Genomic DNA, 144,179 nt, shown 5'->3' on the forward strand with positions numbered 1-144,179 from the left:
TTGGCATAATGAACTTAGCGGCATTGAACTTTTATTGTTGCTCTTTGACAAATTTCTAGATACGGATCCTTAAATAAAAATATCTACATAGTATTATCTTTGTAGGGGTTTACCGTAACTTTTTATTTATTTTTATAGGATATGGGCTTCGCTGGCGAGGCCAGCATTTGTTGCCCATCCATAATTGCTCGAGAAGGTGGTGGTGAGCTGCCTTCTTGAACCGCTGCATCCATGTGGTGTAGGTACATCCACAGTGCTGTTAGGGAGGGAGTTCCAGGATTTTGACCCAGCTACAGTGAAGGAATGGCGGTACAGCTCTAAGTCAGGATAGTGAGTGATTAGAGGGCATCTGCCAGGCGGTGATGTTCCTAGGTCTCTGCTGCCTTTGTCCTTCTAGATGGCAGAGGTCATGGGTTTGGAAGGTGCTCCTGAAGGAGCCTTGGTGAGTTCCTGCAGTGTATTTTGTAGATGGTACACATGGCTGCTACTGTGCGTCGGCGGTGGAAGGAGTGAATATTTGTGGCACGGGTGCTAATCAAGCAGGCTGCTTTGTCCTGGATGGTGTCGGACATCTTGAGTGTTGCTGGAGCAGAACCCATCCAGGCAAGTGGGGAGCATTCCATCACACTCCTGACTTGTGCCTGGTAGATGATGGACAGGCTTTTGGGAGTCAGGATGTGAGTTACTTACACAGGATTCTTAGCTTCTGACCTGCTCTTGTCGTCGCAATATTTATATGGCTAGTCCAGTTCAGTTTCTGATCAATGATAACCCCCCAAGATGTTGCTGGTGGGGGATTCAGTGTTAATAATGCCATTGCATGTCAAGTGGTGAAAGTTTGACTCTCTCTTATTGGAAATGGTTTTCGCCTGGCACTTGTGTGGCGCGATTGTTACTTGCCGCTTGTCCGTCCAAATCTGGATATTTTTCAGGTCTTGCTGCATTAGCAGATGAGCTGCTTCAGAGTCTGAGGAGTTATACTGACAGTATGAAGAAAGGAATAATGGGTTGCCATACCATAGGTTATTTAACCAGTTGTCAGACATGGTTTTGTTCTTGTCACTCTACTGTGGTAGAAATATCAGGCAGTAATTTTCCATAGAAATACTCCATTTTGTACCGACAATTCCCTTGTTTATTTTTTTTTTAAATTAATTTACGGGATGTGGGTGTCACAGGTTAGGTCAGCATTTATTGTCCATCCCTAGTTGCCCTTCAGAAGGTGGTGGTGAGTTGCCTTCTTGAACTGTTGCAGTCCCGGTGGTGTAGGTACACCCACAATGCTGTTAGGGAGGGAGTTCCAGAATTTTACCCCTGCGACAGTGAAGGAACAGTGATATATTTCCAAGTCAGGATGGTGAATGATTTGGAGGGGGAATTTCCAAAAGGTAGTCTTCCCATGTGTCTACTGCGCTTGTCCTTCTAGATGGTTGTGGGTTTGGAAGGTGCTGTCTAATGAACCTTGGAGAGTTCCTGCAATGCAGATGGTACATACGGCTGCCACTGTTCGTCAGTGGTGGAGAGTTTGAATGTTTGTGGATGGGAGAGCAATCAAATGGGCTGCTTTGTCTGTCAATCAGGCTATGATTAACAGCTCCTAGACCCTTTAAAACAGAATTAAGTGCTTTCCAATCACCTCCCTTCACAGCTGAGTGATATTGAGGTGGTCAGCTGGAACTTAACAACACTTAAGTCTGGTTGAAGTGGTCCAGGAGCTGTCAATTAAGGTTTGACGTTTATAAACCTTGCAGTTGGAGCACTGCAGAGTTACTCAACCAGGAAGAAAGATAAATGGAACAATGCTGACAGCTGGGTTGTGTGGAAGCTGGCAATCACAGCCTTGTAAAATCAATATCAAAGAGAAATTTTCATTTTTTTTCATTTTCAAATAAATGAATGGCTTGCAGGTGAAAGATCCTCGAGGCTTTAAACACAGCTAATTGCTTTTCTCTTTCTAGGAATTGGCAGGTGGTACGCCCTGTGTCTGAGCCAGCAGGTGTATTACCCAGGTGAGTGTTAAAGCAATTTTTTTTCACTGCCTGTCTGGACTGCTCTTTAGCTTCCAAACTGGAGTCTCTCTTCTGGGGCACCTGTGGTGGGGTCTCTTTACTTCGGGGGTCTCAGGGGGTGTCTTAATATTTAGGGGGTCTCTGAGGGTTACTTTCAAGGGTTTCTTTGAGGGTCTCTGTATTTAGGAGGTCTCTGGTGGGCAGGTGGTGATGGAGTCTTATGGGGGCGGGGTGGACAGGTCTTATATTATGCGACGGGTGGAGAGGGTGGTCCTCTGGTGGACTTTGGGGGCAACCCCCTTGGCCCACCGCAGGGTCCATCGCATCAAGACGAGTACTAATTCTCATCCAGGTTATTCCCGGCCCAGAGGACTGGAGAATCAAGAGGGCACGGAGAATATGGTGCCTGGCCAACGAAGTGAATGTAAATGGGTCTTAATGACCCTTTGCATCCTCCTGCTGGTGCGGAGCACAAACCTCGATCTCAATGCCAGTGGGCGGCCTGAGCATCAGAAATGGATCGGCGTCCGGCGCCAATCCCGTTTTCCTCACAACCGCTGGATTCTCCACCTCAACGGGAACTGTGCAACTAGCAGCGCGAAGTGGCGAATTTCGCCAATGACCTTTAATGGTTGGTGAGTGAGTCATCATTTTGATAATAAGAACTAAATGATCATGGGAAAAGAGCAAAGGAATTTGCCTAAGTGGGAGCTGTTATGCTATAAAATCATATGACATTTAGATCAGGAATATAATTACTGCTTTTGGTGAGGTAGGCCAGGAAATCTGCTCACGGAGGCCAGAGTTCATCAGAGAAATTTCTCAATGGGGAAGTTGCGGGAATTCGAGGAGCTATGACCGTGGACTGATGTTGTGTATCTGATTGTGACTTACAAAATTGCAATATTGGGAATAGGGTGATTGGTGATGGTGTTTTTCTTTTGCAGGTGAGCACAAAGATAATTTAAAAAATCATGGCACTTTCACGTGAGAAACTTCTGATTTTCTTTTGCTGCTACAGAATGAGTAGAAGTAATTCTGTGTTGTTGGCAGAGTCTGGGAAGGTTATTGAAGGGAGTGCTGCTGGACTTTGACAAGAAGAGAGAGGAGTCTGAAGGCCTGACAGCAAAATCAACAGTTGTAGTACTTGTCAGCGCAGTATGCTAGGAACATGGAGTACAAACCTGCAGAGCGGGGACACAGTGTACAGAGGGAGGAGGAGGGGGGCTCTCAATCAAAGGCCGTGTCCACCAAGGATTTTCAGGGAGCATTTCCAGTACTCCACTTTAACCAGGAGGAAGTATGAAGCGGTTGTGTTTCACTAAGGGCACGGTCACCTCCTGCAATTGGACGTACAGCCACACAGCAGGGCAAGTTTGATGCCATTATTCGCTGTGAAGGGCACCATCACCCTAAATTTATACAGTATTGGAGATTTCCAGGCAGGAGCAGGGGACATTGTAAACATATCACAGTTAACCATGCATTACTGCACCAGGGTGGTGACAGAGGTTCTGTTGCCAGATTTAGATTTAGATTTATTGTCACCTGTACCGAGGTCCAGTGAAAAGTATTGTTCTGCGAACAGTCCAGGTAGAACGTTCCATACATGAAAAAACAGGACATACGATAGATACACAATGTAAATCCACAGACATAGACATTGGGTGAAGCATACTGAGTCTAGTGCGACACAATAGAGAAGATGCATGGAGATATCAGTTCAGTCCATAACGGGGTCATTCAGGAGTCTGGTAACAGCGGGGAAGAAGGCATTTTTGAATCTGAAGACAAAAGAGACCAATTTGCTCCACATGGGTGTGTTTGTGAGCATCTATTTAGACTCTGGCTCCCCTCAAATCTTATCCCCACATCATTGCAACTACACAATTCCTAACTTTTCTAGCCATCTACCGCTGACCAATAGAGTGTCCGCTTGACCAAAATCCTGAAATAAAGGACACCTCAAATAAACATTCGATAACAACTTTATTTAATAGCACTTCCAATGTTACCACAATGACTGCAGCATGGATGGTGGAAGGCTACTTTCAGTGGGGAATATTGCAGGTGGTCTTGCAGAATGAATATAATGGGTTCGGGGGCTTGAGGGCCCAGCTTAAGACTGTGCCATCTCAACATGGATGGCAGCTGTCTGGGTCGGCTGTCAGGCAACATCAAGGGCACTGGTGGAGTGGCAGTGATGGGAGCACCAATGCTGCTATCCTGAGAGAGCAGAGCAGGTTGATGTTCTTGCCACTCCCAGGGTGATTCATCAACAATCCAGCAATAAACTGAGGAATGCTGAGGGTCCTCATCTGTCGCTTTGAACGCTGTTATCTGCAGGCATGGGGGCATCAATTTGAGTCTGCAAGGTACCAAGCTGGCTTGGATAGCAACAAGCAGAGATTTATGATTTCAATCTGATGTTCCACTGCAGCTCTGAGGCACTGGGTGGCTTCTGCTGGTGCTACGATGGAAGCGGAGACACCAACCACCAGACATTGCATCTTGGCTGGGTCCACAGTACTGACATTGCGTTGCCCACTACATTCACACTAGACAGAATGGGTTCCAAGATCTGTACAAAGCCATGCTGCTTGGCAGGTTCTTTTGCAGGCCTGGCAATGCACTATGTGCACACATGTCAGCAATCTCTGCTACACTGTACCATCAAATGGTGAAGGTACTGGTCAGGTGGCAGTTCTTGGGTATCTGAAAACAAAGATGCAGAAGGAGAGTGTTGGGTGAGGGCAGGGGCTGGGGTGGAAAGTAAACGGTTCTCAGTCACGCTGCCTGCAGCTTACGCTTCATTGGCAGTAGCAGGATAAGGGTGAATTTGAACTGAGTAAATGGGTAAGCCAGGAACACCCCATCATCCTGGATGTTCCTGGCAATACCAGATGTAAAGGCCTCAGTCACTGCTGACTCCTTAATGCACACAGTCTGCTCCAAAAGGGTCAGAAGATGTGGGCATATCTGTCTGGTGCACTATCAATTACTACGAGGTGAGAGTAGAGAATAATTGAGGCTTTATTAAGCAGAGATGTGTGGCCTCCTGCAGCTGCTACCAGAATGGGAGAAGCTCTGGTGTGCACACACATTTATACACCGCCTACTGGGCGGAGCCAGCGGGCAGGGATTTACCCCGTACCTGTAGTACAGGAGCCTACCATATTACATCTACTATACCGTTATTACATCTACTATACAATCAGTGGTGACTACCACACTGTCCCTCGCCAGTTCTCTGCTGCTCCCAGTAATTATTTCTGACCTTGTCCTGTAACACAGAGGGAGGAATGTCAGAGAGTATGTTGTACTGCAGATTGCTGAGTGATTGGGATTGTGGTGCAGTGAACAGTGAGCGGGGATGGTGCTGCAGCGGGCAGGACGTGTCATTTGAAGGCGCAGTCTCTCATCTTGGCCACTAATATGAGATCATTAAACATTTTGTGATACCACGGTCAGGTCCTCAGGGCCAGATTTCTGGAATTCACCTCCCTGGTCATCTGCTCCATCTGCTTTTAGGGTTCTGTCTTCAGGGCCTCCTGGCTCCCTGCAGAAATATAGGGCGGGATTCTCTCAGCCCGGGGCCGGCCCGGAGAATTTGCGCGACCGGCGCGAATCGGGCCATGCCACCCCGACGCCGGCACGCAATTCTCCGCAGAGCAGTGAATCGGCGCCATTGGCACCAGCGTGGTTGGCGCAGCGCCGGTCGTGGGCCGAGCAGCCGTTGTGGAAGCGGCGAGTCCCGCCGGCGCCGTCCACACCTGCTCTCAGCCGGCGGGAACTCGGCGTGGAAGGGTCGGGTGGCGGCCTGTGGGGGGGGGGGGGGCGGTCTCCGATGTGGCCTGGCCCGCAATCGGGGCCCACCGATCGGCGGGCCGGCCTCTCTGTCTCCCGGCCTCCTTTCTTCCGCGCCGGCCCCTGTACTCCTGCGCCATGTTGTGTCGGGGCCGACGCGGACAAGGGAGACACTGCACATGCGCGGAAATCGCGCCGGTGGAACTGCACATGTGTGCGTTCGTGCTGGACCCACTGCAACTGCGCGCATCCCCCGGCGCCCATTCCACGGCCGGATCAGCAGCTGGAGCGGCGTGAACTGCTCCAGCGCCCCGCTGGCCCCCTGTAGAGGCCAGAATTGCTGATCCTGGGGCCGTATTGACGCCGTCGGGAAACGTGACGGCATTCCCGACACCATCAACACTTCGCCTCAGGATCAGAGAATTCCGCCCATAGCCTCTAGCCTCATTTTGAACTCTTGGACTATGAACTCCAGCGTTGTATCAGGAAACCTGGAACCCCTCTCTCTGGCTTATTGTTCCATTGTTCGTTTTTGTTCCTTCCCCCGATGTCCCTCAGTAATAGAGCTGATGCAATCTGAATGCGCTGTCCCTTTCAGAGGTGTAGGCTGCCTTTGAGGCATTCTGGCTTGTTGCCTGGCATACTAGCCATGCGCATACCTCGGCCCGCTGCTGAGTATACAGCCAGTCAGCAGCATGTTTCATACTCATAGTCATAGAGTTTTGTAGCACAGAAAGAGGCCGTTTGGTCCAGATGTCCTTGAAAGCCAGCAACACCCAACTATTCTGATCCCATTTCCCAGAGCTTTCTCCATGGCCTTGTCTGCTATGACATTTCAAATGCTCATCGAAATGCTTCTTAAAGGCTGTGAGGGTTCCCGCCTCCTCCACCCTTTCATGCAGTGTGTTCCAGATTCACACCGTCCTCTGGGTGAAAAGGTTTTCCTCTATTCCCCTCAATATTTCCTGCCCCTTACTTTAAATCTATATCCCCATTATCGACCCCTCTACAAAGGGGAAAAGTTCCTTTTTATCTACCCTATCTATGTCCTTCATAATTCTGTGCACACCAATCAGGTCCCCCCTGAACCTCTCTGCTCGACAGAAAATAACCCCAGCATAACCAGCCTCTCTCCATAGCTGAAACACTCCAGCCCAGGCAACATCCTGGTGAATCTCCTCTGCACCCTCTCTAGTTAATCATATCCTTCCTATAGGCGGCATCGTGGCACAGTGGTTAGCACTCCTGCCTCACAGCATGCGGGACCCGGGTTCAATTCCGGCGACCGTATGGAGTTTGCACGTCCTCCCAGTGTGTGCGTGGGTTTCCTCCAGGTGCTCCGGTTTCCTCCCACAGTCCAAAGAAGTGCAGGTTAGGTGGATTGGTCGTTCTAAATTGTCCCATAGTTTCTAAAGATGTGTAGGTTATGTGGGGTTCTGGTGTTATGGGAATAGGAAGGGGGGATAGTCTCAGGTGGGATAGTCTCAGGTGGGGTGCTCTTTCAGAAGGTTGGTGCAGGCTTGGTAGGCTGAATGGCCTTCTACTGCACTGTAGGAGTCCTGTGGTTCTATCTGTATGTATTACTCATGTGGTCAGTCCTTGATGTCACTATACCTGCAAATAATTCTATAGTGTGGTGATCAGAACACCACACAGTACTCTAGCTGTGGCCTAACACATTTTTTATACAGCTGTATCATAACCTCTCTGCACTTATATTCTATGCCTTTGCTAATAAAGCAAGTATCCCATATGCCTTCTGGGCTGCATGCCAGAATCATTGATGTCAGTCGGCAGCACCACGTTTGCACGCTGTCTGCATGCCTTGCCCAGTATGGGGCAATTGCATAACACCTATCCCCTGCCCGCTAACAGCCCAGACAAATTGGTAGCCAGTATGTTTTAGAATAAATTTAATGTGATCTGGATAAGTGCAAGAAAGACAGATATGCTGTTCCCATACAACTTTAGTTATTTCTTTGAGAAATGTTCCAAAGCACTTCACAAGATACTCTTGCAGCACAGTTACAATTATATGGGTGACTAGGACAATAATTTTGCACACAGCAAGGTTGCACATACAGCAATGAGGTCGATAACTGGTGAACTGTATTCTGTGGAGTTGGTTGAGCGATTGTTAGCCAAGGCACTGAAAGAGCTCTCTGCTCCTTTTTGTCCAACAGCAGCAGGTGAGGCTTTTGTTTAATGGAGGGCGATAAAACTGGGATGGTTTCTAATGAGTCAAACTGGAATCTGCATTGGCCATCAAATACTTTGCTAAATACTTGCCTTCAGTTTATTTCATAATAGGTTTTTCACCTCCTCCACTATCTCAAACCAGGGGCGAGATTGTCCGATCCCCGTCAGGTCGGAGAATCGCCGGGGGCTGGTGTGAATCCCGCCCCCGGCGGTTGCCGAATTCTCCGGCACCGGATATTCGGCGGGGGCTGGAATCGCGCCGCGCCGGTTGGCGCCCCCCCCCCCCGCCCCGCGATTCTCTGGCCCGGGTGGGCCGACGTCCCGCTGCTAAAATGCCTGTCCCGCCGGCATAGATTAAACCATCTACCTTACCGGCAGGACAAGGCGGCGCGGGCAGGCTCCGGGTTCCTGGGGGGCGGGGGGGGGGGGGGGTGCAGGGCGATCTGGCCCCGGGGGGTGACCCCACGGTGGCCTGGCCCGCGATTGGGGCCCACCGATCCTCGGGCGGGCCTGTGCCATGGGGGCACTCTTTTCCTTCCGCCTTCGCCACGGTTTCCACCATGGCGGAGGCGGAAGAGACTCCCTCCACTGCGCATGCGCGGGAATGCCGTCAGCGGCCGCTAACGCTCCCGCGCATGCGCCACCCGGAGATGTCATTTCCGCGCCAGCTGGCGGGGCACCAAAGGCCTTTTCCGCCAGCTAGCGGGGCGGAAATTCGTCCGGCGCGGGCCTAGCCACTTAAAGTTGGGGCTCGGCCCCCCAAGATGCGGAGCATTCTGCACCTTTGGGGCGGCGCGATGCCTGATTGATTTGCGCCAGTCGGCAGACATCGCGCCGATACCGGAGAATTTTGCCCAAGATGTGTAGCCTGGTATTAATTCATCTGATCAGGCAGAATCAAGCCTGGAAGAAAGATTGTCCCTCAGTGTCCAGGGTGGGGTTCTCTTTCGGAGGATCGGTGCAGACCCTATAGGCCGATTGGCATCCTTCTGCACTGTAGGGATTCTATCAGATGGTTGTGGTTGTTGGAGTTCTGTCATGTCAGTCCCGGTACATCACTACAAAGTTTCCTCCAGGTGCTCCCGTTTCCTCCCACAGTCCAAAGATGTGCAGGTTAGGTGGGTTGGCTGTGCTAAATTGTTCTTGTGTGTCCAAAAGGTTAAGTGGGGTTACTGGGTTACAGGGATAGGGTGGAGGTGTGTGCTTAAGTAGGGTGCTCTTTCCAAGGGCCAGTGCAGACTCGATGGGCCAAATGGCCTTCATCTGCACTGTAGATTCTATGATGTATGTTTTCTCTTTCGGTTTCGTCTGTCTCCGCTCGTCTCTCTGAGGGAGCTCTGTAAATATGAATGCATTTACCTTTCAGTTATTGCTGGACTATGTACCATAAAAATAAGAAAATCAGTAAAAACATTTTTTTTTAAAAGTTCAAAGACACACAGAATTGCTCCAGTGAAGGAGAAGGTGATGGATTTGGTGCGAAAGGGAAGGCTGTCAGATGTTCATTGTCAAAATCCAGACAGAATCCCTACAGTCTGCACTGACCCTCTGAAAGAAGACCCTGGGCCTAATCCCCCACCCTATCCCCGTAACCCCACCTAGGGGCACTTTATCATGGCCAATCCACCTAACAGCACATGTTTAGACTATGGGAGAAAACCGGAGCACCCGGAGGAAACCCACGCAGACATGGGACGAATGTGCAAACTCCACATAGTCACCCAAAGTCGGAATCAAACCCACGTCCCTGGCGCTGTGAAGCAGCAGTGCTAACCACTGTTCCACCCCTCAGCCCTATATCTCACAGCAGATAGAGTTCTATTACGGTAAATCCATGTGATTACTCTTCCATGCATGTGTATTAGAATACTTGACCAACTGCATGACAGACATCCTGGTGTGGTGAGGACGAAGGAATTGGCATGCAGTTATTTTTGGTGGCCAGGATTAGATACTCAAATAGAAGAGAAAGTGGGGCCATATCAATCCTCTGCAAAACTAAGAAACTCTCCATCATTACACCATTACATCCGTGGGAATGGCCGACACAGCCATGCCAGAGAATACACATAGACCATGCTGGTCCACTGGAGGGTCACATGTTCTTAGATATTGTGAATGCACATTCAAAATGACCAGAAGTCACGATTATGAAGGCAATGACGATTGAGAAACAAAGTGAAATATTTGGAAGATTTAGAAAACCGGAGCAAATTGTTAGTGACAATGGTACGGTACTCAGTTTACTTTGAAGGAGTTTGAGAATTACTTGAGGGGGAATGGTGTACACCACATCAAATCAGCATCATATCACCCTGCAATTAATGGATTGGCTGAACATTTTGTGCAACCATTTAAGCATTCTATCAAAGCACCGAAGGTCAAGGGACATTGACAAGGGGTGAACAAATTCCTAATATCTTCCAGGAATGCTGTACACACTACAATATAGAGTTCACTGGCAATGCTGTTTTTCAAAAGGAAACTACGAACACAATTTGATTTGTTAACTCCACCTGATATTTCAGAGATTATCAAACAACAACAAGCACAAATTGCTGGGAGAGAGCAAAACTCTGAAAGCAATATTAAACCAGCGAGAGAGAATGCACGCTCGAAGTTAAGCCACCAATGGGAAAGGGTACCTGCTGTGATCCTCGCAAAGACAGGTCCAATATTATACACCGTACAGACGGGTGATGAAAGAGTTTGGTGACGTCATGCTGATCAGTTACTTGCTTTCACAAAGTGAATTCGGCGAAACCTCTGAAGAAGAGGTTCTTCCTTTGAAAAATCGAGAGAGCGATACTTCGGAACGGAGACCCAGACACAGTGACAAGTTCAGATTCTGTTTCTGAGGACTCTCCAATATTAATAGTAACATATACTAGAGTAACTACCCAGAAACTACCATCTACTGTAGAGAATGAAGACATTTCCGAGGTCTCGAGTGGCCAAGTTCCAGAATGCTAACTTCAACCAAAAAGGAATAGACATCCACCACAGAGACTGTCTTATTGAATTGTATATATGGATAGAAATAATACATCAGTGGATCTATTGTATAAATGTTAACTATTGGCTTTGCACTTATGAAGTAAAGGGGGAGGGGGTTTTGAATCAGAAAATAAGTCCCTGCTGGTTAAGCATCACGTGATGTGTTAGTGGCATCAGCAGAGTGTTTGCGTGGGCTTTGCAGAGTTCTCCATCTTAGACTGTATGAGCAACACCTCTTAATAAACCTCTCATTGTGTTTTGAAATAATCCAGAATATGGGCACATTCATATCTTTTCCCATTGTGCAACAAAGAAATAATTAAGATGTGGAGATGCCGGTGTTGGACCAGGGTGAGCACAGTAAGAAGTCTTACAACACCAGGTTAAAGTCCAACAGGTTTGTTTCAATGTCACTAGCTTTCGGAGCGCTGCTCCTTCTTCAGGTGAATGAAGAGGTATGTTCCAGAAACATATATATAGACAGATTCAAAGATGCCAGACAATGCTTGGAATACGAGCATTAGCAGGTGATTAAATCTTTACAGATCCAGAGATGGGGTAACCCCAATTTAAATAGGTGTGAATTGTGTCAAGCCAGGACAGTTGGTAGGATTTCGCAGGCCAGATTGTGGGGGATGAATGTAATGCGACATGAATCCCAGGTCCCGGTTGAGGCCACACTCATGTGTGCGGAACTTGGCTATAAGCATCTGCTCGGCGATTCTGCGTTGTTGCGCGTCCTGAAGGCCGCCTTGGAGAACGCTTACCCGGAGATCAGAGGCTGAATGCCCTTGAAAGCTGAAGTGTTCCCCGACTGGAAGGGAACATTCCTGCCTGGTGATTGTCGCGCGATGTCCATTCATTCGTTGTCGCAGCGTCTGCATGGTCTCGCCAATGTACCACGCTTCGGGACATCCTTTCCTGCAGCGTATGAGGTAGACAACGTTGGCCGAGTCGCACGAGTATGTACCGCGTACCTGGTGGGTGGTGTTCTCACGTGTAATGGTGGTATCCATGTCGATGATCTGGCACGTCTTGCAGAGATTGCCATGGCAGGGTTGTGTGGTGTCGTGGTCACTGTTCGGAAGGCTGGGTAGTTTGCTGCAAACAATGGTTTGTTTGAGGTTGCGCGGTTGTTTGAAGGCAAGTAGTGGGGGTGTGGGGATGACCTTGGCAAGATGTTCATCTTCATCGATGACGTGTTGAAGGCTGTGAAGAAGATGTCGTAGTTTCTCCGCTCCGGCAAAGTACTGGACGACGAAGGGTATTCTGTCGGTTGCGTCCCATGTTTGTTTTCTGAGGTGGTCGGTGCGGTTTTTTGCTGTGGCGCGTTGGAACTGTCCTTGAATTCCCATCCAACCATCAGACTCACCATGGACTACTCGCCAAAATCAGTTGCATTCTTGGACACACTGGTCTCCATCAAGGACGGTCACCTCAGCACTTCGCTTTACCGCAAACCCACAGATAACCTCACGATGCTCCACTTCTCCAGCTTCCACCCTAAACACATTAAAGAAGCCATCCCCAATGGACAAACTCTCCGTATACACAGAATCTGCTCAGACGAGGAGGAGCGTAACAGACATCTACAGACGTTGAAAGATGCCCTCGTATGAACGGGATATGGCGCTCGACTCATCGATCGACAGTTCCAACGTGCCACAGCAAAAAACCGCACCGACCTCCTCAGAAGACAAAGATGGGACACAACCGACAGAATACCCTTCGTCATCCAGTACTTTGCCGGAGCGGAGAAACTACGACATCTTCTTCACAGCCTTCAACACGTCATCGATGAAGATGAACATCTTGCCAAGGTCATCCCCACACCCCCACTACTTGCCTTCAAACAACCGCGCAACCTCAAACAAACCATTGTTTGCAGCAAACTACCCAGCCTTCCGAACAGTGACCACGACACCACACAACCCTGCCATGGCAATCTCTGCAAGACGTGCCAGATCATCGACATGGATACCACTATTACACGTGAGAACACCACCCACCAGGTACGCCGTACATACTCGTGCGACTCAGCCAACGTTGTCTACCTTATATGCTGCAGGAAAGGATGTCCCGAAGCGTGGTACATTGGCGAGACCATGCAGACGCTGCGACAACGAATGAATGGACATCGCGCGACAATCACCAGGCAGGAATATTCCCTTCCAGTTGGGGAACACTTCAGCATTCAAGGGCATTCAGCCTCTGATCTCCGGGTAAGCGTTCTCCAAGGCGACCTTCAGGACGCGCAACAACGCAGAATCGCCGAGCAGAAGCTCATAGTCAAGTTCCGCACACGAGTGCGGCCTCAACCGGGACCTGGGTTTCATGTCGCATTACATTCATCCCCCACCATCTGGCCTGCGAAATCCTACCAACTGTCCTGGCTTGACACAATTCACACCTCTTTAACCTGGGGTTACCCCATCTCTGGATCTGTAAAGATTTAATCACCTGGTAATGCTCCCATTCCAAGCATTGTCTGGCATCTTTGTCTGGCATCTTTGAATCTGTCTATATATATGTTTCTGGAACATACCTCTTCATTCACCTGAGGAAGGAGCAGCGCTCCGAAAGCTAGTGACATCGAAACAAACCTGTTGGACTTTAACCTGGTGTTGTAAGACTTCTTACTGTGAAATAATTAAAACAAAGGTCTGTGCTCCATTCTTTGAAGTGGCATACCAATGACCTTTCACATGTTCATGGTCAATCAGTAGAATCTGTTTGGTCACTGATGGATGCCATTCATTGTTAACCTGTGACTGTCCTTCACTGATGAGATGGCAGCTCTCTCCACTATTGCCTTCACACTCCAAGGCTGCATTCCTACCTCAGACTCTGTTGATCTTGAAACTTTAATGTGAGGTCATAGGGTTTCCCATATGCCTTTAACAGCATTGAATGAAACAATTGGTCTTATCTTGCTTTCTGGGCTACAGATCTCTCTCCATTATCACTGACCTGGATCATGTCCACTGTAGCAGCAGCAGAAAATGAGTGTGCTTCCCAAGATGCAGCCCCATAGCTCTGTGTAGCAGTCCTGCAACACTGCCTCACACCCCTTCCAGACAGAACTATCATTTTTTTAAATGTGTTCATGTGACATGGGCGTTGCTGGCTGGGCCAGCATTATTATCCATCCCTAATTGCCCTTGGGCAGTTAAGAGTCAACCACATATTTGCACAATACCATTTTTCTGGCTGCTCAAGATGGATCTGCTACATCTGTACTTTAGGACAGTGTGATGCTTCCTCCCTCACTGTCTGCGTGCCTCCGATTTATCTAGAGCCTCATGGTATGCAGATAGTACTGCCTCCTGTTACTCTCCAAACTTCCATAGTGATACTGGATCCCATTGTTGATGTGGTGGACATTCCAACTCTCTGCCCCATCCCCTGAGCCCATCACCTACACTTTGCCCATGCCCCATCTGGAGGCTACATGAACCATTGCATACAGAAGTGAACCCCCGCCCCCACACATAAGAGCTTCATAAAACCACACCCCACGTGGTATGTCTTCCCTATCTACAGGCTGAAGATGCCCCAGTGACCACCATTATACCGTCTGCAGCCTAATACAGAACCCTGCCAAGCCCAGGGACATGGGCTGTAGAAAAGACCTGCACACCAAGCTGTGCATTTTTCCTTTGAAGCACACAGACATTGCCCCTCTGCTTTTATTACTATTGTGTCATGGTATATGGAGCTGACATCCACTGTTTAGACATACAGAATGAAAGCATTGGAATCATTATTTGAAAGAAATTATGCATTTTATGTGTGGACACTTTTCTGATACAATTCTGTTTTCACAAGTTACCTTTTAATCACCTTATTACTGCCTTTTCACCTGGTTGGAGTCATACCTCACACAAAGGAAGATGGTTGTGGTTTCTGGAGGACAATCATCTCAATCCCAGGACATCACTCCAGGAGTTTCGTTCATCATAAGTTTGCGGAGGACTGCACAATGTACAGCACCATTCACAACTCCTCAGATATTGAAGCAGTCCATGACTAAATGCAGCAAGACCTGGGCAATATCCAGGCTTGGGCTGACAAGTGGCAAGTAACATTCATGCCACACAAGTGCCAGGCAATGCCCATCTCCGACAAGAGAGAATCTAAACAATGCCCCTTCACATTCAATGGCATTACCATTGCTGAATCTCCGACTATCAACAACCTATGGGTTACAGTTGACCAGAAACTGAAGCGGACTAGCCATATAAATATCTGCCCAGTGCTCTGAATGCCAAAGTGAAGAAATTCAATGAAGCACGGGTAAACGGCAGGGGGCAGCACGGTAGCATTGTGGAAAACACAATTGCTTCACAGCTCCAGGGTCCCAGGTTCGATTCCGGCTTAGGTCACTGTCTGTGCGGAGTCTGCACATCCTTCCCGTGTGTGCGTGCGTTTCCTCCGGGTGCTCCGGTTTCCTCCCACAGTCCAAAGATGTGCAGGTTAGGTGGATTGGCCATGATAAATTGCCCTTAGTGTCCAAAATTGCCCTTAGTGTTGGGTGGGGTTACTGGGTTATGGGGATAGGGTGGAGGTGTTGACCTTGGGTAGGGTGCTCTTTCCAAGAGCCGGTGCAGACTCGATGGGCCGAATGACCTCCTGCTGCACTGTAAATTCTGTGATTCTGTGAAATACTTATAGCTCCAAGAGCAGATCAGAAGCTAGGAACTCTGTGGACAGTAACTCACCTCTTGACTCCCTAAAGCTTGTCCACCATCTATGAGGCACAAGTTAGGAGTGTGATGGAATATTCTCCACTTGGCTGGATGAGCACAGCTCCGACAGCACTCAAGAAAGTTGAGTCTTTGTCCATCCAGATCAAAGAAGCTGGCTTGATTGTCACCTTCAACATCCACTCCCTCCACCACCAGTGCACACTGGCATTCATGTATAGCATCTGCAAGATGCAGTGCAGCAACTCACAAGGGCTCCTCGATAGCCAAACCTGCAACCTTTACCACCTAGAAGGACAAGAGTAAGAGATGCATGGGAACACCACCATCTGCAAGTTCCTTTCTAAGTTATACACCATCCTGACTTGGAACTATATAATTACTCCACCCCTGTTGCTGGGTCAAAATCCCTTCCTCGCAGCACTGTGGAATTTTCAATTCATGGGGACAGTAGTTACATTGTAGCACAGAGCACAGAGGAAATAATAAATTATGCATGTAAGAAAGGTACTGCAATAATCATGGGTGACTTTAATCTACATATTGAGACAGAAAAAAAGAGAATGAGAGAAAGATAGCTAATAATATAAAAACAGATAATAAGGGTTTGAGTGTGAAAAGAGTAACATAAGCTAATATTGGGACTCCACAGATTGAATCGGGGGAATTGATAATGGAAAACAAAGAAATGGCAGAGGTGTTGAACAATATTTTGGACCTGACTTCATGTTTGAAGACTTAGAAAACTTCCTCAAGATAATTGAAATGAACAGATAATAGTGAGAATTGAACTTAAAACAATCAGAGGCAAAAAGTGCTCAGAAAACGATTTTGAAAAACTACTAGTCCAAAAGGATGACAGGTCCCCAGGACCTGATGGCCTACATCCTAGGCCTACACCTTAAAAGAAGTGGTGGCACAGAGTGTAGATGCATTGGTTATAATCCTCTAAACTTTCTCAGATTCTAGAAGGGTCTCAGCAGATTTGAAAATAACGGGGGCGATTCTCCAAAATGGAGCCCAAGTGTTCGCGTCGTCGTGAACGCCGTCACGTTTCACAATGGCGCGAACCTGGCCCGGGTACGACCAATTCTGGCCCACACAGGGGACCAGCACGGTGCTGGAGAGGCTCACACCGCTCCAGCCTCCTTTCGCGGCGCCAAATGGGCGCCACGCCAACCCGCGCATGCGCAGTTGGGCCGTGCCAACCTGCGCATGCGTGGGGGACATCTTTAGTGCGCCGGCACAGACTCAACATGGCGTCGGTGTTCAGGGGCCGGCCGCGCCAGAAAGTAGGCCCTGGAGGGGAGAGGCCGGCCCGCCGATCGGTGTGCCCCGATCGGGGCCAGACCCCATTGGAGGCCCCCTCCGGTGAAGGAGCCCCCGTCCCCTCCCACAGGCCGCCCTCGACCGTTCGCGCAGAGTTCCCGCCGGCAGCGACCAGGGGTGAACGGCGCCAGTGGGAATCTGTCGTATCAGCACAGCCGCTCGGCCCATCCGGGCCGGAGAATCGGCGGCCCCGCCGATTCCAGCGGCCCGCGACGGGCGCCACGCAAACGCGCCGGCGCAAATGCTGCCGATTCTCCGCATCTCAGAGAATCGCGCGCCCGGCGCGGGGCTCGGAGAATCGCCCCCCATATGTAACAATTATATTCCAGAAAGGAGGGCGGCAGGAAGCAGGAAACTATGACCGGGATTCTCCATTGCGAGTCTACCCTGCAACTGCTGCTAGCGAGGATGAAGAACTTGGCACTCAGCAAAATTATCCACTTACTGCAGCAGTATCAGAGAATCACGCTGCCTAAAATAGACGGAAAATCTCACCCTCTCGGTCAGTTAGCTTGACATTAGTCTATGGAAAGTGCTCAAATCCGTTATTAAAAAAGAGTTTAACAGGATGCTTTGAAAATCACAATGTGCTCAAGCAGTGCCAACATGGCTTTGTGAAAGTGAAATTGTGTTGCCTAACTGACAAAATAGGAAGCAAGGTAGCTGGAGGGGAACCTGTGAATGTGGTGTACTTGGATTTCCAAAGATATTTGAGAATATGGCACACAAGCACATGGTATCGGGGGTACATATTAGCATGGATTGGTTAGCTGACAGGAAATGGGTCTTTTTCGCATTAGCAAGTGGCTACCAGTGGAGTGCCACAGGGAACTGTGCTGGGTCCTCAACAATCCTTTCTCTGTGCTTACGATGTGCAAAGAAAGAGTTACTGGACTGACTGTGAGATCAGCACAGTATTTGTTATGTAGAAACTGGATGCTTGTGCTACTTGCAAACTATATAGATGCATTTTAATTGTAGTAGTGATACTGATTACTTAAATAGAACAACTTGAATTGAAAAGAACTGTTAATCACAGCATACTGGTTGAAATCAGTGGTGGATGGTTGAAATGAAGCAGGTAATCACAGAGGGACAGGAAGAAATTCTGCCTCAGTCAATGGAAGGCAACTTGGAAATCTGCTAACCAACCAGCAGCTGACCATGCACCTAAATTAAAATCTGCCATCGGAAGAGTCTCATCTGAGCCACACAGATTCAAAACGTTAACTCTGTTTCTCCCTCCACAGAAGCTGCCAGTCCTGCTGTTTGTCTCGCATTTTTTGTTTTTATTCCAGATTTCCAGCATCTGCAGTATTTTGCTTTTATTAGAAAGGTAAAGGGAGAGAAAGATAACAGGAGGATTAACAGAAAGAGTCCCGGGGAATCAAACAGGAAGATGTCGGTCGGAGATAAACCTACAGCCATATCAAATTGACCATCTGAGTGGTAACTGTATGATTTAATTGAAATCGTTTTGTTTAAAATTCTGAATAAAGTTGGGATTTATAGTGAGGTGTCAATTGTAATATTTGGTGTCAGAAAGACGTAAAATCACTTACATTTGACTCCAAGTGGGGAGTTTTTACACTGTTTCCCATTGACTTCAGTTTTGCTAGAACTCTTCTTTTTTTTCATTCTTTTATGGATGTTCGCGTTGCAGGAAGAAAAACAGTATTTGTTGCCCATCTTTAATGACCCACGAGAAGGCGATGTTGTGCCAACTACTTGAACTGCTGCAGTCCTTTGGTGTAGGTTGCACCAACAATGCTGTTAGGATGGGAGTTCTAGGGATTTTGGCCCATCAACAGTGAAGGAACGGCGATGTGGTCCCAAGTCAGATGGTAGGAGATTCAGTGATAATGATGCCATTGAATGTCAAGTGGAGATGGTTAGATTTTCTATTGTTGGAGATGGCCATTGTCTGGTACGTGCATAGTGCAAATGTTGCTTGTCACTTATCAGCCCTACCCGGGATTTGCTGCATATGGACACAGACAGCTTCAGTATCTTTTGTCATTGTCAGCTCCACTTCTAACTTTACAATGGAGGAAGGTTATTGGTGAAACATCTGGAGGTGGTTGACTTCCCTTAGGAACTCCTGCACTGATGCCTGGGGCTGAGGTAATTGGTCGCCAAAAACCACAACCATCTCCATTTGTGCTGGATATGACTTCAACCAGTGAGGAAGCTTCCCCTGATACTCACTGAGTTCAGTTTGATAAGGCTTCTTGATGTCAAATGTTGCCTTGATGGCAGCAACTCTCACCTCATCGCTTAAGTTCTGTTTGTTGTCCAGGTGTGGATCAATGGCTGTAATGAGCTTAAGAGCTGAGTGGCCCTTACAGAACCCAAACTGAGCATCAGTAGCAGCTTATCGCTGTGTAAGTGTTGCTTAAAAGCACTGTCAACGACATCTTCCAACACTTTATTGATGATCGGGAGTAAACGGATTGGATGCATCGATTTGTTCTACTCTTTGTGGGCAGCACATAACTGGGCAATTTTCCATATTGTTATGTGGATGCCAGTATTTTTACTGTACTGCGACATGGCTATTTATGAAGCACAAATTGTCAGTGCTACAGCCACAATGTTATCGGGTGTCATTGTCTTTTCTGTACCCAGTGCATTCAGCCATCTTTTGATATTATGTGGAGTGAATCAAATTGTTTGACGACTGGCATCTATGATGCTTGGCATCTCATGGGAAGAATTATCACACTTTTGATGTCTGGCATGAAGGCAAGATATGCTGTATTTGTTTTTATTCCTTCTGAAGTGAAATCATCTCGTTCTCTTGCTTTGCTCTTAGAGCCTACATCACTTAAACTGATTACATGGATTCGTTTTGTAATTCACTGCGGACTCTCCGATAGACTTTCTGTCATGACTATCAGTCAAGATAGGAAAATGGCAGCTGATAGAGATGGAAATATTTCAGACCACTGGATTAGTTAAATATGAAATATAATCTAACAAAAGTGAACAGTGATTAAAAAAAATTGATTTCCACTACATTTGTGGCATCTAATATCTATCAACTGAATCCATTTAGTTGATCTCAACATGTATTCCATCCAGCTTTTTAAAGAATTCTGCTTATTTCAACGAATGTAAGTAACATTTTGTCTCACAGCAGCTCATTGTGTAATTCTTTAGGCATTTCTGACATCCCAACCTTAAATCGAACAAGCTATGCATTAGTCACCCTCTGAAACAAATGCCAGTCTTGTGGCTGTTCGAATCTCAATGGTCCAATGTTTTGGAACTTCATTTTGTTTTATATCACAAGATTCAATCATGGTTCCGACCATCCATCAATGTCCATACAGGCAATCAAAAAGGAACAATGGTAGCTAAAATGAAATAAAACTGCCTCACAAAATCTGGCAGTATATAATATAAATGATAGAAGAATTTCAATGACTTAGTACCTCACGGTTTGGATGACATTGATAAACTAATCAAGCCCCTGCCTTTTGGCTTACAACCTTAACAGCTTCTTTTTGTTTTGTGGCATACCCAGCCTGTACATCATCGCAAATATTTCCAATGGCTCCCCTACCAAATTTGCATTTTGGGATCTCGACTCAGTTGTGGTAATGCTGTTGAATACATCTCACAACCAGATGCTTCTACTTCCATCCAGTCAAATCCATTGCTTCACACATGTATGTTACTCCTTATGCAAAGCCCAAGATCTTCAATGCAGACATTTAGCAATAATGACAAAGGGGGAGTGTGACTATAACTCCCCTTTGGCTGGATTCTCCGCTGCCCTACGCCGACAGCGAGATTCGAGGTCGGGCGGAGAATCGAGCTTTGCGTTGAAAGCGGTCCCCTGCTGACGGCGACCGAGAGGGACACATCCTGCGCTGGAGGCCCCATACAAAACCATGATTTGCATGGCTTTAAATACTATTCACCTGCTGGACACACGATGCTCCATTTTTCCACCATGCTCCACCCCTGTCAGTGGGAGTCACTCGGGCATGAAGTATTGACAAACGGGGCCCAGGCGCCATGGCTGCTGAGGGGGAACAATAAGGTAAGAAAACTCTACAAACATTTTGGGGTTGGTGGGGGATGTAAGCCTGGACCTCATGGAGTAGCAGGGAATGGCTTGGTGATAAGTGTGTGGACTCGGGGTGTCCCCCTTGGGATCGGAGTGCTCTGGTTGAGGTCCCTATTGCCGCGTTCATTCATTTAAACTCACGCCCTAGTCGCAACTTCCAAGCTCCTGGCAGTTGAGACTCCGACTGTTGACAGTATCTTGCAAATGCTCTGAGAGCTTCTAGTCACGCGGAAACCCACCCAGCCCATCCATCGGGAAACCCTCATATCCAGCGATATCATCGCACGGATGGTCGTGGCCAAGCTCAATCACCATCCGACCAGGTGTTGGCACTCCTCAGAAGCACAGCCCCACAGTTGAGGGAGCAGGGGATTACCAGAGCTTACCCCAAACAATGGACACATGCACCATGACTGATGGAACCCTCCTTGACACACAGCCCCTCCCAGAGTACAAACCTCACCAGTGGCACGATCAGCTGGACTATCCCGACTGTCACATATCTCCAAGCCCTGCTTGCCCCTGGTCCCATCCATCCTACCCCCTGACCTGGAAACCTGACCAGCTCTCTGTCACAACCTGTATTTTAAACCCAGGCTCCACATAACACTGCAGCTAAGGCGCCAGTAAATGCACACATCCCTCGCTCACCCCCATCTTTTGGACCTGGGACCTGCCCGCACACCAGGATCTTAGCATGGAGGCAACTGGCTGCACAATATGACCGTCTCTCCCACACAACCAGTTGCCACCCTACTGGCAAGATAACACAAGGCCCACCCTATGAGGACACCCAAAGTAGACCACATGGGAGAAACAGGACAGGACCATAGAGCCTATTGTTAACACCAGTTGCAGCAGCTCCTGTTGGCAGGGATGGGTGGTGAGAATAAAGGCTCTCCATATCACAGACCAGGTGCCGGTCACTGATGGGGACAGGGGTGCAGTACGGACGACATCATTTCGAAGGGGGCTGCAGGAGGGAGAGGAGGGCATCTTGAGGGAGGTGGAGCAGCACAACTTAAGGTGACCATGCAACCCGGTGGCATTGGATGGTTAAGAGAATCCTCATCTTTCTGATATTGTTTGTTTCTCCCCCCTCGCCCCGCAGAGACATGGATTTCAGACTACAGCCAGCAACGCTTGCTATCTACCTGGCTGTGGTGAATGTATAATTACTGATAATTCACCAGCGCACTGTGTTATGTTATTAACCCTGTGGGCTCTACCTATGGGCCATTGTGTGGCTTCACCCACAGGGGATATGTTGGGCCATGTACGGGCTCCGCCCATAGCTCCACCCCCTTTACAGGAAGTATAAGAGCTGCCGACCTGCGGGGCCGCCTTCAGTGTTGTACCAGTCACAGGCAGGCTCAGTTCTAAGCTGATTAAAACCACGGTTTACTTCTCCACGTGTCTTCGAGTGAATTGATGGTCGCATCACTGGCCGCTGCTGCCGTTGTGGATGCACGGGTGGCAAGAGTGCCATTGCAGCCCAGGCAGGTCTCTGCACGAGGAGCCTGCCCCAGAAGAGCAGTGGCCAGCTGGTGAGGCTCAACTGTCAGCCCTCCAACATGCTGAGGAGGAGGTGCCGCATCAGGCCATATATATACTGTCGGCGCCTGTCCACCTGTGTCAGATGGTGGTGCACCCGGCACCGTGGGGTAATGGAGGAGAAACCCTCTCCCGGTGGCTGTGAAGGTGGCAGTCATCCTGGACCTTTCTGGTTCATTCCAATACTCGAGTAGGGACCTGTGTGGGATTTCGCAAACGTCCGCGCATAGATGCGTCCGCGCTGTTAGAGATGCCCTATGGACCCGGGCATCTACATACATCACCTTCAACCTGAACCAGGTCCAACATGATGCCCAGGCAGCAGGATTTTCCCCCATTTTTGGCGTGCCCAGGTGCAGTGGGTGATCAATGACAGGCAAGTTGCCCTCTGAGCACTGATTTGACAAGGGGTGCCCTTCATCAATAGGAAGGGCTTCCATACCCTGAATGTGCAGTTGGTTTGCGATCACTAGCTGCGCATCATATATGTCTGCACCCAATATCCAGGCAGCGTGCACGACACATACATCCTGGCACACTCGTCTGCTCCTGGCACCTGTGAGGCTCTCCCTCGGGTGGGGGGTTGGCTATTGGCGACCAGGCTTACCTGCTGAGGTCACGGCTGATGATGCCTGTGCTGAGGCTCCAGACCAAGGGTCATACCAGCATCACTGCTTGGTGTTGGCCCTGGGTTGGCAGTATCAGTGGGTCTTGTCCATGGGACGGAGGATGATGACGACTAATTGTGAGATGAACTCTGCTGCTCTTTTGCCTGACAAAGTCTGATTCCTGTCTTCAACGTAGCAGCCCACTTTCCACTTGGGAGATCCATGCATGTATCCTGGCGATTCTTTCTCACGGGCCCAAATTTCTTAGAAGTGGGGGAGTTGTGGGAAATGGTGAATGGTTAGGGATCACTCACTAGGGATGCTGTTATCCAAGGTGGGCTCACACTGCTGCCCCCATGCCATGCCCCTACTTGGTGAGGGTGTAACCATGTGGGACGTTCATGTGTCATGAGTGCCTTGCCCCTCCGCACCCCCCTGCCTGCTGCCCATGAGATGCACCAGTACCAGTTGGGGGGGATTTGGAAGTGCTGAGGTGGTCCTGCACCTCCCCTGTGGGAGGCACTGGCGTGGGCCCCATCACTACCTCCTCCCTCAGGGTGCTCGCTGGACCCTGGCTACCCCATGGGATGGAAGTGAGGCCGGAGCGAGCTCCAGAGGCGCCACCGTCTCCTGGCACCGCCAGTCCTGGAAGCCCGTCCTCATCTGAGCCACAGCCTCGATGCACTCAGCTATAGTAAACTAAAACTGGGACATGTCCTTCAGCAAGTGATACATGTCCCTCACTGCTTCGGTCATGTCCCTCTCTGCCTGTGACATGTGCCCTCTGTGATGGCCCAGGTCAGTCAGCGCCGACCAATGCTTTGATGCCATTAGCCATGGCCCTTTGTGAATGGGCCAAGCGCTGGAGCGCCATAGAGATATGCCTGGGACATGTTTGCCTGTGACTGGGCTTTCCTGTCCTGCGCCTCAGCCATCGACTGCACAGTGTTCCCCAAGCCTTGGACATCCTGTCAGATGGCTCTAACATCTTGTCCCAGGCCTTCCATCAGAGACACCATCCTTTCAGTGCTGGCCTGGGTGCCATGCACTTTCAGCACCATCTCCTGCATCTGAAGGTAGTTGGACTCCTCCAGCTGGACTTACAGGCGTCCGAAAGTTGCTAACACATCTGTAACTGCACCAGTGAAGGGTGTAATGATGTGCATAAAGCAATTCTGTGTATAGTGTTGTGCGCGACCTCCGACCAACAGGTGGCAGTATGACAGTGTGGGTCTACCATGCAGCTCTGGGGAGTTGGAAGTAAGTCGTATTGGTGGATAGACATATTTTGCAGTAGCTCTATAATAGTTAGTGTTAGTAGTTTGTTATTTATATATTCCAGTTATCTTTACCATGCAGTTGTTTCATAATAAATGGTGATCCTGTAAGACAAAAGACATGGGGTGAGACCTTGGGAAAGACTGGTCTGTGGGGGAGGGGTGACACATTTGCTGTAAGGACATCTGTGTTGCAATGGACTCTCCTTTGTTTTCCACATGCCAGCCTCCACCGTAGCCACTGACCTCTCCTTGGCCTTCCCCATTAGCCCTCTCCTCTGACAGGGTGTGGATCCAAATGTCTGGGATGGCCCCTCCTGCCTTCTGGCACTCCCGCTGATTATGGGCTGTCTTATCCTTTGGAACATGGAAAGGACAAAGTGAAACACTGGGAGGCAGGTTCTATGGGGGATCTGCGGCTGGTGGCATAACTGTGCAAGGCCCCCGACTAAAGAGGACAATACCTGTGTTGGGTTGTGTTGGAAGGTGAGTTGTAAAGGAGATGCAGGCAGGCGGGATGTTGTTGGCTTCTAGGAGATTGGGGACTGCTGTGAGGAGTGAGGGACAGAAGTGATGGCAGGGACACAAAGGTGGTGATTCAACCAAGCTGCCCTAAGCAGGTCGTTCATCCTCTTCCTGTATTATGTGCCAGTCCTCCTGGTGAGGTTGCCAGCACTGCCGGCCTCTTCCACCTCAGCTCAGGCCCTGTTAAGAAGGGCAGGTCCCCACCTTACTCTGGGGACGAGGGTGTCCCTCTTCTCCTCAATGGCTTCCAGCATTCTACCTCCAACTCACTGAATCGGGGGTTGGTTGGCGTGCAGCCATCTGCTTGGCTGGAATGGCAACCTGTGGTGAATGGAGAGCTGAAAAGCTGGTCCAGCTTATAGAACATAGAACATTACAGCGCAGTACAGGCCCTTCTGCCCTCAATGTTGCGCCGACCTGTGAAACCACTCTAAAGCCCATCTGCACTATTCCCTTATCGTCCATACGTCTATCCAATGACCATTTGAATACCCTTAGTGTTGGCGAGTCCACTACTGTTGCAGGCAGGGCATTCCACGCCCTTACTACTCTCTGAGTAAAGAACCTACCTCTGACATCTGTCCTATATCTATCTCCCCTCAACTTAAAGCTATGTCCCCTCGTGCTAGACATGCTTGTCAGGCGTTTTAGTGCGAATCCCGACCCCAGCGAATCAGACACCAGCGGGGCTTGGAATCATTTGGGCTTCACGTGGACAGCGTGCTGGGACATTTGCATCACTTCAATTTTGCATGCCCAGCACTCAGAGTGGGAGTGTGAATTTCCAATGATGCAAATCCGGCGGTAGAATATAATCTCCCTAAAGAAGTGTGGACAGTCAAAATCGCCTGAATTTATTTACCCACTCTGGCAGTTGTCGATTATAAGTTTAATTAGTTAACAAAGAGCAAAGATTCTCGCCATCATCTGGCCCTACCTCCAATTTTAAATTTATGTCCTGAGCAGGGAGTTACAGTACCCTTTCTGCCAGCAGCAGAGAGTGGTAAAGAGAATTTGGGGACTAGAAGTGGCCCAAACAGGCAAATATTTCATTGCTCCTCCAGGCCAGACAAATAAAGGGTAGAACTCCACTTGTAGTGTACTCACTGTCTTGTCTTTATGTTGCAGGTTGACCAGCACAATTTCCGAAAACATTTTCAGTCCATGAACGCATAACTGCAAGGCATCTATAGCCTTGTTTCAATCTTCCCTTACAGAGAAACATACATAGAAAATAGAAGCATGAGGAGGCCATTCGGCCCTTTGAGCTCTGCCATTCATTATGATCATGGTTCCTCATCAAGTTCAATACCTTGATCCAGCCTTTCCCCCATATCCCTTGAGCCCCAAGAGCTCTATCTAACTCCTTGAAATTACACAATTTTTTGGTCTCAACTACATTTTGTGGATAGCGAATTCCACAGATTCACCAATCTCTGGGTGAAGAAATTTCACCTCACCTTAACCCTAAAAGGTTTACCCCTTATCCTCAAACTATGACCTGTAGTTCTGGACTTCCCCACCATTGGGAACATTCTCTCTGAATCTCCCTGTCTAATCCTGTTAGAATTTTATAAGTTTCTATGAGATCCTCTCTCTCTCTTCTAAACTGCAATGATTACAATCCTAACCGACTTCTCTCCTCATATGACAGTCTTGCCACCTCAGGAATCAGCCTTATAAACCTTTGCTGCACTTCCTACATAGCAAGAACATCCTTCCTCAGATAAGGACAGCAAAACTGCACACAATATTCCAGGTGTGACCTCACCATTGCCCTATACAATTGCAGTAAAACATCCCTATTCCTATACTCAAATCTTCTCGCTATGAAGGCCAACATACCATTTGTTATCTTCACTGCCTGCTGTACCTGCGCGCTTAATTTCAGAGATTGATGCATGAGGACACCAAGGTCTCACGGAGTATCCACCTCTCTCAATTTACATCCATTCAAATAATAATCAAGCCTTCCTATTTTTGCTATCAAAGTGGATAACCTCACATTTAGCCATATTATACTGCATCTGCCATGCATATGCCCACTCACTCAGCCTGTCCAAATCCTGCTGAAGCATGCCTGCATCCACCTCACAGTTCTCCCACCCAACTTTGTATCATCTGAAAATTTGGTGATAATACATTTACTTCCCTCGTCCAAACCATTAATATATAATGTGAACAGTTGGGGTCCTAGCACAGATCCCTGCGGTACCCCACTAATCATTGCCTGCCAATCAGAAAAGGACCCATTTATTCCATCTTCTTGATTCCTGTCTGCTAACCAGTTTCTATCCATCTCAACACACTACCTGCAACCCCAAGCACTTTAACTTCACAAAGTAATCTGCCATGTGAGACCTTGTCGAAAACCTTCTGAAAGTCTAAATCAACCACATCCAATGATTCTCCCTGGTCAACTCTACTAGTTAATCTTCAAAGAATTTGAGCAGATTTATCAAGCATGATTTCCCTTTCGTAAATCTATGCTGACTTTGTCTGATTATACCACTGCTTTCCAAATGCTGTGCTATAAAGTCCTTGATAATGGACTCTAGCAACTTCCCTACTACTGGCATTAGGCTCTAATCGTTCCTTGTTTTCTCTCGACCTCCCTTTTTGAATAGTGGGGTTACATTCGCTATCCTCCAATCTGAAGGAACCATCCCAGAGTCCAAAGAATTTTGCAAAAATGACCACCAATGGATCGACTATTTGTAGGGCCACTTCCTAAGTACTCTGGGATGAAGATTATCAGGCCCTGGAGATTTATCTGCCTTGGTATTTATCTGCAGTGAGTATTTAAACTAGCTGCTTCGCTGCTTGTACAGCGGCCACAGAGTCTTTGGGGATAAATTTGAAGAGTGACATCACAGCAAAGCAGTGACCTGATTGGCTGGTAAGGAAAGTGCTCCAATTAGCAGTAGCTGGGAGAAATTTAACTCTTCGTGTGTTGGTAAGTATTGTGATTGGTAAGTAAAATCTTTATTCCTTTCACTTATTCATTATTTTATATTATTTTATATTAAGGTAAAGTGTAAAAATGTCAAGAGATCCAGACCCGTGTTATGTTCCTCGTGCTCAATGTGGGAGTTCAGGGACGCGGCCGATGCCCCTGACTCCCTCATGTGCGGGACGTGTTTCCAGCTGCAGCTCCAGTTAGACCGCATGACAGCTCTGGAGCTGCGGATGGATTCACTTTGGAACATCCGCGATGCTGAGGAGGTCGTGGATAGCACGTTCAGTGAGTTGGTCACACTGCTGATTAGGATTGGTGAGGGAGACAGGGAATGGGTGACCAAAAGGCAGAGAAAGAGCAGGAAGGCAGTGCAGGTGTCCCCTGCGGTCATCTCCCTCCAAGACAGGTATACCGTTTTGGATACTGTTGGGGGAGATGACTCACCAGGGGAAGGCAGTATAGCCAGGCTCATGGCACCGTGGCTGGCTCTGCCGCACAGAAGGGCGGGAAAAAAACTGGCAAGGCTATAGTCATAGGGGATTCAATCATAAGGGGAGTAGACAGGCGTTTCGGTGTTCGAAAACGAGACTCCCGAATGGTATGTTGCCTCCCGGGTGCACGGGTCAAGGATTTCTCAGATCGGCTGCAGGACATACTGAAGGGGGAGGGTGAACAGCCAGTTGTCGTGATGCATATAGACACCAACGATATAGGTAAAAAACTGGATGAGGTCCTGTTGAACTCAGAATTTAGGGAGTTAGGAGATAAGTTAAAAAGTAGGACCTCAAAGGTAGTAATCTCAGGATTGCTACTAGTGCCACGAGACAGTCAGAGTAGAAATTTAAGAATAGTCAGAATGAATACATGGCTTGAGAGATGTTGCAGGAGAGAGGGGTTCAGATTTCTGGGACATTGGAACCGATTCTGGGGGTGGTGGGACCATTACAAATCGGATGGTCTACACCTGGGCAGGACTAGAACCAATGTCCTAGGGGGTGCTTTTGCTAACACTGTTGGGGAGGTTTTAAATTAATGTGGCAGGGGGATGGGAACCAGATTAGGAAGTTAGAGGTCAGTAAAGAGGCAGCAAGTAAAGCCAGTAAGGTACTAAATAATAAACTCATTGTGACTAAGGGGAAGAGAAGACAGAGAAGAGATGATGAACGCAAAGGGACAGGTGGTCTGAGGTGCATTGGTTTCAATGCGAGAAGTGTAGCAGGTAAGGCAGATGAACTGAGGGCTTGGATTAGTACCTGGGAATATGATGTTACTGGTATTACTGAGACTCGGTTGAGGGAAGGGCAAGATTGGCAACTAAATATCCCAGGGTATAGATGCTTCAGGAGGGAGAGAGAGGGAGGTAAAAGGGGTGGAGGAGTTGCATTCCTGGTCAGAGATGATATCACAGCTTTGATTAAGGAGGGCACTATGGAAGATTCGAGCACTGAGGAAATATGGGTAGAGCTAAGAAATAGGAAGGGTGCAGTAACATTGTTGGGACTTTACTACAGGCCTCCCAAAAGCGAGCGTGAAGTAGAGGTACAAATATGTAGACAGATTATAGAAAAATGTCGGAGCAATAGGGTGGTCGTGATGGGAGATTTTAACTTCCCCAAAATTGAATGGGACTCATGTAGTGTTGGAGGCGTAGATGGAGCAGAATTTGTAAAGAGCATCCAGGAGAATTTTTTAGAGCAGTATGTAAATAGTCCAACTCGGGAAGGGGCCATACTGGACCTGGTATTGGGGAATGATCCCGGCCAGGTAGTTGAAGTTTCAGTTGGTGATTACTTTGGGAATAGCAATCACAATTCCATAAGTTTTAGAATACTCATGGACAAAGACGAGAGTGGTCCTAAAGGAAGAGTGCTAAATTGGGGAAAGGCCAAGTTGAACAAAATTCGGCAGGAGCTAGGGAATGTGGATTGGGAGCAGCTGTTTAAGGGTAAATGCACATTTGAAATGTGTGAGTCTTTCAAGGAAAGGTTGATTAGAGTGCAGGACAGACATGTCCTTGTGAAAATAAGGGATAGAAATGGCAAGATTAGGGAACCATGGATGACGGGTGGAATTGTGAGACTAGCTAAGATGAAAAAGGAAGCATACATAAGATCTAGGCGACTTAAAACTGATGAAGCTTTGGAGGAATATCGGGAAAGTAGGACAAATCTCAAACGCGCAATAAAGAGGTCTAAAAGGGGTCATGAAATATCTTTGGCTAACAGGGTTAAGGAAAATCCCAAAGACTTTTATTCGTATAAAAGGAGCAAGAGAGTAACTAGAGAAAGGGTTGGCCCACTCAAAGACAAAAGAGGGAATTTATGCGTGGAGTCAGAGGAAATGGGTGAGATTCTTAATGAGTACTTGAAAAAATGAAATGAAAATGAAAATCACTTATTGTCACAAATAGGCTTGAAATGAAGTTACTGTGAAAAGTCCCTAGTCACCACATTCTGCCGCCTGTTCGGAGAGGCTGGTACGGGCATTGAACCGTGCTGCTGGCCTGCCTTGGTCTGCTTTCAAAGCCAGCGATTTAGCCCTGTGCTAAACCAGCCCCGATAAACGATACTTTGCATCGGTATTCACCAAGGAGAGGGACATGACGGATGTTGAGGTTAGGGATGGATGATTAAATACTCTAGGTCAAATCGGCATAAGGAAGGGGGAAGTTTTGGGTATTCTAAAAGGCATTAAGGTGGACAAGTCCCCAGGTCCGGATGGGAGAGAAGCAAGGGACAAAATTGATGGGGCCTTAACAGATATCTTTGCAGCATCCTTGAGCATGGGTGAGGTCCCGGAGGACTGGAGAATTGCTAATGTTGTCCCTTTGTTTAAGAAGGATAGCAAGGATAATCCAGGGAATTATAGACCTGTGAACTTGACATCAGAGGTAGGCAAACAGTTGGAGAAGATACTGAGGGACAGGATCTATTCACATTTGGAAGAAAATAGACTTATCAGTGATAGGCAGCATGGTTTTGTGCAGGGAAGTTCATGTCTTACAAACCTAATAGAATTCTTTGAGGAAGTGACAAAGTTAATTGATGAGGGAAGGGCTGTAGATGTCATATACATGGACTTCAGTAAGGCGTTTGATAAAGTTTCCCATGGCAGGTTGATGGAAAAAGTGAAGTTGCATGGGGTTCAGGGTGTACTAGCTAGATGGATAAAGAACTGGCTGGGCAACAGGAGACAGAGAGTAGTGGTGGAAGGGAGTGTCTCAAAATGGAGAAAGGTGACTAGTGGTGTTCCACAGGGATCCGTGTTCGGACCACTGTTGTTTGTGATATACATAAATGATCTGGACGAAGGTATAGGTGGTCTGATTAGCAAGTTTGCAGATGATACTAAGATTGGTGGAGTTGCAGATAGCGAGGGGGACTGTCAGAGAATACAGCAAAATATAGATAGATTGGAGAGTTGGGCAGAGAAATGGCAGATGGAGTTCAATCCAGACAAATGTGAGGTAATGCATTTTGGAAGATCCAATTCAAGAGCAGACTATGCTCGACAGGACAATGGAAGATTCCTGGGGAAAATTGATGTACAGAGAGATCTGGGAGTTCAGGTCCATTGTACCCTGAAGGTGGCAACGCAGGTCGATAGAGTAGTCAAGAAGGCATACAGCATGCTTGCCTTCATCGGACGGGGTATTGAGTACAAGAATCGGCAGGTCATGTTACAGCTGTATAGGACTTTGGTTGGGCCACATTTGGAATACTGTGTGCAGTTCTGGTCGCCACATTACCAGAAGGATGTGGATGCTTTAGAGAGCGGGCAGAGGAGGTTCACCAGGATGTTGCCTGGTATGGAGGGTGCTAGCTATGAAGAAAGGTTGAGTAGATTAGGATTGTTTTCATTGGAAAGACGGAGGTTGAGGCGGGACCTGATTGAGGTCTACAAAATTATGAGAGGTATGGACAGGGTGAATAGCAACAAGCTTTTCCCAAGAGTGGGGGTGTCAATTACAAGGGGTCACGATTTCAAGGTGAGAGGGGGAAAGTTTAAGGAAGATGTGCGTGGAAAGTTTTTTACGCAGAGTGTGGTGGGTGCTGGAGCATCTGGGATGGCCACGCCCGATTATAAAATGGACACTTGCAAAGAATGCAGGGAAAATTGGACAATACTGAGAAACAAGCAGGTGCAAGGTCTGTCTGTTGATTAGAACCTTAGCTCTCAGACAGGAGAGAAACTACTAAGCCATCTACATACTAATGAATCATCTCTGGGGACAAAAGGGAAACATTTAGATCCACAATATTAAGGCAGACACCCCGGCACCAGAAGAGACTAAAACAAAGCAGACCAACGGTCACCTAGGACACGCCCAGCAATCAGGGAACCACCCCTCTATTGGAGGAAGATCGATACGAATGATTGGGAAAGGCCCAATTAATTGAGGCCAAGTTCAAGGCCCGTCCAAAAGCACGCAAAGTCCTTTTGAGTACATAAGCACTCACCAAAGAGAGAACCTTTCTTCTTTGGCTTTGGCTCTCAGCGAAGAGAGAGACCAGCCTAGCAGCTACACCAGACCAAGTAAGTTCCAAGTCAACGTATGCTACGAGATAGACGCTCCTAGTTGCTATCCTGTAAACAGCTCAACCCAGCAGCCTCAGAACCGAGCAACGGCCACTGTTCCTCTGACTGAGTGGGCACCCAAAGCTAAATATAGGCTTTAGTAGTAGTGGTAGTTTAGTTTATAGAGTTTATGCATGAGTAGATTTGACTGTGTGTAAATAAATGAGCATTGCTTTTCAACTTACTAACTGGTGTATCGAGTCTTTGATCAGTATTCGGTTCTGAACCTTCTGGCGGTGTCGAAAGATACCTGGCGACTCTTGAGCAAACGTAATTAAACAGAGCCAAATTAAAAGTCAAACAGCCAATCAGCAACAGTGCCTGGAACGCTTTGCCAATGCAGGTGGTAGAGGCGGGCACGATAGCATCATTTAAGATGCATCTAGACAGATATATGAATGGGCGGGGAACAGAGGGAAGTAGATCCTTGGAAAATAGGCGACAGGTTTAGATAAAGGAGCTGGATCGGCGCAGGCTGGGAGGGCCGAAGGGCCTGTTCCTGTGCTGTAATTTCCTTTGTTCTTTGTTCAATCCCATTAATTTCTCCCAAACCATTTCACTACTAATACTAATACTAATTTCCTTTAGCTCCTCCCTGAAACTTGTGTTACTCAGAACTTCCGGTACAGCATTCATGTCTTCCTTTGTGAAGACCAAAGCAAAGTACATGTGCTATCTGACCTTTGACTCCCAGGTCAAGTGATCCCATGATGTATAGAGTGTACCGTATTGTGTCAAATACAGGAGTCCACTACCACAGTCACCTTATTATCACAACACTCACCACCTTTTCTCAGTTGCAAGACTGCTACAGGATGGCCCTCTTTTGGCAGGTTGTTTTCAGGACACACAATATTGTGTCTTGTCCAGCAGGATATAAATGAAGTACAGAAGTTAAAGTACTCCAAGTCTCAGTTCTGGAGCAGCAGATGATTTTCTAATTGATACCACTACCTACCCATGCTAACAAAGTTAAAATAAGGCCTAAGATTTACAAAGCTTACAAAATGCAGGAAACAATATAATTTTTATTGTTGACTTTCCCCATATTCCCCTTTTTTGAAATGTGCTGGTTCTATTATGGTACCCTCCCATGTAGGTGGAGGGGGCAAGAAGAGTGGTGACAAACTCAAGTACTTGCCTAAGCGGGTACTCTTCATGTGCTAGCCTGTACCACATGGGCAGCTTACCTAACCCAGAAAGAGGGGCTTTCACAACCAAGCCCACATTCTGGTCTCACTCGACATGCAAACATATCAATAAGCGAGATGCCCGGTTGATTTAATCAAACACATGGAAAATAACTCAATTGTGCATGCTTGCTGATAAGGAAAAAAGATCGGATTTGGAGGGATTTCTTCTCTCAGAGGGTCATCAGTTTTGTGGACTTCTCTTCCACAGAGGAGACTGAGTCAATGAATGCATTAAAAGCTGAGTTCGACTGATTTTTTTATTGACAAAAGAGTCAAAGGTTATGGAGGATGGGCAAGAAAATATTCTTAAAACTACAGTCATAATCTTCCTGAATGACGGAGCAAGCTTAATGGGCTGAAGGGCTCGTATTTGGATTTGAATTGGATTAGCACTGTTTATTGTCACGTGTCCCGAGGTACAGTGAAAAGTATTTTTCTGCGAGCAGCTCAACAGATCATTAAGTACATGAGAAGAAAAGGGAATAAAAGAAAACACATAATAGGGCAACACAAGGTATACAATGTAACTACATAAGCACTGGCATCGGATGAAGCATACAGGGGTGTAGTGTTAATGAGGTCAGTCCATAAGAGGGTCATTTAGGAGTCTGGTGACAGTGGGGAAGAAGCTGTTTTTGAGTCTGTTCGTGCTTGTTCTCGGACTTCTGTATCTCCTGCCTGATGGAAGAAGTTGGAAGAGTGAGTAAGCCGGTGGGAGGTATCTTTGATTATGCTGCCCGCTTTCCCCAGGCAGCGGGAGGTGTAGATGGAGTCAATGGATGGGAGGCAGGTTCGTGTGATGGACTGGGCGGTGTTCACGACTCTCTGACGTTTCTTGTGGTCCTGGGCCGAGCAGTTGCCATACCATAGCCCGATTCTTATGATCGCATGAATGCAATATTTCCGCTGTTCACAATGGGCAGCATAAAGCTAAGGACAGTAAATTGTGCTTTAAAATAAACCGTGCCGAACCCATATTCATTTCCTGCTTGACAACCTTTATGTCTTTTTTGGTATTATTTAAGTTGACATATAACTACAGTTAGTTCAGAATTTTTTTGAAATGCTAAATGGTTCATGCTTTGGCTGTTGAGAAATTTTGTAGTGAATGCCTAATTGGAATAACAAAATAATTTGTTTAATGCTCATTCTTAAAATATATATGTTCTTGGCTGGTCTTGTCAGCTTTTAAAAAATAGCTCATTTTTGAGCCAGTGATAGACACTTAAGATTTGCGCAAATTGCCTTTTGAAAATTTGCCTCTTCAAATCACATTTTTGCTGTATTTGCAGGAGCAATTTGACAGCATTTAAAAGTCTGATTACTGTTGTCAGCTGCATATAAGTATATCTTTTATCCGTAATAACTCACCCACCTCTTCAAGCTATATTTCTAAAAATAAGCTGATTTGCAGTTGAGCGATAGAGAACTTTGTCATCAAAGCAAAATTCAATTAAAAAGAAAATATTTATCAAGTGCTGGACCAAGGTACATGCTGTAATAAAGACTGAGATAGTGGAGCAAGCCGCCATACCCAGAGAAGCAACCAACAAAACTGAGCCAAATGTTTGCAAAGGCAAACTCTTCCATATTAAAAATAGGAAATTGTAATCACTTTATGAGTTCTGGTGCAATATTGCCCACAATTAATGTTTACCATTTGCTACACTTCACTGTGTTGTATGTTGTAACTTCCTGGTTTAGGTTGAATATATTTGTTTTGGTTTTTAATATCAAGCCATCTGTCATTGCTTCAGATACATCAGACCAGATTTTGGGGTCCTATTATGGGACCACATGCTGTCAGGAATTGAGAAGAAGGGGCTGTTGAGCAGCAAAGGCAGAAGTCCCACCTCCATTTTCATCTCTGGCTGTTTTCAGAAAAGCAGAAATGTGAGGCAGCCACATTTAGGAAGTCTTCCTGAATCACACCTGCAGAGTGGAGGTGTTGTGATTAGAATATGTAAGTGACAATTAAAGAATATGGTTACCAGGTTGTTACTTCTGACAACTGATAGGTTGTCAAGTGAAAGGATAGTATTGTAAAGTAGAGAAGTCTTCAGATGCATTAGAATAGATTATCCATGAGATGAAGTACTTTTCCTTTTTACAATATTGAAGGGCCCAGTTTGAGATCCAGAACTAATTGATTAAATTCCTCCTATGTCTTTCATTCATTCTGCAAAGATGAATTTAATCAATTAGTTCTGGGTCTCAAACTGGGCCCTTCAATATTGTACAATGCAGAGTAGTACACTACACTGTGGCTATCCTAATTAATGTTGAGAAAGTTGAAAACAGTAATATAATTACCCTGTTGTTATTATTTTCACACACCTGTGAATTGCGCATAGATTTGATCCTCAATTTGCCACTCCTAAACAACCCTCTTATGGACTGATCTGATTAATACTACACTCCTGTACACCCGATGCCTATGTCTTTGTATTTACATTGTCTACCTTGTGTTACCCAATTATGTATTTTCTTTTCCTGTACTAAATGATTTGTTTGAGCTGCATGCAGAAAAATACTTTTCACTGTATCTCGGTACACGTGACAATAAACAAACCCAATCCAATTCAATCTACTGACCATCTGGAGCCTCTGCCTCTCCCTCAACAGCCCCACCTTGGGGGTCTCTGAATAGCTTCTGTCCACCCTCAGAATCTCTTCCACCAGCCTTGCCAGCGGTGCCCATTCCGCCTTCTCCCTATGTGCCCAAATTGCAATAAACTTCCCCGAACCACCGCTTTGAGTGCCTCCCACAGCATGGCGGCTGAGCGCTCCCCTGTGTCATTCAGCTCTATGTACCCCCGAATGGCGGCCCTCACCCGCTCGCGCACCTCCTTATCCGCCAGAGCCCCCCCCCCAGCCCCCCACTGTCTTCCATGTCCAGTCCCGAATGAGCCATGAGCCACCTGCTCTACCCATCCTTTCCTCAGACTTGTCTGGTGCCCAATCTTCAAATGCGTCTCTTGTAGAAAAGCCATGACCACCTTCAGACTCCTCAGGTGCAAGAACCCTCGTGACCGTTTGACCGGCCCATTCAGCCTGGTCGGGGAGGCTCCCCGACCCCCCTCCTCTGCTGATGAATCATAATCCCTTTTTTAGGCCACCCCGGGCCCATGTCACGCGACCCTCCAGGCCCACCCTCGGATGTCCACCGTCATTGGTCCCTTTCCAACTACGCCACAACAACCACACCTTATCAGCAATCCCTCCCGCCCAAACAAATGAGGGCTTGATCCAGATCGCGACAGCTGCAGCAAGTCGACTTGGTGTCCAGTGCAAAAACCCTATTTGGAGCTCTCCTGCAATGCACCTCAGCGTTACAGGATCGACGCTGAGCACAAGGCGGTGGGAAAATCACGCCCCTTGTGTTTTCCCATGTGTTGGACATTCTCAATAGCCCACACACCTCATTACAATGTATGAAGTTGTCGTGGTCGGTATAAATGAGGGGAGGATGCAGTTGGCTTCTTTCAAAACAAAGAGTAACCTCATCTTGCTGGTGTCCACAGTTGTACTGGCAATGTCTATGTTTCCAATAGGAATAGATAAACGGCTTGTGACAGTTAGTGTTGAAAATAAACAGACTATCTTAAAAGCACCAGGCAAGGTTTGTTTGGCCTTCAAAAGGATGTGGGCAGAGAATTAAATTTACTGTTGATTATCTTTTTGATTTCTGATAGCAGGAAAGGGCAGCAGATGGTTCATGTCTGCCTGTCTTCTTTGTAAACTAATGTTCCACAATTATATTTGATAACAAGATGGGGGAGGTCTTTGCAAAAGGTCCAATAAAAGTAGCAAATAATTTGGAACACTCGGTCCATTTCTGGAGCTCCTGCTTTTGGGTTCAATTTACTCACCGGTTCAGAATATCTGATGATGTCTCCAGGCTTGCTTGCACAGGCAGCCAGACTGTTGGACGCACCTCAATTGCCACTTCATGAGGATTGCCAGTCTTATCTGTGTCGAGTGCACCTGATCCGTTTCAATCACTTGACTTCACACACTCACTCTTCAAATACTAATCAACAGATGACTCTACAAAGTGCACCCAAGAGATAGCTGGCAATTCACTCAGCTCTTTTTCGTAACTACTTATTTCTCAGATGTGATCAAGAAAGGGGAACCTCGCAATTTTAAGTTCTGTACGAGAATGTGGCAAAGTGTGTGATGAGCCAAACAAACATTCTATCAGCTCGGTCTTATTAACATGCCACTTTCTGACCCAAACTTTGGCAATTAGTAACTAAAGCCCTGCAATCAGATCATGGGATACTAGCAGATGGAGGGTGTTGCACGCAGCAGTGCAGTACAGTAAGCGTCTGCAGCACTTCTCGGACTCCCCAGTGATCTGCCAATTGTGTGGCCTGGTGGAGGCCATGAAGCCTGTTTTTGTTGTGTGTCCGAAGTTGCACTTCCTTTTTGGTTTCTTGACAACGCTGTTGTTGAGGTTTTGTTTTCACTTCAACCCCACTCTCCTGATCGACTGGCATCCGGTGCGGAGGGGGGCGGGGAAGGCGGAGGACCTCCTTGTGAACCTGCTCCTGGGCCTGGCCAAACTTGCCATCAAAAGGTCCAGGCAGCGGGCAATCGAGGGGGTCGTCCAACCTGATTGTCTGCCCCTCTTCCGCTGCCTCATTCGGGGCCAGGTGTCCCTGGAAAGAGAGCATGCGGTGTCCACGGGCACACTCGAGGCCTTCCGTGCTCAGTGGGCACCGCAGGGATTGGACTGCTTTATCAACCCTGATTTTCACATCTTGGTTGGATGGTTTTTAAGTTTCCATTTATTCTTTTTGGGCTGTGATCCGGTTGTTCTTCGGGAGCGGCCCTTTTTAATTTGTCCATTTGTTCATTTGCTTTATTCTAATTAGTTAAAGGGCCCAATAAAAGGTAATAGCAGACAAACAAGTTTCTTCAGGTATTTTTGTACTGGTAAGAGACCCCAGATGTTCACACCTGCGATTAAATTATTCAGGTTCAAGGAGGTTTACAATGTAGGGATGCATTTTAAAAATGAGAATGTAATAAAGGAAGGCTTTTCGCATTCCTCACATTTTAACAAAAATTCATGGGATGAGGGATTCGCTGTCAAACCCAGCATTTGTTGCCCATCTCTAATTGCCCTTCAGAAGGTGGTGGTGAGCTGCCTTCTTGAACCGATGCAGTCTCTGTGGTGTAGGTACATCCATAGTGCAGATAGGGAGGGAGCTCCAGGATGTTGGCCCAGCAGCAGTGAAGGAATGGCGATATATTTCCAAGTCAGGATGGTGAGTGGCTCAGATGGGAACATCTAGGTGGTGGTGTTCCCAGGCAGCTGCTGCCCTTGCTTTTTGAGATGGTAGCAATTGTGGGTCTGCATAAGGAGCCTTAGTGAGTTCCTGCAGTGCATCTTGTAGATGGCACAAACTGCATTGGTGCTGGATTAAGTGAATGTTTGTGGATGTGATCCCAATCAAGTGGGCTGCTTTGTGCTGGATGGGCTCAAGCTTCCTGAGTGTTGCTGGAGCCACACATGCAGACAAGAGGAGAATATTCCACCACTCTTCGGATTCTGCCTTGTAGATTGTGGAATCAGGAAGTGAGTTACACGCCACAGGTTTCTTAGTCTCTGACCTGCTGAATTGTAGCTTTATTGCTATTTAAATTTATTTACTCTAAATTCTTTGGAGCGACTGAAGCTAAATACTCTCAGAGGTTTTCCCAATTGTCTGCTGTGACTTTGGAGGAAGAATGGGTGGAAACCATAGTGTGAAACAGTGTAGGTAATGTTTCTGAAGTTTGAGCGAGCGAAACTCAGTATCAAACCTACATTCTACTAATTACAATTGCAGAAATTGGAGAAAGATCCTAATTTATAATGTTATGGACGATTGAACAATGCAAACTGACCGCTATTTCAACATGGTGCATTCACAATGGACTAGATAATGAAAATAAAGGGTGGGATTCTCCATCGGCTGACGGCAGAATCGCGAAACACAATTGGGCAAAAAATCGGGCATCAGGCAAAAATCTTGGCCAGCGCCAGGCGCGAAATGGAATGCCATGCTCTGGCCCCTCGACAGTGGCGTGAATGCCTTCCTGTTGGCATATCATTAAAGGGTTCGCACCGGCCTTCTCCAGGCCTCCAACAATGCTCTTCCTCCACCAGGAGGAATTACTGATGGCGAGATTCATTTGTGGTACATAAATCGGGAAGCAGGTACCATGGCTGTTGGGGGAGAGGGAGGAGGGAGGATATGTTCCCAATGGATGTAGGACATGTTCCCGGGACCAGGGGTGCGGTGTGGAGAGCAGAGTATCAGGACAATGGGTGTGTGTGGGGTTGGGGATGGGACGGTAGGGGTGGGTGCGAGTGTGCATGCAGGGCAGGGGCTGCAATGTAGGCCAGGGTCACCATGTAGCCCGTTGGGCCTCATTGGGCACAGGGGTACCGACCATGCTAACATGTCCCCACTTTACCCCCTGCAGACAATGGACTTTTGTATCCAACCAGGCATGGTTGCCATTATCCTAGGTGCGCCGCCGGCTGAGGGGTTGATACTTGGGCGCCACGGGTTATCCGCTGTAATTGTGGTTGATAACGCCTACCGGAGGCCACAGACCGCTGCAACGACGCCCATGCAGCAACCAGGTGTGCGACCAGGGAGGTGATCGAGTGTGCATCATCGTGCTCAAGAAGCAGTTCAGGTGCCAGGATCACTCAGGAGGGGCCCTCAAGTAAAGCGCTCGGAGAGTCTCCCACATCATGGTGGCCTGCTGCGTCCTCCACAATATTGTACAGCAGAGAGACGACATGCTGGAAGAGGAGGACGAATGCCAGGCCTCGTCCAATGATAGGATTCAAAGGAGGGCCAAGACGGGCAGGGCACAGTGTCTGGGTAGCCACAGGAGGCCGCACAAAGTGTGCTCCTGGGCCGCCCCGCATGGGACAATCTAATCGGCTCCAGGTTCGCTGGTTAGAGGCCTGGCCACCGGCATCCCTACTATCCCACCCCATCTTCCTCCCCACACACACCCTTTTCTGTCCACCCTCCCTGCATCCCCCCCCATCACCACTGCACCTGTCCACCAACTCTGCATCCTCCACCCTTCATGCACCCACCACCCCCCCACACCTATGCCCCTCCCACCTCCATGATCCATACCTGTCTCACTACATGGTGCTGGCCCTGGATTGGCAGTATCAGTGGGTTTGATCCAAAGGATGGAGGATAATGACGACCCGCTCCTCAATGAGCTCTGGTGCTCCGCATCGTTGGACGGAGTCTTCCTCCTGCCCTAGGTAGCACATTCCACTGTCCACCCAGGTCCCTGCTTGCGAACTGGCCATTTTACCGCACGGTCCCAATGAGCCCTTGCAGTGGTGAAGGTGGGGACAGGCTCTGGGGTGCGATGGGGACCGGGGTGGCTTGTGGTGGCTGCCCTGGAGCCCTGGCCAATGACCACCTTTGGCCCACGCCCCCCCACCGGCGGCCCCACAACCCCGCTGCTCCCAGCCCAGCCCACCCCATCCCTCCCATCCTGCAGACAGAGCACTGAGGCAGGCTGGAATGTTTGTACATTAATTGTTTTCTAGCCCCTAACGCTATCCTATCCACTGCGCCTGTGCCAACTTAAATGGTGTCTAGCTTTCTGGACTTTCGGGCCCTAACTCTCCTTCTAGGCGGTACATTAGGAGTGGAAGCATCCTGCTGCGAATCCCGCCCTGTGACCTGGGTCCTCTTTGGCGACCATCCTCTGGAGCCACCGAGCCAGGACGGCCCCGGCAATGTTTTGGGTGTCCCAGGTGGTGTGGTATCATCCTGTTCTGCCCGCTGCCCATCGGATGCACCAGGGACCGGAGGAGGAGATTCAGATGCACTACGGTGTTCAGACACCCCCACTGCGGGAGTCACCGGCACGGGCCCCAGCACCTCCTCCTCCCTCGGGGAGCCTGATAGCCCCAGGCTACTTCTGGGGATGGGGATGTGGCAGGTGTGAGCACCGGGGGTTCCCCAGCTACCTGGAGCTGGCTGTCCTGGAGAGCCGCTCTCATCTCCACCATGGTCTTAATGTTCGCAGCCATGGAGCACGGGGACTGTGTCATATCCCTCTGCAACTGTGCTATATCCCTCTGGGACTGTGCCATGTCCCTCTGGGACTCTGCCACATCACTCAGTGACCGTGCCAGGTCCCTCTATGACTGTCTTTGTGACTGGGCCAAGCTCTGGAGTGCTGCAGCAATTAAAGGTGGCCCTGTTACATGGCTGTCGATGACAGGGCTGCCCTGTTCTGTGCCTTGGCCACTGCCCGCACAGAGTGACTCAGACCTTGCACATCTTGAACCATGGTCGATACCTTCGCACCCAAAGCCGCCAGCATGAACACCACCCATTCGCTGTTGGCCTGGGGTGTACGCATTGTCGGCACCACCTCCTGCCATTGCAGGCAGTTGGACTCCTTCAACTGCACCTGGAGGCATTGGATGGTTGCTGACGCAAGCTGCATGATTCAATTGCGGGTGGAGGGGTGGGCGGGGTGCCATGTATGCCATAGAGACATCGCAATGCATCAGGGACTAACTTGCATCCCCAATGCCGACCTCCGCCTCAGTCACTGCCCGCTCTCCGGACCCAACCACCAGGTCTAATGCCCTCCGCTCAGCAGCGGTGAGGGGCCACAGGTCGGATGGGCCCCTCTGGTCTGCTCCCTCTCTCTCTGGTTGTGGGGCCGCCTTCTCCTGGGGGACAGATAATGCACAGTGTGAAACATTCAGACGTGGGCAGCTCAGGAGGGGGTCCGTGATTGTGGCCTGTTTGTGCAGGGCACCTGGCCATGGCGGGTGGTATGGTTGCTGGCATGTGGCGCGGTTTGTGGTGCGGGCTGTGGTGCGGTTGGCCTGCTGGCGGGTGGGGATCGATCACCTTGGGGGGGGGAGCGGGGTACTACGGGTGTGTGTGGGGGGATTGGTGCCAGGGGCAAGGTGGTGCTGGTGGTCCACCCTGGATGGTCTGGGGGGGTTATCCACCTGTACCCAGTGCTGCCTACTGGTTTGCCTGGTAGGGGCTGTGTGAAGCCGGGAGGTGGGGGGGTGGGGGGATGCTATGGGTGTAGGGGGCTGGAACAGAGGTGGTGCCAGGGGCGCGGAGCTAGTTATTCACCCTGGCCCTCTTGAGGAGATTGTGCAGATTCCTGCGACACTTCTGGCCAGTCCTGGTGATGGGGCCCATGGCGCTCATGGCCTCTGTCACCTGCGCCCAGGCCCGGTTGACGTTTGCAGGTGGCAGCCGCTCCCCCACCCCGGGGAACAAGGTGCCACGCCTCTCCTCCACGGCATCCAGCAGGGTCTCAAGCTCCACATCTGCAAAACATTATGACTTTCTTTGGGGTGCTAACTTCTTGGCTAGAACGAGTGTGTGTGGGGAGTGGAGTGCAGCCTGTCCCAGGTTCTCAAGTGCCAGTCCTGACCCTGGCGAATCCAACAGCGCCATGCATTGGAATTCCACTTGGCGCCGGTGCTAGCCCATTCACAGGTCCTGAATTGCTCCAGGACCAGTACCACTTTTGTCTCGCAATTCAGTCCCAGTGTCAGCACCAATCTCTCAAATGGAAAATCCAGGCCAAGGAGTTGTATCAGCTAATTAGCACATAGCTTCAATTAATACTCACTTTGAACTGCCCGGGAATTGGGTATTCCAGCTTGCAAGCTTGACTATTAATCAGCAATATTCTCTTTCCATCTCACCACACAAGTAAATTTGGGGATAATTTTCCAAGAGTAAATGCCCAGGTACAAAGGTCATGAATATAGGAAAGGGCTTGGTCGGTCCATTTTGGGTTCCAAAGCTCAGTTAATGTGTCGTCCCCCCCCCCCCCCGGAAAACCAATCAATGTGTGTCAAAATCAGGGATGGAGGATAGCAAACCTTTGATAAATGCTACATCATCCCAAGTAAGGGCATATACATTCACCATAACTACCAGAGTTCCTGCCAAGGACCCACTCACTGTTACATACCTTTCGTTAGGGTCAGCCTGAACTGGAACCAGACTCACAGTTTCGGCCTCCTAACCACAAATAAAGAGGTGCCTCACATAACACCTCTCGTTTAATTGGACCCCAGTCCATGTTTGTTGATAAAGTCCTCCACCTCTTCAGGGGCGAAATTCTCCCCAAACGGCGCGATGTCAGCCGACTGGCGCCCAAAACGGCGCCAATCAGACGGGCATCGCGCCGCCCCAAAGGTGTGGAATGCTCCGCATCTTTGGGGGCAGAGCCCCAACATTGAGGGGCTAGGCCGACGCCGGAGGAATTTACGCCCCGCCAGCTGGCAGAAACGGCCTTTGTTGCCCCGCCAGCTGCCGCGGAAATGACATGTCGGGGCGGCGCATGCGCGGGAGCATCAGCGGCCGCTGACAGTTTCCCGCGCATGCGCAGTGGAGGGATTCCCTTCCGCCTCCGCCATGGTGGAGACCGTGGCGGAAGCGGAAGGGAAAGAGTGCCCCACGGCACAAGCCCGCCCGCGGATCGGTGGGCCCCGATCGCGGGCCAGGCCACCGTGGGGGCACCCCCCCGGGGCCAGATTGCCCCGCGCCCCCCCCAGGACCCCGGAGCCCGCCCACGCCGCCTTGTCCCGCCGGTAAATAGGTACTTTAATTTACGCCGGCGGGACAGGCAATTTCTCGGCGGGACTTCGGCCCATCCGGGCCGGAGAATCCAGCGGGGGGGGTCCGCCAACCGGCGCGGCCCGATTCCCGCCCCCGCCGAATATCCGGTGCCGGAGACTTCGGCAACCGGCGGGGGCGGGATTCACGGCAGCACCCGGCGATTCTCCAACCCGGCGGGGGTCGGAGAATGACGCCCCAGGTGTCTCAAATAAAAGTCCTTGGCCTTGCCTGGTAAACCATTCCAAAATGAATTCCCTACTTGTAGAGTCCCGCCTTTACCTTGTTAAGGGCTGCCTGCTTCCTCTCTAGTTCTGCTCCCACATCTTGACACACTCATATAGTGCTTCCTTCCCATTTCACCTCACGGTGCTTGTTGGCCCTTTTCCTTATCCCAAAAACTATGAAACCGAATGATCAACATGTGAGATGGTTCATTCGGTCACCGCCTCTTCCCAAGCCGTGTCAAGTATTGAGCCCTGTCGAGTACTGGAGGGATGAGAGACCATTATCACCCACCATCTTCCAGATCATCCGTGATCAATACTCAGTGGGGTTCAGGCCCTCCATTTCCTCTGGCAATCCCACAACTCGGAGGTTCTGCCTCCGTGACCGATTTTCCAGGTCGTCAACCTTCACCTTTTATTTTCATCGGCCACGACTACAACCTCGGCCTCAGCCGACGCAAGCCGGTCATGTCTGGTAACGGCCTGCTCGGCATCTTTCAGGGTCTCGGCACGTTTTTTACCATTCCAGCGGCTTTGTCGAGCTCTGCCCCGGACTGGTCCCAGCACCTCCTCAATTGACTTACATATTTTGTCGGAGATCAGGGGGCGTCATTCTCCGACCCCCCAGAGGGTCGGAGAATGGCCGTTGGCCGCCGTGAATCCCGCCCCAGCCGGTTGCCGAAGTCTCCGAAGGGATAAAAGTCGGCGGGGCGTTAATGTCGCCGCTGCCGCGGAGAATGTCACGGGTCTGCGCAAGGCAGCCGATTTTCGGCCTGCCGATATTCTCCCTTCCGGATGGGCCGAAGTCCCGTTGACGTGATGACCGTTCATGTCGACGTAAATTAAACCTCCTTTTCATCGGCGTGACCCTGCGATCCAGGTTCACGCCGACCAGCGTGGAGGTGAGTGACGGCCTGGGGGGTTGGCTCTGGGCAGGCGATGGCGTGGCCGCAGTCTGAATGCGTGAGGAGAGGTGTGTCTCGGGTTGTGTGTGTGTGTGTGTGCGGCGGGGGGCGGGGGGGGGGGTGGTTAGAGTAGGCTGGGCTCCGGGGGAGAGCCGGGAGGGGGTCCGTGCCGGGGAGGGGGATGGGGGGGTCCGTGTCAGGGTGGAGGTTGGGGGGGGGGTCCGTGCCGGGGAGGGGGATGGGGGGGGGTCCATGCCGGGGAGGGGGATGGGGGGGTCCGTGCCGGGGTGGAGGTTGGGGGTGGGGTTCCGTGCCGGGGAGGGGGATGGGGGATCTGTGCCGGGGTGGAGGTTGGGGGGGGTCCGTGCCGGGGTGGAGATTGGGGGGGGGGTCCGTGCCGGGGAGGGGGATGGGGGGGGGTCCGTGCCGGGGTGGAGGTTGGGGGGGGGTCCGTGCCGGGGTGGAGGTTGGGGGGGGGGGTCCGTGCCGGGGAGGGGGATGGGGGTGTCCGTGCCGGGGTGGAGGTTGGGGGGTGTCCGTGCCGGGGTGGAGGTTGGGGGGGTGTCCGTGCCGGGGAGGGGGATGGGGGTGTCCGTGCCGGGGTGGAGGTTGGGGGGGGGTCCGTGCCGGGGAGGGGGATGGGGGTGTCCGTGCCGGGGTGGAGGATGGGGGGGTCCGTGCCGGGGAGGGGGATGGGGGGGTCCGTGCCGGGGTGGAGGTCGGGGGGGGGGGGGTCCGTGCCGGGGTGGAGGTTGGGGGAGGGGTCCGTGCCGGGGAGGGGGATGGGGGTGTCCGTGCCGGGGTGGCGGTTGGGGGGGTTTAGTGCCGGTGAGGGGGATGGGGGGGTCCGTGCCGGGGTGGATTTTGGGGGTGGGGTTCGTGCCGGGGTGGAGGTTGGGGGGGGCGGGGTGTCCGTGCCAGGGAGGGGGATGGGGGGGGTCCGTGCCGGGGTGGATTTTGGGGGGGGGGGGTCCGTGCCGGGGTGGAGGTTGGGGGGAGGGGGGTCCGTGCCGTGGGGTGGGGTCCCTGCTGGGGAGGGGGTGGGAGGGCAAGTGAGTTGGTCCACCTGGCCAGGTGCCAGCCTCCAACAGTTGGACCCATGCGGTCCATGCCACCTGGCTGGGGGGAGGAGGGGATATGGGCAATGATGACATGTCGTCGTTCCCCTCCCCCACCAGGCCGTCATGTGTTCAGATCATCCAGCGATGTTGGCCGTCGTGGCGGCAGCCGCTCATGTCTATGTTGCCCTGGAAGAGGAGGAGGAGGAGGAGGACGAGGAGGAGCGTGCCAGAGAGGCGGCACAGGCTGCTGCAGAGGAGCAGGCGGCAGCCGCCCAGGCTGGAGGGACACCCGACCGACAGGACGAGGAGGGGGAGGAGGACGTCGCGGCCCCACGGCAACGGAGGCACCCGAGGGCGCCCCGTGTGTACCGGCCCAGGCAGTCATACCAGGACCTCACGGACCGGGAATGCAGGAGGAGACTCCGGTTGAGCCGGGAAACCGTGGCACACATCTGCCACCTGCTGGCACACCTGTCACCGCGTGGCACTGGCGGGGGACACCCTCTCCCCGTGTCCGTCAAGGTTACGGTGGCCCTGAACTTTTATGCAACGGGGTCATTCCAGGCACCGAGTGGGGACCTGTCCGGCATATCGCAGACATCGGTGCACCGGTGCATCCGGGCAGTGACAGATGCCCTATATGCCATGGCGCACCGCTACATCCGCTTCCCTGTGGACCGGGCCAGCCAAGATGCCCGGGCCGTGGGCTTCTCTGCCGTGGCCGAGTTCCCCATGGTCCAGGGCGCGATCGATGGGATGCACGTCGCCGTGCGGCCACCTGCAGATAACAGGGCCGTGTTCACTAATAGGAGGGGACCTATTCGATGAACGTACAGGTGGTCTGCGACCACCGCATGATGATCCTGCACGTCTGCGCCCGTCACCCAGGCAGTGTACACGACTCATTCGTGTTGTCGCGGTCATCCATCCCCAGCATGTACGAGGGACGCCATCCCCGGCTGAGGGGCTGGTTGCTGGGCGACAGGGGCTACCCATTGCGATCATGGCTGATGACGCCTATACGGAGGCCACGCAATGAGGCGGAGAACCGCTACAATGATGGCCATGTAGCGACAAGGGGAGTGATAGAGAGGTGCTTTGGCGTGCTGAAGATGTGATTCAGGTGCCTGGACCTCTCTGGGGGCGCCCTCCAGTATCGGTCAGATAGGGTCGGCCGCATCATTGTGGTGTGCTGCGTCCTGCACAACATAGCCCAGCAGAGGGGCGATGTGCCGCAGGCAGAGGAGGGCGGAGTGGAGGAGCAGCAGGAAGAGGCGCAGTCCTCCCCAGATGAGGGGGATGGGGGTAATGGTCAGGGCAGACGGGGTAGACACAGGCGGGTGGCTGTCCACCGTTACCGGCTGGCCCAGCGGGCACGGGACAGGCTGATAGCCGCCCGCTTCACTGACTAGATGGGCGTGGGAATCGGGTAGTATGGCCACAGACTGCACACCATGGCAACACCCGACCACCCACACCTCCCACCCATCCACCCACCCAGCACCCTCACCCCCCTCCCCAACCCCACCCACCCCACCCGCATGCACACCACCCCCCCCCCATTGCCGATCCACCTGCGGCACAACGGGCCGGGCTCACACAGTTGCGGGTGGACGCGTGTCTATCGCAGGCCATGGAGGATGATGACAACCCGCCCTGCGGTGAGCTCCTGGCTCTACATCGTTGGACTATGTCTGACCCATGGCCACAGTACCACCATCCACCCGGACCATCCCTGCATGCAGCTGTGACACTGCAGCGCACGGTCCCGTCCTCTGCCCGGGGGATGTTGATGGCGGCCCAGGGGGAAGGGGGCAGACTCACCTGGGGCTGAGGTAAGACCACCCGTCACACACACACTTGCGCTCAACGTACATGACACCCCCGCACACTTTGGACAGAGCACAAAGGCAGCTTCTGTAGGTGTAACATTGACTTTAATAACCAAAGGAGTTCATGCACGTGCCCTAGCCCCTAAAACTCATCTGTGCCCTGCAACCGTGCCAACTTACTCAGTGTCTAATTGTTTGGCCTTACGGGCCCTTTGACTACGTCTACGTGGTTCCCCAGACGGTACAGCAGAACTGGAGGTGGACTCCTGTGATTCCTGCCCTCTGACACTGGATCCCTTTGGCGGCCGTTTCCTGGGGCGTCCTGGCCTAGATGGGCCAGGCTGCGGCCCGGGCGACTGGGATGGCGAGTTGCCAGCCTGTCCTGCCCGTTGCCCACCCAATGCACCTGGGACGGAAGGGGGGGAGTCCGAGGTGTCGCGGTGTACCGGGAACTCCCCTACAGAGGGAGCTGGGACGGACCACACCACCTCCTCCTCCCTCGGGGTGCCCGATGGCCCCCAGGCCTCTACATGGGTGGGGGATGCGAACGGACTGGCCATCCGACGCCCCCCCCGACATCTGGCGCTGCCAGTATGGTATCAACAGGGGTCTGCAGGTTTGCAGCCATGGAGCCCAGGGTGTTGGCAAACCCTGTCTATGACAGTGCGACGCCGGCTCGCACATGGCCACTGGCGCCGATGCCCTCAGCGATGGCCTGCAGAGACTGGGCCATGGCCTGCTGAGACTGGGCTATGGCGTTGAGCGCCTCTGCCATCTGGCGCTGGCACTGACTCATGGCCTCCTGTGAGAGGGCAGCCATTTCCTGGGCCACACACGCCGCCTGCACGGAAAGCCCCAGGCCTCGCAAACCGTTCCCCATGTCTGACACCGTCGCAACCATTGCCTCCACCGCGGACGCCACCCGTGCGGTGTCGGCCTGGGTGGCATGCATGACCGGCACCACTCCCAGCTTCTGGACGCGGGTGGACTCCTCCACCTGCGACCGCAGCCGCCGCAAGCCGCCCATCACCCTCTTCGCTTGTCTCCGTCCGGTGGTTGCATCGGATCTATGTGTGGGTGTGGTAACTCCAGGAACTCGGGATCCATCTGGGTGGCAGATGTTCGCTTGGGCTGGGCTGCCCTCCGACCGCCCGGCCCCTCTGCTGCTCCTACCTCCACCTGCTGTACCGGGACAGCTGTGTTGTGCGCACCAGTGAGTGTACCAGACGCCTCATCACTAAAGTGCCCAACCGAGGTGAGTGTTTCTGCGATGGTGGAGGGTGTTGGTGACAGCAGTGGCGTTGTGTCGTGCTCTTCGTCCCACTCTGAGTCCATGGCACTTTGGGGTGGGGGTTCGTCTCCACCCATCCACTCTGAGTCACTGTCCGGTATTTCGTCTTCCTGGGTAGTGCTGTCCCGGGTACTGCTGTCCCGGGTAGTGGTGTCCTGGGTAGTGGTGTCCTGGGTAGTGGTGTCCTGGGTAGTGGTGTCCTGGCTCGGATGTGACGGGGGCCTGTGGCTGCCCCCCTCATCGCTGGGTGGTCGTTCCCGCACGTGACGGGGGTGTCGTCTCCCTGTTGCTCCAGGTCTCTCCGTCTCCCGTGGTGTGCGAGGGGCATCCTGCGGGCGTCGCATGCTGGAGTGTGCGGGTCTCTCCGTCTCCCGTGGTCTCCGAGGGGCATCCTGTGGGCGTCGCATGCCGGAGGGTCTGGGTCTCTCCGTCTCCCGTGGCCTCCGTGGGGCATCCTGCGGGCGTCGCATGCCGGAGGGTCCGGGTCTCTCCGTCTCCCGTGGCCTCCGAGGGGCATCCTGCGGGCGGTCTGCATCTGCGGGGATGGGTGCCTGGACGTTTGGTCCTGCGATACACAATGAAGCATGCATGGTTAGACATCAGGCAGTGATCAGGTGATACGGGGAGGGGGATATAGGGGAGGGGGGATATGGGGACGGGCTGTCGGTGGCTCACTTGCTACTATGCCCCCGACCTCTGCTACAGCAACCTCCCGGTCCTCAGGTCCACCAGCCAGTTCCAGGGCCCTTTCCTGGTGTTCGGTCAGTGGCGTCTCATCAGCGGGGCCTCCTCCAGTCCTCACATGCTCCCTATTGTTGTGTGCGCGCGTCTCCTGTGGGGGGGGGGGGGGTGGCAGGGGTAAAAGGCAACACTGTTAGGCAGGTATATGAATGCACGCCATCGGTTGCGCGTGCATTGCAGAGGTTAAGGTTAGGGCTGGATTCACTTGGGGATATGGGGGATATGGGGGAGGGGGGAATATGGGGGAGGGGGGATATGGGGGAGGGGGGATATGGGGGAGGGGGGATATGGGGGAGGGGGGATATGGGGAGGGGGATATGGGGGAGGGGGATATGGGGGAGGGGGATATGGGGGAGGGGGGATATGGGGGAGGGGGGATATGGGGGGAGAGGGGATATGGGGGAGGGATATGGGGGAGGGGGGATATGGGGGAGGGGGGGATATGGGGAGGCTCACCCTGCCTGCTCTGACGAGGTCGTTCACCTTCTTGTGGCACTGGGTGCCTGTCCGTGGTGTCAGGGCCACAGCGGTGACAGCCTCTGCCACTTCCCTCCACAGACGCTGGCTGTGGCGTGGGGCAACTCTGCGGCCGTGCCGTTACGTCGCTGCTAGCCCATTTCGGGCCGGAGACTATCGACCCATTTTTCCGACATGACGCAAATCGGATTTGCGCCGTTTTTTGCGCCGATCGGCGGACATTCCGCCGATAACGGAGAATTTCGCCCCAGCTTCCACTGCTTTTGGAAGTACAAGTTGAATTGGGGCTGCTGCTGAGTGCTGCTCTGGTGTCGAGGCGTTCCACGAGGCTCTGAGTCCATTGACAGCAGGTCAATTTCAGGCTTCCTGGACTTTCTTTCGTTGTATTTGGACAGAGGATCGACACGGAGGGAGCGAGCCTATTATGCCAGTCTCTGCAATTCCCTGGTGGGTAACCTTCGAAACAGTGGGCAAAAATTGCAAACAAATCGGGTCCCAATCGGAGCTCCCAAAAGCGCATTCTCCCACCTACATGTCGCACCAGATGCCAAGATACTGGACTAAACACAACACTTGTGATTCTAATAAAGATTATTATTATTAAGGAAGTGGCCCTAGAAATAGTGGACGCATTGGGTGATCATTTTCCAGCATTCTCTAGACTCTGGAAGAGTTCCAATGGATTGGAGAGTAGCTAACGTAACCCCACTTTTAAAAAAGGAGGGAGAGAGTAAAAGGGGAATTATAGACCGGTTAGCCTGACATCAGTGATGGGGAAAATGCTGGAGTCAATTATTAAAGATGAAATAACTGAGTATTCAGAAAGTTGGGTCCATGTCAGCATTGTTTCACTAAAGGGAAATCATGTTTGATAAATCTTCTGGAATTTTTTGAGGATGTGACAGTGGAGTGGACAAGGCTGAACCAGTGGATGTTGTGTATCTGGACTTTCAAAAGGCTTTTGACAAGGTCCCACATAAGAGATTAGTGTGCAAAATGAAAGCTTATGGTATTGGGGTAATGTATTGATGTGGATAGAGAACTGGTTGGCAGACAGGAAGCAGAGAGTGGGAATAAACGGGTCCTTTCCAGAGTGGCAGGCAGTGACTAGTGGGGTACTGCAGGGTTCATTTCTGGGACCCCAGCAGTTCACAATCTACATTAATGATTTGGATGAAGGAACTGCATGCAATATCTCCAAATTTGCAGACGACACTAAGCTGGATAGCAGTGTGTGCTGTGAGGAGGATGCAAAGAGGCTGCAGGGTGATTTGGACAGGCTGGCAGAGTGGGCAAATACTTGGCAAATGCAATATAATGTGGGTAAATGTGAGGTTATCCACTCTGGTGGCAAAAAACAGGAAGGCAGATTATTATCTGAATGGTGGCAGTTTAGGAAAGGGGGAAGTGCAGCGACACCTGGGTGTCATGGTGGAACAGTCGCTGAAGGTTGGCATGCAGGTCCAGCAGGCGGTGAGGAAAGCGAATGGCATGCTGGCCTTCACAGCGAGAGGATTTGAGTATAGGAGTAGGGATGTCTTGCTGCAGTTATACAGGGCTTTGGTGAGGTCATACCTTGAGTATAGTATGTAATATTGGTTTTGTAGTTTGAGGAAGGACACTCTTGCTATTGAAGGTGTCCAGCGAAGGTCCACCAGACTAATTCCCGGGGTGGCAGGACTGACATGAAGAAAGACTGGATCGACTGGACTTGTACTCACTGGAGTTTTAGAAGAATGAGAGGGGATCTGATAGAAATATATGAAATCCTGACGGGACTGGACAGGCTAGATGTGGGAAGAATGTTCCAGGTGTTGGTGATGTCCAGAACTAGGGGTAACGGCCTAAGAATAAGCGGTAGGCCATTCAGAACTGAGATGAGGAAGAACTTTTGAACTTCTGGAATTCTCTACCACAAAAACCTGTTGGGGCCATTCACTGGACATATTCAAGAGGGAGCTGGACGTGGCCCTTGCGGCTAAAGGGATCAAGGAGCATGGAGAGAAAATGGGAGTGGGATACTGAATTTGCTCAAAGGGCTGAATGGCCTGCTCCTGCACCTATTTTCTATGTTTCCGCAAACCATTCCACTCCCCCCGCCCCCACCACCACCACCACCACCACCCTGTTCCACCCTTCCAGGGTCTGTGTGACATCACCCCAGAGTGACGAGACTGTGTTGGCACCGTCAGCAGATCACTGTCGAGGGCAGTGGGGGGGGGGGGGGGGGGGGGGTGAATGATAACCCGCAGAGAACTGAGCGCCAGTGCTCCTCAATCTCTGCCATAGTCTGACTCCTGCCTGTCCGCTGGGTGCTCGCTCAAACCCATCACCTGCACGTGGTGTGCCTAGGGCAGCTGGGGGAGAGATGGAAATCCAGGTCCACCATGCTCGTGGGGCTGGGGCAGGGGATTACAATTTCAGTGTGGATCCTGTGGTATTAGTAATTTCAAAGGCGCGATTCTCCCAAAAGGGAACAAAGTCCCATAGCGAGTGTGTTTAGCAGCGTGTTTCCCGGCACTCGCAGTGCCGAAATGTAGCTATTCAAAGCGACTCGCAAAGGGGGTTGAACAGGGAACGCGTGGCTGAGGCCGCACATTGCCCTGTTTTGTACAGTGGGGAGCTTCATTCGCCGGAACTGCCCAGTGTAGCGAGAGATCGGGACGCCATTTTTAAATAGCAGATGACACTGCCAGGATACCCAGGAGGCACTGACAGGGTGCCAGGCTAGCACTGCCAGGATACCCAGGAGGCACTGACAGGGTGCCCAGGTGGCACCAGCAGTGTCAAGACACCACCCTGCCCAAAGGGCATGCAGCTGGCGGCCTCCAATTCCCGGGGAGACCCCACAAGTGCCATTCTGTCTGGTCCCTGTTTGTGGAGAGCAGTGCTGAATGGCGCTCACCCGAGATCTCATAGGTGAAGGGAATTAATCCCAAAGTCTTGAGGTACCTCGGGAATCTGCACATTAGAGTCAGACTAGCTGTCTCGCTCTAATATGCAGATTTGCCAAAAAGTGATCCTGCCCACAATGGGCCTGGTTTACATGGCAACGTCCCGCAAGACCGAGTTGGATCTTGCGAGGCGTTGCGAGCCGGGTAGATCCTGGGAGCAGGTCTGCCAGCTTTTATCGACGATGCTGTGCTGCGGCAAGCTGCTTTTCCACCACAGCATGCCCATTGGATTGTGCCCCAAGCGTCTTGCCATGAGGTAGTTATTATAATTTCACTGTAAATTGAAATACGTTTTCCTTCTGTAAATGCTCTGAAGTGAGGAGAAGTGGAAGGAAACAGGCAGGATGGAAGGGAAAGGCAAAAGAGGGAAAGGGCAAAAGGGAAAGGAGAAAATTGTGAAAGGAAAAAAGAAAATAATGCAACGTTAACGCCAGTTTCTCCTTTCAACTACAACCTGTCTTTAAACCCCACTCTCATGCCTCCTCCAGTCTCACTTGTAGCCCACTGAACCAAACATTCCTGAAAGATCCGCCCGTCGGGGTTCACGATGGCGCGAAACGGCCCCGATCCCGACCGATTCAGGCCCCAACAATGGGCTAGGATCGGGGCCGCGTCATCTACACGCGCCAGGCCTTGCCGCCGCGTAAAGGCGGCGCCGCATAGATGACGCGGCCGGCGCCGCAGCCGTCCTCTCTGAGTCCACCCCGCAAGAAGATGGCGGACGGATCTTGCGGGGCCGCGGAAGGAAGGAGGTCCTCCTTCAGAGAGGACGGCCCGACGATCGGTGGGCACCGATCGCGGGCCATGCCACATTTGAGGTACCCCCTGGTGCAGGATCCCCCCTCGCCCCCCCGCAGGCCGCCCCCCCTCCCCCCCACCCAGCGTTCCCGCGCTGTTCCCGACGGCAGCGACCAGGTGTGGACGGCGCCGGGGGGAACCCGCCGTTTTGGCCTGGCCGCTCGGCCCATCCGGGCCTGAGAATAGCGGGGGTGCCGGGGAATCGCCATTTTGGGTGTCTCCGGCGATTCTCCAGCCTGTGGCCCGCGGACCTCGACGGGGCCTTGGGAGAATCGCGGGAGGGCGTCGGACCGGTGTCCCGGGAAATTTTGGCAGCCCAGGCGATTCTCCCAACCGGTGCGGGAGTGGAGAATCTCACCCGTGGTGTCTGAATTCATCGTGTCCACAAGACCATAGAGGGGATTTTCCGGACCCGCCCACGGCACGTTTCTCGGCGGCGGGTGGCAGCCCGCCATTAGCCAGCAGCAGGATCTTCTGGACCCGCCACAGTCAATGGAATTTCCCATTGTATCCACACAATGCCACCGGAAAACCCACCACCGTGGTTCGCCGTCGGCAGGGCCAGAAGAGCCACTGGCAAGAACAGGTAGAAAATCTGCCCATATTGCCCCTCCACCACCCGCTGCCCCCGCCCCCCCCCCCCCCCCCCCCCCGACCCTATTCCCATCAAATCTTGATCATCCAACTTCCCATCCTGGTTTTCATGGTGGATGATATTTTGTACAGCTCCCTCTCCTCAGATTCTGTCTGTCCTTTCAAATCTATTTGCCTGACTACTACATTTTAGTGATCTGACGTACATGGACCTCTAAATCTCTTTTAACTTCCATTGCAGGGAGATTTTAACCATTAAACAAGACACATATGTGTGCCTTTTTTGATCCAAAATGATGCCATCACACTTATCTCTGTTGAAATCCATCTGCCACAGTGTTGTCCGCTCACTTATTCCATCAATGTCTCCTTATAATTTTATACTCCTGTCCACACTACACCAATCTTTGTGTCATTGGCAAATTCAAATATATTCTCTGTATTGTATTATCTAAGCTATTCACCAATATAATAGATAGTTGAGGCCCTAGCACAAATCCCTGAGGGACATAATTAGTCACATTCTTTCAATTTGAGTGCATTTACCCATTATTCATATTGTCTGTCTTCTACTGCCTATCAAATCATCTAAACAGGTCAATAATTTGCCTTTGACTCTGTGTTTTAATTTTAGCTAATAATCCCTTATGTGAACTTGATTGAATAATTTCTGGAAGTCCATGTAAACTACACCCATAGATATTCCCCTGACTACCACTTTAGTTACTTAGTTATAAAATTCAATTAGGTTTATTGGACATGACCTACCTTTACAAATCCATGTTGGTTTTCTCTTGTCAGCTCAAATTTCTTTTAAGTACACAGTCACTATTGTCATGATATTCAGGTAAACATCATGGTGCAAACATACATACATACTGATGGACAAATCAACGGACCAATCAATACACACACAACATCACAGCCAATCACAGGCAAGAGCATACACACTATAAAACGGGGAGCATGACACTTCCCGGGGGAATTCCAGCAGGAGACAGCTCAGGGCACAGAGCTCACAGCAAGCGACTCAGACATTCACCATGTGCTGAGTGCTACTCCAAGATAGTGTTAGGGCTAGGTCCACAGATTCAAGGGTAATGAACGAACCACAGTAACCAGTTTATCATTGTAAATATTGTTAGTAATAAAACTGAGTTGTTCCATCCGCAACCGTGTTGGTTCGTCTATGGAGCAGAGAACACAACACGACAACTATGTTCTTAATTACAGATTCCAATAATTCTGCAAAGGGCCCACAATTTGATTGACTACCCTTTTCCTTCAACAATAGCTGTTAAAAAAATTATATTAATTTTGACATGCCTTGCAGCTTTTGTATTCCTTTCAGCAGCGTTTGCTTTCTTTCTTTAATCTGCCTTTATCATTCTTAATGTCTATCCTAGCTCCCTGGATCTGCACCATCCTTTGCACATTTATGTGCTCATTGCATTAGTTTTATATGTTTCTCTCCTCTTATTTCAACTCTAAATTGTCGCAGCAAATTCCTTTGGCATCGGATTTATGTGTACTTTTACTTGATACATCTCAAACTAATTGAAATTAAACTTCAAAACATTGAAAGGAGGGAGAGACAGTATCTGAGGAAAAGGAGCTGTTAACAATATCAGCTCACATAAAGACCAGGCAGGAAAATTGGGTGGTGATAATTGTATTAATAGCTTCATTACTAATACAATTCCAGAATATTTTTGTTTAAAATATATGTACATGTGAGCAAGTGGAATACCACCTTCTCAATCAGGTTTAAAATGAACCAAAAATTTAAGCTTAGTCAGATAGTTCACTCAAACACATTGAGAGAATTTGAAGTTTTGAGCTAATAAGGTTCTTTAACTAACCTCCGTTGTTCCAAGTTCAGAAAACTGAGCAATATATCATTACAGAATTACAGGGAACTTGGCTCATACTGAGGGTATGATAAACATTGCTCTATTTGGAAGTGGAGATGCAGAGACACGGCTGTCATAATATACACCAGTATATCATGGTGCAGACACACACACTGATGGACACACAGTGGGACCAATCAACACACACAACACTGCAGCCAATCTCCAGTTAGAGCACACGCACTATATAGACAGAGGGCATCAGAGTTCCCGCTCATTTGGGATGCAGCCTCCTACAAGGACAGAGCTTACAGCTTACAGCACAGATCTTCACCATGTGCTGAGTGCATAGACTGGTTTGGACAGGCATAGGTCTTTAGTTTAATCTAACATCGTGTTAACCCACAGTGAAAGTATGTTCAACAGTTTCTAACTTAATAAAATAGTGTTGTACTATTTTAAGTGTTGGTGGCCTGTATGTGTTCCACGGATCCAGAGCACCCAACACAACAACGGCTTTACAGAGGGTAAAGCTTAGTTTTAAAAGACTGGAGGTCGGAGAAGGATCCATGAGGGTGTTAGGAAACTTGTTCCATAATTTTGATATCCTTGGACAGAATGAACTGGAATGATTAGTGACCCAGTGTATCAAACAAAATGCCATAATTTGTTTTGCATCTGTATCAATCATTGTTATGCCAGGAAATGAGGATTTCCAAACTGGTGTGAAATTACTCTAACTGCCAATAAATGTGGTCATGCGATTATGGGCTAAGATACTTCATTGTAGAAATTTTCATGAACTAAATGCCCCTAAACTCATGCACGGAAATAGCTTTGAATATTTTTGGCAACTTAGGATCTGAGCGAAGGACAAAAGTAAAGCTGGAACCCATTGGTGGTTAGCACTGTTGCCTCACAACGCCAGGTTCCCAGGTTCGATTCCCGGTTTGGGTCACTGGCTGTGCGAAGTCTGCACGTTCTCCACTTGTCTGCGTGGGTTTCCTCCGGGTGCTCCGGTTTCCTCCCACAAGTCCCGAAAGACATGCTGTTAGGTAATTTGGACATTCTGAATTCTCCCTCCGTATACCCAAACAGGCTCCGGAATGGCGACTAGGGGCTTTTCACAGTAACTTCATTGCAGTGTTAATGTAAGCCTACTTGTGACAACAATAAAGATTGCTATTATTACAAGGCCAGAAGAGATGATCATGGTTTGCTTCTCCAGTCCCAAAACTAGAAGGAACCCGTGCACCAGTCTTTTGTTTATACCTTTCAGTTGTCTTTTCAGCCAAATACTTATTTAGGTCCCTTTTGAATTTGTGAATCCAATCCTTCTCCAATGCCTTCTTGGGTAGTGTTCCATATATTGTTATGTTGATCAGATTCAAGGCAATGCTCTCAAATATGTTACAGATCCCATTGCCAATTTAATTTTCTGCACAAGCTTTCCAGTTTCGATTCCAGTATGTGGTTTCACTGGATCAAATGCAGATGAGTGGAAACAGGGCAACTTTGCAGCCAGTTCTTATTTCCCAGACGTGTCCCAAATAACTGCATCTGTCGAGCTCTTTTTATTCTCTGCATTTCCTTTACGAAGAAAATCCATTGATATAAAATTTCTCAGGAAGCAGACAACTAAATAATTTGCGTTCCTCTAAAACTGAGAGAAAGTGTTGAGATTTGTATCGACCGCAATGTGCAAAATACATTTTTAATGCCAGTCGACTGTTGTCACCGATCCTTGCCATAACCCTTTCTCTTCCAACTCAAATAAACAAACCTTTAATCCAGCACCAGTCTTCGATCATTGCAAAACCTCAGATCCTTTTGGTGCTATTTAAGTATGCAAATAATAATCACCTCTTTGAAATAAAATCATCAAAGTGTGCCCTTTCCTGAATAACTACAATATCCATGAATAGCAAAACAAGGCATAAGTATCTTTTTTTGTCACACTACCAGTGAAAAGAAACCAGCTTAATATTTGTTAACAACAGCTTGTATTTAAACAGCACCTCTAATGCTTTACATTATTCCAAGACACTTCACATTATTCTGTCCCTGGTGTTTAAACATACCAGGGGCGATTCTCCGAGCCCTGCGCCGGGCCGGAGAATCGCCGCAACCGGACCACGACGCCCCGACGCCGGCGAGCGATTCTCCGAGGTGCGGAGGTTAGGCGCCATTTGCGCCGGCGCTGCCCGCGGGCTGCTGGGATCGGCGGGGCCGCCGATTCTCCGGCCCGGATGGGCCGAGCGGCCGCGCGGATCCGACAGAGTCCCGCCGGCGCCGTTCACACCTGGTCGCTCCGGGAACTCTGCGCAAATGGTTGGGGGGGCGGCCTGTGGGGGGCTCCTTCGCGACGGCATTCACGACGGCGCGAACACTTGGGCTCCATATTGGAGAGTCGCCCCCACCATTATTTCTCTTACTCCAGTATTTCTCTTAGGTGTAACCTGAAAGCTGCTTTACTGAAACATGGTTAACCATGTTAGGTGAATTGGACATTCTGAATTCTCCCTCAGTGTACCGAACAGGCGTGACATAATAAGGATAATGAAAATTAATAATAACAATATTCGGCCACTTTACCTGTTCCACCATTCGATAATATCATGCTTAGTCTGAAATAGAAACAAAATACTGCGGATGCTGGAAATCTGAAATAAAATCAGAAAATGCTGGAGAAATAGAATATTACAGGCAGCTCGCCACCACCTTCTCAAGGACAGTATTTTTATTGATTTTTATTTTTATATTATGGGTTATGGGCCAAGTGCGGGCAACTGGGACTAGCTTAATGGTAAAAACTGGGCGGCATGGACTGGTTGGGCCGAAGGGCCTGTTTCCATGCTGTAAACTTCTATGATTCTATTCTATGACAGTGAGGGATGGGCAACAAATGCTGGCCTAGCCAGTGACGCCCACATCCTGTGACATCATTGTTTTAAAATAATCTAAAAATTTACTTTAGTCAAACATTTCTCTAAAACACAAAGATAAGATTTGATCCAATATAGTTCTTGAATTGTATTGTCTTCCTTTGTTCTGAGTTCAAAAAACTGAGCAATCTATTGTTACTGAATTACAGGGAACTTAAGTCTTATTGAGGTAAGTCATTTGTTTAATTAGAAATTGAGTTGTAGGCACATTGGCTTCACACCGGACAGCAAGAAGTTAAAAATAAATCACGGTCACTTTGGTGACACTAAACCTGATTGTAAAAGCCTATAGGTGGATGTGGGAAGGGATTTTGGGCCATTAGGAAAAATGTTTCATAGTTTTGATATTCTCGGACAAAATGAGCTGGAAAATTTTACATTGAGCTTTTCTAGCACTGTCTATGGCTGACCTGATTGACTCCACTTTCCTGTCTGCCCTCCATTATCCTGGACTCCCTTGCCTATCAAAGAATTATCAAATTAAACCTTGAATATATTCAAAGAGCCCGGAGGCGATTCTCCGAGCCCCGTGCCGGGCCGCAGAAACGCCGCAACCGCACCACGACGCCCCGACGCCGGCGCGCGATTCTCCAAGGTGCGGAGAATCGGCGCCATTTGCGCCAGCGCGTTTGACGCGGCGCCGGCCGCGGGACGCTGTAATCGGCGGGGCCGCCGATTCTCCGGCCCGGATGGGCCAAGCGGCCGCGCGGATACGACAGAGTCCCGCCGGCGCCGGTCATCCTTGGTTGCTGCCGGCGGGAACTCTGCATTAAGGGTCGGGGGGGTGGGTGGCCTGTGGGGTGAGGAAAAGCGGTTATTCACTGGGAGGGGCTTCCGATGGGGTCTGGCCCGCGATCGGGGCCCACCGATCGGCGGGCCAGCCTCCCCCCCCCCGGGCCTACTTTGTTGCGCAGCTGGATCCTGAACCCCCACGCCATGTTGTGTCGGGGCCGGCGCGCTGAGGAAGTCCCCCGCGCATGCGCGGGTTGGCGCGACCCAACTGCGCATGCGCGGGTTGGCGCGACCCAACTGCGCATGCGCGGGTTGGCGCGACCCAACTGCGCATGCGCGGGTTGGCGCGGTGCCCATTTAGCGCCGCGAAGGAAGGCTGGAGCGGTTTGAACTGCTCCAGCGCCATGTTGGCCGACTGTGGGGGCCAGAATCGGTAGTCCCCGCGCCCGTTTCGCGCCGTCGTGAAACGTGACGGCGTTCACAACTGCGCGAACACTCAGTCTCCATTTCGGAGAATCGCGCCCCCTGCTTGTCTTCCCATTGCTCCTTGTGAAGTACTGTTCCTCCCCTCGGGGCGGGGTATCTGAATTAACCTATGCACAAAAGTTTGGTCAGTAAGGCACGACCAGAGAGGAACCTGCTGGTGATCTACTGGATAGTCTACTTATCGTTTGTGTAAATAAAACTTTGTTTCTTATTTTACTCTTATGTGGACTCCCCATGTCCTTCTAAAAAGCAGAAAGCAGTCATGGATGGCAAAGGTGGAAGCAACACTCAGTCTGGTGCTTGTTGGCTCCATAGAATAGATTTAAGAACCACTCCAAAACAATTTGACAAGAAACTCGATAGCTGTGCACAAACATGCACTAGACTGTTCAAGATCTAGGATAAATATTTAAGAATTCCAATCTCAAAATAGCAGACCTTTAATGAGCTCCTTAATGAGCTTAAGGGGCTGTTAATTCGCAGTGGCCCGTTTCCTGCTCCCTAACCCCTGTCAGCCCTTTCAAACTTTGAAACCTTCCTAGCGGCATCAGGATCCTAAGACTGTAGTACTTTGTCTTTAAGGGATAGCAGCATGACCTCACTAATAAGGAATTATATCCCATAATCCACAGGCTGAACACATCAATGTTATGTTACAATCGAGATGGAAGGAGTATCTGTCTCTAATCTCAACTCCACGAGTCACAACATATATTCAAGTGATTTTTCCAGGCAGCCATACAGCTACATATGTACTTTACCTATTAATCTCAGAATGATCACTGAATGACCAGGTTTCTTCAATAAACAACAAAGTTATTAGTTTATTTTAAAACCAGTGCTGTCAAGTAGAAAGGCATAGCTTATTAAAATACAGTATGAAATATGAAAGTATAATAATTACTCTACACACACACACACAATAAATAACGTCAAACAGAGGAATTCTGCTAGAAGGGATGCTGGTGATCATATTCATTCCGTAATAGCGTACAACAAGATCTGCTAGAAAATTCCAAAATGTATAGCAGCAAAGAGCTCGTCAAGGATGGACGTAAGCATGAAGATATGCTTGCAAATCGACAAAGCTTGCAGGTCTTAAGATCAACACCAAATATTGACGTACTCACTAGAACATCCAAACCTGGCAAGACACATGGAATGTGTGGCCTTCTGTATGCACCAAAGAATGTCCAGCTTTTCAGCAATTCTCCAAGACATGTGGAAGAAAGGGCCACTGGAAATGGCAGTGCACCAGAGCAAAAGCAAATGTAGCTACGAAGAGCCATGCACTGATCCAAAGAGCCCACAGTCACTCGTCTCCATGTCCTACCGCCTCTCTCTCTCCCTCATCAGCCACAACACAGTGATATATCCTGGGATATATCCGATCCAAGGAAAATAGAGGCTATTAAAGCCATGTTAACTCTTCAAGATATGGATGATCTTAAAAGACATCTGGGTTTCTTTAATTTATTTTCTCCATGCATTCTGCATTTTGCTCAAAAATCTTCATTGCTAAGTGAATTTGAGAAAGGGTATGCCTTTCCTATGGCATGAAGATCATCACTACCTCTTCGGAGGACTGAGAAAGTTATTACCAGAAACATTAAAATTGCAATTTTATGGTCCTAGGGAGACAATTACCCTGGAGATAGATGCCACACGGAAAGATCTCGGAGCATGCATATTACAAAAAGACCAAGTGATTGCATTTGCTTCAAAATCTCTGTCCGTAATACAATATAATTAAAACTTTAGAGGGGGAACTATTAGTTTTAGTGTTTGGAATCATGCGTTTCCATACCTATGTGTTTAGCAAAGAAATTTGTGGTAAAGATTGACCTTACGCACTGGAGACGATTTGGTGAAAACCGTTGACCTGTGTACCGCCAAGATTATAACGTCTCTTGATACAGTTTGAAGGTTATGACTGTGGGATTAGGTAAAAGCCAGATAAAATGATGAGCACATTGGAAACACTTAGCAGATTTCCTAAACCAGTGAAAACAGAAGATATATCTTTAGATCTACAAGTTGATCTTATAGACATTGAGTTTGCAGATGTTCTCCAAACTAATCTGGTACATTGTGCACCATGGAAATGCCAGCAGCTATATGAAGATTCTACACTACAGAAACTGTATAAAACTATAATTGAAGCATGACCTGATTCAACTCAGCATGTCGATGAACAAATGAAACCATTTTGGCCTCATCGGGATGAGTTAGACATTTTCCGGGGAGTTATTTTAAAAGGCAGGCAGGTCATCATACCAGGAGTTTGCAACCTGAAATTTTTCATCAAGTGCCATGCATGTTAAAAGCGTATGCCAAGTCAGTATAAAGCACCATTGATTCCACATAAATTCCTAACCATCCTTGGTCCAAAATCACATCTAAAGTCTTTCATGTCCATGGCACTGACTTAGTTATCATTGTCGATTACCTTACCAAGTATCCCATTACTTTACAGTACACCAAGGACAACTGCTGCATGCGCTTTGGGCAGGAATTCTCCGGCCGCATTCGCCCGGCGACCGGAGAATCCCGCCCGAGGTCAATTTCCATTGTTGGCGTCTCCATTGTTTTCCATTGTTGGCGTCTCGCTCCATGGCGTTCTTGCGGTGGGCGGGGCGGAAGAATCCAGCCCGTTAAGTGCTATTTTCAATTTACCAAATGTGCCTAGAGAAATAAGTATGGATAAGGATCCACAAATTATTGATAAGCTATTTCAGAATGTGTGTTAGAAATTGAATATCAATCACCTTACCTCCCTCATTCCCTTAGATATAATGAACTAGTTGAAATCTTCATTCTCAAATATGAACAGACGAGGCAAGATCGACACATTGCAATGTTACTTCTGACAGCGACACCTTTAAGCACAACATTCCATCACTGGCAGAAATCATGTTTGGAAGACCAATTCACTGACTCTTACCCATTCTACTACCTCAGAAACTAGAGAGCTACTTTTAGAACTGACAGACAAGGTGAGCGACGTGCACAAAAAAAATTCAGGCACAGAATTTTCAAGTTTAGAGTTGTACAACAAGTTTGCATTCAGGATCCCACAGAAGGTATGTGGCAACCAGCTGAGGTGACAAGGATTTGTTCAGAATCAAAATCCTATGAAGTCATTAAACACAAAGGTTATGCTGAGGCATAACCGGGACAAATCATATTCATTCCAGCTCCTCAAACACTGTATAGTGCTATAGCATCAAGAACAAGATCCCAAATGCAACCAGGACCAAGGCCAACAGCACGGGTTCAAATCTTGTACCTGCTGAGGTTATTTATGAAGGCCCCATCTTCTCAACATTGCCCCTTTGCCTGAGGTGTGCTGATCCTCAGGGTAAATCGCCACCATTCAACTTTGTCCTTTAAAGGGGAAAGCAGTCGAAGGTCATCTCGGACTATGGCTACTTTACATTTATGTAACTGAACATGTGTTGTAAATAGTTATACTTTGGAAAGGGGAAAGTATCTTTAATAATAAAGGGGGATGTTGTAACATGCCTTTAAGGTGTAGCAGAATTACATCACTAGAAGGAAAATGTGATCCAGCATTTCATCTTTGCTTTAAGCAACAGAGCCCCTAATGTGTCCAGCCTATATAACTCTGTAAGACTGTTCTAGTTGCATAGAGTGGAGCTTGGGAGGTGAGGTAAGTGTGGGAGTTTAAGAGCATTAACCTTAATCTCTTGCTTTCTTAAAACCTAGCATTTATTGCTGGTAATTGAACGGTAGACATGTAAGTATCTTTCAGGCCAAGAGAGAGGAAAAACAATCTCTTGAAGTGGGAGAAGCTGCTGCACTTTGGGTCGTTAATTGGGGCAGTCAGTTAAATACACTAGTTATGACTGGTTCCTGAAACAAGAGAGGCAGAGAGTATAAAAATAAGCCCTAGGGTGCTACTCAGCATGGTGTGTGAGCTGATTGCAGTGGAGCTTAGTTGGGAGTTGAGGTAAGTGTTGGAGTTTGGAGAAGTGGGCGAGGTAGGTAATGCTGTTTCTTGCTACTTCCACTACTTAACTACTTCCACAGATTATTGGGGGATGGAGAAGACCAAGGCTGGAGATCTGGGAGGTGAGCCACAGCAACCCTACAACAATGAGTGAACATGCTCATGTGATATCACAGGTAAATGATTGCTAGGAGAGTATTTCCTCTTCCTTTTCTAACTTGTTTTAAGATTGAAGGCTAGGTGGAAAAATTACAGTGCGAAAACTAAAGATTAGTCGTAAAATTAAAAACAAATTGAAAATCGATTAAATAAATTAGCAATGGAGGTTCCAGGGAAAGTGTTGCAGCTGCAGCATGTGGGAGATGGGAGTGACCACATCTGTAGCAAATGTTGGTTGCCCGAGAAATTTTGGCTCCGAGTTAATGGAGTCTGAGCTTCAGACATTGTGACGCATGAAGGAGAGGGAGAGTTACCTGGATGCTGAGTTTCAGGAGGCAGTCACATCCCTTAGATTAGCTCATTTGAATTCGGTCAGTGGTCAAGGACAGGAAGGTGTGACTACGAGTGAGGCAAATGGAGGGATCCAAGAGGAAGCACTGCAGGAGACTCAACCCCTTCCCTTGTCCAGCAGGTTTGAGATTCTGGCTTCCTTTGTGGATGAGAGCAGGGACTGTAGGGAGGATGAGCAAATTAACCATAGCACCATGGTACAGAGAGAGTCATTCAAGTCGGGGGAGAAAAGAGAAATGTAGCCATCATCGGGGATAGCACAGTTAGGGAATTGGCACTGTTTTCTTTGCCAGGATTGAGAGTGCGGAAGGCTGTGTTGCCTTCTTGTTGCCAGGGTTAATGATATCTCCTCTGGACTGCAAAGGAACTTGGAGTGGGTGGGGAAAGTTCCAGTTGTTATGATCCAAGTGCGTACTAATGATACAGATGGAAAGAGATTCTGGGGAGGGAATATGAGCAGGTAGGATCTAAATTAAAAAGCAGAACCACAAAGGTTCTAATCTCTGGATTACTACCTGAGTCATCAGCTAATTGGCAGAGGGAGATTAAAGAGATAAATGCATGGCTCAAAGATTGGTGTGGGGGAAATTGATTCAAGTTCGAGGGACATAGCATTCAGAATAAAGTTAATGAGTTAACAGTGGAAACAGAGACAAAGGGGTATGATTTACAAGAACAAAGAACAAAGAAAATTACAGCACAGGAACAGGCCCTTCGGCCCTCCCAGCCTGCGCCGATCCAGATCCTTTATCTAAACCTGTCTTCTATTTTCCAAGGATCTACTTCCCTCTGTTCCCCAACCGTTCATATATCTGATTAGGTGCATCTTAAATGATGCTATCATGCCCGCCTCTACCACCTCCGCTGGCAAAGCGTTCCAGGCACCCACCACCCTCTGTGTATAAAAAGCTTTCCACGCACATCTCCCTTAAACTTTCCCCCTCTCACCTTTAAATCATGACCCCTTGTAATTGACACCCCCACTCTTGGAAAAAGCTTGTTGCTATCCACCCTGTCCATACCTCTCATAATTTTGTTGACCTCAATCAGGTCCCCCCTCAACCTCCGTCTTTCCAACGAAAACAATCCTAATCTACTCAACCTTTCTTCATATCTAGCACCCCCCATACCAGACAACATCCTGGTGAACCTCCTCTGCACCCTCTCTAAAGCATCCACATCCTTCTGGTAATGTGGCGACCAGAACTGCACGCAGTATTTCAAATGTGGCCTAACCAAAGTCCTATACAACTGTAACATGACCTGCCGACTCTTGTACTCAATACCCTGTCGAATGAAGGCAAGCATGCTGTATGCCTTCTTGACCACTGTATCGACCTGCGTTGCCACCTTCAGGGTACAATGGACCTGAACTCCCAGATCTCTCCGTACATCAGTCTTCCCCAGGACTCTTCCATTGACCATATAGTCCGCTCCTGAATTAGATCTTCCAAAATGCATCACCTCGCATTTGCCTGGATTGAACTCCATCTGCCATTTCTCTGCCCAACTCTCCAATCTATCTATATTTTGCTGCAGTCTCTGACAGTCCTCCTCGCTATCTGGAACTCCACCAATCTTAGTATCATCTGCAAACTTGCTAATCAGACCACCTAAACCTTCATCCAGATCATTTATGTATATCACAAACAACAGTGGTCTGAGCACGGATCCCTGTGGAACACCACTAGTCACCTTTCTCCATTTTGAGACACTCCCTTCCACAACTACTCTCTGTCTCCTGTTGCCCAGCCAGTTCTTTATCCATTTAGCTAGTACACCCTGAACCCCATACGACTTCACTTTTTCCATCAACCTGCCATGGGAAACTTTGTCAAACGCCTTACTGAAGTCCATGTATATGACATCTACAGCCCTTCCCTCATCAATTAACTTTGTCACTTCCTCAAAGAATTCTATTAGGTTTGTAAGACATGACCTTCCCTGCACAAAACCATGCTGCCTATCACTGATAAGTCTATTTTCTTCCAAATGTGAATAGATCCTATCCCTCTGTATCTTCTCCAACAGTTTGCCTACCACTGATGTCAAGCTCACAGGTCTATAACACCCTGGATTATCCATGCTACCCTTCTTAAACAAAGGGACAACATTAGCAATTCTCCAGTCCTCCTGGACCTCACCCGTCCTCAAGGATGCTGGAAAGATATCTGTTAAGGCCCCAGCTATTTCATCCCTTGCTTCCCTCAGTAACCTGGGATAGATCCCATCCGGACCTGGGGACTTGTCCACCTTAATGCCTTTTAGAATACCCAAAACTTCCCCCTTCCTTATGCCGACTTGACCTAGAGTATTTAAACATCCATCCCTAGCCTCAACATCTGTCATGTCCCTCTCCTTGGTGAATACTGATACAAAGTACTCATTAAGAATCTCACCCATTTCCTCTGACTCCACACATAAATTCCCTCTTTTGCCTTTGAGTGGGCCAATCCTTTCTCTAGTTACCCTCTTATTCCTTATATACGAATAAAAGGCTTTGGGATTTTCCTTAACCCTTTTTAGCCAAAGATATTTCATGACCCCTTTTAGCCCTCTTTATTGTGCATTTGGGATATGTCCTACTTTCCCGATGTTCCTCCAAAGCTTCATCAGTTTTAAGTTGCCTCGATCTTATGTATGCTTCCTTTTTCATCTTAGATAGTCTCACAATTCCACCCGTCATCCATGATTCCCTAATCTTGCCATTTCTATCCCTCATTTTCACAGGGACATGTCTGTGCTGCACTCTAATCAACCTTTCCTTGAAAGACTCCCACATTTCAAATGTAGATTTACCCTTAAACAGCTGCTCCCAATCCACATTCCCTAGCTCCTGCCAAATTTTGTTCAACTTGGCCTTTCCCCAATTTAGCACTCTTCCTTTAGGACCACTTTCGGCTTTGTCCATGAGTATTCTAAAACTTACGGAATTGTGATCGCTATTCCCAAAGTAATCACCGACTGAAACTTCAATCACCTGGCCGGGATCATTCCCCAATACCAGGTCCAGTATGGCCCCTTCCCGAGTTGGATTATTTACATACTGCTCTAACAAACTCTCCTGGATGCTCCTTACAAATTCTGCTCCATCTACGCCTGCAACACTACATGAGTCCCATTCAATTTTGGGGAAGTTAAAATCTCCCATCACGACCACCCTATTGCTCCTACATTTTTCTAAAATCTGTCTACATATTTGTACCTCTACTTCACACTCTCTTTTGGGAGGCCTGTAGTAAAGTCCCAACAATGTTACTGCACCCTTCCTATTTCTTAGCTCTACCCATATTGCCTCAGTGCTCGAATCCTCCATCATGCCTTCCTTAATCACAGCTGTGATATCATCTCTGACCAGTAATCCAACTCCTCCACCACTTTTACCTCCCTCTCTATCCCTCCTGAAGCATCTATATCCTGGGATATTTAGTTGCCAGTCTTGCCCTTCCCTCAACCAAGTCTCAGTGATACCAATAACATCATATTTCCAGGTACTAATCCAAGCCCTAAGTTCATCTGCCTTACCTGCTACACTTCTCGTATTGAAACAAATGCACCTAAGACCATCTGTCCCTTCGCGTTCATCATCTCTTCCCTGCCTACTCTTCCCCTTAGTCACATTGGGTTTATTGTCTAGTGCCTTACTGGCTTTAGTTGCTGCCTCTTTACTGACCTCTAACTTCCTAATCTGGTTCCCATCCCCCTGCCACATTAGTTTAAAACCTCCCCATCAGTGTTAGCAAAAGCACCCCCTAGGACATTGGTTCCAGTTCTGCCCAGGTGTAGACCATCCGATTTGTAATGGTCCCACCACCCCAGAACCGGTTCCAATGTCCCCAAAATCTGAACCCCTCCCTCCTGCACCATCTCTCAAGCCACGTATTCATTCTGACTATTCTTGAATTTATACTCTGACTGTCTCGTGGCACTGGTAGCAATCCTGAGATTACTACCTTTGAGGTCCTACTTTTTAACTTATCTCCTAACTCCCTAAATTCTGATTGTCGGACCGCATCCCGTTTTTTACCAAGATGGTTGGTGCCTATATGCACCAGGACAACTGGCTGTTCACCCTCCCTCTTCAGTATGTCCTGCAGCCGATCTGAGACATCCCTGACCCGTGCACCAGGGAGGCAACATACCATTCGGGAGTCTCGTTTTCGACCACAGAAACGCCTGTCTACTCCCCTTACGCTTGAATCCCCTATGACTATAGCCCTGCCAGTCTTTTTCCCACCCTTCTGTGCAGCAGAGCCAGCCACGGTGCCATGAGCCTGGCTACTACTGCCTTCCCCTGGTGAGTCATCTCTCCCAACAGTATCCAAAATGGTATACCTGTTTTGGAGGGAGATGACCGCAGGGGACACCTGCACTGCCTTCCTGCTCTTTCTCTGCTTTTTGGTCACCCATTCCCTGTCTCCCTCACCAATCCTAATCTGCGGTGTGACCAACTCACTGAACGTGCTATCCACGATGTCCTCAGCATCGCGGATGCTCCAAAGTGAGTCCATCCGCAGCTCAGGAGCCATCATGCGGTCTAACTGGAGCTGCAGCTGGACACACTTCCCACACATGAAGGAGTCAGGGGCATCGGCCACGTCCCTGAACTCCCATATTGCGCATGAAGAGCTTAACACGGGTCTGGGATCTCTTGCCATTTTTACACTTTAACTTAACTGATTACAAATATAATATCAAATAATGAATAAGTGAAAGGAATAAAGATTTTACTTACCAATCACAATACTTACCAACACACGAAGAGTTAAATTTCTCCCAGCTACTGCTAATTGGAGCACTTTCCTGACCAGCCAATCAGGTCACTGCTTTGCTGTGATGTCACTCTTTAAGGTAAGTTTTGAAAGAGGAAAACTTACCTTCCTGACAGACCCCTGGCCACTGCTCCCGACGAAAATCTGAAGGCCGCTTCTCCGGCAGCTGTGGCCCCGCCGCTCTCCTCGCGCTCTTTTATCCTGTGTCCCCGCCGCTCTCCTTGCACTCTTTTATCCTGTGCCCCACCGCTCTCCTCAAGCTCTTTCACTGAGTCTCCGCCGCTCTCCTTGCACTCTTTCACTGAGTCTCCACCACTCTCCTCGCGCTCTTTCACTGAGTCCCCGCCGCTCTCCTCACGCTCTTTCACCAGCAGTCACTCTGTCCTCACTCCGACCGGATTCAGCAGTCACCAGCCAATCACCAGTGCAGTGGCCGCAATGCACTGATGCAAATTTTCCCCGCAACAGCCAATCAGCAACTCCATCTACTGCCCTCTGCTGGATAGCGATTACTGAGACACGGTTACAAGAAGACCAAGTCTGGGAGTTGAATATCCAAGGGAATAATGTAAGAAATAGCAAAGAAAATAAGTCTATGGTAGGGATAATCTATAAGTCCCCTAATTGTAGTTCCACAGTAGGATGCATCATAAACCAGGAAATGCTGCAGGCTTGTAAGAAAGGTACAAAAATAATTATTGATGATTTTAATATGGTTATGGACTAAATTAATGAAATTGGCAAGGGCAGCCTCGAGGGAGTTTGAGTGTATTAGAGATAGCTTCTTGGAACAATATGTTGTCAAACCAACCAAGGAGCAAGCTATTTTGGATTTAGTATTGTATAATGAGATGGGATTAATTGATCTTAAGGATTGCTTAAATTTCAAATTCAGTTTGAGGATAATTGAGCTCATTGCTAATATTCTGGTGTGTGCTATTGAAAATATGGAAAGATGTGTCATTTGAAACATGGAAGTCTGGCAATATCTGGTTTGAGAGAAACATGAGAGGATACAGGGAAAGATCCCACAAAGGTTAACAGCAGCTGCAAAGAGCAGGATTGTAAAATGCAGATATCCTTGGTCAAGCAAAGACACAGGATTTTGAATGAAGCCAGAAACAATGGCTCACACCTTCATTGAAAGTAACTATCTTAGTAAGCAGCTGGAAAGGAAAGGATGATAGTTTCAGTTGAGCTAGGTGATAAATGTGCACCTTTGAAGTTATAACCAAGTGGATTTTTAGCATACAGCTAAAAGCAATGTTTCACACCTTCGTTGAAATTAACTATCTTAGTAAACAGCTGGAAAGGAAAGGATGACGTTCAATTGAATTTGGTGACAATTCTAGGTGTGAAATTTTGCTAATACCAGGTAAATTAAAGAAAACTGGAGACTATCAGTCTACAAGAAGCATAATTTAAAGCCAAAATCAAAGTCACAATTATGAGCCGAGGACACAATTGGAAAATAAAACTATAGAAATGACAGGAATTAAAAGTAACACCACTTAAAACCTAAGTATTTTTGAATATCACAAAGGAACTTTGAATATCACAAAGGAACATAATGTAATCAGATCTATGAGATGAGACTATGTCAAAATGAATACTTAGTTGGTTAGAATGTTTAGATCAAAGATATTTTTTACAATCAAAGAAAATAAGAGTTACTTTACAATAAAGTCATAAAAACTTAATAACTGTTCGGAAAATATGTAAACTCAGAGACCAGAGCAGGAAGAACCAGAACTCAGAGGGAGAGAGAGAGAAGCATGGAAGGAACAAGCAGCTCAGAGTCAGATTACAGTCAGCTCGGCCATGGGAAAGGGACAGGGCAGAGCAGCCGAGCTAAAATAGCTAATACATCTAAGGAAGACTAGGATTTAAAGAGTCGGCAGAGTCAGCTCAGATTCAGCTCAGAGACAGCCAGCAGAGCCACAGCTCAGTACATGGGAAAGATATGACATAGCAACCGAGCTAACCAGCGAATACATCTAAAGAAGACCAGACTTTAAAGAAGATTGATTGCCAAGTTGGGCCTGAAGGTCCCTTCAACCAACCAGAAGGATCCAGAAGCAAGATCTTTTACTTTTCTGTAAAGACAGTGATTGCATCTTTTAAAAAGAAAAAATATATACAATAATAAAATAACTTAATTTAACCTGAAATAGTGATTATTCCAAAGTCTACTTTACTTACTTAGCAATGCGGGACCCAGGATCGATGCTACTAAATAGTAAGTAGATGAAATCTTCGGTGAAGGTATGGGTTATACCGGGGGATAACTTGAAAATATAGTTTGACCTGAATAGCACCCACTGAAGCCTGCATCAGAGTCGGGGAGTGAGAATCCCTGTTCACCATTTAAAATGTCAGCCCTTATTGGTACAGGGGGACTTCTAAGAATAGTGGTGAGTTTTCAAAAACACGTGGAACCAAGGTAATTACATAAGCATGATGACAAATTTGGCCCTACTGGACTGGGAAGAAAGACTAAAGGGTTGATGAACCGAAGCAGACATTTAAGGAAATCTTCAATCCCTCCCAACTGAAATATATTTCAGAGAGGAAGACATATTGTAAGAGGGGATAAATGTACCTGTGCTAAGCAAGGAGATGAAGGATACATAAAAGCAAAAACTACGGCATATTGCATTGCAAAGGTCAGTGGCAGACTGGAGGATTGGGAAATCTTTTAAAGAGCAGCAAAGGGTTACTAAAAAAGTAATAAAAAGAGCAAAGGTAAACTATGAAAGAAATCTAGCGGTAAATATAAATATAGATAGCAAAAGATTCTAAAAGTATATAAAAAGGAAGGGAGTACCTAAAATCAACATTGATTCCTTAAAGGACGAGGCTGGGGAGCTAATAACGGGGAACATAGAAATGGAAGCGACAGTAAATAAATATTTTACCTCGGTTTCCACAGTGGAACACACTAGAACCATCCTAATACTAACAGGTAATGCAGAGGTTATTGAAAAGGAGTAACTTCAAACAATCACCATCAAGAGAGAAAAAGTACTAAGGAAACTAATAGGATTAATGGCAGACAAGTCCCAAGGGCCTGATGGCCTACTTTCTCGGACCTCAAAGGAAGTGGCAGCAGAAATAGTGGAGGCATTGGTTATAATATTTCAAAATTCCCAGGATTCTGGAAAGGTTCCATTGGATTGTAAAAGGGCTAATGAAATGCCCCTATTCAGAAAAGGAGAAAAGCAGAAAGTAGAAAACTATAGATCGGTTAGTTTAATGTCTGTCATTGGGAAATTGTTGCAATCCATTATTAAGGAGTAATGGGAAATTTGGAAAGTCAAACACAATCCATCTGAATCAATTTTATGGTTTTATGAAGTGTATATGATGTTTGACTAATTTGCTAGAGTTCATTGAAGATGTAAAAAACAAAGTCAATAATAGGGGTCCTGTATATGTAGCGTATCTGGACTTCCAGAATAGTAAGAAGTCTTACAACACCAGGTTAAAGTCCAACAGGTTTGTTTTGAATCACTAGCTTTCAGAGCACGGCTCCTTCCTAAGGTGAATTCTGGTGTTGTAAGAGTTCTTATTGTGCCCACCCCAGTCCATCGCCGGCATCTCCACATCAGGACTTCCAGAAGGATTTGATAAGGTACCACATTTTAAAGGTTAATGCACGAGGTAAGATCCCAGGGGTTTGGGGGTAATATATTAGCTTGGATGGAGGATTAGCTAAATAACAGAAAGCAGACAGTGGGGATAAGTTGTGTCTTTTTCTGGATGGCAATCTGTAACTAATGGTGTGCCACAGGGTTTGGTCCTTATGTCCTAACTATTTACAATCTATATTAATGCTTGGATGCATGCATGGAATGTACTACAGACAACTTTGCAGATGACACTAAAATAGGTCAAAAGTAACTTGCAATGAGGAAATAAGAAGTTTACAAATGGATATGGATAGGTTCGGTGAGTGGGCCAAAATTTGGCAGATGAAATTTAACGTGGATAAATGTGAAGTTATCCATTTTGGTTGGAGAAATAAAAAGCCAATGGATTATCTAAATGGGCAGAAACTTCAAAATGCTTCAGTGCAGAAAGATCTGGGTGTCCTCATGCATGAATTGCAGGAAGTTAGCATGCAGGTGCAGCAGGTATTAAGGAAGCCAAATGGAATTTTGGTATTTATAGCTAAAGGAATAGAGTATAAAAGTAGGGAAGTGTTGTTGCAACTGTATATTAATTTTACCGATTGTCAAAAGGTGAATTACACAATACTTACATTGAAGGCATTCAATAATCTGAAATATAACATATATTTTGTATTTTAAATTGAACCATGATGGTTCCATCAATTTGACTTTCGTGCAAATCATTTTTTTCCCAGGTTAGTGAAAACCAAATTGTCACAATAAACCTGAATTGCATCCGTTTGCTACACCGTGCTGAAACAAAAGTGAACACTAATGTGTTTGCTTTTGCCAACAGGTTGCCTCATTTTCAGTAATTATGTGCTGTAGAATATAATTTCGAAAGGATAATGGAAAATAAATCTCTTTTGTGCAAACTGTAAGATATGGGACTGGATTCTCTGATTTTCAGGCGATGTCTGGAGGATCCATGGCGTTTTACATCAAAAACAATTGGCGCCGCCCCGCACCAAGGGGCTAGCAGCCGCACCACCTAAAACGCACGGCCTCCATGACAAAAATGTCTGGAAAATTGCCGGGTCCGTGGCCACACCTGGCCACCCCCCAACAGTCCCCCCCCAGCCCTCGCCAAAGCCCCCCCACCGACTATGGCGGCGCTGGACACAGTCTGCGGCCGCCACACCAGGTTCCCGCCCGCTGAGACCATGAGTCAACCGCATGGCCGGGAACTTGGCCCATCAGGGGAGGAGCATTGGGGAAGTCTTCAGATGACGTCCTGAGGCGATGCGATCTGGCTCGAGACCTTCACGTAAAACGTGAATGCTGGCCCTATGGCGATGTGCGAGGAACCCTGTTGATTTTATTTTGCGATGCAGTTTTATATGGCTATGACAGGTACTGGAAGAGCTTCAGGGTGACAGCTCCCTGGTGTTTCGGTGGGTGCTATGGATCTCCTTATCCCATGCTGGGACTGCGAGGGTCGTTCGGGAGGTACAGGATATGGAGCTAGACCTACTAGGTTGATCATCACAAAGCATCTTTGAAGCTCAATTATGATCCTGGGTTTTTGTGGATCAACTGTGATCTACAAACTTGATCACGGATTTGGCAAACTCACACTATTCATTCAGTGTTAGGTCAACATCCTATAAGACTCAGGACTGCGCTGAACCTGCAATCATGCTCTCCTCTCATGGAGCCATGTATAAGTATGCTGTCCATAGGAAATATTACTACTTCTATACCTTTTAAAGTGTTAGACATTGTTCACTGGAAAATGTAAGGAGTAGCCGCAATTCCAAAGAGCAATCTATTGAAATGATAACAACCAAATTGTGTTCTAAATGTGGTCAGTAATCTGGATTCTTTGTGTAAAGGCAACTGTCAAAATCCACTGTTCTCATCTAATTTGGTAAATAAAGTACTCTGGGTTAGTTTGGTGAGGCTCTCATCCACTGAACCCCAGGGGGTATCTATGGGCGGGGCAAGGAGAGGAGGAGATAGACAGGCTGCCGGCTCCATCCATGTCACCAGTAGAGGCAGGCAAGCAATGGATATGGTTACGGCCACCCCCCTCCCACCATCCAGTCTCATTTTATGCCCCCCCACCCAACCTACTAGCATGTCCCTGCGGTGGGGGGGGGGGGGGGGGGGGCGCATGAATTTCAGCCATTAACTCTGTTTCTCTCTTCACAGTCTGACTCACTGAGTATTTTCAGCATTTTCTGTTTGTATTTATGAGCATTATAAGCATTATATTCCCCAGAATAAATGCAAGCAGAGACCTCGGATCCTTAATCAAATTGAACAGTGAACAAAGGTGGATTTCTTTAGGTTTTCATAAACCTGACTGCACGCATCTTGCACAGTTAATGCTCCTTGTGTGTTAGGACTGGCATGTTTTGATCAGAAATGCAGCGCAAAATCCCAGTATGGAATATTAATTCCTTTTTCACTGAAATGTAGACAAGTGAGTGGTTTGAAGCCGGTATTGTGTCTGTGTAACAGAAGGACTATTACATCTATCTTAGGGAGAGAAATGTATTGTGGTTGATCCAGTCCTCTCCCCCCCCCCCCCCCCAATGCCACCACAGCTATGTCTAACTAACCTTCCAATTCTGGTGTTAATTCAGGGTCAGCTTGGAATTGAAGAAACAAAATATTATTCATAAATGTTACTGGTAAGTAAAAGAAGTGTTTTTTTTTGTATGAATATTTCTGGGGTAGCACCAAATAATAGGTAAAGCATGCCAGTTTATTCACACTACATCAATACCAGTTTATTCACACATCATCAAACACAGAAATGACAGTTAGCATACATATTTCTTGTCCCTCTGAAGCCCTCTTCTACCTTTCCAAAGAAAAACTTCCTTTTTGGACAGTTTCTCCTACAAATAAAAATGTACAATGACAGCCAGTTCGACTCACTAGATGCCAAGGTCTGTACAATTTGTAGACTTATTTGTATGCTCATGCCAACCATTTTGGACAATCTTTTACTGTCAATCATTTACACTGTAGCAGTTTGGATAGACAGTTAGTGTCAAGGTAAGTTTGTATCTTTGTGCCCATTATTGATTAGTTGAAGCACAGACAATTGCATCGTGCAAGGAAAAGGTGGAGAAATATTTGAAGCAAAGACATGAGGATATGGGAACACAGCGTGATTCATTTTTGATTGCTATAATAATGATGTGCTGAATAACTTTGCTCTGCGCTGCAGATGTCTGGTTTTATGGTACTAGGGTTCTTACTGACACATCATGCTCCAGGAATCAAATGTACGCCTTCTCATCTGCTGCTCCCCAGGTCAGCACACTGGTGCTTAAGTGCTGGTGAAGTTAACATTCACTGCACCATAAAAGGTTATCCCTCCTCGGAGCCAGCACCGAAATATGTTCAGACAGCAAGGTATTCCAGGGGAGAGAAGTTTTCTTGTATTCAGCGGAGACAAATTAGCACCAGAATGACACTTCCTGCAGCTGATCAGTGCACCCGTTCATTCGCTGTCAGTTATTTAAAAAATGTGTGGAATGAGGTAAATAGAGACAGAACAGAGTTTCAGAATTAATAATCAAGCCAAAATGTTTGAGAGTAGCAAGAAACACAAGAATTCAAGTGAGGCAATTTTAGCTTCCAGAAAGCTGCAACATTGGGATGATTGACATTCTGAAAACCAAGAACAGAAATTATGCATTTAAAGTTCTTCTTGGTTCAGAATAATTAACTGGTGAAATTTGCATTTCATTCATTCAAATAAACTCCAAAAGTAATCATATATTTAAATAATTGTCAACACAATTAACTTCAGCACAGTCAAAGATTGAGAAGCAATTTAGGATCTCCTGAGTGGTGCACGGTGTGAGGTATTTTTAGTGTAAATTTTATGGTGTAACCTCATTCCCAGAATCAATTAATTCCACTTGTTTTGTTCTGATATCAAAGTGGAGAGGACAGGTAATGATGAGGTATTTTTCCTTCTGGATTTTTCCGTATCTATTTTCTTACCTGTAAGACATTCCAATGTACTCCTAGCTTATCTAGCTTTAAAAACCTTAGGCTTGAAATTGGACAGTGACATTTTAATGGGCATGGGTATAGTGATTTAAGACCTGCTTGTGCCTGTTGCTGTGGGGATAGGTGGCATCAATATTCTGTGATGCCTCCTCATTGTAGTGTTGATCCATCAGGCTACGCTGCTGGCTGCCTGAGTACTCAACTGAGGCTGAGAAACATGTGCTGCAGCATGATCTTCTAAAAAAACAGCTTCTCTCTTTCAAGATATGTTGCTAATTGTGTTTCTCTTAATTTGGCTCTGAAGATGGCGGCCAATGTGGTCACCTTCCTTAATTTTAATTACGTTTGCTCTAGAGTCGCCAGGTATCTTTCGATACCGCCACAAGGTTCAAAACCGAATACTGATCAAAGACTCGATACACCAGTTAGTAAGTTCAAACTCAATGCTCATTTATTTACACACAATCAAATATATTCATGCATAAAACTCTACAAACTAAACTATCACTACTGCTAAAGCCTATACTTAGCTTCGGGCGCCCACTCAGTCAGGGGAACAATGGCCGTTGTTCGGTTCTGAGGCTGCTGAGGCCGAACTGGTATGGAATAACAGCTAGGAGCGTCTGTCTCGTAGTGTGCGTTGACCTTGGACTTACTTGTTCTGATGTTGCTGTTGGGCAGGTCTCTCCTTGGTGAGAGCCAGAGCCACAAGAGAGTGATTCTCTCTTGGGGGATTCTTCTTGTACCCAAAAGGGGCTTTGCGCGCTTTTGGGCGGGCTTGAACTTAGCCCCAATTAATTGGGCCGTTTCCCAATCGTTCCTATCGATTTCCTCCAATAGAGGGCTGGGCGTGTCCTAGGTGGCCGTTGGCCTGCTATGTTCTGGTCTCCTCTGGCGCCGGGGTGTCTGCCTTGGTATTGTTTACTTAAATGTTACTCTTTTGTCCCCGGGGATGGCTCAATAGTATGGTAATGGTTTTGCAGTATCGGTCTTGTCTGGGAGCTACGGCTCCAATCAACAGACAAACCCTGCACCTGCTTGCTTTCTCAGTATTGTCCATTTTCCCTGCAATCTTTGCAAAGTGTCCATTTTGTAATTGGGAAGTGGCCATCCCAGATGGCTACACTTCCTCCTTGTGATCCTCAACGCGAAGCGTGAAGGATCACATTACCGCGTTGTCTTCGTTCTCTGACCAAGCGGGGCACCCATAAGCAGTTCATGGGCTCTACACTGCCCTATCCTATGAAACACAATTCTTTACATAAAATCATTTTACTTACATACATCAGTATAAAACTCTACGGTGCGCTGTGATATTCAGGCATGCATTACAAAATAAAAAACTGGAACCTCGAACTATCCTCAATAAACTATCCTCACTCAAACAATCAACAATAATTCTACAACATTTTAAATGTACAAATAGCAGCAACACAAGTTTCTCTGGCCTGGCAGTCAAGCACAGAGGTTTACATTTCTTTATTGAACAAAACACACATAAAGAGAAGCAGGTGCACTTTAATTCATGTCAAGGGGTTCAGGGGTTTGGTGAGTTCTGAAAATAGGGGACCTATAGCGGGGTGCGAGAGTGGTAGGCTCTCCTTCGCCATTTTCTGATTCTAAGTGTCTGCCCGATACTGCAAAGTATCGCCAGTACTAAGAGGGTTTCTACTATGTAGGATAGTGAATACCAGGTGATAAACGTATCACACCAGGTCGGGGTATCGTTAACTGTTTTAGGACTAACTATCTCGGGGTTCTGTGTATGGCAGGGGTGGGAATCATTCACGGCCTGTGTGTTAGGGGTCAGGGGGGTAGTGTCCGCGCGCAACTGAAGGGATCCCGCGAAGATTCCGGTGAACATGAAGGTTGTCTTCATCTTGCCGTCTTTCTGTCTTCTTCTTTTTCTTCCTCTGGGGTTCCTGTGGTTCCGGAGTTCTATGGACACAAGCATAATATCTGTTATTATCTTCCTTAAGATCTCGTATGCCTGTCTGTCTGTCTGTCCTTTGTTGCCAATTACCCATTATGATTGGTCACCATCTGTGACTCCCTCATTTTTTTTTTTTTAACCAAATATTTGGGACAAGACATCCGAGAAAAATACTGACATGGTGCGGGCTGTCTCGCAGCCTGTGCGATCTACCATCCGAGTGTTTGAGGATGTAAATAGCATATGGAAGCAACCTAAGGGCTGCCAAAAACAAACAAAAGAATTTTGAACATAACGAGCCAAAATGGGGTACGTATGGGCCACGGCGGGTAAGAAATGGGTGGAATCCCTGGGTACGACGGTGATTAGTGCCGTTTGTGCTCTACCCGAGCGTAGCTGACCAGAGAGGGGTCCTCAGGCAGGGCGGGGACCAGTGCCGCTTCTCCACTGCCTGAGCGACCAGCAAGAACAGGTAAGAATGTGGTCGTCGTGGGGGGCTGCCTCTCGTGATCACGTCAGGAGAGTAGCTATGAGTTGTGTCTGTCGACAAACTAGTTCCTATGAACGGTAGTCTGTCGACAAACTTGTTCCTCTAACAGTCATTGGGCGTCAAAGGCATGGTGGCGTGGGGCCATGAAAAACTTTCAAATTTCCAAACAACAAACATGTACATTAAACAAACAAACATACAACAAACATGGTGCAGGTTCCATCAGAAAGGACACCGCATCTCTCCATCGGTTCTTTTTTTTTCATCATGTGGACACCTCATTGCTCAGTAGCGAACAGAGTCGCAAAGAGATTTGTTTGGTGGGAGTCAGACTCGATGTCATCATCTTCTCACGGCTGCCATACTCTTGACTGGAGTAGTTTGGCTAAAGCTGCTTGGGGTGAATTGGGATCCATCTCATCATTCCGGATGAGCCTGAACGAATTGTCTTGGTGCCAGAATCGTGTGTCGAGGTTGGAGCTACTAGGTTTTAATCCGTAATCGTCGGGCGGTGGGTCTGGGTCAGGGGCTTTAATGTATGTGATTTCAAAGGGGTCACTGGAATCATGCTCGGATTCGCTGGGAGTGGGGCCTGGTGCAGGGGTATAATCATAACGTGGTGCGCTGTGGCTATCGTCATTGCTGTCGCTATCACTGTCACTGCTGGTTGAAGGAAGGGAGAGGCGGAGTCGTGCATCTGGGGGCGGAGTCGAAGATGTGTCTGAGGACAGGCTGGACTGGCTGGGGGAGGGTATGAATATGTCATCTGTGGGCGGGTGTGCTCGTCTGCTGCTGCGAGCAGGATGTGGTGTGAATGGTTGTTCTGCGAGCCATAAGCCTTAAGCTGGTTTATGTGAAACCACGCAGACTTGCCATTGGGACATGTGATCTTGTATACCGAGGGGCTGACTTTGTCCGAAATGGAGTACGGTCTGGAAAATTTGGGGGAAAGGAATGATCTGGGGTTGTATGGGGAAAGCATCACTTGCTGCCCGACTACAAACTTGGTGTTGTGTACCTTTTTGTCGAAACAAACCTTGCTTTGTTTCCTCCTGGTCCCAAGTCTCACAGCTGCTGCAAGCTGGGCTGCCTTTATATTCTCAATAAGCTGCTGTACAGCATTTTCATGTGTGAGGGAGGTGACTGCGGGGCTGGCCAAATCCAGTCCTAATAAATACTCTGTCCCTTTCATAGAATATACAGTGCAGAAGTAGGCCATTCGGCCCATCAAGTCTGCACCGGCTCTTGGAAAGAGCACCGTACCCAAGGTCAACACCTCCACCCTATCCCCATAACCTAGTATCCCCACCCAACACTATGGGCAATTCTGGACACGAAGGGAAATTTATCATGGCCAATTCACCTAACCTGCACATCTTTGGACTGTGGGAGGAAACCGGAGCACCCGGAGGAAACCCACGCACACACTGGGAGGATGTGCAGACTCCGCACAGACAGTGACTCAAGCCGGAATCGAACCTGAGACCCTGGAGCTGTGAAGCAATTGTGCTATCCGCAATGCTACCGTGCTTTCATGGGGCGTCCGGTCATGAGGGTGTGGGGGGTGAATCCTGTGGACGTGGATACCGTGTTTCTTAAGAACATTAAGGCAAATGGGAGAACTGAATCCCAGGTGCTGTTTTTCTGTTGCACCATTTTCCTGAGGGTGGCTTTTAGAGTCCTATTCATCCTCTCTGCAATGACACTTGACTGGGGGTGGTAGGCTATGTGAAATTTTTGTCTGATTCCAAAAATTGTGAGGACGCCTTTCATTACCCATCCTGTAAAATGGGAGCCTTGATCAGATTCTATGCTGCGTGGGAGGCCCCATCTTGTAAAGATGTGCTGTGTTAGTATTTTGGCTGTTGTCTTGGCCATATTCGTTCTCGATGGAAAAGCTTCCACCCATTTTGTGAAGGTGTTGATGACCACCAACACATACTTATAACCATTTCTGCAGGGGGGTAGGGGTCCCATGTAGTCTATCTGCAAATTCGTCCAGGGGCCATTAACGGGGCGGGTGTGACTAAGCTGAGCCTTTCTTGCATATCTGTCCGGATTGTTCTGGGCACAGATCAAGCAATTTTCAATGTAGTGAGTAACAACGGCTTTTAAATCAGGCCACCAGCAGAGCGGTCTGAGGTGGGCTAGGGTGGGTTCAATGCCTCGGTGTCCATGATTGTCATGGAACTGACAAATAATCTGGTTCCTATCCTGGCTGGGAACTACATAAATGCTTTGTTTTAAAATCACACCGTCATGTGTGGTGATTGCGTTTTTAAACTTGTCATAAGGGGCTGGGAAGGTTCCTTTTAAAACTTCCCTGAGTTTTTCATCTTCCTTCCGTGCCTTTGCTAGATCCTGAATGTTGGTCTGTGAAACCTGAACCGCGTGTACTGGGGTGCTCTCGGGGGGGGGGGGGTTCCAAAAGTAACCATGCCTGGAACCTGCCTTCGCTCGGGCATCTGCTTTAACGTTACCAGGGGGTAAGAACGGTGGTGACTGCAAAACGTATTATGCCATATTTTCTATTTTTGGCTGTCTCTGGAATATGCTGGAGTAATGGGGCTGTGGGTAGGGGCTTTCCGTCTGCGGAAACGAATCCTCTAGTTTCCCACAGGGGTAGGAATTCCGTCAAACTATTACAGACATACAAGCTGTCCGAATATATGTCTGCTCGGGTCGGAAACGAGTCAGGGTGGTCTACAATGTACGCTCTGGCTGCCAGTTCTGCTGACTGCGAGCCTAGATGTCCTGGCAACTTTAGTGAAATTTCATCTAGGACGCGTCCCTGCGCGTCCTCTACATAAATGCCGCACTCGGTGATTCTCTTTCCGTTCAAAACTGTGAAGGAGCCATCCACATAAATTTTCAGGGGTGTGCACGTGTCTGTGGGCTGGGGTCTCTGGGGAGTATTCCCTGCTTTCCTGGGAGCTGACTTAACTATAAATGAGCCTGTGTTGTGTTTTGTGGTGATGATCTCACACTCCTGTGGGGTACCTGTATATTGCAAATTATCGGCTAGGAAGGTGTGGGTCTTGGTTCTTTCGACTGTAATGTCCCGTCCCTGTAAAAGAAGGGTCCAACGGGCTGCATGGATTTGGCTGACTGTGCCATCTTTAAGTTGACCGTCTAATAATAGCTGTGTTGGTGTGTGTTCAGTGAGAATGGTGATGGGGTTGAGTCCTGTAATATAGGCGAAGTATTGTACTGCCCAAAAAACTGCGAGCAGGTGCCTTTCGCAGGCAGAAAATCCTTGCTCGACAGGATCTAACATGCGTGAGGCGTATGCCACGGGGCGTAATTGGTCATGGCATTCCTGGAGGAGTACGGCCGAAAGGGTTAGGTCGGTGCTTGCAATTTCAATTGCGTACGGGGAAAGTGGATCTGGGACCTGTACTGAGGGCTCTTTTTAAAGCATCCACGGCATCCGTGTGCTGTGGAAGCCATTCCCAAGGTGCCTTTTTCTTGAAGGTCGGATAGGGGCGCTGCTATTGTGGCAAAACCGTCGATATGGTTTCGGCAGTAGCCAACCAGTCCTAAAAATGACCGGAGGGCTGAGACATTGTGGGGAAGGGGCAATTTGACAATCGAGTCAATTCTCTTTTGCTCGATCTCGCGTTTACCATGTGTGATTACTGTACCCATGTAAATCACTTTTGCCTGCAAACCTGGGCCTTCTTGGGGCTGACTTTACATCCAATTTCTTTTAGGAGTGCTAGGAGTTTGGCGAGAAGCGAAATGTGCTCTCCCTTTGTCTCTGTCTGTAGTAACAAGTCGTCTACATACTGGACCAGACAGTCGGGGCGGGAAAATTTTGCTAGTCCATTTGCCAGCTGTCGGTGGAAAATGGAGGGGGAGTTGTGGAAGGCACGTCCACGTATATTGTTGTCCCTGGAATGTAAAGGCGAATTTGTACTGGCACGCTTTATCCAATGGAATGGACCAAAAGCCGTTACTAATGTCCAAAACTGAAAAACATTTTGACTGGAGTCCCTGTTTGAGCATGGTCTTGGGACTCGTGGCTACGGTGGGGGCTGCTGCTGGGGTTACTTTGTTCAGTTCCCGGTAATTAATGGTCAGTCGCCATGATCCATTGGGTTTCCTGACGGGCCAAATTGGTGCGTTGTTTGGGGAGGCTACTGTTCTGAGTATGCCTTGATCCAGTGAACTCTCTATTACTTTGGAGATTTCTCCCTCTGCCTCTTGGGGAAAACTGTACTGCTTTTGGGGTCTGGGGTCGGGACCTGTAATATTTACCGAGCCAGCTATTTTCCCACAGTCATGCTTATGCTGTGCAAACGCTGCTTTGTGTTGCTGCAGGACTTCCCTAACCTGTTTGTCCTGACTAATGGCTTGAAGGTCGAACCAGAAGTCTCCTACTGAGCTAATTCTGTTTTCATAGCCTCCAACTGTGAGTGTGGCGGGGGCTCGTGCTACCTTTACCATTCTCCATACACACTTATTAACTGGATCAAAAGAGAGGTTGAGGGAGCTCATAAAATCGATTCCGAGGATGTGTTCAGCTGTCTGGGGTAGATCGACCAAAACTACGGGGTGTTTAGTTGGAATGTTCCCTATTTGTATCGCTACAGGGGCTGTGATGTGTCCTTGTTGTAAATGACCTGTAAAGCCGCAGAGTGTGATGGTGCCTGTTGTGGGCCACGTGTCTCGCTGAAACATCGTGGAGGAATTGAGTGTGGTGCGGGATGCTCCTGTGTCCCAAAGAAATTCTACGGGGTGTCCCCGGACTTTGCCTGCTACGACCGGTCTACCGGACTTGTCCCAAAGGGTGTAGCAGACCCAGGTTGCGGAGCCCAAACACCGTCAGTCGGTGCCGTTCATGTCTATGTTCTCTGAACGGGCGCTAACGCTATGGATTGGCTTTGCCCTATTCTTATTTAGGATGCCTGTCTGTTGGTTCCTCTGCTGCTTTTGGGGCATGTTGCACTCTCGTGCAAAGTGTCCTAATTGTCCACAGTTGTAACATACCTGGGATTTTGGCTGTGGTGGGCTGTTCCTGCCCTCATTTACCCATGCGGGGCTCTGGTGCGCTTTAACTGGATTCATGTCTGCCTGCTCTTCCTCGGGTTTTGCAAATGAGGTTTTGCCTTGGACTGATTGTTCCCAAGCACGGGACAATCTCTTCAAAACCCATTCTCATTGTCTGAGGGGTCGTAATTTGCGCAAGCTCTCTGTCCTGCCTCTGTCGCATGAGAGATTAGGATTCAAGTCCATTTGGCCATATTATCTGGGGACAAATGGGCACGGACTAACTCTCCGAAAACTGCTGTGAAATGCATCCACAAGCGTCCAGCAAACGCTGTGGGGTGCTCTGTCTTCTTTTGCCTACACTTGTTTAGGCATTCTACGGGGTCTCCTCTGTTACAGCCGATCGCATCTAGGATCGATGTGTGCATCTCTTGGAGTGTGCCTCCTACATTCTGTGGGTCAGGAAGGGCTGCCACGACGGAAGGGTCGAGGCTTAAAACTGGGAGCTTCACTTGCTCCTTTTCATCCAGGCCATGCATGGTAGCCTGCTGTTTAACCCGAGCGAAAAACTGGTGGGGGTCTGATGTGGGAAGGAAAGGTGTAATTTTTCCACACGCGTCCCATAATTGGGTCACGGTTAACGGGGTTGTATACAGGAAATCTGCGTTTCCTTCTGCTGCGGCCCTGCGGTGAGTGGTTACAGGGTTCATGGGGGTGTGTTCTCCCTGTTCAGTCGGGGGTTGGGGTGCTTTTCTCTTTTGGGGATTTTTCTTGCGTACATGTCCCATGTACGTATCCAAGGGCAGTCTCATTTAACTCCTGCCAATCGGTGTCGTTTTCCTGGTCTAATTGGGGTCCAAACATACTTTGAAACCCATTCTGGACAGAAAGCAGAGATTGCAATTCTGCAATTTGCTTCCGGTACTTTACGTGATCTACTGAGCTCTGCCTTTGTTCTGTCGTGGAAGTGTGGAGTGCTCATAGGGCTGCTTTCAAATCTTGCACTGCTTCTGCAATTGCTCTACCTGTTGCTTGGTTTCTTGCCTTACCAAGACCGCACGTTGTGTGTCCTGGTAGGCCTTACCATACTGGGTCTGAAATCTACTCAAATGGGCGAGACAAGCCTGGTGTGCCCTCTTGACATCATCCACCTCTGTCCCTCGCTGCTAACTGTTCTCTCAAATCTTTATTCTCTTTCTCAAACTCGCTCATATCTCCCTCACTAATTCTGTCTCTCTCCTCTATCTCTCTACGGAGCGTCCTAACGACCTCCTCTGTGCCTCGCAATTGTGCCAAGCAGGACACGATTGCCATCAGCTTGCGAGCTTTCCCTAAGCTCTTCTTGTGGATCTCCAACAGGTTCTCCCACCAAGTATGTTCTATACTCCCGGGACCCGTTTCATCATTCGGGCAGAATTTGCTGCTTTCCCTTTGAGGTACTTTCTGATTTCCTCTTCCCATACGGGACGCTGTCCTACTCCACTGGTCACTGCGACCTCAAATTCCTGGGGGTTCATGAGGCGTTCCATTGCCTTCTTTGCCATTTTCTCTATCTGGGTTCTCTACTGAATTTGGAACAGGGGATGAAAAAGTGGTGGTGTAAACACGGGTATGGCTTACGCTAACTTCCGGCCTACAAAATACCAGACAGTTTTACGCAACAAAATCTCTCAGGTTTACCTTCTCTCCCTGTTAGTACGCAGGCATTAACACACTTCGAATCTTGGAGGTTTGATCATATTGTTCTTACACTTGTGGTTTTTCTGTTTCTAATTGGATTCCAATTCTAATTTGGGTTCTCTCGGAGTGGTTAGGCCACTTCTAAGTCGAGTCCCGGCGGAATCGCCAGTAAATGTTGCTAATTGTGTTTCTCTTAATTTGGCTCTGAAGATGGCGGCCAATATGATCGCCTTCCTTAATTCTAATTACTTTTGCTCTAGAGTCACCAGGTATCTCTCGATACCGCCACAAGGTTCAAAACCGAATACTGATCACAGACTCGATTCACCAGTTAGTAAGTTCAAACTCAATGCTCATTTATTTACACACACAGTCAAATATACTCATGCATAAAACTCTACAAACTAAACTATCACTACTGCTAAAGCCGATACTTAGCTTCGGGCGCCCACTCAGTCAGGGGAACAATGGCCGTTGTTCGGTACTGAGGCTGCTGGGGTTGAACTGATATGGAATAACAGCTAGGAACGTCTGTCTCGTAGCGTGCGTTGACCTTGGACTTACTTGTTCTGATATTGCTGTTGGGCAGGTCTCTCCTTGGTGAGAGCCGGAGCCACAAGAGAGTGATTCTCTCTTGGGGGATTCTTCTTATACCCAAAAGGGGCTTTGCGCGCTTTTGGGTGGGCCTTGAACTTGGCCCCAATTAAATGGGCTGTTTCCCAATCGTTCCTATCGATTTCCTCCAATAGAGGGGTGGGTGCCCTGATGGCTGGGCGTGTCCTAGGTGGCCGTTGGCCTGCTTTGTTCTGGTCTCCTCTGGCACCGGGGTGTCTGTCTTGGTATCGTTTACTTAAATGTTACTCTTTTGTCCCCGGGGATGGCTCATTAGTAAGGTAATGGTTTTGCAGTATCGGTCTTGTCTGGGAGCTACGGCTCCAATCAACAGACAAACCCTGCACCTGCTTGCTTTCTCATTATTGTCCATTTTCCCTGCAATCTTTACAAAGTGTCCATTTTGTAATCGGGAAGTGGCCATCCCAGATGGCTACAACGGCTGCGCTGAATTACAAGAGGCGGCGGCTAAATGTTCTTAATCCAAATCTGCCACAGGAAACTGGACCATTGGGAGAGACAAAAGGCCATCAGGCTCATGGATGTGGCGGTGGAGGTTTGTCATTGAGGTTGGCAGAGGGGGGGATGCTATGGATCTGCATGAGGCCAAGAGGTCCTCAACTACATTGGGAGGGACTGGGAGTAAGTGGCCAGCGTGGTCAATTCTTGGAATCTGTTCCTGAGGGCTGGGCAACATTTCCACAAGATGTCTCGTGACTTCACCCTCTTTTTCTTTTATTCATTTATAGGATGTGCGCTGGTTAGGCCAGCATTCATTGCTCATCCCTAGTTGCCCTTGAGAAGGTGGTGGTGGATGGCTGGAGTACATCAGATGTGTAGGTACACCCACAGTGCTGTTAGGGATGGAGTTCCAGGATTTTGACCCGGGGCAATGAAGGAATGGCAATATATTTGCAAATCATGGTGATGAGTGACTTGGAGGTGAACCTCCAGTTGATGGGGTTCCCAGGTATCTGCTGCTCTTGTCCTTCTAGATGGTAGTAGACTTGGGTTTGGATGGAAGGTGCTGCCGAAGGAACCTTGGTGAGTTCCTGCAGTGCATCTTGTAGATGGTACACAGGGCAGCTACTCGTGGAGGGAGTGAATTTTTGTGGAAGGAGATGCAATCAAGCGGACTGCTTCATCCTGGATGATGTCAAGCTTCTTGAGTGTTGTTGGAGCTGCACTCATCCAGGCAAGTGGAAAGTATTCCATTGCACTCCTGACTTGTGCCTTGTAGATGCTGGACAGACTTTTCAGAGACAGGAGGTGAGTTACTCGCTGCAGGATTTCCAGCCTCTGACCTGCTCTTTTAGCCACAGTATTTAAATGGCTAATCAGTTCAGTTTCTGGTCAATGATAACCCCAGGATATCGAACATGGGGGACTCTGTGATGTTAATACCATTGAATGTCAAGGGCTAGATTCTTTTTGGAGACGGTCATTGCTCAGCAGACTTGTCAGCCCAAGTCTTGTTGCTGCTTCAGCATCTGCAGAGTTGTGAATGGTGCTGAATATTATGCAGTCATTAGCAAACAACCCCACATCTGACCTCGTGATGGAAGGAGGGCAATCAAGATGAATCCTTACATGACATCTCATATTCACCAATCCATCAACTTCTCATACTGCTCAATACCCCATCATACTCTTAGCATCAGTCCTTAGCGCTCATGCCTACCACCCTTATGATTCACCTCACCCACAAACACATTGTAATGATGCCAGTCTCAAACCTGCTCTTTCCACAAACCTATTCCACTGCCAAATCGCCCAATCACATAAAATCACTACATTCTTGCCTTTCCCTTGCAGGACAATGTGGCTCACGTTAGAAGGAAGCAGAACAGAACTGGTAAGGGACTAGGCAGCCAAAATCTCCTGAGCCTTACCAAGTTGAATTTTCACAACATTGGCCAGCTGCCACAGAACCCATGGCACCCAGAATCACTGAGGAAATTCAGAATGAAGGCATGTTCCTGCCTCATGCCCTTTCTCAACCAGCTCATCCTAACCCTGCTATCCAGCGTGATGTTCAAACTGGTGCCTCATCTTTTAAATAAAGCATAAAAGCAAATTACTACGGATGCTGGAATCTGAAATCTTTTAAATAGAGCTCTTGGTGGGTCCCTTTTGCCGATGAGAGAATGTTTTTTGACAAGCGAATACGCTGAATTGACCTCTGGGGTTCAAGTTCATAGTGTAAATCAGCTGGTAGAGCTCAGTGACATCATGGCAGCACCAGTTCAGAGGTTTCTGGCGCTTGCAGGAGATGCCACATTGGAAGCAGTTGGTGGCACAGCAACTCCAGTTGGAGGGCCTTCGACTTCTGTAGCATTGTTTTCAGAAGAGCGGAGGATTCGAAATTCCTGCACAGTAGCTTTTAAAATGATATGACAGGTTGATAAAGAGCAAATATCTTAAATAGTAAGATTTTAGATGGAGTCGCAAAGTACTGGTATGTGGATACAGAGATCAACAAAGGATATGGTGCAGGCTGCTACAGTATAAACGGTAATTGGTTTTGTATCCAGGAACATGGGTAACAAAAGCAAGGACTTAACGTGAAGGCACACAATACTTCAGCCAGACCTCAGTTGGCGTATTGTGTGAGGTTATATGTATCCGATTGTGAGAATTTATGTAAAAGCAATGGAAATGGTATAACAATAGATTCACAAAGACCTTACCAGAGTTGAGGATCATAGTGATGAAGAATTAGGAGTAGTTTGAATAGATCTCAGACCATTTGGCGCTGGCTTGATAGAACCCTTCAAGATTATAAGGGCTATGATAAGCTAAAGATTATTGGACTGTAATCAACAGAACAGTAACAAGAGGTCACTAATTTAATATATTAATTAAGAAAAATTGAAGGAAAGTTAGAAAATATTTCTTTATATAGATGTTCTATCATTGTTAAAACCAGGTCTATAAAGTATTGTAAAAGGGAATGAGGGGGCAACACAGTGGCATAGTGGTCCCAGGTTCGATCACGGCTCGAGGTCACTGTCTGTGTGGAGTTTGCACGTTCTCCCCGTGTTTGCGTGGGTTTCACCCCACAACCCAAAAGATGTGCAGGTTAGGTGGATTAGCCATGCTGAATTGCCCCTCAATTGAAAAAAATTAATTGGGTACACTAAATTTATTTTAAAAAGGGAATGAACAAAGAACAAAGAAATGTACAGCACAGGAACAGGCCCTTCGGCCCTCCAAGCCCATGCCGACCATGCTGCCCGACTAAACTACAATCTTCTACACTTCCTGGGTCCGTATCCCTCTATTCCCATCCTATTCATGTATTTGTCAAGATGCCTCTTAAATGTCACTATCGTCCCTGCTTCCACCACCTCCTCCGGTAGCGAGTTCCAGGATCACTGAAGACATTGAGAGTGAGCTGGGAAGTGGGATTATACTAGTTTGTTCATTCTTACGTGGTTCATGCAGAGAAAAGCATTGGTGCCAAATGGTCAATTTCTGTGCTGCAGCCTTATATGATTCTAAGAGCAATGACAAAAATATATTGGACCAGAATTCATTGGGTGGGATTCTCCGCCCTGTTTTCTGGCGCAGCACCCCCCCCCCCCCCCCCCCCCCCCCCCCCCCGCGGGCAGCAGGATCCTCTGTCATGGCAGCCAGCCAATGGGGTTTCCCATTGTGGGCCCTACCATGCAGTCGGGAAATCCACGGGTGCGAGTGCACTGCCGGTGAAATGGAGGATCCCACCGATGGAGAATCCAGCCCATTGTGTTGTAACCCCCACGAGATCCACGGGGAAGACCCGATCGATCTGCCTGTGGGGCTCGTAGAATACGAGCTCCCCACTGAGGGGGCGAGGCCCAACAGCAGGGCTGTTGATTTCTCCAGATGAAAGCTGGCCCAGAAGGGAACTGGCATCTTCAGATGGTCCTGGCTGGGACTAGTTGTACTCCCCGCCGCTTTGTGGCCTTGTATTACTTTGGATTAAAGCAATCTGTTTCCTACCTTTCTCGGGACTCCTCGTGATTACAATATATTGCAACGCTGATTTTGATGGTGAATGCCTTAAGATTGATCATTTTACTCCTCAATCATCAAATGATTAATTTATAATTTGCTGAAGACATTGAAGGATATCCAAGGAAGCATCGCAGTGAGCCAAAGTGGTGCAATGTCTGATCCAGATCCACTGATCCTGATCAAGAGTGCCACGGATTGAGTCCACTTTCATCATCATTGTAGGAAACTGGCATTTAGGAATAACAAGAATTTATTTTTCTTAGCAGCACAGTCACAAAACTAGAATTAAAAGAACAGAAAATTACAGAATAAATGCTGAAATTGGTAGCATTTTCACCTGTAAATGCTCTTCGCCAAAAGAGCTACTACAATGTAAAGTCTGGGCATTATTTAAACAAAAGTGTCATTTTGGGCATGTTGGGCAGGTGTTTCCCACCCGTGTTTTGGGTGAGATCAACGGTCTACTCACCCACACTTGATTTAATGGAAAATGAACAGAGTCCCAGTTCAGACCCGTTTAGTGGGGTAGTTTCATGGCACTTGCAGCGCCGGGAACGACCCCGCTATTAAACGGCACTCTGCTTCTTTTTCGGGCCTTGGCGAGGAGCGTCCCGCTGAGGCCCCTCTTAGACTAATTTCCTGCATTAACGAGCTCAGCTCGCCAGTGCAGGAAGAGATCCGGGCATCATTCTTCAATGGCGCCACAATTTCTTGAACCCCCCATGCCCCAACTTACTATTCAGGAAGAGCTCGATTCTCCCACAACTCATAAGGGCAGGGCCCACCGGTCCCAATCCCCAGCACGGACAAAATGCCACCTGGGCACCTTGGCACTGCCAGTCTGGCACTCTGACAGTGCCCCTGCTAGCCAGGCAGTACAACCTGGGCACTCTGGCACTGCCATCCTGGCACCCTAGCAGTTCCCCTGCCAGCACGACAGTGCCACCCAGACACATTGGCACCGGCACTGCCAATGTGCCGCACTGGAAGTGCCAAGGTTCCCACAGGCCAGAGGGAGAGTCAGGATGCTACCCTAACCTGTCCCAACCACGCAGGGCTCTCCAATGGCCTGGTAAACCTCCCAGATGCCGTTACACCTGACCCACATTTGTGTGGGCCAGTTCTAAACGGTGCCCTGGGAAGGCCGTTCGTGGAAGCCCTGAGAATCTAGCGCATGCATTCTTAATTGAACCGAATGGATCTTGCCCAACACGGGCATGATCCAGATCACAATGTGGATGAGAAGGAGGGAAAGAAGAGAAAATGGGAGGTTGGGGGCATTGGGGGGGAGGGGGAAGGAGGGAAATAGGGTGGAAGGTGTTGGGGGGGGTGGGTGAGCTGATGGTGCAGCTTCATCCTATGAGAACCTGGAGTTGATGAGGGCCTCCCTGGTCCCCCTGGCATGAATGACCCTTGCCGCTGCCTATTTTCCATCGTCCGGCTCCTCCTCGGGCTCGTCCTCCAGCCCCTCATGGTCTGCCTCCGCCTCCTCAGACAAGGCCGCATGTCTCTCCTCGTCCTCCAGCATTTCTCCCCGCTGCTGTGCCAGGGTGTGGAGTACACAGCAGACCACCACAAAGTGGGAGACCCTCTGAGGGGGTGTTCTGCAGTGCATTATTTTCAACCCGATGCACCACTCAATTACAGAGCAGGTGCAACATGGGCCTCATTATAGTGGGCCGCTGTCTCATTCTCAGGCCTCTGCACTGACATCATCAACCATGACCTTAGTAGGCATTCCTTGTCCCCCAAAAGCCAATCTGTCATCCTGGGGTGGTCCTCGAAGACACCAGGGATCTCCGAATGCCCCACGATGTAACTGTCATGCACCTGGGTAACAGGCGCTCACATGCATGATACGGAGGTGGTGGCTGCACACGTTCTGAACATTCAGTGAGCAGAACCCCCTCCTGTTAATATAGGTTAACTCCCTGATGCCCATGCTCGCAGGATGTCATGTGTCCCATCGATCGCCCCCTGGACCTGGGCATCCCAGTGATGGCAGAGAATCCCCAGCCGGGGCATCTTGGTGGGCCTGGTCCAGGTTGAAGCTCATATAGTTGGATTCCCGGGAATACAGAGCATCCGTTACCTTCTGGATGCACCTGTGGGCTGTTGATTATGTAATACCACAAAGATCCCCGATCGAGCCAGGGAATTACCCAGTGGCATAAAGGTTTATGGCTACAGTTAACGTCATGGCCACCGGGTTAGGTGTGCTCCTCCTCCATGGGGTGCCAAATCTGCAAGGAAATGGCACAGGTGCCAAACTGTCTCCCTGTTGAGATACAGTATTCTGCGGCACTTGGTGTCCGTCAGCTCACTGAATAACCAACAACCCCTGTACACCTTGGGCAGTCACTGGCCTTCCCTTCTCCCTCCCTCGTCAGCCTGATGGGCGGCCAGGTCTTCAGGGTGTGCGGTGGCCCCCTCCACATGATGTGTTAGGCTGACTGGTTTTATATGGACTGCACTTGATGCAGGGAAGCTAGAAGCAGGCATCTAACACTGGAGAAAATCCAACACTGTTTTATTCAACGATATAACTAATATACATGTTCAGCTGTGGGTCGACACTATACTGAACTGACTGGAGACCTTGTATTAGCCTGACCAGACTTACTAACTACCGCATGGTGTTTGCACTGGCTAGCTCGTGGACTCTGACTGTCTCAGTGGCTGGGTCCAGAGAGAGCGGGATACCTAGTGCCCTCTGGCTTTATAGTGGTAGTGTCCAGTTTGGTGATTGGCTGCACTGTGTTGTGTGCTTATTGGTCATCCTGTATGTCAATCACTGCCTGTCTGAACTTCAGTATATACATGAGTGGATATTATGACATCTCCCCACTATTTGTTTTTGGATAAATAAATACTAGGGTGTGTGAGCGTATATATATATAATATATATGTGCCTGTCTATATACAAAAGGTGTCTAGATGAACGTATATACATAGGAAGGTGTCGATAGTGCAGATTCATGGCAAACGAAACAATATTTACAGAGGTTAAAGCGATGAAGTCACAAAATGTACAAAAGTGCAGTCTATAGATTTAGTCTTTGTGGTGGGTGACGAATTCTTGTTGATCGCCGCAGAGGTGGATCAGGAGCCGCCTGCGCTTGGAGAGGCGGGATCGCTGGCATCGCGGTGGTCGCGTAGGCCGGCAGGATTGCTGGTAGATCGTTGGAGCAGATCTGCAAAGGGCTGCGTAGTGGCCAAGCTTGCCACACTGTAGACACCAGCGTCCTTTTGCCGGACATTGCCGCTTTAAATGGACGGAGCCACATTTCGGACACGTCATGATGCCGACGTCAGCGCGTTCTGTACGCCATCGCGCATGCGCAGTGCGGTCGGTCGAAGTACGCACCTGCGCAGTCCGGTTGTCGGCCTCGTCGTCCACTCGGCCGTGGCGCGCATGCGCAGGGACCCTGGAAAAGCACGCGAAACGGCCACTCTCCTCAATGCTCAGGCCCTGCATTTGTGCAATGGCCTGCACCCTTTCCGCCTCGTGGGAGGCCAGCTTTGCAGTTTTTGCCACCCTGATGTGGGAGTTACGATTTTAGCATGCTCATGGACAACGCACGTCTCAATAGCGACAGCGAGGGTCAACTGTTTGACTTTCAGGAGCTGCTCCCGCAGGGAAACGGAGTGTACCCCAAAAACGATCTGATCTCGGATCATGGAATCAGCCGTCGAGTCATAGCTACATGACTGTGCTAGGATGCGGAGATGGATCAAGAAGGACTGAAAAAGTTCATCCTTACCCTGAAGCCTCTGCTGGAAAATGTACCGTTCAAAGCTCTTATTCACCTCAATGTCGCAGTGGCTGTCAAACATCAGCAGGACTGTTTTGAATTTCATTTTGTCTTCGCCTTCAGCAAACGTAAGGGAGTTGAAGATGTGGATGGCATGGTCCCCCGCGGTGGAGAGAAATAGCGCAATCTTTCTGGCATCCAATGCAGCTTCGAGGTCGGAGGCCTCGATGTACAAGAGGAACTTTTGCTTGAAGATCTTCCAATTGGCGCCGAGGTTGCCGGAGATGCAGAGGAGGCTGGATGTTTTCCATTTCACCGGGTGGCTGCTTGCTGGTCAATGCTGATTCACTCGAGGTAGGTCCGTCAATATCAGTATCACTCTTGTACCATAATATGTTAGGCTGACTGGTTCGACGTAGACTGCACTTGATGCAGGGAAGCTAAAAGCAGATGTCTAGCACTGGAGAAAATCCAACACTGTTTTATTCAACGATAGAACTGATATACATGTTCGGCTGAGGGTCGACACTATACTGAACTGACTGGAGACCTTGTATTAGCCTGACAAGACTTACTAGCTACCTCATGGTGTTTGCACTGGCTAGCTTGTGGACTCTGACTGTCTCAGTGGCTGGGTCCAGAGAGAGCGAGAAACCTAAGTGCCCTCTGGCTTTATAGTGGTAGTGTCCTGTCTGGTGATTGGCTGCACTGTGTTGTGTGCTGACTGGTCATCTTGTGAGTCAATCACTGCCTGTCTGCATCTCATTATATACATGAGTGGATATTATGACACCACATGGGGTGCCGCCTCCAGCCTGCGCCATCGCTGCTGCCTTCTCTGGTGTCTGCCCGCCTCAGCTACCCCACAGTGAGAGCAATCTCTGCAGGACCCACACCTAGCAAACATCGTTATATCTGTAAGAAATTAGAGAAGGAGAGAGATGGACAATCAGTTAGGGCTTCCATCCCAGAACCCTCAAATCCCCCAAGCCTCCCCACCCTTACAAGTCTCGCCTTCTCTCAGAGTGCCATCCATCGTGCCGGTTGTACTGGCAAACTTTGCCCTGCATATTCACCCGGCCACACAAAGACCCCCTAGATTCCAGATCCCAGACCTCTGCCGGGAACATAAGGGAGGCTGTGCTCAGGTGCCCTCCCCTGATCCACACACTTACCCTTTGGTCACAAGAAGTTCCATAGACCTGCTCTTTACTTTTTGATTGTTGGCAGCTGCCTCTATGGTGTTGATGCTCCTAAGTTCAAGCATCAAAGTTTCCTTGACATGCTATGCACTAATAATGAGACATGGCACATGTGTCCTCAGGGAGGCACTTGAGAATTGAGGAGTGTGAAATGTTATCACAACTAACAAGGCTAATTTCTCATTTGAAATAGCCTTTAGCTGTGAAGCTGGAGGCTGCTCGCAGTCATAGGGGGTGTAATTGATTTTCAGGATAGGGCTCTGCCTTGGAAGAATCTGGTCGGGCAGACAGGCTGCAGCTGTGGTTGCTCCTGTTAGATTCTCCACAATATTAAAAGATGACTCGAAGACCTCACAGATACTTGGATCTGCGCCGGGCATACACATTGGTTAAATTGCGCCCTATATTAGTTGTCAAGATAATGTCATGTCCTTTGTCGATATGACATGACATTCTGATGCCATAAAATCTATTTGTGGAACTAACATTATTGTGTAAGGCTAACATTATTGACTAGAAAATACTCAACAGACCAACAGTCTGTGCAAAATGGGGCCAGTTGTTTGTGAATGATGACAAAGGTTTTTTTCAATTCTCCATATATTCTTGACATTTTAATCACAGCTCTGAAAGGGCCCAAAGCATTCCAATTGGACAAATGCATGAAACGAATGATTACCTTCAGTTTCTAATTGTATCTAAATATATTTCTTTACCAAGAGTATATTTTCTTCATACAAAAGCACAATACTGTAGATGCTTGAAATAAGAAAGAAGAATAGTGAATGCTGAAAACAGGCAACATCTGTGAAGATAGAAACAGGATGCCAAATGTAACACCGCTGCTTAAGAAGGGAGGGAGGCAGAAGACTGGAAATTATAGGCCCGTTAGCCTGACTTCGGTCATTGGTAAGATTTTAGAGCCCATTATTAATGAGATCGCGGAGTACTTGGAAGTGCATGATAAAATAGGACCGAGTCAACAAGGAGAGATCATGTTTGACAAATCTGTTAGAGTTCTTTGAGGAGGTAATAAGGGAGTTAGACAAAGGAGAACCAGTGGATGTGATTTATTTAGATTCCCAGAACGCCTTTGACAAGGTGCCGCACTAAGAGCCCATGGTGTTACGGGTAAGATCCTGGCATGGATAGAGGATTGGCTGACTGGCAAAAGGCAGAGAGTGGGGGAAAAAGGGGTCTTTTTCAAGATGGCAGCCGATGACTAATGGTGTGCCTCAGGGGTCGGTGCTGGGACCACAACTTTTCACAATATACATTAATGATCTGGAAGGAGGAATTGAAGGCACTGTTGCTAAGTTTGCAGATGATACAAAGATCTATAGAGGGGCAGTTAGTATTGAGGATGCAAGGGGGCTGCAGAAGGACTTGGACAGGCTAGGAGTGGGCAAAGAAGTGGCAGATGTAATACAATGTGGGAAAAGTGTGAGGTTATGCACTTTGGAAGGATGAATGGAGACATAGACTATTTTCTAAATGGGGAAATGCTTAGGAAATCAGAAGCACAAAGGGACTTGGGAGTCCTTGTTCACGATTCTCTTAAAGTTAATGTGCAGGTTCAGTTGGCAGTTAAGAAGGCAAATGCAATGTTAGCATTCATGTCGAGGGGGCAAGAATACAAGACCAGGGATGTACTTCTGAGGTTGTATAAGGCTCTGGTCAGACCCCACTGGAATATTGGGCCCCATATCTAAAGAAGGATGTGCTGACCTTGAAAAGGGTCCAAAGGGGCAGCATATGGTGCAGTGGATAGCACTGGGACTGTGGCGCTGAGGACACGGGTTCGAATCCCGTACCTAGGTCACTGTCCATGTGGAGTTTGCACATTCTCCCCATGTCTGCATGGGTTTCAGCCCCACAACCCAAAGATATGCAGGTTAGGTCGATTGGCCACGCTAAATTGCCCATTAATTGGAAATAAACCAAAAAATAATTGGGTACACTAAATTTACAAAAAAAAAGAATAGGGTCCAAAGGAGGTTCACAAGAATGATCCCTGGAATGAAGAGCTTGTCGTATGAGGAACGGTTGAGGACTCTGGGTCTGTACTTGTTGGAGTTTAGCAGGATGAGGGGGGATCTTATTGAAACTTACAGAATACTGTGAGGCCTGGATAGAGTGGACGTGGAGAGGATGTTTCCACTTGTAGGAAAAACTAGAGCCAGAGGACACAATCTCAGAACTAAAGGGACGATCCTTTAAAACAGATAAGAAGGAATTTCTTCAGCCAGGGGGTAGTGAATCTGTGGAACTGTGTCGCAGAAGGCTGTGGAGGTCAATTCACTGAGTGTCTGGAGGCCAAATCACTGAGTGTCTTTAAGACAGAGATAGATAGGTTCTTGATTAATAAAGGGATTGGATCAGGGTTTATGAGGTTAAGGCAGGAGAATGGGGATGAGAAAAATATCAGCCATGATTGAATGGCGGGGCAGATTCGATGGGCCGAGTGGCCTAATTCTGCTCCTATGTCTTATGGTTTTATAATACTTGAGGTTCAAGATCTCTAATCCGTTCTAATGAGAGGTAATTGATCTTAAATGTTAGGCCTGATTCTCCCAATCGGCGACTAAGTGCTCCCGCCAGCAGGAAAACCAGAGTGATTCCCACTGGCGCTGGGAGTGACCCCGACATGCCATTCCATGGCACTTGGAAAAAAATTTACCCTCAATCGGATTTTCAGTGCCACTCGATGGCACACCGGATTCTCGCTGAAACTGAAATGGGGAGGACCTAATCGTGCTGACAGGTCCCGCTCCTCTGATATCGGAGTGCCATTTTTAAGGGCGCCCTGATCTCAGAATGCTGGTGCAACCCACCCCAGATCACTGGAAGAGTCACCCTCCCCCCCCCCCCATCCTAATCACTGGCAGGGCCTCCCCCCTAGTTTCCCCTTTAGCCTCACCTCATGCCCCTTCATGGGAGGTGCTAGTCAGGGGGGCTTGTGCTGGGCTCAATGAGCTTGGGTCTATTGTCTTTCCTGAGATGGGGGTAGTTTGGCTGCTCTTCCCATCTGCAGCCTTGACAAGTGGCGGGAGAAGAGAATCCCACGCCAGCAAACAGTACGCTGCCGATAAACACATGTCTGGCGAATAGAGAACATTTATGAAAGGGCAGTGGACGAGCTAAAGGGGCAACACAGGAAAAGTCATCCAGTTCTTGTAACTCCTGACAACACACCAATGCAAAAACAAAATCAGACAAACCTATTTTGATATCAGTCGGTGCAGTATTAGGGTCTGGCTCATACAGAGCTAATGTAGGACTGAGTACAGTACCATTCACATATTTTATAGAATTTGCAGTGCAGAAGGAGGCCATTCCGCCCATCGAGTCTGCACCAGCCCTACTTAAGTCAAGCCTCCACCCTATCCCCGTAACCTAATAATCCAACCTAACCTTTTAGACACAAAGGGGAAATTTAGCATGGCCAATCCACCTAACCTGCACACCTTTGGACTGTGGTAGGAAACCGGAGCAACCGGAGGAAACCCACGCGCACACGGGGTGAAAGTGCAAACTCCACACAGGCAGTCTTAGGATGCCGGAATTGAACCGGGGTCCCCGGAGCTGTGAGGCAGCAGTGCTAACCACTGTGCCACCGTGCCGCCCCATACGTGATGTTAGAAGGCACACGACCCAGACCCAGGCGTCAGTGTGGTATTGAGCAGAAACAATTACGACTGAAGCATTGCGACAGCTTCTAGTCTGTACCCTTTACTGTGCATGTGTAAATAGTTTGACATATTGATAAAAACATACAGTTAAGCTCCTGAAGACTACAAAGACTTCTTCAAGAGGCACCATTCTGTAACCAACACCCTCCCAGCACTCCGATTGTCTCAAAGCTCACAGACTTTAGCCACGGTTCCAACACACATCAGCTTACAAAATTTGAGAAAACTGACAAGCAGCCCAAAGAACCTGACAACCCAATAAAAGTGCAAATGAAAACGTCCCTGCCACTAAGCAAACAACATTCAATTTTGAGTTTAGAATTTTGATTAGTGTTTTGGGATTATATTCCACAATTCAGTTTGATTTTCTGTGAAACCTAAAACCCAGTGAATGAAAGGAAGTAGTTTCCTTTCATGAGTGCCTTGGGACATGATGTACCACATGTGAAGCTGCAAGCTTACCCAATAGACTGCAGTTTTATTACACAGGGTCATTTTAAAAATGCAGTAGTACACTGTTTGCAGTAGCTTTGGAAATTCTTGAAAGGGAAAGTGATAATGAACAATCTATTTTCTCGGGGAGCAGACAGGGCAAAAAAAATTCCTTTTGAAGAAACTCCAACTCTTCCAAAGCCTGTTCACAGAAACACCCAGGCTCTATTCCAATTGCTCACCTTTCTCTTCACCTCCAGCTCATTTCAGCATTCTGTTACATGTCCCGCACCAGTTCAAAGCTGGCATTATTTGTTCTCTCCAACTTAATGATGCTGGTACACTTCCTGCAGTCACATTCGCTCAGTATCGTGTGCTTTGATCTCTGCAGCATTCACGCTGGTACTTTGAGCCCACTTATAGATGCTGATATTTTGGCACGCTCTCCTCACAACCACACCACCATCACTAACAAGCCAAAGTGCCAATCTCATTTTCTGGTACCTGTTCCTTCAAAGCACAGTTCATGCACCCGTACCCCCCCCCCCCCACCAATTCTTTTTCCCTTTCATTAATACCTATTCCACCTTCCCTCTATTTTCACCCACTTACCTTCTCTTCCATTGTCATTCATTTCCCTATTCACTGCAATCCATTTTTCTTGTCCATCATATGCTATTTTTGGAAAATAGATACATTGAAAATTTGTTTTCCCCATTATTTTACTGAACTTTGAAAACATTTATGTTGAGTTTCCCATAATTGGATGCTCAATTGGGCAAGAAGCGGACATATACTCAAAGTCCGAGAGAATGAAAGAAAACTGACCTCATATGGTCCACCCAAGAACGTCCACCTACCCCCTTGCCCCACGTCACGGTAGGCTACTGACAAACCTGACTGAGTCTTCAGAAGGACCTTTAGGGGGGGGGGCAGTAAAGCTGTGCAGCCCTGATTTAACCCTTGAGCCAGCGCTAAATTCCTGTGCGCTCAGAAATGATTTGTGTTATTTGACTGGCTGAGTTTCTTACATCAGCCACTTACCAATTCCAATTTAATTGCATGAACGTTCCCACCATTGGGTGATAGACCTGTGACCTCCCCCACAATTAAATAGATCCAATCCCCATGTTTCCTGCCATGAAGTGCTGAATTAAATTCACTCCATTGGCTCCATTCTCCATTGCTCCACCCAGAGCCACATCTGAAGTTCAGCCTTCCGTGCTTGGTGGGCAGCACAGGGGTTGGACTGTTTTATCGACCCCAGTTTTCACATTTTGATTTAATGTTTTTAAGTTTCCAATCCTCTTTGTTCATTTTGGGCTGTGCTCCATTTGTCTTTTTTAGGAACGGACCCTTTTAATTTATCCCTCAGTTAAATTCTGTTTTTCTATTTAGTTGATTGGCCCTAAAATACAACATCAGCAGTTCATTGTTTCATGTTATCCCATTAATACAGCTGCACTGATGGCTTCTCTCAATTAAGAATTGGCTATAATGTTTCTGATTAAGTAGGACTGAGATTGCATCATCGAAATCTGCGAACACCCATGGTCAATAGCAATTGCTTCCCAGTGTTCGGAAAACAAAGGTAGTTTTAAGGGATTTATTTGTGTATTGGCAAACATTAGAAATAAAGTATAGTTTCAGGTGTGTTTAATTTAATGTTTCTGTGCCTGGAAGGGACTTATAGTTAGATTCATGCTGGATAAAGCTGTTTGTACATATTGGATTGGCTAGGTTGCCACTGTGTTCCTATTGAGCTTAGAGAGGGCTTCAGAAAGAAGACTAAATAGTACTAGCGGGATATTGCTTGGAAACTAAAGGCCACCTTCCTTTGTTCTTCATTTTAACTGGAAGCCAGAGCAGTTAGAGATAGAATCACGGGAAGTGAACATCTCTAAATTCTGCTTCAAAAACACAACTTTCGAAAGCACAAGTTAAAGTCCAGGTAACCAGGGAATGGGACAGAAAGAGTGTCGAAGAAGTCTAGATTTAAGTGAACAGAGACCAAGGTATTGTTCAGAAGAACTCGAGGAAGAGTAAACAAGGTGTTGTGAATTAAAGAGACAATCGTTGTAACTATATTTAAAGTGGGGCAATGAATTTCAGAGGGAGATGAAACGTCTCAGGTCATTTTAATATCATCTGGGAATCAAACGTTATTGCATGATGGATGCAACAGCACAGTAGTCAAGATAAAGAAATGCTAAAGGGATTGGTGTGAAATCGTGGACTGGATTCGCTGTTATAAGTGGATTAGAAGCTTTGTTTGAAAGGGTCATTTGTAAAACCTGGACTGGCATTTTGAATTTTTGGAATGCAAACCGTCAAGGAAAAGCATTATTACGAGAGAACAAATTAAAGCATATTTTTGTGAGTGGAAACTCTCATGTGACAATCGTCTGGGGAATTCTGAGGAGAAAATGACAGACACTAACTTGGTTCAGAGCTGAGTGTATATTTGATCACAATCATCCCGCCACACCAGCTTTCTGGTGCGGTACTCTCCCGCCGGCAGTGGAATTCTTAGCCCGTCAGCCGGTCAGTGGGGTTTCCCATTGTGGGCAGTCCCACACCGTCGGGAAATCCCTGGACATGGGTGCGTTGCTGGCGCAATGAAGAATCCCGCCAGTGGAGAAATCAGCTCGTGGAGTTTCAAGATAAGTGTTACAGCTGTAATACTCTTCACTGCCTCTGTTTAGACTGCTCTCTAGCTTCCAGACAGGGGTCTTTTTTCTGGAGGAGGGGGTACTGTGTGGGAAGGTCTGTGGGGAGGGCTCTTTAGGCAGGGGGTCCGTGAGGGTCCCCCTATCACATGGGTCCCTGTGGGGGATCCCTTTGGTCAGAGGGTCACAGGTGGGGGTCTCCCTATTACAGGGATCCCTGGAGGGGGGTCTCCCTATTACAGGGGTCCATGGAGGGGGACTCTCTATTACAGGGATCCCTGGAGAGGGGTCTCCCTATTCTGGGGGCCCCAGGAGGGAGGGGGGTCTCTCTATTACAGGGATCCCTGGGGAAGTCTTTCTATTGCAGTGGTCCCTGGGGGGGGGTTCTCTATCACAAGGTTCCCTGTGAGGAGTTCCCCTACTACAGAGGTCCTGGAGGGCATAGGGGTGACTCTGTAAAGGAGGGGCGGGCAGGCAGTGCACTGTGGGAGGGTGTGGCCAGTGGTTGGGCTCAGAAGGCAGCACGGTAGCATGGGGGGCAGCACGGTAGCATGGTGGTTAGCACAATTGCTTCACAGCTCCAGAGTCCCAGGTTCGATTCCAGCTTGGGTCACTGTCTATGCGGAGTCTGCACATCCTCCCCGTGTGTGCGTGGGTTTCCTCCGGGTGCTCCGGTTTCCTCCCACAGTCCAAAGATGTGCAGATTAGGTGGATTGGCCATGATAAATTGCCCTTAGTGTCCAAAATTGCCCTTAGTGTTGGTTGGGGTTACTGGGTTATGGGGATAGGGTGGCGGTGTTGGCCTTGGGTAGGGTGCTCTTTCCAAGAGCCGGTGCAGACTCGATGGGCTGAATGGCCTCCTTCTGCACTGTAAATTCTATGATTCTAAGGTCTCTGCCAGTGTGGCCCTGATGTGGTGGACCTTGTGGTGGGCAAGTGGTAAGGAGTTACCCACTTAGCCCACTGCGTGATCCACCATGTCAGGCTGGTAGAGACCAAAAGTGATCCGTGTCCTCGTGATTCCCGCCCACGGCCCACTAAATGGATGTAACTGGGTCATTAAGCCCTATTTGCATTCCTTTTCACGTTCCCGCTGGCACGCGGTCATGGACCACAAATTTTTTCCCCGACATCCAAATCTTCATCCAATTGGGGAACGCAATCCAGGCGTTCCATGACGGAGAATCCCACCCAGCGGTCTTTTGAGCCAGGGTTCCATTCTGGGATCTGCCTGTGCAGTTATGACATCACTGAGACTGTAACACCAGCCAGTCAGTTTCAGTTCAGCAGCTACATGGGAATTTAAACCATTTTAAAAAGGAAGCTTTGATGTTCATCTCAAGTTTTTAATCACCATGTTTGCTTCATTTGAATCTGCTAATCTCTCCAACAATGTAATCCTTCACATTTCCACTGGTTCATTTTCAAATGGTAAAGGTCAGCTATTTTTAGACACATGCATGTATTGATTCTTGCATGGTTCAGGATAAAAACATTTAGTTTAAAAGTTAAAAAGCAGAAGAATTCTGAATCATTTACTGACATAAGATAAAATCAGAGGGCAGCACTGTGGCGCAGTGAGTATCACTGCTGCCTCACGGGGCCGAGGTCCCAGGTTCGGCCCGGCTCTGGGTCACTGTCCGTGTGGAGTTTGCACATTCTCCCCGTGTCTGCGTGGGCTTCGCCCCCACAGCCCAAAAGAGGTGCAGGGTAGGTGGATTGGCCACGCTAAATTGCCCCTTAATTGGAAAAGATGGGTACTCTAAATATATATTTTTTAAAAATAAGATAATATCAGGTTGCCCAACCCAGAATAATTGTGTGTATTTTGACACAAGCCTCTAATGTTCTTGCACAGGGATTGGTGGCAGATCAGAATATTGGACAGAACTTGAGAAACAGCAAAGAATGACCAAATTATTAATAAGGAGAAGAAATTAGAATATAAGAGAAAGCTGCTGGAAATATAAAGATTGACAACAGAAAATAATTAACTAAGTGAGCATATTAGTCCTATAGAAAGTGAGTCTGGGGAATTGATAATGGAAAATAAAGAGTTGGCAGATGAATTGAACAGGTATCTTGCATTGGTCTTCACTATAGTGGATACAAGAAACATCCCTGAAATAGCTGTAAATCAGGAAATGGGCAGGGGGGAGGAACTCAAGAAAATTGCAATCAACAGGGAATTGTTGAGCAAATTGTTGGAGCTGTGGGATGACAGGTCCCTGGGTCCTGGTGGGCTTCATCCTCCGGTCTTGAAAGAAGTGGCTTTTGAGATAGTTGATGTATTGGTTTTAATTTTCCAAAATTTCCTAGATTCAGGGAAGGTTCCATGAGATTGGAAAATGGCGAATCTAACACCTTTATTCAAAAAGGAAGGGAGACAGAAAACTTGGAGCAATAGACTAGTTAGCATAACACCTATCATCGGGAAAATGTTCGAAGCGATTGTTAAAGATGTTCTTGCAGGGCACTTGGAGAAATTCAAGGCAATCTCACGAGCAGAACTATTCCTATGTGGATGGCCGAAGACACAACTTCCTCTGCTGCCAAGGAACCGACAAGCTAACGTTACCCCTGCTGACTGCAGAAGGGCCAGGAACATGGGAACTGCCCTGTGTGAGAAACAGAAGCACTCCAGACACAGGGTCAAAACTCCTGCCCCCTTAACACCGGTCAGAGGGTTTGGATTCAGGATTGTACATCTGAAGGAGTATTCCTTCAAAGAACGGAGAATCCATGGACTTACATGGTCCAAACACCATCTGGAACTTTTAGTTGCAACAGGGGAGCCTGATTTGATTGAAGCCCATAAGAACATAGGTCTTTGATTACCATGCAATGTTGGATGGATGTCTCAAGGATACTTTGAGCAGAATGAGGAATGTTGAACCATCCAATAACCCATTCCAGCGCCCAGCGACGGCCCGCCCCACAACGGCCCTAGGACCCGGGCCTACCCGCCCAATGAAGGCCCACCCCGCAACGTCGCAAAGACTTGGTCCTACCCGCCCAATGGCAGCCCATCCTGCAACAGCCCAAGAACCGGGGCCTATCCGCCCAGCCACAGCCCAAGGACCCACGAAAACTCCATGACTGGCGTGCTCCAGGCGAACTGCTGTATCCTTTCCCCGGTGTAGGTCTGACTATGCCCACACCGGAGTCCGACCATGTGACTGCTTCCTCCAGTCTCCGACCACATGACTGGACTCTACCACATGGTTTTCAGCCTGTCCATCACCCTGAAGTACCACCACCACTAAGGACAATCTTGGCGTGACTATACCTCAGGGGCACGAAGCCTCGCTAGCGAAGCGGGAATGCCCGAACCAACCCCAAAGTGACAGGTACATGCCTGACCACACTGGAAGGTGAACCCGACCTCGCCGCCCCACGATACCAGACCAACCCACGTATGATCCCCTCCAGTGAACCTGCCACCGCCACCATCATCCACGACCTCATCGAATATAACCACCTGCCTTACGGAAATCCAGCCCTCCCATCCAAGGGCAGCCGCCGACCCAGGAAGCGGGGAAAACGCGGTGGTCTGAAGATGAGACTTAAATTACGTGGCTTCAAGACCCCTCTCCTCAGCATACTCCTGCCGAACGTTCAAGCGATTGAGAAGAAGCTGGATGACCTCAATGCTAGACTTACCTCCCAGAGGGAAGTGAGGAACTGCTGTGTGCTCTGCTTCTCTGAGACGTGGCTTCCTCCAGCCACACCAGACTGTGCCACCCAATCCAAAGGCCTGTAGATCCGCCGGATGGACCACACGATGGCCTCAGGCAAGTCGATGAGCAGGGGTGTTTGCCTCCTCAGCAACACCTGGTGCTCGAATGTGGTGTCCCTAGCGTGTCACTGCTCCCAGACTTAGGATACCTGATCGTGAAGTGTCGCCTTTTCTACCTCCCACGTGAATTCACCTGTGCACTCATCACAGCAGTCTACATCCTACCCCAGGTGGAAGTGAAGAAAGCACTTGATGATCTATACTGCACCATCAACAATCAAGAAACAAATCACCCTGGAGCACTGACAATCATGGCTGGAGACTTCAACCAGGCCAACCTCAGGAAGGTTCTACCCGGGCGGCACGTGGCACAGTGGTTAGCATTGCTGCCTATGGCGCTGAGGACCCGGGTTCGAATCCAGGCCCTGGGTCACTGTCCGTGTGGAGTTTGCACATTCTCCCCGAGTCTGCGTGTGTTTCAACCCACAACCCAAAGATGTGCAGGTTAAGTGGATTGGCCACGGTAAATTACCCTTTTATTGGGAGAAAAAAATAATTGGGTATTCTAAATTTTAAGGAAAAAAAAAGAGAAGGTTCTGCCCAAACTCCATCAACATACCTCCTGCCCCACCAGATGTTCAAACACCCTGGACCACTGCTACACGAGCATCAAAGGTGCCTACCGCTCCATTCCCCGGCCACACTTTGGCAAATCCGATCACAAAAGTTGGTACTCCTACTTCCGGCTTACAAACAGCAACTCAAGTGTGCTGAACCAGTAAAGCAAACCGGGGAGTGCTGGTCCGAGGCATTGGAGGACACTCTCTGCGATTGCTTGGAGCCTGTGGACTGGTCCATATTCTAGGCCGCGGCAGCTAACCTGGATGCGTACGCAACCACCGTTACAGACTTCATTACCAAATGTGTCGAGGACTGTGTACCAAAGAAGACAATGCGCGTGTTCCATAATCGGAAACCCTGGCTCAACCAAAAGGTCCACTCCCTGCTAAAGACCCGGAAGGAGACGACCCTGACCTATATAAGAAATCCAGGTACGACATACGGAAAGCCATCAGGGACGCCAAAAGACAATACCGGATCAAACTAGAGTTCCAGGCCAATGCCACAAACCCAAGACGTCTATGGCAGGGGGCTTACATGAGATCACAGGCTACAAAGCAAGGCCAGGCGAATCTCTGGGGCTGGAGCATCCCTCCCCGATGAACTGAACAAGTTCTATGCCCACTTTGAACAGTCAGCCAATACATCAGTGCCACCCGCCCCAACAGCCTTGGCACACCCATGCCCACTATTACAGCCTCGGAGGTAAGAGCTGCCTTCTTGAAAGTAAACCTACGCAAAGCGACGGAGTCTCTGGGCAAGCACTCAGAGCCTGTGCTGACCAGCTGGCGAGTGTATTCGCAGATATCTTCAACACCTCACTTCTCTGCTCCAAGGTCCCTAACTGCTTCAAGATGACCACCATATTATAAGTACCAAAGAAGAACAAGCTAACGTGCCTCAACGACTACCGACCGGTGGCCCTGACGTCTGTTACCATGAAATGCTTTGAGCAGCTAGTCACCAACAGACCGCAATCTGTCAGGATAGGTAACAGCATCTCCTCCACATTAGTCCTCAACACTGGGCCCCGTAAGGATGTGTGCTCAGTCCTCTACTGTACTCCCTATACACACACGACTGTGTGGCAAGATTCAACTCCAATTGAATTTATAAGCTTGCAGATGATACGACTGTGGTGGGTCGTATCTGAAACAATGACGAATCAGATTACAGAAGGGAGATAGATCACTTGGTTGCATGGTGTACCGAAAGTAACCTCTCTCTAAATGTTGGAAAGACCAAGGAACTGATCATCGACTTCAGGAAGCATAGCACGACTCCCCTTCCCCTCCCCTCTACATCAATGGCTCCGAAGTAGAGATGGTCAATTTGCTTTAAGTGCATGGGAGTCACCATCACCAACAGTCTGTCCTGGTCCACTCACGTTGATGCAACGGTCAAGAAAGCCCAACAACGTCTCTACTTCCTACGGAAGCTAAAGAAATTTGGCGTGTCTGCATCGACCCTCATAAACGTCCACAGATGTCATAGAGAGCATCATATCCGTTTGCACCGCAGCTTGGTATGGCAACTGCTCGGTCCAAGATCGCAGAAACTGCAGAGTGTGGTGAACTCAGCCCAATGCATCACACAAGCTTGCCACCCCCACATTGATTCTGTATACACCTCCCGCTGCCTCAGAAAGGCAGACTGCATTGTCAGAGACCCCTCACACCCAGGCTTTGCCCTCTTCCAGACCCTTCCATCAGGCAGAAGATACAGAAGGCTGAAGACCCGCACATCCAGACATAGGAACAGCTTCTTCCCCACAGCTACTGGACTCCTCAACGACTCTCCCTTGGACTGATCTTCTCCCTGTAAGAACACTATTCACGACGCCTTGTGCTGCTCTTGTTTGGCCTTGTTCCGCACTGTAACCAATCACTATTTGTTGATTCATCACTGTCAATGTACTCTGTTGATTATTCTTTTGTCTACCATGTACGTACTTGGCCGCAGAAAAATACTTTTCACTGCACTTCAATACATGTGACAATAAATATCAATCAATCAATTCCAGGCCACCTACCCCGATCTGTGGTCACAGCAAAGCAACAAGGGAGAGTTATGAAGGGACCATCATGATTTAACTTCTGACTACTGGGTTTTCTGAGGAGATGGTGGTAAATCAAATGCAATGTAAATAGCTTTAAAGCAATGGTTTAACATTTTTACTAAAGAAGTTGATTGTATACTTGGGGGGATGTATAGTGTAGTGAGTTAATAGAATAGTTATGGTAATGAGTGATGTAGATCCCACTGTAATAGTAACAGTCATGTGCAAGAGACTCTGGACAGCAGATGAAATAGCCAGAATTCAAGAGAGCGATAGTAGTTTATCATGTGTATATATAATATGCATAGTGTAACTAAACCAGTTTGAAGTACTTACCGAAGTCAGATTGCAGTCTCGTGAGAAAAGTTAGGCCACTCAGCCAGCATATTGTCACTATCCTCCACCTAGTTTACAATGAGATGCAAGCCATGCTCCTCACTAATGAAACAACCACAAACTCTTTTGCAGTGAGGATTGGGGTAAAACAAGGATGTGTCATTGCACCAACTCTCTTCTCCATCTTCCTCACTACAAAACTGCACCTCAACTTCAACTAGTTACCCGCAGGCATGAAGATAATCTACAGAACAGCAAGGAAACTGTTCAACCTACACAACTTTCATTCCAATCCAAATCACTTCAACCTCAGTCATGGAACTTCAGGATACAATTGATGCTTATGTGTGTACTCACTCAGAAACTGAGGGTTTCAAATCGTCATGGTTTACCGAGGAACAGCGATCCCTGCACTCTAGACCCTTTGGAGATTTGGACAACATGCAACAGGCACCTCAAAACACTGGAGAAATAACATCAGTGGTGCCTCCAAATCTAGAGGTAAGAAAGTTAGTCCAATGACCTCCCAAGCCAACATGTCCAACATTGAGCCATGAATCACTCAAAACCAGCTCCATTCTTATGCCAGACACCAGGCTCTGAAAACAACAGTTCTACTCAGATTAATTGCAAAATAGTGCAGATGCTAGAATCTGAAATAAAAACCCAGAGTGTCCATTTTGAGTCTGTATGATTACAACAAATATGTCGCAAAATTTAAGAACAAGTGGCAGATGGCCTGGTGGGGGAGGGGGAGGGAGGGCTTTTGCATAGGAACATTTGGGATATAAAAAAGGTCAAGATAGAGGCGAAAGACCACAGTCTAAACTGTTGTGCTCAATGTTGGTTTTCTCTGGCAAGGTTGTCTACTTTCTCTGTAGATTCAAAATCATTTCAAGTTTAGAGTAATGATGTGTCACTGGTTTTAGAACAATAAAGCAGTTCGAGAGAGAGACCCACCCACTGGCTTTCAGCCAGCCTGGCAGTGTGGTGGGGCATTCCCAAAAAACCCAGCAAAGTCCCGTTAAATAGCAGTGTCAAACACCCCGCTAAATGTGCCCAAAACGGGACTCTTTTTGTCCCGTTAAATCGCGCCCAATATCTACTCCTGCGCTTCTTTTGTCCCGTTAAATCGCGCCCAATATCTACTCCTGCTCTTCTTCAAAGATCCATGGATCAAATTCTAAGTGGATTGAATGGAGTGGAATGTTATTTAGATGCCATCCTTATCAACTGTTCAAGTGAACAGAAACACTTGACGAATTTGGAAGCTACCCTGAAGTGTTGACACAGCCACGACCTGAGAATTATAAAGGACCAGTGCGACCTTTTCCATCCATAAATTACCTAGGTCATATCATTGACAAGATGGAGTACACAAGGAGCCGATGAAAATGTCAGCAATCTTAGAACCACCATATCTTCAAAATGTGACACAATTAAAGTCATTTTTAGGATTGATCAAATATTATAGTAAATTTGTGCTGAATTTAGAAACACGATTGAAACCTTCTGTGCACCAAACCGACATGGCATCGGTCAGAAGAATGCAAAAATGCATACAATGAGGTAAGAAATGCCTCACAGAAGTCAGAGCTGTTGGTTCATGAAAATGCCAAGCTGAAAATACAACTTGCTTATGATGGGTCACCCTATGGGGTTTGTGCGGTGGTCTTGCACATCACGCCTTCAGGAGAGGAACGACCGATAGCATTTGCTTCATGAACACTTCCTAGCGCAGAAACGAGTTACATTCAGCTAGAAAAAGAGACTTTGCGCATCATTTTCAGAGTCTGAAGGTTCCAACACTATTTTATGGGCGTCATTTCACTCTTTGGATGGCTCATCGACCCTTGACCACAGTTTTGTCCCGTATAAAGGTATGATTACAAAGGTAGTCATTGATATTGGCACACACTTGAGCAGCACGCAAAAGCTAATGCTTGCCGTTACAAATCTAGCATGAACCTGAAGAACATTTCATCAATATTTTGCATTTCTCATTTGTAGATAGTATACTTGCGATTACTTCTCAAAGATATGTAAGAACTGATACAGTGATGGGAAAGGTGTTGGACGTGGTCCAAAAAGGAACGCATAGAAAAAATCCACACCTAAAGCCCTACATCACAAGAAGATGTGAATTGACAATGCCGATATTATAGGGAATCTGTATGATTGTTCCTTTATGCTTGTGTAGTAGAGTCCTTGACCAACTGCATGAATGACGTCCTGGTGTGATGATAATGAAGTTACAGGTACACAGTTATTTTTGGTGGCCAAGGTTAGATGCTGAAACTGAAAAGAAAGTAGGGCAATGTTAATCCTATGCAAAACTAAGGAACGCTCCACCATTACATCCATGGGAATAGCTGACACAGCCATGGCAGAGAATACACATCAATTATGTTGGTCCGCTGGATGGTCACATGTTCTTAGTTATTGTGGATGCCCACTCAAAATGACCAGAAGTCACGGTTATGAAGTCAATGGCGACTGAGCAGACCATTGAGAAACGAAATGAAATATTTGCAAGATTTGGAACGCCAGAGCAGATTGTTTGTGACAATGGTACTCAGTTTACTTTGAAGGAGTTTGAAGACTACTTGATATAAGTATACACCATATCATCCTGCAATGCCTGGATTGGCCGAGTGTTTTGAGCAATCATTAAAGCATTCTATCAAATATTGAAGGATCAGTGACATTGCCAAGGGGTGAACAAATCCCTAACATCCTCCAGGAATGCTGTACATTCTACAACACAGAGTTCACAGGCAATGCTGTTGTTCAAAAGGAAACTATGAACACAGTTTGGTTTGTTAACTCCACCTGATATTTCAGAGATTGTCAAATGACAACAGCAAGAACAAGTTGCTGGGAGGGAGCAAAATTCAAAAACGTTAATATTCAACCAACAGGAGAGAGGGTGCTAGCTACAAGCGACACCACAAATGAGAAATGGGTACCTGCTGTGCTGCTGTGATCCTAGCAATGACATATCCAATATCATACACCATACAGAGAGATTATGAAATAGTTTGGCGACGTTATGCTGATCAGCTACTGTGAATTCACTGAAACTCCTCAAGAGGTCCTTCCCTTGGAAAACCTAGAGAGCGATACTTTGGAACAGAGACCCAGACACAATGACAAGTTCAGATTATGTTTCTGAGGACTTTCTAAAACCTATTGTGACAGATACTGGAGTAACTACCCAAGACGTACCATCTACTGAAGGGAATGAGGGCATTTCCAAGGTCTTGAGTAGCCAAGTTCCAGAGTGGGCATCCAGTTAAGGGCAACACGGTAGCCCAAGTGGATAGCACTGTGGGTTCACAGCATTAGGGTCCTAGGTTCAATTCCTCGCTGGGTCACTGCCTGTGCAGAGTCTGCACGTTCTCCCCGTGTCTGCGTGGGTTTCCTCCGGGTGCTCAGGTTTCCTCACAAAGTCCAAAGACGTGCAGGTTAGGTGGATTGGCCATGATAAATTGCCCTTAGTGACCAAAAAGGTTAGGAGGGATTATTGGGTTATGAGGATAGGGTGAAAGTGAGGGCTTGGGTGGGTCAGTGCAGACCCGATGGGCCGAATGGCCTCCTTCTGCACTGTATGTTCTATATTCTATGTAATGCTGAATTCCAAAAAGGAATAGACGTCCACCACAGAGACTGTCTTATTGAAGTGTATATATGTATAGAAATAGTGCATAAGTGGATCTGTTGTATGAATGTTTATTGTTCTCATTGCACTATTGGAGTAAAGAGAGAGGGATGTTATGCATCAGTGAATACATCCCTCTGGTTAAGCATCACGTGATGTATAGCGACATCAGCAGAGTGTTTGCATTGGCTTTTCAGAGTTCTCCGTCTTAGATTGCATTAGCAACACCTCTTAATAAACCTCTCCATGTTTTGAAAGAATCCAGAGTATGGGCACCTCCCATATCTTTTCTCTTTGTGACAACAAAGAAATATAACGCAATTCATCATTTTTTTTAAATTTGCTACAATTCTGCTTGATATCTTTTCTGATAATATGTTCCACAATTTTATTTCATGCTCACAAAATATAAATTGACATACATTTCCTCACTTCATTTGAAAATTGAATTTAAGACAACCAACTCAATGGCCTTTCCATCAGGTACTCAATAGAAATCTTTCCCAAGCCAAAGTTCTCCCTCATCGTGAAATCATGGCCATCAAATCCCTGTTTGTCTCTTTCAAAGGACTAAAATCTCAGGAAGCCTAGTCAGTCCTCAAAATGGTTCAGCAGCCTGAAACTGATTCTTCAGTGTGATTCAATAAATCTACATTTTCCTGTCATATAGAGATCAAAACCGAACTCAATACGTCAGAGCCAGCTTCAGGCACATCATCATTTTGGGCCTTGAAGTCACACCATTAACTATACACCTGAACATATCCTTGCAGCAACATCTGTGAACACTAAACTGTGCCAAAACCCCACAGATCTCTTTCTTACTGTATGGTCAAGGGCTCTGCATAGAGCAGGTTATTAAGTGAAATACAGTTTTCAGATTGTTTGATGTGTTTGTGAAACTACTGTGATTGTCCAAAGGAATACAAATAGCTCCAGTAAATACTGAATGTCATGATATCCATATTTACATATCAAGGGGCAATCACACACACACACACACTGATGGACAGGTCGACGGACCAATCAACACACATGCAACATCACAGCTAATCACCAGTGAGAGCACACGCACTATAAAACAGGGAACACCACAGTTCCCGCTCATTCCAGCAGGAGATAGCTCAGAGCACAGAGCTCACAGCGTGCCACTCAGATATACACCATGTGCTGAGTGCCTCTCTAAGATAGTGTTAGGGCTGGGTCCACAGGTTAACTAGTAAAGTACGAACCACAACCAGAAGTTAACAGTTGTTAACATTCAGAACAATAAAACAGAGTTGTACCATCTGCAACCGTGTTGGTTCGTTTGCATATCGGAACACCCAACACGACATGATACCAGGCTGGGAAACTCCCCAGCAACTGTGAGACCTACCTGCACATCTTCAGAGATCCGCCATCCTGCGCCATGGACACCATCAGCCCGCCGCAGCCGCTCCAAACCGCTGGAAATCTTGGCGTCAACTGGAAGCTGTTTAAACAGCGCTTCCAGCTCTTCCTAGAAGCCACAGACAGGTAGAATGCATCGGACACCAGGAAGATCGCCCTCCTCCTCTCCACGGCAGGGCAACACGCCATCCACATCTACAACTCCCTGGCATTGGCGGAAGGCGAGGACAAGACGAAGTACAAGACGGTCCTTCTAAAACTTGAGCAACACTTCAGCGTCGAAGTGAATGAGAGCTTCGAGAGGTATCTCTTCCAGCAGCGCCTGCAGGATAAGGATGAGCCTTTTCAATCCTTTTTGACACACCTCCGTACCCTCGCGCAGTCCTGCGGCTATGAGGCCACCTCCGATTCCATGATTCAGGACCAGATAGTTTTTGGGGTCACCTCGAACACCCTACGCCAACAGCTCCTCAAAATAAAGAGCCTCACCCTAGCCACCGCCATCGAAACCTGCGTCCTCTACGAAAACGCGACCAGCCGGTACTCCCAATTCCAGGTGGCCGAATCGGCATGGCAGTGATCCTACGAGGCCGAGTGGGTCCAGTCGATCGAGTTCCTCCCGGCCCGCGGCCAGGACGAGGGCGGCCATTCCGCGCGCTTTCCGCGGGCTCCAGCCTTTGTACGCGCCAAAAGAGGGGACGACAGCGCAGAGGGGTGTGACGAGCAGGCGTGCTCTACGCTGGACCAAACTGCGCATGCGCGATGGCGCAACGAACGCCATGACATCACGACGTGCGGCAACTGTGGACCCGCACATTTAAAGCGGCAATGTCCAACCAAAACTCGACAATGCCTCTGCTGTGGCAAGATGGGCCACTACGCTGCCTGCTGTCGAGCAGCTCAACCTGCCAAAGCCCCGCAATTCCGCCAGCCTCGCAGGGACGTGCGGGTCATTCTGCCTCCATACATCGAGTCGTACCCTGACAACGTACAGACCGGTGATACCGACGACCAGGAAGCCTTCCGCATTGCGGTAATACACAGAAATCGGAAGTCCCCAAGTAGGACCCACCAGCCGATGCCAGTGCACAGCGTTCATCCGGGCGATGAATGGTGTGCCGCCCTAACGGTCAACTGATCACCAATCACATTCCGTTTAGACACTGGTGCCTCCGCCAATCTCCTCGCATGGTCAACCTTCTACACCTTGAAGGTCAAACCACCGATTCGGCCATCCCGCTGTCAGTTGGTCGATTACAACGGTAATGTTATCCCGGCCATGGGATCCTGCCAGCTCGAGGTGAGACACAATTCATACACAGCCACACTGTCTTTTGAGATAGTTGGATCCTTGAAAGACTCTCTGCTAGGCGCACAGGCATGCAAGATCCTCCACCTCGTTCAGCGGGTACACACTCTGTCTCCAGAAGGCATGTCCGATTTCCCGAATGCAGAATTTAGGGCACAGCTCCACTCGCTCCTCGCCCACAACCAGCAGGTTTTCGAGGGCATGGGCACACTGCCCTACACTTACAGAATACGGCTCAAACTGGACGCCACCCTGGTCATTCACGCACCTCGTAGAGTCCCAGCACCACTCAAGGACCGCCTCAAGCAGCAGCTGCAGGATCTGCAGGACCAAGGAGTGCTTTCCCGGGTCACGGAGCCTACGACATGGGTCAGCTCCATGGTGTACGTAAAAAAGCCCTCTGGTGAACTCCGGATCTGCATCGACCTGAAAGACCTGAACAATAACATCATGAGGGAACACTACCCCATTCCCAAATTAGAAGAAATCACGAGCGAAATGGCCCAGGCTAAAATTTTTACCAAGCTTGATGCCTCAAAGGGTTTTTGGCAGATTCAGCTGGATCAGTCCAGCAGGAAGCTGTGCACTTTCAACACTCCCTTTGGCAGATACTGCTACAATAGGATGCCATTTGGCATCACCTCGGCATCCGAGGTGTTTCATCGAATCATGGAACAAATGATGGAGGGCATTGAAGGGGTGCGCGTCTATGTTGACAACGTCATCATCTGGTCCACCACACCACGGGAGCACATCAGTCGTCTCCAGCGCGCCTTTGCTCGGATACGAGAACACGGCCTGCGCCTGAACCGAGACAAGTGTTCTTTTGGCCAAACTGAGTTAAAGTTTCTGGGGGACCACATATCCCGGTCAGGGGAGCGTCCGGATGCAGACAAAGTGACAGCTATTGCAGCCATGCCACAGCCGGCAGACAAGAAGGCAGTGCTACGCTTTCTCGGGATGGTCAACTTCCTGGGTAAGTTTATTCCCAACCTTGCCTCCCACACAATGGCTCTTCGCCACCTAATGAAGAAGACTATGGAGTTCCAGTGGCTTCCCGCACACCAGAAGGAATGGGAGGAGCTCAAGATCAAGCTCACCACTGCCCCGGTATTGGCGTTCTTCGACACTACTCGAGACACAAAGATCTCGACTGATGCCAGCCAGTCCGGCATTGGTGCGGTACTCATGCAATGGGACGACACTGCATCATGGGCCCTGGTCGCCTATGCCTCGCGGGCCATGACACCCACTGAACAGCGCTATGCGCAGATTGAGAAGGAGTGCCTGGGTCTGTTAACCTGCATAGATAAATTCCACGACTATGTGTATGGTCTTCCTCAGGTTACCGCGGAGACCGACCATCGCCCCCTGGTCGCCATCATACAAAAGGACCTCAATGAGATGACCCCTCGCCTACAGCGCATTCTGCTCAAGCTCCGGAGGTACGACTTCCAACTGGTCTACACCCCAGGAAAGGACCTCATCATCGCGGATGCCCTGTCCAGAGCAGTAAGCACACCGCCCGAATCGGGGGGGGGGGGGGTTCGTCTGTCAGGTCGACTTACATGTAGCTTTCACATCGGCCAATGTCCCAGCTACTGATGCAAGTCTGGCCCACATTCGCTGTGAGACTGCTGCTGACCCCCTTCTACAACGTGTGATGCGCCACATGACGGAAGGGTGGCTCAAGGGGCAGTGCCCACAATTCTACAATGTCCGGGACAACTTGGCCGTCATTGATGGTGTCCTCCTAAAGTTGGACCGGATTGTGATCCCACACAGCATGCACAGGCGTGTCCTCGAACAATTGCACGAAGGCCATCTCGGGGTTGAAAAGTGCAGGCGGAGGGCCCGAGAAGCTGTATACTGGCCGGGCATCAGCGACGACATTGCCAACATGGTGCTCAACTGCCCCACCTGCCAAAGGTTTCAGCCGGCGCAACCCCCTGAGACGCTTCAGCCCCATGAGTTGGTAACGTCCCCCGGGCGAAGGTGGGCGTGGACCTCTTTCATGCGCTCGGCAGGGACTACATCATCATAATTGACTATTTTTCCAATTATCCAGAGGTCATACGCCTGCACGATTTGACATCATCAGCTGCAATCAAAGCATGCAAGGAAACCTTCGCTCGCCATGGCATTCCGCTTCCTGTCATGTCGGACAATGGGCCCTGTTTTGCGAGCCAAGAATGGTCTTCTTTTGCCGCTTCATATGGCTTCACACACGTGACGTCCAGCCCTCTGCATCCCCAGTCAAATGACAAGGCGGAAAAGGGCGTCCATATCGAGAAGCGGCTCCTCTGCAAGGCTGCTGATGCCGGATCTGACTTCTGTTTAGCCCTGCTGGCCTATCGCTCGGCCCCACTGTCCACAGGCCTCTCATCAGCCCAGCTGATGATGGGTCACGCCCTCAGGACCACTGTGCCGTCCATCCATGTTCCTAAACTTGACCATGCTCCAGTACTGCAAAGGATGCGACAGCAGCGTGCTCAGCAGCCGGTGGCTCATGACACTCGGGCAACTGATCTTCCTGCCCTGGCGCCTGGAGACAACGTCCGCATACACCTACCGGAGGGTGGCTGGTCGGCAACCACCGAGGTTCTCTGCCGCGTGGCTCCCCGCTCGTTCCTGGTTCACATGCCTGATGGCTCCATTCGCCGGCGTAATCAGCGGGCCCTTTGGCTGCTTCCGCGCTCGCTACGTGATCATGCACCGGTGCCACGCCCTCCTGTTGTCCCTGATGTCGACTTTGTGGAGCTTCCTGACACTCTGCCTATTCCTCTATCGCCCGTGGCCAGGCCCATTCCTCAGCTGGTGGATCCTGACCCACCCTTGAGGCGGTCAACCCGAATTCGTCGCCCATCTAATAGACTGGACCTATGAGCCTGTTTGCACATTGGACTCACTGAATTGTTGTGCAACAATGTTAACATGTTTCTCTTTTTGTCGTTCCAGGAGTTCTCTTTCGATATTTGATGATTGCACTTGTTTTGTTTGTGGTACAACCTCGTTGCTCTGTTGCACCTGACACCTTCCTATGTATATAGTTTAGCCTCATGTACATGTTGTAAATATTGCACACACATACTCAGCCGCACTCAGTACACACCAATATTCATTACCATGTGGGCACATATTCTTGTGAAAAGGGGGGATGGCATGATATCCATATTAAATTAAATAAATGCTTATCTTGTCAAAGGATCTCCAGTGATTTTAAGGCTTTTCAGGTGGGCTTTCTAAGCAGGCTCTGACACTTCAAAAAGCAACAATTCTAAAATCATTGGGCTGAGGGAGCACGTGTCAGGAAAAGGAAAGTCTTTCTGATTAGATTCTTCATTGAACTGTCTGATCTGCTCTGCAGCAATGAGGAAGGGCAGATCAGAGTGAGAAGACCACTTCAGAGTTAAAACATATTCAACCAGGATGAGGAGTTTGAACAGAGGGTTACCTGAGATCACCATGCCAATAGTGATCTTCAGGTTGCCCAGGACTGGAAAGGGTAGTCCAGGCATGAAGCCCCCATCCAGGGTGAGGATCCCAGGGCCTACCCCTTGCTCAAAGTCTGAGCCCACCCAACCCCCAGAACTCTTGGTGGGCCCTCCTGCTGCAGTCTGGCAGCAGCAGAGGGGCAAATGAGCAATGGGCTAAACCCCTTGAGATCCAGGCGCCACGACCGTGTTTGGCAATACTTACACCAAAGCGCGCCCAGTGGAGTTCACGCTGAGGGGGTGGGAGTTTGACGGGAGAGCAGAGATTTGGGCTTCCAGTCCGTTAATTGTATTGTAATCCATGCAAATGAGCTCTTTGCATTTTCCCGCCGGCACGGTGATGGGGGAGTTAGCCACAGCCAGCAGGACAGGAGTGGAGACTGGGGATGGGTCTCCTTCCCAGCGCTGATCTCGCTTTTGCCCTGACGCGGGATTCTCTGCCCGGTTGGGATTAGCGGCATGGAATGGAGAATCCAGGCCAAGCCGGGCGAAATTCTCCCCCAACGGCGTGATGTCCGCCGGCTGGCGCCAAAAACGGCGCCAATCAGACGGGCATTGCGCCGGCCCAAAGGTGCGGAATGCTCTGCATCTTTGGGGGCCGAGCCCCAACATTGAGGGGCTAGGCCGGCGCCAGAGGGATTTCCGCCCCGCCAGCTGGCGGAAATGGTGTTTGGTGCCCCGCCAGCTGGCGCGGAAATGCGGCGCATGCGCAGGAGCGTCAGCGGCCGGTGACAGTTTCCCGCGCATGCGCAGTGGAGGGAGTCTCTTCCGCCTCCACCATGGTGGAGGCCGTGGCGGAGGCGGAAGGGAAAGAGTGCCCCCACGGCACAGGCCCGCCCGCGGATCGGTGGGCCCCGATCGCGGGCCAGGTCACCGTGGGGGCATCCCCCCAGGGTCAGATCGCCCCGCGCCCCCCCCAGGACCCCGGAGCCCGCCAGTGCCGCCTGGTCCCGCCGGTAAATACCAGGTTTGATTTACGCCGGCGGGACAGGCAATTTCTGGGCGGGACTTCGGCCCATCCGGGCCGGAGAATTGAGCGGGGGGTCCCGCCAACCGGCGCGGCCCGATCCCGCCCCCGCCCAATCTCCGGTACCGGAGACTTCGGCGGGGGCAGGGCGGGATTCACGGCGGCCAACGGCCATTCTCCGACCCGCTGGGGGGTCGGAGAATGACACCCCTGGTGTTGACCAATTTCACCCATATGCACAATCCATGCTTTTTGGCATTCAAAAAACCTGGATCATAGCTCATGGGCTGAATTCTCCGCACATCGACGCCAAAATCGCATCTAGCTCCAGGGTGGCGAATCCACTTTTGCGCATGGAATCGAGACCGGCGCCGGTTCTTCGATTCTCCCGCCCCTGAAAAGCGGCGTTCCCACGTGCGGCCATTGCCAGAGGCCCGCCCCGCTAGTCTCTGCCCCGGACCAGCCGAAGTCCCGACGACGTGGATCTAATGTGGTCCTGCCGTTCGGGATACTCGCGTGATCGGGGGCTTGCCGATTGGAGGACACGGGGGCCTCAAACAGGACTGGGCTATTTTTGCACATGCGGTCCGGGTCGGGCGTGCGGCCGATCGGGGGCACTATTTAGAGGTCCAGCTCCACGGTCTGAGTCCGCCATGGAGCACGGTGCGGCCACGACCGGAAGTGCGGGGGACCATATCTGCAGCTAAAGCTGCAAGATTCACAACGGGTCCCTGCTAGCTCCCTGCAGGTCTGTGAATATGTGGCCTTCTGGCCTGAAAGGCCACAGCTTTTATGACTGTGTGGGGACATAGTCCCTGAAACAGAGAATCCAGCCCTATGTTTTTCTTGTGTCATCAACTCATTACGTTACATAGTAACAGAGGAGAAACAAAAATTGATGTTGAAAGTGGAGAATGAACTATGCCACTGGTACTTTTCGGAGCATTCCCTCAAGACAGCTAGTGTTAAAGTGGTAAGAATTACTCCATAAAATAATCTTGTCAACAGCACATTATTGCTTCTCATGACCTTGTTGATGAACAATGCTGTGAAAAATCTGTGTAATCTCCTCTCGGGCACAATGATAATAGACTTTACTTTCATAATGGCTGTGCTATGTTTGGCTCTATTCACTAAAGCATCTCTAAAATGTGGTTGAGCTGTTAGTTCTATACGGAAGCATTTTCTGGTGCATCAATAGAAGCTCGTATGTTCTTGTCGGGCATATTAAGGCTCAAATTGTACTGGCAACTTCTGACTGAAGGTCACTTGGAAAATAAAGATATTATTGTCGACCAGCAAGGTAAAGATTCAGCTCTACTGTCTCACCATCCAGGCATCTGAACAAGTACTTATACCAATCCAATAACATTCGTCAGCACAAGCAACCCCATCAACGGGACATTAACATTCATTAATACAAGAAAATGTGAAAATAAAAGCCTATTGGTTCAAAATCTGAAAGTGACAAAGGGTAGAATGCTCTGAAGACATACACCCATGGGAGAAGAGTATTTCACTGACAGGGTACACAAAGAAGGCTCTAAAGTACCACAAACTCCCAAACAGTAAATCTTTAGGAGTGCAGATCACTTTGTCCAGCCTGTGACCAATGAGTCAAGAGTGATGGAACCAATGAAACATACAGGATTCTATTCTTGGGCTGCAGCGTGCACTCGTTTGGCAAGGGTTCAGCTCATCATGCTGAATGGTCTAATCAATATGGAGCTGGGAAGCAATCAGCTCTCACTTGATAGGTTAAGCAGACTAGCCACTGAGAAGCAATTTGCTGTGCATCCTGATTTTGCTGATGTTCAAGTTGGAATGCATTCAATTACAATTTCTCCCTTTTCTAACATTAAGGACAGTTTGCCGTCTTCACCAAATGATGGATTAGCAGAGAATTGGGGTGTCATCCACATCGATCACAGCTAGCTGGGTGGCCACCTGGGTGCTGTACAATAATCCAAGGTGATTGGAACCTCTTTAATAGAAAAATGTTCTGATGAATAATATGAATCTAATTCTGATGCTCTGCAACTTTCAAATTAGCTCCTTCCCCACGTGGAAATATGCATGTGCAGAACTCCGTTTTGTCTGCACTAGAATAAGTGCTGTCCATGGTAGTTACTCTTCAGATCAAATGCAAATGTCAAACTGGAACCTTCAGCATTACGGGACAGGAACAGCGACGATTTGTAACGCAACACTGCATTCCAATGTGCTTTGGTGCAATTGGTGTCCCTAAACGTGCCAAAAAGGAACTTTTGCAGACAAAATCAAAAAATTCAGACGGATAAATACAAGGACTGGATTCTCCATTCCTGAGACTAAGGGCTGGATTCTCCGGTTCTGCGGCTATGTCCGCAGGATACGTCTGGTCTGACGACCGAAAAGTCGGCGGCGCCCCTGCACCGATGCTCCAACTTTACCTGTCGATACGGACTCCGAATGGCCGGGTCCGTGGCCACGCAAGCGCACAGCGGCCGAATATTTACCGCCCCGCCCCCCCCCCGTAACCCCCCTCGCCACCCCCGGACCACCAGTCCCCCCCAGACCTTGCCGAAGCACCCCCTGCCAACGGAACGACGATTCTCCCCTCCCCCCGCCCTCCCCCCGACTGTGGCAGCGCTGCAGCTGCCACGTGAGATACCCGAAAAGTGAGAGGACATGCGCCCCACGCCGTTGGGGACTTGGCCCATTGGGGGTGTAGCATCGGGGCAGGGCCTCAAGGGGCATCTTGAAACCGTCCCGATGGCATGGAGTATGCCATTTTTGAGGGGCAGAGCATCGGAAAAACGGTGCCGCCCCCGATTCCAGCAAAATGGATTCTCCTGCCGATCGCTGAACACGATTTCAGTATCGACGATTGGATAATCCAGCCCTAAGCGTTGACGCCAATGCAGAATTCGTGAAGTTCCACGATTGCATAATCCAGCCCCAAGCGTTGACACCAACGCAGAATTCATGGAGTTCCACGGCAACAAAACTAGCGCCGCAACTGGACCGATTCAGCTACTGTGAAGGGGCTAGTACCGGCTGCACGTGGGACACAATCAATTCCAATGAGAAACAGTGCAGGATTTGCTGGTTTCACAATTGACCCTCAGGAGGCTGACAAGCTGCAGCCACATATACACACTGCACTCCCCACACACACCATCCCAGCCAACAAGATGGCAGAAAGGAGAGCAGCTCCAAGATTTACCAACGCTGAGCTGGAGACCCACCTGGACACAGTGGATGACCATGTACACCACCCGGGAAGGAGGCTGCCGCCGCCGCCATCCGCCGTGTCTGGGAATGGGTGGCAGAGGCGGTGAGCACCGTAGGTAACAACGTCCGGACTGACGAGCAGTGCAGGAAGAAACTGTATGACCTCCTCAGGGTGGCCAGGGTGAGCAGACAAAACTCTGCCCCATGGGACCAAACCCTGTCCCTCACACTCATAATCCGCCCCCACGCCCCTCAACCTGGAGGGCAGCCAATCCTCCACCCTGCACCACATGCCGGCACCCAGACTGGCCGCCATGGCTGGGTGTCCTGGCCACTGAGACCATCAGCTACCCACCCCCTGGGCTGCATGCGTCGGACTGTCTTACACTGTTGTTTTCCGTTCCCCCCCCCCCCAGGAGAAGGCCGCCCATAACTGCAACGACCCCGCATGTTCCCCCCATCCACTCACCGCTGGCCCCATCGATGGCTGGCGCTATGGGGGCCTCTGGCCCTGGCGCCTTTCCCTGATGCCAGGGGTACAGTCATCTGACATAGCTCTTGCCAGCGCTACACCTGTTGGTGTACAGTGGGCAATGCCCTGGGTGGGCTGCCTCATGCCCCGCCGGCAGGTTGCGTGGTGGTGGGTACAGCAGATGGTGGGGATGGGTGGATGAGGAATCCCTTATGACCAGTGTCACTCTGCAGACCTGGGGGCAAAGGTGCCCTCATCTGGTCAGTGCGGTGCGCAGAAAGATGGCATCCTTGCAGGCCGTGGCAATGGCGGTCTGTGCTTGGATACCGCCTCAGTCCCGTGGGGGTGGTCACACCCACCACATGGATTGTTGCCCCATCAAACCCCCCCTCCCCCAACCCCGGCAGGGTCCCCCCCCAAACCCAGCCAGTCCAGCCAGTGTCAGGACCAGCAGCCCACGGCCGCGCCTATCCGTGTCCTACCTCCTCTCCCTCATCAGTCACGCCGCCGGTTTCACGATTTCTAAAAGTACAAGTGATCCATGCCATCGGGAATTCAGCCTATTGGAGGTGGAGAATTGTGGAAGTTCCGGAGAATACCGGGTCGGGCCCGTTAATGACATGCAAATTGTGTTCACTGTACGTGTATTCCGGACTGCATTGGCGCTGTTATCGAGGTGATGAAGAATTGTAATTTGGCGTCAAATCGGCGCCCGCCGCAAATGTGGCCTCTGGACCTATTCTCCGCCCAATCGGGTTTTGTGATTTCGCTGTCAGTTAATAGAGAAATCCCGCCCAAGGAATATGCTATCCATAAAATATTTTTATATTTTGCAATCACTCATTCTGTTGAATAGCTATTTTGATTGTTCTTTCTAAAGCTCCCATTATGAATTGTCATTATGCTGGTGTTCATTCTCTTAGTCTGGTGAAAATGTATAAAATTAAGTACGGAGGGGTTCATTTTGACTTTCATCACCAGCGTGTACCACACTGTAAATTGGCTGCCATGTCACTATCACCTGATGTTATGACCCAGTAATAACAGTGACATTTCCCCCATAACTTCCATTCCCAATAAATTTAAATGAGAACGGTAGGAATAAGGGGCTGGATTCTCCGCACCCTCGCTCCGAAATCGCGGCTGGCGCGGGGTTGGAGAATCCATACTCCCGCAATAAATTGGGCCTGGTGCTGGTTCCCCGATTCTGTGGGCCCCTGGATGCAGGGAGTACACCGCGCCGCCTGGGACCTACCTGGAGCCATTGCCAGAGGCCCGCTCAGCCATTCTCCACCCCGACCAGTCGAAGTCCGAACGGCATGCATCTAATGTGATACTCAAGTGGCAAATAAGGACTCAGTCCGTGGCCGCCCTGGTCAGGGGCGGGCCGATAGAAGGTCAGGGGGGGCCTTACAGGCGGCCGGGGAATATTTGTACGGGGGGGGGGGGGGAGGGGGTTGAGGGTTGGGCGCACGGCCGATCGGGGGCTCTCTTTTTTGGGTCTAGCTCTGCGGTCGGAGCCCGCTATGGAGCACGGCGCGCCGCTGGAGGCCACCGCCATGCGCCTGTGCGGCCTCCGACCCAGAAGTGCATGGGCCCGTATCTGCAGAAAAGCTGTGAGATTTACTCCGGGTCCCTGCTAGCCCCCTGCAGGGCTTGGAATTCGTGTCCCTTTGATGCCAGTTTTTCTGGTGTAAAACTCTACCGTTTTGACGCCAGCATGGGAACATAGTCCCAAAAATGGAGAATCCAGCCCAAGGTTATTTGTTTTGTGTGTGACATTTTCTCATTTATTTTGTCGTCAGTCACTGAAAATATCAAATTTTCACATTTGTTTCTCATATGATTTAAAGACATATATCAATAACATGCATTTTCAATGGCTTGTACTCATAAATACATATTTTTTATGTTCAATCTAGATACATTTGAAACAAACAATTTTTTCCTTTAATTTGCACTAATGTAACAAATAGAAATTTGAATTTACAAGAATGAGTCAATGTATTATCTTTCACTTTTCTATTGAAGTCCCATTAGTTTAGCAGACTTTCTTTTATGCCCATTTGTCATACATAAACACATTTCTGGACTTCATTTAGCATTCTTCCTGTTCCTTGCAACACCTGGCAGATGTTTGCCATTTCTGATACCTTCAAAAATGTCGGTGTTAGTTTTCCCACAATGTTGTTGTTCATCAAAGTTCCTTGAGTTCTCTCAATTTCACTAGCCAGGGAATCACATGACAAGTCTGGGGCGTCATTCTCCGACCCCCCCCGCCGGGTCGGAGAATGGCCGTTGCCCGCTGTGAATCCCGCCCCCGCCCCCGCCGAAGTCTCCGGTACCGGAGATTGGGCGGGGTCGGGAATCGGGCCGCGCCGGTTGGCGGGACCCCCCGCTGGATTCTCCGGCCCGGATGGGCCGAAGTCCCGCCGAGAAATTGCCTGTCCCGCCGGCGTAAATTAAACCTGGTATTTACCGGCGGGACCAGGCGGCGTGGGCGGGCTCCGGGGTCCTGGGGGGTCGCGGGGCGATCTGACCCCGGGGGGTGCCCCCACGGTGGCCTGGCCCGCGATCGGGGCCCACCGATCCGCGGGCGGGCCTGTGCCGTGGGGGCAATCTTTCCCTTCCGCCTCAGCCACGGCCTCCACCATGGCGGAGGCGGAAGTGACTATCCCCACTGCGCATGCGCGGGAAACTGTCAGCGGCCGCTGACGCTCCCGCGCATGCGCCGCATTTCCACGCCAGCTGGCGGGGCAACAAACGCCATTTCTGCCAGCTGGCGGGGCGGAAATCCCTCCACCTTTGGGGCGGCACGATGCCCGTCTGATTGGCGCCGATTTGGGCGCCAGACGGCGGACATCGCGTCGTTGGGGGAGAATTTCGCCCCTGGTATCTGTTAGTCTACATAGCTATAACCTGTGCTCTGGCCTTCTAACTATCCTACTGTTTTTAACCATGCTAGTCTCATTCCATGCCAGATATTCACTTCCCTGGGCCAAAATCCATTCCTTTGGTGTTTCTGAACCTTATAATGACCTCCAACGTCACCACCACTTTACTGATACACAATCAATTCTCTTTATATCCTGGTTTTCCATTCCCACATAAATACCTTCAGCAATCCTCTGATATTCTGCCCTTCAAATATGTTCTGGATCTACTCACCCTCCACACTTGTGTCCGAACGGATATCAATTCTTCAGTGCACCAAACTGACTGCCCCCCTCCTTTATCAACTTTATCCCAGAAAGGGACCTCTGACTTCTGGAATCTGTCCTATTTTCTCTTCACTACTCTCTATTTACTACAAGGACATAGCAACACTAGTTTTGCTGTGTAATTAGACCTACATGACTTGAGTATTCCTGTGTACATTCATACGCATGGTTTGGCTGCTGCTCCAGATTCAAGGCCATCACTTTTATTTCCAATTCTATCTCCCCCATTTTATTCATTTTTCCTTACCCCTCCTCGATTCTTCTCACCTGTTGTCAAGCCTCTTTTCATTTCTCCCCTTTCAGTAACGTCGCTGTCCCAAAACCTAACCCAACATTTTAGCACTGCTCAACCTTCTTAACTGCTTTATTCCTCTCTACGGTCCAAGAACCTCCCAGTCTCCCGCTGGCAAGAAGTCCTCCCGGATGCCCTCCACTCCATCCGATCACTGCTTTGTACGACCACCAATCAGACACCTCACGAACGTCTCCTTGTCTTCCCTAGGATGTCCTCCTCTGGGACCTCGCTCCCGACCTGGCTGGCAGCACCCGGACCCATCCTGCTCCAAAAACACGTGCGGGCGCACAAGTCGGACCCTTTGGTCGAGAGGGTCCATCTGCGCCATGCTAACCCCCAGTCCGCCTACGTGGCGTACCCCGACGGCCGACAAGTTACGGTCTCCCTACGGGACCTGGCGCCCGCCAGAACCCCACGCACATCCCAGCCACCTGTCCCACCCACCCCTCCACCGCAGCACCTTACAGGATGATCGGTCCTTCCGCCGGCCCCGTCTAGGCCCCCCCACCCACCGACGCCCCCCGCAGGCGCTCCCTTCCCAGGTCAACCGTTTTCCCCACCAGCGCCGTCTAGGGGTGCCGAAGCTGCCATGGAGATTGAAGCCACGCTCCCGGAGCCGCAGACGCCCGAGCCTCCACCGGAGCTCCGACGATCACAGAGGATGACCAGGGCCCCCGATCAACTGATTGCTTCATTTTAATTGTAAACTGTAAATATAAACCATCAAATGTACATAACTATCAGAATGGTAAATAGTTACTAAACACTGTACGGAGGTATTACGGTACCTCCATAACTAATTATACCACGTTGCCCTGTTTTGTAGTTTCAGGCCACCACCCCCGCCAGACTCTTTTTTAACAGGGGGTGAATGTGGTATTATAGGTATTACTGTACCTGATAGGCTAAAGCACCATTGGTGTAAACTGTATGCTTTCTATTGGTTAGAATGTATGATAGCTCCGCCCTGCTAGGCGGGGTATAAGAACCCATGCCGCCCCAGCAGCCTTCATTCTGTACCTGAGCTGCTGGGGGAAACATCTAGCTTATTACAGCCTTCAGTTGGACTACAACCTCGCTTTAGTGGTCATTGATCGTGCATCAAGGGTATTACTTTTTTGTTAAATCTACTGTTGTATTCTGTGAAGTATGCTTGTGGGATTTGTGTGTGTGACTAATTTAATTAAGCTGGGACCGAGAGTCTACAAAGTTGAGGACGGGTGATACGGTGGTGCAGTGGTTAGCACTGCTGCCTCATGGCGCCGAGGACCCAGGTTCGATCCCGGCCCCGGGTCACTGTCCATGTGGAACATCGAACAACAGTGCAGATAGAGGCCATTCGGCCCAACGAGTCTGCACCGACCCAGTTAAGCCCTCACTTCCACCCTACCGTAAATTGTCCCTAGTGTCCAAAATTGCCCTTAGTGTTGGGTGGGGTTACTGGGTTATGGGGATAGGGTGGAGGTGTTGACCTTGGGTAGGGTACTCTTTCCAAGAGCTGGTGCAGACTCGATGGGCTGAATGGCCTCCTTCTGCATTGTAAATTCTATGTAATCCCGTATAACCCAATAACCCCTCCTAACCTTTTTGGACACGAAGGGCAATTTAGCTTGGCCAATCCACCGAACCTGCACGTCTTTGGACTGTGGGCGCACCCGGAGGAAACCCACGCAGACACAGGGAGAACGTGCAGACTCTGCACAGACAGTAATCAAGCGTGATTTGAACCTGGGACCTTGGCACTGTGAAGCCACAGTGCTAGCCACTTGTGCTACCATGCTGCCCTGGAGTTTGCACATTCTCCCCGTGTCACCATGGATTTCACCCCTACAGTCAAAAATGAGCAGGGTAGGTGGATTGATCATGCTAAATTGCCCCTAACTAACAAAAATTCAATCTTTAAAAAAATACAAAGTTGAGGACATCAAAGGATGTAGGTGTGAAAGACATGCATTTGAGGTGAATATGACCAAGTTGGATGTTCTATAAGTAAATACATGAATAGAAATTTGCATGAGGAAATTTTGTTGTGTTTAGTTGTTCAACTTCAAAGGGAAGTAAAAAGGGGTTTACAACTGGGAAAATGTCATAAATAAATAAGGCAAAATTTTAAAAGTTTATTTTACCTGAAAGTGGTGGCTTTCAAGGAGAACATAAAAGATTTTATATTCTGGGAAATGTAAATTTCAAAGAAGGTTAAGAACTACGGACTCAAATATGAAAGAGGCAAAAGTATACTTCAGAGGAGACCTGAGAGCTGTGTTCGAGATGGCCATGCAAGACCTCCTGGAGTGTGGTCTGTGGTGGGAGAGAGCTGTGAAAAGAAGCCAAATGAGGCAGCTTTCTAGCCAACCCGGAAATGACTCTGTTTTTTCAAAAGCAGGTTTTGTTTTTACATTCTTTGGAATTTCCACAGCAGAGTGGGAGATGGAGAGAAAAACTTTGTGACATTACCTCCTCTCCAGCAACAGTGGGGCTGCCATGCAGTAATATTACTGGAACATTTTGTATAGATTAAATATCTGGAAGGGACTGTTGCCCAAAAGAGAGTTTATTTGTGGGTGCGATGAAGTAGGAAGTTTGTTTTTGGGGGGAATGGTTTTTACAACTAATTTTAATTGTGTAAATGAAATTTTGTGTGTTTAAGTTTTCCTATCATTCCTTAACAAATGTTTTGATTAAATGTTTAAAATCTCAAAAAGCGTTACTGAAAGTTGTGGTGGTTCCTAACTTCAATACACGTATCTTCTTGGGGTAAAATGCAAAAATGAGTTGTGACAGTTTGCCAAGTTTCCCTTTTGGGTTTTGGTTTGCTTGGCACTTATAACTTGCCAGATTATAACACCTCACCATTAACAAGATCGCCTACTTCTAGCTCAGTAATATTGCCAACTCCACCTCTGTTGCAGCTCATCTACTGTGAAACCCACATCCATGTCCTTTGTTATGTCGAGACGTGATCCTTCCAACACTCATCTGAATGACCTCGCATCTTCGGCCGTAGATAACATTGAGTTCATCTAAAACTGTGCTGCCATATTCAGACTCAGTTCACTGGCCCACATTGATTCCTTGTCGATTTTCAAATTTTAATCTTTGTTTTCAAAACTCCTTGTGACTTTGCCCATGCCCTTTCCATAATCTCTTCCAGCCCACAGCCCGCCAAGATTACTGTGCTCCTTTAACTCTGGCCTCTTGCACATACTTAAATTTAATCACTCAACCAGTAGCAACCATGCTTTCAACTGTCATGATTACTTTGCTCCTCTTGAATGAACGTAGTACAATCATAACGATAACATTGCTCCTTGTGTTCTGCTGCTTTGAACCACACGGTCTAAGTTTGGTTTCTGCTGGGTTTCAGGTGCAGGAAACAAATTATGACGTGAATTTATTTCAAAAAGACTCTCAAATCACAAAGCATATTTGCAATACTTTCAGACCTTAAGTTGATGCTTATCAAAATGCAATCAGTCATAAATGCTAACACTTTTAACAGATAAATGTTAATCTTTTATATTCCACATGAACTGGCAAGATGGAGATAGAATTGACTCGGTCATAGAAGATAGAGGGTAGCAGTGGAAGGATGCTTTTCTGAATGGAGGCCTTGTGGTAGTATGCATTAGGGGTCATGTGGGACTGTGAAGCCGTGATGTCATTGGCTGACAGATCCCGGGTCCTGGTTGGCTGTTGATCTCTAGCTCCGCCCTGAAGGCGGAGTATAAGAACCAGGAATTCTCCCCGCAGCTCCAGTCTGCTGCTGAACTGCGGGGAACGAGTCACGCTTAATAAAGCCTCATCGACTTCACCTCTATTCGTCTCTCGGGAGTCTTTGTGCGCTACAATTTATTAAGCGTGCTTAAAGGACTATGGAGCTCAGGATCGTCCCGGAATGCCTGAGGATCAGCCCCCACGCAGTGAACTCAGCAGCAGTTTTTAAACACTGGCAGACTTGTTTCGAGGCCTACCTCCGAACGGCCCCTGGCCGGGTCACAGAAGACCAGAAACTACAGGTCCTGCACTCGAGGGTAAGCGCGTAAATTTTCCCTCTCATCGAAGACGTAGAGGATTTCCAGACGGCGTTTGCAGCACTAAAGAGCATCTATGTTCGCCCAGTGAACCAGATCTACGCACGCTACCAACTCGCAACGAGACGGCAAAGTCCCGGAGAATCGCTTGACGAATTCTACGCCGCGCTGCTAATTTTGGGACGGGCCTGCAGCTGCCCGCCGGTAAACGCGATTGAACACACGGACATGTTAATTCACGATGCTTTTGTGGCTGGTATGAACTCTCCCCAAATCCGCCAAAGACTTTTAGAAAAAGGGTCGCTAGGACTCTCAAAGGCACGGGCCCATGCAGCCTCACTAGATGTGGCCACGCGAAACGCCCGCGCCTACGGCCCCGACCGCGCGGCAGCCCCTTGGGCTCCGTGAACCCCCGTCGCGACAAACCCCCCCCCCCACAGGCTTGCGCGGTTCAGACGCCAAGTCGTCCCGGGGGAGCCCGCTGCTATTTCTGCGGCCAGGCGAAACACCCCCGGCAGCGCTGCCCGGCCCGCGCAGCGATTTGCAAGAGCTGCGGGAAAAAGGGCCATTTCGCGGCTGTGTGCCGGTCCCGGGGGGTCGCCGCTGTCCCCGGAGAAGAAGGAGTCCTGCGCGTTCCAAACGCTCCCCAACCCCCCCAGCGCCCCATGTGCGACCCGCAGGCGCCGCCATTTTGGGTCCCGGCCACCACGAGGGGAGGAGGGGCGCCGCCATCTTGGGACCCCCCAGCCCTGCGCGATGCATGGGGGTGGCCATTTTGTCCACCCCCGCCGCCATCATGTGACCCCTCAGCCATGTGCGATGCATGGGGCGGCCATTTTGTTCACCCCCGCTGCCATCTTGGACGGCAACAATGGACCCCAGCATCGACGGCTCCACGGGGTTCGAGGAAGACGCTGAAGCACTACGACCCCGTCTGGCCTCAATGACGCTGGACCAAGCAAGGCCCCGGACGCTCCAGACGACGACAACAACGGTGCTGATCAACGGACACGAGACACCATGCCTGGTCGACTCCGGGAGCACAGAAAGCTTCATCCACCCCGACACGGTAAGACGCTGTTTTTTGACCATCCGTCCCAGTGCGCAAAAGATTTCCCTAGCTGCAGGATCCCACTCCGTACAGATCAAAGGCTTCTGCATAGTGACCCTAAGGTTGCAAGGGAGGGAGTTTAAAAACTACAGGCTCTATGTCCTTCCCCAACTCTGCGCGCCCACATTACTGGGATTAGACTTCCAGTGCAATCTGCAGAGCCTAACTTTCCAATTCGGCGGCCCAATACCCCCACTCACTATCTGCGGCCTCGCAACCCTCAAGGTTGAGCCCCCATCCTTGTTTGCAAACCTCATCCCGGATTGCAAACCCGTCGCCACTAGGAGCAGACGGTACAGCGCCCAGGACCGGACATTTATTCGGTCCGAAGTCCAGCGGCTACTGAAGGAAGGCATAATCCAGGCCAACAATAGTCCCTGGAGAGCACAGGTAGTAGTAGTAAAGACAGGGGAGAAGCAAAGGATGGTCATAGACTATAGCCAGACCATCAACAGGTACACACAGCTAGATGCGTACCCTCTTCCCCGCATATCCGACATGGTCAATCGGATTGCCCAATATAAGGTCTTCTCCACCGTGGACCTCAAGTCCGCCTACCATCAGCTCCCCATCCGCCCAAGTGACCGCAGGTACACAGCCTTCGAGGCAGACGGGCGATTATACCACTTCCTAAGGGTCCCATTTGGCGTCACAAACGGGGTCTCGGTCTTCCAACGGGAGATGGACCGAATGGTTGATCAACACGGGTTGCAGGCCACGTTCCCGTATCTCGACAACGTAACCATCTGCGGCCACGATCAGCAGGACCACGACGCCAATCTCCAAAAATTCCTCCAGACCGCTAAAACCTTGAACCTCACATACAACGAGGACAAGTGCGTTTTTAGCACAAACCGGCTAGCCATCTTGGGATATGTAGTGCGCAATGGGATAATAGGCCCCGACCCCGAATGTATGTGCCCCCTCATGGAATTTCCCCTCCCTCACTGCTCAAAAGCCCTAAAACGCTGCCTGGGGTTCTTTTCATATTACGCCCAGTGGGTCCCCCAGTACGCAGGCAAGGCCCGCCCCCTAATACAGACCACGACCTTCCCTCTGTCGACAGAGGCTTGCCAGGCCTTCAGCCGCATCAAAGCGGATATCGCAAAGGCCACGATGCGCGCCATCGACGAGTCCCTCCCCTTCCAGGTCGAGAGCGACGCCTCCGATGTAGCTCTAGCGGCCAGCCTTAACCAAGCGGGCAGACCCGTGGCCTTTTTCTCCCGAACCCTCCACGCCTCAGAAATCCGCCACTCCTCAGTGGAAAAGGAAGCCCAAGCCATAGTGGAAGCTGTGCGACATTGGAGGCATTACCTGGCCGGCAGGAGATTCACTCTCCTCACTGACCAACGGTCGGTAGCTTTCATGTTCGATAATGCACAGCAGGGCAAAATAAAAAATGACAAGATCTTAAGGTGGAGGATCGAGCTCTCCACCTTCAACTATGAGATCTAGTACCGTCCCGGAAAGCTGAACGAGCCGTCCGATGCCCTATCCCGCAGCACATGTGCCAACGCACAAATTAGCCGTCTCCAAACCCTCCACGAGGACATCTGCCACCCGGGGGTCACTCGATTCTACCATTTTATAAAGTCCCGCAACCTCCCCTACTCCGTGGAGGAGGTCCGTACAGTCACAAGGAACTGCCACATCTGCGCAGAGTGCAAACCGCATTTTTTCAGGCCGGATAGTGCGCACCTGATCAAGGCCTCCCGTCCCTTTGAACGCCTCAGTCTGGATTTCAAAGGGCCCCTCCCCTCCACCGACCGCAACACATACTTCCTGAACGTGGTGGACGAGTACTTCCGTTTCCCCTTCGCCATCCCCTGCCCTGACATGACAGCGGCCACAGTCATTAAAGCCCTTAGCACCATTTCACACTGTTCGGTTGCCCCGCATACGTCCATAGCGACAGGGGGTTCTCCTTCATGAGTGACGAGCTGCGCCAGTTCCTGCTCAGCAAGGGTATAGCCTCGAGCAGGACGAACAGCTACAACCCCCGGGGGAACGAAAAAGTAGAGAGGGAGAACGGCACGGTCTGGAAGGCCGTCCTACTGGCCCTACGGTCCAGGGATCTCCCAGTTTCACGGTGGCAGGAGGTCCTCCCGGACACCCTCCCCTCCATCCGGTCGCTGCTGTGTACCACCACTAATCAAACGCCCCATGAGCGCCTCCTTGACTTCCCCAGGAAGTCCTCCTCTGGAACGTCGCTGCCGACCTGGCTGGCGGCCCCAGGACCCATCTTGCTCCGGAAACATGTGCGGGCGCACAAGTCGGACCCGTTGGTCGAGAGGGTTCACCTCCTCCACGCGAACCCGCAAGTCGCCGACGTGGAGTACCCCGACGGCGGACAGGACACGGTCTCCCTGCGAGATCTGGCGCCCGCCGGCAACACACACACCCCCTCGACACCAATCACCCCCTCCCTGCCACCGGCGCACCCCGCGACAGCCCCCTTCCCGGGAGGATCGGTCCTCCTCCCAGGTCCGACCAGAAGTGAAGCTGAAGCAGAAACCGTAAAGCTCCCGGAGGCGACAACACTGGAACAAGCACCACCACCACCGGGGCTGAGGCGATCGACAAGGATGACCAGACCGCCCGCCCGACTCGTGGCATCGGTGTAACACTAGAATGTTGTGGACTTTAACGAGAATGTTTTTTTTTTCCTTTTCCCTCTTACGAATACTGTAAATAGTTCAAAACAAAAAACCCTGTACATAGCCCAGTGTAGGGAACTGTAATGACATGCAAAAGGTTTTTTCCTCCCAGGACCAGCCTTGTAAACCCCTACCACCATGCGAAGCACCACCCCGCCGGGTTCATTTTTAACAAGGGGTGAATGTGGTAGTATGCATTAGAGGTCATGTGGGACTGTGAAGCAGTGATGTCATTGGCTGACAGATCCCGGGTCCTGGTTGGCTGTTGATCTCTAGCTCCGCCCTGAAGGCGGAGTATAAGAACCAGGAATTCTCCCCGCAGCTCCAGTCTGCTGCTGAACTGCGGGGAACGAGTCACGCTTAATAAAGCCTCATCGACTTCACCTCTATTCGTCTCTCGGGAGTCTTTGTGCGCTACAGGCTGTAACTACTGATATTTTGCAGGGATCATAGAACATGGAACATAGAACATTACAGCGCAGTACAGGCCCTTCGGCCCTTGATGTTGCGCCGACCTGTGAAACCACTCTAAAGCCCATCTACACTATTCCCTTATCATTCATATGTATAGAACATAGATCAGTGTTAGGACCTTTGCTGTTTTTGGTGTACATAAATGATTTGGAAGAAAATGTAGCTGGTCTGATTAGTGCGTTTGCAGACGACACGATTGGTGGAGTTGCAGATAGGGAAGAGGATTGTCAGAGGATACAGCAGGATATAGATCGGTTAGAGACTTGGGCGGAGAAATGGAAGATGGCGTTTAATCCAGACAATTCTGAGCTAATGCATTTTTGGAAGGTCTAATACAGGTGGGAATTATGCAGTAAATGGCAGAACCCTTTGGAGTATTAACAGGCAGAGAGATCTGGGCGTACAGGTCACTAAAAGTGGCAACAAAGGTAGATAAGTTAGTCAAGAAGGAGCTTGGCATGCTTGCCTACATTGGTTGGGGCATTGAGTATAAACATTGGTAAACAATGCTGCAGCTGTACAGAACCTTAGTTAGGCCACATTTGGAATATTGTGTACAATTCTGGTCGCCACACTACCAGAAGGATATGGATGGCACAGAAGAGGTTTACCAGGATGTTGCCTTGTCTGGAGGGTATTAGCTATGAGAAGAGGCTGGATAAACCTGGATTGTTTTCACTGGAATGACGGAGGTTGAGGGGTGACCTGATAGAGGTTTACAAAATTATGAGTGGCATGGCCAGATTGGATAGTCAGACACTGTTTCCCAGGGTGGAAAAGTCAATTACTGGGGAACATAGGTTAAGGTGCAAGTGGGAAAGTTTAGGGTAGATGTGCGAAGCAAGTTTTCCATACAAAGGGTAGAGGGTACCTAGAATGTGCTGCCAGGGGAGTTGGTGGAAGCAGATACGATAGCGGCATATGAAAGGTACCTTGTCAAATACTTGAATAGGATGGGAATAGAGGGATACGGACACAGGAAGTGCAGAAGGTTTTAGTTTAGACAGGTGTCATGATCAGCGCAGGATTGGAGGGCCGAGGAGGCTGTTCCTGTGTTGTACTGTTCTTCGCTCTTTGATTACATGGGATATACAGCAAAGAAAAACAGGACATTTGGCCCAATCAGTTCATGCTCCACTTGAGCCACTCCACCCCATTTGGTTTATTTCTTAAAACTAGACCTCTCCAACTAACAAAGAAGTTAAGAATTCCATATTTACATTGGACTTTTCTTCAAACAAAAATATTCAGGTGGTAATGTTAGCCATCAGTTATTTTAGGTCACTATTTCCTGTTTTTTTCTGGAGTCCTGCGATTACAGAGACCTGAGAATCACACAACCATAATATGGTTGCATCACAGAATACCCACCGTGTTTGTGCTGGGTCTATGTAAGGGGAATTCGCCCAGTTCGACTCGTTGGGCGAAATTCTCCGTTATCAGCACAAAGTCCTCCGACCGCGGCAAAAACGGCGCAAATCCCACATGCATCGCGCCGCCCCAAACGTCGCAAAGTCTCCGGCCCGGAATGGGCTAGCAGCGACGTGACGCTATCCGCGCTGGCTCACGTGTGGCACGCCGCACGGCGTGACGGCTCATAAGGACGCGCTGCTCCCCCTACCCGACCAGAACACCCGACCGGATGGCCGCCCGCCGCTCAGCCCCGAGGTTCCAGTCCCGCGACACTGAGGCGCTCCTGGACGCAGTGGAGCAGAGGAGGGAGGCCCTGTATCCCGGACACGGCCCCACGCCACAGCCGGCGTCTGTGGAGGGAGGTGGCAGAGGCCGTCACCGCTGTGGCCCTGACACCACGGACAGGCACCCAGTGCCACAAGAAGGTGAACGACCTCGTCAGAGCAGCCAGGGTGAGCCACCCCCTGACCGATATCCATATCCCCCATATCCCCCATATACCCCCCTCCCCCATATCCCCCCTCCCCCATAATCCCCTCTCCCCCATATCCCTCATATCCCCTTCCCCATATCCCCCCTCCCCATATCCCCCTCCCCATATCCCCATATCCCCCCTCCCCATATCCCCCATATCCCCCCTCCCCCATATCCCCCCTCCCCCATATCCCCCCTCCCCCATATCCCCCCTCCCCCATATCCCCCATATCCCCCCTCCCCATATCCCCCATATCCCCCCTCCCCCATATCCTCCCTCCCCCCATATCCCCCCTCCCCCATATCCCAGTCCCCCATATCCCCCATGTCCCCCCTCCCCCATATCCCCCCTCCCCCAGATCCCCCATATCCCCCTCCCCATATCCCCCCAAAAAAACCTCCCCATATCCCCATATCCCCCCTCCCCCATATCCCCCTCCCCATATCCCCCTCCCCATATCCCCCTCCCCCATATCCCCCCTCCCCCCATATCCCCCCTCCCCCATATCCCCCTCCCCATATCCCACATATCCCCCCTCCCAATATCCCCTTCCCCCATATCCCCCTCCCCATATCCCCCCTCCCCCATATCCCCCCCTCCCCATATCCGCCTTCCCCCATTTCCCCAAGTGAATCCAGCCCTAACCTTAACCTCTGCAACACACGCGCAACCGATGGCGTGCATTCATATACCTGTCTAACACTGTTGCCTTTTATCCCTGCCACCACCACCCCCCTCCCCCCCCCACAGGAGAAACACGCACACAACACCAGGGAGCATGTGAGGACTGGAGGAGGCCCCGCTGATGAGAGGCCACTGACCGAACATGAGGGAAGGGCCCTGGAACTGGCTGGCGGACCTGAGGACCGGGAGGTTGCTGATGCAGAGGTCGGGGGCCCACCAGCAAATGAGCCACCGACAGCCCGTCCCCATATCCCCCCTCCCCCATATCCCCCTCCCCCATAGCCCCCCTCCCCATATCCCCCCTCCCCCATATCACCTGATCACTGCCTGCGTGTCGAACCATGCATGCTTCATTGTGTATCGCAGGAGCAAAAATCGAGGCACCCATCCCCGCAGATGCAGACCGCCCGCATGATGCCCCTCGGAGACCACGGGAGACGGAGAGACCCGGACCCTCTGGCATGCGACGCCCGCAGGATGCCCCTTGGAGACCACTGGAGATGGAGAGACCCGGACCCTCTGGCATGCGACGCCCGCACGATGTCCCTCGGAGACCACTGGAGATGGAGAGACCTGGAGCAACAGGGAGACGACGCCCCCGTCTCGTGCGGGTGCGACGACGCAGGCGTGTGCCACCCAGCGACGAGAGGGGCAGCCACAGGCCCCCGTCACAGCCGAGCCACGAAACCACTACCCAGGACACCACAACCCAGGACACCACTACCCAGGACACCACTACCCAGGACACCCCTACCCAGGACACCACAACCCAGGAAACTGAAATACAGGACAGTGACACAGATTAGATGGGCGGAGACGAACTGCCACCCCAAAGTGCCATGGACTCAGAGTGGGACGATGCGCACGACACAACGCGACTGCTGTCACCAACACCCTCCACCATCGCAGAAACACTCACCTCGGTTGGGCACTTTAGTGATGAGGCGTCTGGTACACTCACTGGTGCGCACAACACAGCCGTCCCGGTACAGCAGGTGGAGGTAGGAGCAGCAGAGGGGCCGGGCGGTCGGAGGGCAGCCCAGCCCAAGCGAACATCTGCCGCCCAGATGGATCCCGGGTTCCTGGAGTTACCACACCCACCCATAGATCCGATGCAACCACCGAACCGGAGACAAGCGAAGAGGGTGACGGCCGGCTTGCGGCGGCTGCAGTCGCAGGTGGAGGAGTCTAACCGCGCCCAGGAGCTGGGAGTGGTGCCGGTCATGCGTGCCACCCAGGCCGACACCGCACGGGTGGCGTCCGCGGTGGAGGCAATGGGTCCGATGGTGTCAGACATGGGGAACGGTTTGCGAGGCCTGGGGCTTTCCGTGCAGGCGGCGTCTGTGGCCCAGGACATGGCTGCCCTCTCACAGGAGGCCCTGAGCCAGCGCCAGCGGCAGATGGCAGAGGCGCTCAACGCCATGGCCCAGTCTCAGCAGGCCATGGCCCAGTCTCAACAGTCCATAGCCCAATCTCTGCAGGCCATGGCCCAGTCTCAGCAGGCCATCGCTGAGGGCATCGGCGCCATTGCCCATGTGCGAGCCGGCGTCGCACAGTCACAGACAGGGTTTGCCAATCCCCTGAGCTCCATGGCTGCAAACCTGCAGACCCCTGTCGATACCAGCACGGGCCTCCAGGACTGGCAGCGCCAGATGTCGGGGGGGCGTCGGATGGCCAGTCCGTTCGCATCCCCCACCCATGTAGAGGCCTGGGGGCCATCGGACACCCCGAGGGAGGAGGAGGTGCTGTGGTCCGTCCCGGGTCCCCCTGTAGGGGAGGTCCCAGAACACCGCAACACCTCTGACTCCCCCCCTTCCGTCCCAGGTGCATCGGGTGGGCAACGGGCAGGACAGGCTGGCAGCTCGCCATCCCAGTCGCAGGGCACAGATGAGTTTTAGGGGCTAGGGCACGTGCATGAACTCCTTTGGTTATTAAAGTCAATGTTACACCTACAGAAGCTGCCTTTGTGCTCTGTCCAAAACGTGCGGGGGTGTCATGTACGTTGAGCGCAAGTGTGTGTGTGAGGGGTGGTCTTACCTCAGCCCCAGGTGAGTCTGCCCCCTTCCCCCTGGGCCGCCATCAACATCCCCCCGGGCAGAGGACGGGACCGTGCGCTGCAGTGTCACAGCCGCATGCAGGGATGGTCCGGGTGGATGGTGGCACTGTGGCCATGGGTCAGACATCGTCCAACGATGTGGAGCCAGGAGCTCATCGCAGGGCGGGTTGTCATCATCCTCCATGGCCTGCGATAGACACGCGTCCACCGGCAACTGTGTGAGCCCGGCCGTTGTGCCGCAGGTGGATCAGCAATGGGGGGGTGGTGTGCATGCGGGTGGGGTGGGTGGGGGTGGGGAGGGGGGTGAGGGTGCTGGGTGGGTGGATGGGTGGGGGATGTGGGTGGTCGGCTGTTGCCATGGTGTGCGGTCTGTGGCCATACTACCCGATTCCCACGCCCATCTAGTCAGTGAAGCGGGCGGCTATCAGCCTGTCCCGTGCCCGCTGGCCCAGCCGGTAACGGTGGACAGCCACCCGCCCGTGTCTAGCCGTCTGCCCTGACCATTGCCCCCATCCCCCTCATCTGGGGAGGACTGCGCCTCTTCCTGCTGCTCCTCCACTCCGCCCTCCTCTGCCTGCGGCACATCGCCCCTCTGCTGGGCTATGTTGTGCAGGACGCAGCACACCACAATGATGCGGCCGACCCTATCTGACCGATACTGGAGGGCGCCCCCAGTGTGGTCCAGGCACCCTGAAACGCATCTTCAGCACGCCAAAGCACCTCTCTATCACTCCCCTTGTCGCTACATGGGCATCATTGTAGCGGTTCTCCGCCTCATTGCGTGGCCTCCGTATAGGCGTCATCAGCCACGATCGCAATGGGTAGCCCCTGTCGCCCAGCAGCCAGCCCCTCAGCCGGGGATGGCGTCCCTCGTACATGCCGGTGATGTATGACCGCGACAATACGTATGAGTCGGGTACACTGCCCGGGTAACGGGCGCAGACGTGTAGGATCATCATGCGGTGGTCGCAGACCACCTGTATGTTCATCGAATAGGTCCCCTTCCTATTAGTGAACACGGCCCTGTTATCTGCAGGTGGCCGCACAGCGACGTGCATCCCATCAATTGCGCCCTGGACCATGGGGAACCCGGCCACGGCAGAGAAGCCCACGGCCCGGGCATCTTGGCTGGCCGGGTCCACAGGGAAGCGGATGTAGCGGTGCGCCATGGCATATAGGGCGTCTGTCGCTGCCCGGATGCACCGGTGCACCGATGTCTGCGATATGCCGGACAGGTCCCCACTCGGTGCCTGGAAAGACCCCGTTGCATAAAAGTTCAGGGCCACCGTAACCTTGACGGACACGGGGAGAGGGTGTCCCCCACCAGTGCCACGCGGCAACAGGTGCGCCAGCAGGTGGCAGATGTGCGCCACGGTTTCCCGGCTCATCCGGAGTCTCCTCCTGCATTCTCGGTCCGTGAGGTCCTGGTATGACTGCCGTGGGGCCGCGACGTCTTCCTACCCCTCCTCATCCTGTCGGTCAGGTGTCCCTCCAGCCTGGTCGGCTGCCGCCTGCCCCTCTGCGGCAGCCTGCGCCGCCTCTCTGGCACGCTCCTCCTCCTCCTCATCCAGGGCAACATGGAAATTAACGGCTGCCGCCATGGCGGCCAACATCGCTGGCTGATCGGAAAACATGACGGCCTGGGGGGGGGGGAGGGGGGCGGGGGGGGGGGGGGGGTGGGGGGGGGAAACGACGGCATGTCATCATTGCCCATATACCCTCCTCCCCACAGCCAGGTGGCATGGACCGCATGGGTCCGACTGTTGGAGGCTGGCACCTGGCCAGGTGGACCAACTCACTTGCCCCCCCCCCCCGCCGCCCCACGTCCCTCCCCGGCATGGACCCCGTCCCCCCATCCCCCTCCCCGGCACGGACCCCATCCTCCTCCCCGGCACGGACCCCATCCCCCTCCCCGGCACGGACCCCCCTCCCATCCCCCTTCCCGGCACGGACCCCCCCCCCCCCCCCATCCCCCTCCCCGGTAAGGACCCCATCCCCCTCCCCGGCATGGACCTCATCCTCCTCCCCGGCACTCACCCCCCCTCCCGGCACTCCCCCGGAGCCCAGCCCACCCTAACCACCCCCCCCCCCGCCGCACACACACACACAAGACCCGAGACACACCTCTCCCCCACACATTCAGACTGCGGCCACGCCATCGCCTCTCCAGTGGCCAACCCCCCAGGCCGTCACCCACCTCCACGCTGGTCGGCGTAAACCTTGAGCACCGGTTGACGCGAATTGAAAGGTGGTTTTATGTACGCCGACGTGACCCGTCATCACGTCGCCGGGACTTCGGCCCATCCGGACGGGAGGGTATCGGCAGCCCCAAAATCCATTGTCTTGCACCCACCCGTGCCATTCTCCGAGGTGTGCGGCGCCATTGACGCCCCGCCGACTTTTCTCCCTTCGGAGACTTCGGAGGGCGGCGGGGTCGGAATTCACGGCGGCCAACGGCCATTCTCCGACCCGCTGGGGTGTCGGAGAATCTCGCCCCTTGTCTTTTTCCCACAATCCTACAATTTTCTGCTACAGGTATATATCCAATATACTTCTAAAAGTCATGATTGAACCTGACTATACCACATTCCCTTTCTTTTCTAGTTTTTTTATAAATTTAGAGTAATCAATTTCCAATTAAGAGGTACTTTAGCACGGCCAATCTACATCTTTTTGGGTTGTGGGGGTGAGACCCACGCAGGCATGGGGAAAATGTGCAAACTCCACACAGACAGTGAACCGGGGCCAGGATCAAACCCC

Source organism: Scyliorhinus torazame, chromosome 5 (genome assembly GCF_047496885.1).
Source record: "Scyliorhinus torazame isolate Kashiwa2021f chromosome 5, sScyTor2.1, whole genome shotgun sequence".
NCBI lineage: Eukaryota > Metazoa > Chordata > Chondrichthyes > Carcharhiniformes > Scyliorhinidae > Scyliorhinus > Scyliorhinus torazame.